We start from the raw sequence: 119,118 nt of genomic DNA on the forward strand, positions 1-119,118 counted from the left end.
CTGCAACCTCCACCTCCTGGGCTCAAGTGATTCTCCTGCCTCAGCCTCCTGAGTAGCTGGGACTACAACCATGAGTTACCATGCCTGGCTTACTATTATTACTATTATTATTGTAGGGATAGGGGTCTCACTGCATTGCCCAGGCTGGTCTTGGAACTTCAAGGCTCAAGTGATCCTCCCACCTTGACCTCCCAAAGTGCTGGGATTACAGGAGTGAGCCAATGCACCTAGTTCTCTTAAAAACAAAAAACAAACAAACCAAAAAACACAAATAATATATTGTTTATGCACAGATACATTTGTGATAAAACTATAAAACATTGGAATGATAAATATGAAATGTCAGATTGTGGTTATCTCTGGGGATAGGAAGGCATATGGGAAGACCATCTGGAAAACTGCAAGGTTTTTTGAGATGAGGTCTCACTCTGTTGCACAGGCTGGAGTGCAGTGGCATGACCACAGCTCACTGCAGCCTTGATCTCCTGGGCTCAGGTGATCCTCCCACCTCAGCCTCCCCAGTAGCTGGGACAACAGCTGCACACTACCACACCCAGCCAATTTTTTTGTATTTTTTGTAGAGACAGGGTTTCACCATGTTGCCCAGGCTGGTCCTGAACTCTGAGGTTCAAACTACCCTCTTGTCTCAGCCTCCCAAAGTGCTGAGATTACAGGTATGAGCCACTGTGTCCGGCCAGTTTTTCCATTTAACATTACGTTTCCAAGATTCATCCATGGTGTATCTGTGGCTGAAGCACACTCCTTTTTCACTGCTGTGTAATGCTCCATTGCATAATATCCCACAATTTATTTATCCTTTTTTTTTTTGGTTAACAGATATTTGGATTGTTTCAAGTTTTTTGCTAATATGAACTGTGCTGCTATGAAGATTCTTGCTTATAACCCTTGTACATATGTGTAAGAGTTTCTCTAGGGCATATATCTAGGAGTTGAATTGCTGGGTTTTACAATGTAGAAATACTCAGCTGTAAAAGGCAAGTGTCCTGGATTTTCATCTGGCAATGTTGCACAAGCATTTGTCTATGTCATTAAAAGTTTTTTTTTTTTTTTCTTTTTTTTACATAAAAGAAAAGCAAGGTAAAAGTATAAAACATTATTCAGATGCAAGATATTATTATCTCTGTGGATACTCTCTGATCACAGCAGAGTCTGGTTACATATTTAACAGCTTCAGGGCAAAGGCCACATTCATACATGTTATTAATCAGCACCAATTATTTATAGAGAACTCACAATATGCCGGTGTGAAGTATTAAAAATAAACAAAGCTGGACACTAGTTGCTATAGACTTCTTAATGTTTGTGTCCTCCCCCTTCAAATTTATATGTTGAACCTCTGCTCCCCATTGAGATGGTATTAAGAGGTGAGGACTTTGGTAGGTGACTGGGCCATGAGAGTGAAGCCCTCATGAATGGAATTAGAGCCCTTATAAAAGAAATATTGGAGAGATCCCCTCACCCTTCTTCTGTGTGTGGTTACAGGGAGAAGAGTGCTATATTAGTCTGGTCTTATGCTGCTGTGAAGAAATACCTGAGACCAGGTCATTTAAAAAGAAACGAGGTTTAATTGACTCACACTTCCGCGTGGTTGGGGAGTCCTCAGGAAACTTACAATTATGATGGAAGGCACCTGCTCACAGGGCGGCAGGAGAGAGAATGAGTGCAAGCAGGGGAAATGCCAGACGCTTATGAAACCACCAGATCTCATGAGACTTACTATCGCGAGAACAGCATGCCAGAAACTGCCCCCCATGATCTGGTTACCTCCACCTGGTCTCATCCTGGACATGTGGAGATTATGGGGATTATAATTCAAGGTGAGATTTGGGTGAGGACACAGAGCCAAACCATATCAAGTGCTATTTATGAATTAGGAGGCAGGCCCTCAGCAGACACTGAAATCTGTGGGTGCTTTAATCTAGGGCTTCCCAGCTTCTAGAACTGTAAGAAATAAATTTCTGTTGTGTGTAAGCCATCCAGTCTATGGATGAGTCTGACCCCACTTGTCCCTGCTCATCATCTTCCAGCCACACACCCCTTCTTTCTAGTCTCCAAACACTAAGCTGGCTTCCCCTGGAGACTTCACTCTTGTTCCCTCTGCTTGGAATTCTTTGAAGCCGGAACTTTGCAAGCCCCATCCTTTCTCATCCTTCTTTATTCAGCTCAAGATGTCACCACCTCAGAAAGGCCTCCCTTCAACATCCAAGCATTCTCTCTCCCATTACCCTGTTTTTTCTTCATAGCTCTTCTTGTGAACTGCAGTTACTTATTTATTATATTTTGTTTCCCCTGCCAGCCTGGGAACTCAGTGAGGGCAGCGATCTTGTCTGTTGTGGTCGCCACTGTGTTCCCAGCTCCTAGACTAGGGCTTGGCCCTTGGATGGCGCTCAAGGAGTAAGAAATTCCTTTAACTTAGGGAATTCTGGAATCGCTTTCTCCCGGCAGAGCCGACTCTAACCAAGTGGGAAAGGTGAGGTCTGCGGCTGCCTGTGGCCCAAGGGTGACGGTTTGACCCAAGGCCCTGCCTTCGTCCCGCCCCCGGCCCCGCCCCTGTTCTTGTCCTTCCCCACGGGTCTCCATAAAGTTCCTTTGGCGGCGCGCCGCGCGAGGGCTTCTGGGAGCAGCCAGCCTTGGCCAATCAGGAAGCGGGGTAGAGCGGCGCGAGAAGCGGCGGCCGCGTCCTCAAGCCGGCACCTGAGCGGCGGAGACGGCTGTAGTACAAGGTAAGGGTGTGTCTGGTCGCGTTCTTCCGACCCTGGGCTTGTCCTTGAACCCAGGACCCCGTGACTGGGTGGAGCGCCGTACCCACGCTCGGAGCCCCGCCGCTCACACTTCCCGTTCTCCTCATGGCAGCCGGGCACGCCTGACGCCGGCGACACAACGCGTTGTCGAGCCGCCCCAGAGGCTTAGAGTCGGGCTGCACCCCTGGGTGTGCCTTTCATTCGCCCACTTTCTGAATGCAGAACCTAGGCCTCCCGACTCCCCCTTCCCCACTGTGGCGCCCTCGCGCCACGCCCCTACCCTCACCTCCACCTAGTGCCCCGCGAGCCCACCCTTCCTAAGCCTGCGCCACAATGCCTGCCTGCTTACCTTCCTGACCGTGCCCTGCCTTCTCGCCTACCCCTCGTGGACATACCCTCTAGAGAGGCATTGCCCTGCGAGGGAAGGGGTCTTTGGGGCGAGTGCAACTTCTCCCAACCCTTGGCTTACCTTTTGTACATCCAAGAGGATGCTAGTGGTTGGAACCCAGGGGTGGCCCACCCTTCTCTGTGCTTACTCCATCCCGTCCTCTGCAAAGGCAAAGCCCAAGTTCACTGGGCTTCTTTTGGAAAAATTATGGGGCCGGCCCCATGGGTCCTTGGTGAAAGTGTGAAAGACCCGTTGACAGAGTCTCTGGTCTGGGTTTGCCCTTCTGCTAGAGTGAGAAGGAGGTTTTATTTATTTAATCTTTGTTTTGACCGAGTTGTCTTTCAGCAAAAGCGAGGATCACCTTTTTGTATTCTTTCCGGGGGATGTGGGAGGGTATCCTCGGTCATCCTAGCTTTTCTTCTTTATTTATTTTTCTTTAAATCTTCCTTTGTGCATTTGTGTTTGCAATATTTTTATTTTCATTGATGATGATCTCATAGCATTAAATACCTACATATCAGAGGCTAACAGATTCCATATTTATATCTCCATCGCTGGCCTCACCCCTGACCTTTATCCAGCCACCCACTTAATATCTCCACTGAGATGGATGATAGGCAACTCAAATTAAACATGCCAAGAGAGGGCTAGGAAGCTCCCCTTCATTACCCTCCCCAAACTGCTCCTGTTGCCCTTTTTTTCATCTCAGTAATAGGAAAGACCCTGGCTAATAACCTTTGAGCCATCGTTGACTGCTCTCTTTCTTTTTCTTTTCTTTCTTTTTTTTTTTTGTTTTTGTTTTGAGACAGTCTCCCTCGGTTGCTCAGGCTGTAGTGCAGTGGTGCGATCTCGTGTCATCGTGTCATTGCAACCTCTGCCTCCCAGGCTCAAGTGATTCTCCTGCCTTGGACTCCCAAGTAGCTGGGACTACAGGCGTGTGCCACCTCGCCTGGCTAAGTTTTGTATTTTTAGTAGAGACGGGATTTCACCATGTTGGCCAGGCTGGTCTCGAACTCCTGGCCTCAAGTGATCTGCCGTTTCAGCCTCCCACGAAAGTGTTGAAATTACAGGTGTGGGCCACCACACCCAGCCCTCTGTGATTAACGCCACAAATAGTACTTGCCACCCTGGGCCAAGTCACCACCTCTGGTTTGGATTATTGAAATCGTTTCCCATTTGGTCTTCCTGCTTCTGTCCTGGCCCCTATTTTTTGCACAGCAGCAAGAGGGATCTTTTTAAAACACAGGCTGTCAGATTGTATCATTCCTTTACTTTAAAAAAAAAAAAAAATCCCTCCAATGGGTCCCCATCTCATTAATATGATAGACTAACCCCTTTACATTGAGCTATAAGGCTTTACATAATCTGACCCACTGTTACATTCTCAGTCTCATTTTCTGCTCCCTCCCCTTCCACACGTTAGACATGCTTTGGCCTAGGACCTTTGTGCTTGCAAGTTAATATCCATGTAGTTTGCACTCACTTCTTCCAGGTCTTTACTAGGGAGGTACCTAGTGAGGCTTTCCCCATTTCCCACCTCCCTTCATTGCTTTAGTTGTTCTTAGCACTTATATTTTATGTATTTTTCTTGTGTATTGTTGTCCTTCCCCTGTAGAATGTGAGGAGATTTTTATCTGTTTTGTTCCCTGATGTGTTCCTAGCACCTAGGTCTGGCACACAGTAGGTGCTCAAAAAATATGAACTAGATGAATGTTACTGGCACTCTGGCAGGCATGGGGATGCAGTGGTGAATGAGACAGGCCTGCCCTCATTGAACTGATATGCCTATGGAGGGTACCACTAGCAATAAAAGCACCGATAGGAAGTGTGATGTCAGGGCTGTTTCTTAAAGGAGGACAGGGATATTTGAATAGAGACCTGCTTGAATTGAATGAGCAAGTCATGGAACTATCTGAGAGCACTGCTGGTAGGGGGTAGAGCAAGTACAAAGCCCCTGCAGTGTGAGCAGCTGGAGATGTAGTGAGTCTGAGGATCTGAACCAGCTTCTTGATGGACTAACATAGAAAATAAGGTTAATGGATGTGCCAAGGAGAGGGACAGGTTGGAGCAAAGATCCAAAGGTGAGAGGGGTCACTCCTCATGAAAAAGTTTATTTAAAGAATATGGAGTTAGAAGGAAGATCTTTCACAAGGTGTGTTCAGGGAACAGGTCACTTTAATTCAACAAACATGTATCTGGTACCTATTATGTGCCAGACTTAATGCTGAAGACTCAGAGTTGAGCATCTGTGGACCTTACCATATAGGAAATTTGCCACTAGAGAGGGAGACATATGTGTGATGAAATAATCACAACTACTGCACTAGGGAAGAACAGTATAGAAGATACAGAATAGTGTGGGAGGGGGTTGGCAAAGGTGGGACTTTCCCAGCTGGCTGCAGCATACATAGGAGTTCCCCATGTGACAAGATAGGGTTAGGGATGTGTTATAGAGAGTGTGTACTTAGCACGTACAGGAGTATGAAGGGAGGAAACAGGCATCCCAAAGAATAGAGAATTACTAGGGTATAATTGGGGGAAGGCAGCAAGAGATGAGGATAGTACTTAAGGCAGGAAAGCATTTCAGAAAGACCTCCCTGACCATGGGGAGGCTGGTTGGAGGAACAAGAAGGTTTAGTTGGCATGCAAGTCAGAGAAGTGGCGAGAGATGAGGGTATGACTTTGCAAAAGGTTTGAGAAGTAGATCTTGAGATTGGTTGAGTATTGAGGAGGTGAACAGGGACCCCGGGGGGACTCAAAGGTGGTTTCTGGCTTACTTGACTGCATGCTAATTGTTTTACCAAAAGAGACTGGGAACCCATGAGAAGGAAGCATTGGTGGTGGCAGTGGCTAATGGGAGAGAAGTGATGAGTCTGATTTGGGACATGTGTAGTTTGAGGCATCCATGAGTCATCCAGGTGTAGGTATTAGGTGGACAGTTGGAAATACTGGCTTGGGAAAAGAGTTGGGCTGGACATAGAGATATGAGAATCCCCTTTGTTTTGGTAGGTTAGAGTCCTCCTAGCTCACTTATTTGCTTTATATTAATGTCTATTAATACCTACATCTCTTCTCCCCTAAATAACATAAAGTTTGAAATATTTTATAGCTTTATACTTTTTTATAGCTTCAACAGTGCCCTCAAACAACTAGATCCCCATACACATTGCTAACTGCCAGAAGAACCTTCCTCAAACCTTGCCAGAAATTCCTACATTGATCTGTAAGGTACACCAAAGTTACAGTCTTCTCTTCCTTCATTCACTTAACACATATTTATTGAGCATTAGGTGCTGTTGTTCAGTGCACGAGGAATGGGGCTGTGGATAGACCAGACCAGGTTCCCAGACTCAAGGAGCCTATTAGGAGACAGACAGTAAATGAACAAACAGGTAGACATGTGATGCCAGAAATTGATAATGTGCTACCAAGGAGATAAAACAGAAATGTGGTAGAGTGGACAGTGGGACTGCTTTAGCTGGGGTGTGCTGAGAGGCTTCTTTAAAAAGGAAACCTTTGAGCAGAGATTTGAAGGAAGTAAGGGGATGAGCCAGGTAGGCATTTTGGAGGAGAATATTCCTGCAGATGCAGAGGAAATAGTGACTGTGAAAGCCCTAGTCAGCAGTGTATTTAGCGTATTTGAAGAAGAGCGGAAGGTCGTAGCACCAAAGCACATAATCCTGGGGAAGAGTGGCCACAGAAGAGTTGGGTCAGGAGGCAGTCATGTAGGCCTCATAGCACAGGGTAAGGACCTTGGATCTCAGTCTATAAGTGTTGGGGGCTATTGAAGGTTTGAGCCCCTTCAAAGGCTCCTTCCCAGTGTGGTGTGGAGAATAGACTGGGAAGTGGGAGGGGACAAAGTAAGAACAGGGAGACAGGAGGCTACTGTATCACCTAGATGTGACACATGAGAGTGGCTTGCATCAGGATGATAGTGGTAGAAGAGACAAAAAGTGGGTCTGACTTATGTATATATGAATAAATGTAGTGTAGAAATGAATTGCTAATGTAGGGTATAAGAGGAGAAAAGAAGTCAAGGACAATGTCAAGGTTTTAGGCCTGAGCAGCTTCTAGCATGAAGATACCATTTACTGAAATGAGGATGATGGAGAAGTTCCAAGTCCTTGTTAGATGCTAGAACATGGCCTTCTCCTTCTAACCCCTCCCACTCCATGCACCTTACTCTCTGTGCCCATCTCTGTCTTTGTGACACGGCTGTTGCCCCTGCTGAAAAACCCGTGTACCAGTCGGCTCCTTTGGACACGAGAGGTCTGCTGTGAGGATGACATTAGGTTATACAAATAAAGCCCATAGTGGGGACTCATACGCAAACAGAGCTCAGGAGATGATGTTGGGCAAACGAATGGAGTAAAAGGAATTCAGATGAGGGAAAATTTCTGTAGGTAATGTGTATTGAGGAAGACCATTTGGTAGGTAGGACTTGAGTTGGTGCTAAAAATGATAGCTAATGTTTATTGAGTGGTTACTATGTGACAAGTGAAGGAGATACAGTTATTTTTCCATTTCACAGATGAGGCCCAGAGAGAGTAATTAATTTGGGCAGAGTCATCTAGCTAGAGAGTGAAGGAGCTGGCTGGAGCTCAGGGCTGCTGTGGAAGGTTGGGTAGATGTTTCTTTTTGGGAAAAATGGCACAGAGCAGGACATGTACAAGGATGGTCAGGGACCAAGTAAATCAGGTGACTGGTACACAAGGTTTACTCTGGGAGGTAAAAAGTTAAAAGCAGTATCTCACCTGGATCCCTGTGCGTGGGAGCCAGTGAGGTTTTTTTGAGCAGGGGCAACAGCCATGTCAGAAAGAGAGATGGGGTTGGGCGCAGTGGCTCACGCCTGTAATCCTAGCACTTTGGAAGCCCAAGGCGAGCAGGTCATCTGAGGTCAGGAGTTCGAGACCAGCCTGGGCAACATGGTGAAACCCCATCTCTACTAAAATACAGAAGTTAGCTGGGTGTGGTGGTGCGTGCCTATAGTCCCAGTTACTTGGGAGGCTGAGGCAGGAGAATCGCTTGAACCTGGTAGGTGGAAGTTGCAGTGAGCCGAGATCTCACCATTGCACTCCAGCCTGGGGGACAAGAGTGAAACTCCATCTCAAAAAAAAAAAAAAAAAAAGGAAGATAGAGTAGGGTGCATTGAGTGGGGGGCAGGGCTAGAAGGAGGAAGGCCATGTTCTAGCATCTAAGAAGGACTTGGACTTAAGGGAATGAAGGTCTGGCCTTGGATGATAGTGATGGGGGTGAAAGCAACAGTTAGAGGATGTTGCAAAAATATAAATACCGCATGCTATTTAAATCTGTTTAGGAGCTGGGCACAGTGGCTCACACCTGTAATCCCAGCACTTTGGGAGACTGAAGCAGCGCATCACCTCAGGTCAGAAGTTCGAGACCAACCTAGCTAACATGGTGAAACCCCATCTCTACTAAAAATACAAAAATTAGCCCAGCGTGGTGGCACGTGCCTGTAATCCCAGCTACTCGGGAGACTGAGTCAGTAGGAGAATTACTTGGACCCCAGAGGTGGAAGTTGCAGTAAGCTGAGATCACGCCATTGCACTCCAGCCTGGGCAACCAAGTGAGACTCCATCTCAAAAATCAATCAATCAATCTGTTTCGGTAATGGGAGTTTGGAGAGAGAGGAATCTCATGTTATGTGAGTCTATAGTATTTCATTTCCTGAGTTTTAGCTAGAGAGTAGCAATAGTTTGGATAATGAGGAATACCTGCCTGCTTGCTGTGGAAAAATGTCCCTACATGTGTTTGGTTTCTGAGTCTGAGAGTGGAGGGACACCTGTAAGTAAACAATCTGGGGGCACACAGAGACGCAAAGGAGAAGGGTGAGTTAGAACCTGAGAGACAGAAGCCAGGGGCAAAGGCGGAGGAGGAGTTGGGGGTGGATAACTGCATTTGGAGACATGGTGGGTGTGACAGTTATGTGCTTGAGAGGAGATGCACCAGTGGTGCCTGGAAACTCACGGTTGGAATTTGAGTGCTCGGGGGCAGGTGTGGATTTGTCAGTCAGTGGATTTGTCAGTCATTGCCATTGAGGCTTCAGGGGCAGTGGTGAGACACACCCTCTGAAGTAGGGAATTTAGAGCAATATTAAAATTAACAAGTTATTAAAAATTATGTAAGATCACATATACTCATGGAAAAGAATTTGCACTGACAAAGGAATCAAATGAAAAGTAGAAAAGCCTCCCAACTCTCACCTTCGTAATGCTAGACTGTTTCTTGCTAAGTTAGTGCTTTGTTTCTTGCTATTCCTTCTAAAAAACTGTGAGTCAACCTTAAGTATACTGCTCAGGTAATTTTTACACATTTATTCACTCTTGTAAATTTATTACACATTTATTCACACCACTGTCCATATTGAGATACAGAGCATTTCTGGTACCTTGGTCAGCTCAGACCACCATAACAAAATACCAAAATATCTGTTGTTCTAGCTTAAACAGAAATTTATTTTCTCACAGTTTTGGAGGCTGGAAGTCCGAGATCAGGATGCCAGCATAGTTGGGTTCTAGTGAGGGCCCTCTTCCCAGCTGCTCACTGTGTAGTCATGGCCTTTCTTTGATGGGTATGTGTGGGGAGAGGTAGGTGGAGGAAAGAACGCTTTCTGGTGTGTCCAAGGGCACTTATCCCATCCTGAAGATCCCACCCACGTCACCTCATCTGAGTCTAATTACTTACCAAAGACCCCATCTCCAAATATCATCGCATTGTGGGCTAGGGCTTCGACATAGGAATTCTGAGAGAACACAATTCAGTCCTTACTACCCAAAAAGCTCTGCTGTGCTTTCTCCCAATCAGCACTCCCCCAGGGATAACCAGTATTCTGATCTCTAGTGCCATAGGTTAGTTTTTCTTGTTTTTAAGATCCATATAAATGGAGTCATACAGTGCTTTTTTTTTTTTTCTTTTTGTATCTGGCTTCTTCAGCTCACTGTGATGTCTGTGAAATTCATCCATGTTCTGTGTAGTCTGTAGTTTGATCTTTTCCATTGCTGTGTGTTTACCAAGGTAGGAATATACTGCCGTAAAAAGCCCAAGTGGGATAATTCTGTACATGCAGTGGTTTTAAAATTATTGTGGGAGGAACCCAGACTTTTGTTAGAATCTGCACACCTTCTGCCTCCCAAGATGTGACAAGCAAAAATGTCTCTGGCTATTGCTGAATGTCCCCTGTGGGGCAGAGTTGAGTAGCATTGGTTTAGAGAGAAGAGCAAGAGCCAAAGCCAAAGGCCTTTGGGGGCTGACTTGGCGATCTGCCCGTGTATGCTAGTTGTAAGACAGCTGGTATCATTCCTAAGGTTCTCTGTACAGATAATTTCCATCACCACTAAAATGTGGCTGTTTCCCAGGAAGCATCAAGTAAGTTTATTAAAACATCTCACATTTGTAAATTCTTTAAGGTGAGCAGGCCCTTAGATACCACCTGAGCAACCCCCTCATCCAGAGAGGATCCAGCCCCAGGGTCAGAGGGCTGGTGTGCGATGGAGCCAAGCTGTAGTCCACAGCACTTCCCAGCTGGGCCTTCTGCAGGACTGGACAGCCAAGAGTTTATCAGAAAGTTACTTATGTGGATAATTTATTTTTCTTTGTGATGCCAGGTTATTACTTCTCTTTGCTCATTGAAGAGGAAATAATACAAGTGATATTTTATGTATCAGGAAAGCTGATACTATGCATTCCTTATTGCAAATATTGAGTCATTGAGGGCAGTACTGCTACTAAATCACCCCAGTCTTTCTCTTCTGTCTAGGTTAATTTATTTTAGGTCTTTGTTTTCTCCAGAACTCTACCTTCTGGATAATGATAAGGTCTAACTCTTTTACTTAGTGTCACAGGGCTATAAAGAACTTTCCAACAACAATTATTTTTTTATCCTCTCCTCTCTCTTCCAGAGGTGTCTGAAACTGACGTCAAGATGTAATTTTTGGGGGGTTGTTATTGTAACTGACAGCTGACAGATAATAGTAAAAAGTGGAATGATATTGTTATCTAGCTAGTTTATGTATTCAAAAGAGAGGAGAACAGAATCAATATTAAACTTTAGATACCTTGGGTGAGGTTTTTCTCATCAATCTTGGATGAGAAAAGAATCACAGAATCAGAATCATTCACAAGAATGTTGAACACCATTCTTGTGTTTTACTCCTGTCATAATGTGATTAATAAGGTTTGAGGGCAAAGTTTCTGCTTAAAATTAAATGCTAAATTTCTTTTGAATCACACCTTCATTATGGAAGTCTGGATTTATAATAAAAAGCATATTTGGTAGTGGACAATACAACATACATTTCAACATTTTAATTGTCTTCCAGAATTTCTTACTTAATGATACAAAGTTGTGATTAAATAAGTTATAATTTGGGATTAAATGTTTACTAAAAGATTTTTTGAAGCAGAGATGTTTATAATTAAATGATAAAATGTTGCCAAATTGGCAACTTTGGAAAAAAGCTAAAATAGCATTTTACAATGATATAAATCAGCAGAGTTTATAAGATACTTTTATGTATCAACAGCTCCTTGAAGTAGGTAGGAATTATCATTTTTGATTGATGAGGAAACTGAGACAGAGAAATTGGGGTTTTATCTCAGAGGGAGATCAGTTTATCTGCTAGTCAATGAACAGTCTGGATTGGAACCAGGTGTTTGGGTTCACAGTATAATCTTCTCACCCATTCTGTCTAAAATATGGTTTTTTTCCCATTTCTTTTACTGTTATTAAAAACAGTACTGTTTACTGTTATTTTACTGTTATTTAAAATTTTTTAAATCAAAAATAATTATTTAAAATAATCAAAAAAGGAAGAACATTGTCAGCTGTACATTTGGAAGAAAAGATATAAATAGCAACATCTGTTACTTTCTCTGATGTATATAAAATCTCCCCCTTTGACAACATAAAAAAAGTAACAGTGCTAACAACTGTCTTTTTTAGGTTGCATGATCTTTGAAGTTGAAAGAGACAATATTTGGGTATGTTACCCAAATTAGAATTCCTCAGTCAGTATTGTTTGATTGTACTGAAATTCTGCAGGAAAATAGCTGGTGTCATCTCCCCATGCAAGTCAGTGATTGGAGAGAGATTTCTTTAACATGGAAGAAAAGACAGATGGCTTTGTCTTTATTCTTTCATCCTTTTCTTAGCCCTTTATATTTCTTGGATAAATGTGCTGTTTGGATTGTGGGTGATAAGGAAAAGGGAAAATTCACATGGGTTTAATATGTTCCATTATACTTACAAAGAGCAGCGAATTCCCTTTAGCATCCTGTGCATTAGGTCAATGGGACAGGCATTGTCGTTTACAAAACAGATTTCTACCCCAAATATGCTTTCCAAATGAACAGTTTAAAGAAGAAACAAGATGGCAACACACCTATTGTGTCACTCATTTTATCTTTTTAGCAATGTTTTCACACTGGGGCCTAGTTAGGGTAGCTTACTTATCAAGTCTAGCTTCAATACCTTAGGCCCAAGGGTTGGCAAACTATGGCCTATGTGCCAAATAAACTAAGAAGGATTTTTACATCTTTGGATCCTTGGGGGGAAAAAAATCCAGAGAAAAATATTTTATAACCATGTGAAAATTATATGAAACTCAAATTTAAGTGTTCATGATTAATGTTTTATTAAAGTACAGCCATGCCTGTTGGTTTACATATTATCTGTGCCTGCTTTCAAGCTATAACAGCACAGTTGAGTAGTTGCTACAGAGCCTGGCCCACAAAGCCCAAACTATTCACTACCTGTCCTTTTACAGAAGAAGTTTGCTCACTGTTGCCCTAGGAGACTAGAAACTGGGCAAGCGTTTGGCAGATATGTCTAGGATGGATGGCTCTGAGGCTCTTTTATAGCTTCCTTTGTTTCATTTTCCATTTCTCTTTGTCAGCTTTGGTGCTTTATTTTTCTGGAATATATCCTGGGAGTAACATAGGCTTAAGTCTAGAGAACTAGTGAATAATAGCTATTTCTGGGATGACTCAATGATTCCCCAGCTTGAGAGTCCATAAGGCCTGAGTAAAGGAAGAGAGGTATTCTACTTGTGGCTGGTGCTTTAAAAATAAAAGAAACCAATGAACTAATAATATCAGAAAACAGATATGTGGGATTTTAATATAATAAGCACGAATACTATAACAGACAAAGATTTAGACCATCTACAAAATCCCGAAGGGGCCACTCTTAGAGAATACTGATTTACAATGGTTTAGAAGTGTTTAGCTGTTTGAATATTTAAGTATCTACTCTTCTCTGGCTCGATTAAATATTTAACATAGTTAATATATTTGGAATGTGGAAATGATTTTATTTTTCGTAAGACTCACATGTTAATGAACTGAAATTATTTTGTGCATTTTTGCTCTGCCTTTATATTTAGTTCGTTTCACCTTATATGCAGTTTGGGAATTTTTTCCACCTCATTTGTGAATGTTGATATGCCCTAAAGGGACATGTGTTTTAGACACTAAATGACAGGTGAACGCAGACCAGCATAAGGAAGTAGAAGTTTGGCCAGCCCTTGGTTTAGCTCTAGGTAGGAGCTCTCTCTTTCAAACTGTGGCTTTTACTTTTTTCATTTAGTTCATTTGCTCAGCATCCTCTAGGTGTGGTGAAGAGATCTACATTATGGGACCTTTCCACTGAGAACATTCCTTATTTTTAGCATAGTGGGGAATCCTACTGTAGCTTCAGAAAAAAGACGGGTCATTGTCCTTTGTTTGCTTGGTGGCAGCAGTCAGGGTGGGGAGCTTTTTATTGAAGTGTGATACATAAATCGTGAGTCGAGATTGACTAATTTTCTGAAAAGTGAGCACACTGTCAACCAATGGTTAGATCAAAAAACTGAAAATTGCGAGCCCCCTTGAAGCCGTCCTCATCCTTCCCCTTCTGTCCTTCCCCCGACAAGTGTAACCAATCCTGCCTTCTAACAACAGTGATAAGTTTGCCATTCAGTTTAAGGTTCTCAGTTGCCCGGGTTGTTGAGGAGTTTCTATGGAGGCTCGGTAGCACTTCTGCCAAGTCCTACTTGCATGGAGAGTAATTTGTTGCCCAAGGCCCTGATACTTTGCGATGCTCTCTGAAGTGCCTGCCAGTGTTGCCTTGCCAAAGGATTCCTAACCACGCCCTGGAGCTTAGTCACTGCTGTCGTAAAGGAGCCCTAGTGCTGTTCCGCTGTCCCTGCTGGCCTTTTCCTGTGCAGCCCCACTTGTGCTGCATTGACTGCTCCGGGTCGTGCTTCCATGGTTTCTTAGTGTTGCTTCTTCCTGTGCCTCTCCTCCATAGTTCCCCAAGGATGCAGCTGGTGTCCAGGCTGCATGGCCAGATTTTCCCAACGCAAGGCTTGGACTTCAGTTTTTTTCCCCATAGATCATTTTAATTGTCTCTACTGGACAAAGCTTACTGAGGTTTTTTTCATGATTAGTTTTTAGTCTCTTGGTCAAAGTTGATTTAGTGGTTTAATCTCTATATTTTGTGGCTAAATTGATATTTTGTGGTGGGGATAAAAATTGTCCTAAATTTATGAAATTAGGCGTAAATTGAAGCATTTTAGTGCAGTGGGATGATGAATACATCAAAGTATAGATTTAGTTGCACATTGAGGGTAGCAAAAATGTATAAATTTGGAAACTTTAATAAAACTTCTTTGTATAATTAATTTCTACTGGTTGAATAATAATGCAGGACAGATCCAGTTTTTCCCAAATGTAGTATTTCATACATACCTCTCTTTTCTGCTGTGCAGACGTAAAACAAGCTTGTTTTCTCTTTACTCCTACCCTGAAGTTTTGTAGCAAAATTCTTTCTATATGTGTCTCTTTCTTTTGGTTTCTAATTCTGTTCACCTGGTTTATGGTCTTGATATTTAGAGGGAAAGCACTAGTCTGGACCAAGTGTGATATGAATTCATGCCATTTAGACTGTCACTGCCTTATGCTGTGCTGCCTCAGAAATGTTAAGTATCATTTGGTAGTCTGATACCAACTGGAAGGGAATGTTTTTGTTCAGGTCTCTGCTTGCTAGTGGGTGCCCGTTTGGCAAAGGAGTGCAGGAAGCCTTTGAGAAGGACAGACTCTCACCAACGGAAGAAAACCCCCTCCTATTTATTCAAAATATGAGTACCTACTATGTGTCAGGCACTTCCACTGTTGTAGAAGCTTGGGGTACGTCAGTGAACAAAACACTGTGCTTGTGCAGCTTATGTTCTCGCAGAGGTGACAGACAGTAAAGGAGATGGGGGATTGCTGGGGGTGGCTTGTACTTTTAAATAGCTTTCTAGGTTGGCCTCAAAGGCAGGGTGATAGGTGAACTGAAACAGATAGGGAATCAACCTTGAGTGTTTCTAGGGGAGGAACATTCTAGTAGAGGAAACACGGAGCGCAAAGGCTGTAAGGCAGGAATGTGCCTGATCCGTTGGGGACCAGCAAAGAGGCCCCAGAGTGGCTGGCACCCATGAAAGGAGTGGAGATAGGGCTGGAGATGAGTCTGAGTGATGAGGGGAGGTGGGTCCCCTTTTGTAGGGTTTCATTCTGTACAAGAGGTTTAAGCAGGAGGCATGTGATCTGACTGACTGTAAAAGGATCAGTGGTTACTGGGTTGCTATAGACAGAATAGACTGTGGGAGGCAAGGGCTGAAGCTGGGAGGTTTGGGAGGGAGACTGCTGAGAGAGTCTAGGGAGGCAGCTTGGATGTGGGGAGGTGGCCAGGTAGAGATGGCGAGGACAGGCAGATTCTGGATGTATTTTGAAGGTAGATTTGAAGGGCTTTGTTGGTTGATTGGATGTAGGATATGAGTTATGGGCCATCATGGATTTTGGTCCAAACAACTGAATAATGAAGTCTTCACACACTGAGAAGGCCAAGGGGCAGGTTTTGTGGATGAAAAGTTAGAGCCCAGTTTTGGGATATTACATTTAGGATGTTGTTCAGAGATTCAACCTTTATTTTACCATTGTCAAAACCATTATATATAATTAACTTAAAAAAATCTTTATTAGACCATGTTAAAGTAAATGACTGATTTTGTATTAATTACTTATACCAAATTCATTGCTCAAAATCTTTGGGGTGGGCTGGTCATTTGAGAAGCTGAGCATTTCCTTTGTCTGACATAGGAATAAAATATTAGATGTATTTCTTTCTTCCTTTACCTTTCTTTGTCTTCTTTTTTAATAATGGAAAAGTTTTGTTTCATTCAGTTCTTTATTTAGGGATTTCCAAAGTTTTCCTCATGAATGAAAAAAGTACTTTCTTTTCCTGGACTCTGTTAGAAAAATTATTTTTATCTTAGAGTAAAAATAATGGGCAGGGGGGCGGGGGGGGGGGGGTGGGGATCCAGAGAAGGGAATGCTTTGCCTTTCTTTTCCCTTTCTGGTGAATGACCATGGTTTTGTGTAATTAGTAGAATGTCATTGGCCTTGAACATTCCAGAGAAAACACATTTCTCTGTCAGGGCGGAGTAGTTGTTTAAAAATGCCCCTCTCCTCAAAATTCTTGTGTTTCTTCCTCTCTCCTTGAGGATACCTTCCTAATTCTCCCATCCCCATTTTCTCACAAAAAAAGATTGCAAATTACAGCCTGATTATATTGGGTCAAAAAAAATTACAATATTTGTTTAGAAACTTGAGGTTAAGAGTTATTGTGTACGTTAATTTTTGTTGAAGATTAAAGTCAGCTTGGAACTTCATAAAGAATATCGAAGTGGCTTTATGTTTACTCCAGCTGAGCTATTTTTGTTTTACCCTTGTTCCCTTGCCTTTAAAGTTAATGTCCTTTAATGCTCATTCTTAAAAGTTCTTAATGGATTTATGGCAGTAACAGTGTCCTTTTGACAATTAACCTGTGCTTCATAGCTGACATATAATTATTCGCCAACATGACAAAACCTGTCTCTACTAAAAATACAAAAAAGCCGGTAGTGTCACCCTGGTTGGGTGTGGTGGTGCACGCTGTAATCCCAGCTACTTGGGAGGCTGAGGCATGAGAATTGCTTGAATCTGGGAGGTGGAGCTTGCCATGAGTCAAGATTGCGCTACTGCACTACAGCCTGGCTGACAGAGTGAGACTCTGTCTCCCAAAAAAAGGAAAAAGTATAACAAGAGCTATTGTACAAGTAATTTTTTTAACAAAAAATTTTCTTATTAACCTTTTAGCAATGTAATTTTTTTTTTTTTTCCCCAAGACAGTCTCACTCTATTGCCCAGGCTGGAATGCAGTGGTGTGATCTCGGCTTACTGCAACCTTCCTCTCCCGCCCCCACCCCCGCCCCCGCGGTTCAAGTGATTCTCCTGCCTCAGCTTCCCGAGTAGCTGGGATTATAGGTGTGTGCCACCACACCCAGCTAATTTTTGTATTTTTAGTAGAGATGGGGGTTTCGCCATGTTGGCTAGGCTGGTCTCTAACTCCTGACCTTAGGCAATCTACCCGCCTAGGCCTCCCAGAGTGCTGGGATTATAGGCGTGAGCCACCGTGCCCAGCCAATTTTCTTACCATGGTGTTACTTTTTATCTTCTGTTGATTTAATTAGTGGTAGGAGTTAAAAACATTCTCTTGGTCAAGAACCTTATATAAGAATAGTGCAGTATATATTCTGTACTATTGACATTTCTCAAAGTAGCAGGTACAGTAACAAATCTAATGTCCTGAATGTCGTATATAACAAGCAGGCACAGATCTGTGCTCTCAGTAACCTTGTAAGATAAAGAATGTATGATTGGAGACCTGGACATGAGTATAAAAAAAAAAAAGAAAAAAAAATTTATTCTATGTTAGTGAAGGAGCAGGTGTATTAGAATAACAGTAGGGGAGAGAGGGAGAGTTAGTGGTGGTTAGTCCAAAGATTGCCTGTTTTCCTGGTCTTGGTTCAACCAAATCACAGTAGAGAGTATTCTCGGCATGTAACTCAGCCTCTGTGGACTGGAATTTGTTCTTTCTACTCAGGAGCCTCACAGAGTAGTTGTGAGGATCATTTGAGATAAGGTCTTATAAATTGCCTGGTGCTTTTGGGGTGGTAGTGTTTTTCTAAGATGGGTGAAGAATAAGAGGTATAAGGTGACTGTTCTTTAAGCCTCCTAGAGGTTGCCACAGTGGTTTCTATTTCCTTATCTGCTTTGAGTCTGTGGAAGGAGGCAGGAATTCTGGTCCGTGACTTGATATCCATGCATTTGTTCTGATGGCAGAAATCAATCTTGGGGCTGTCAATATGCACAGAAATGATCTGTTTTTTCACAGCCTGACTCATTTTCTCTGTCAGGCCTGTTCTTGGGCTATGTTCAGGAACAAATCCTGCTTGTTGATGAGCTGTGTCCTCGTCTGTTTACAAAAAGTTCTGCTGTTTCGTTAAGCTTGTAACAGATTCAGGCAGTGTTTGAAACCTGTCTTTCCCTTGATTTAGATCTTTTCATTTTTTCTCCCATCTAGGATCTGCATCTCCAATGGATACTGAGGGGTTTGGTGAGCTCCTTCAGCAAGCTGAACAGCTTGCTGCTGAGACTGAGGGCATCTCAGAACTTCCCCATGTGGAGCGGAACTTACAGGAGATCCAGCAGGCGGGCGAGCGCCTGCGTTCCCGTACCCTCACACGCACGTCCCAGGAGACGGCAGATGTCAAGGCGTGAGTACTGGTAGGGAGGCCCCTTTAGTACTGGGTGGCTTAGGGGCAGGATCTGTTTCTTCTTTCCTGCCTTGAATTCAGATCCAATCTGTGAATGACAGCCACTAGCCAGATTCTTGGGAACTCAGAAAGGTTTTATAAAAGGACAGCAGCCTTGGTTTGTTTCCCTGCTTCTCAGGTTTTCTAGCCTGTCTGATATCACAGGGAGAGATGATGAGCTGATATCACAGGGAGAGATGATCACAAGGTAGGAGGGGGTAAGTTCTGTTATGCTGAATCTGGTCACAGTAGTTCCTGCTTGGGGTCAATGACCGTTGGGTCATAAATGGCTCCTGTTATGTTAATACATATGGGCCCCACAGATAAGTGTTACCTTCAAAGCCAGAGAGCACTCAGTGATGAGGACAGGTTTTAAGAGCATTTGGAAGAAATTGATGAGCAGTTAGTGATGTGAAACCATCCAAGTGAGGAGTGATTCTGTCTGCTTGTTTTCACTGACCTGGGAGGCTGCTTCTGAAAGGCCTTGGAAATACAGTGCCCCCAGCTGATTGTAGAACAGGAGAGTGGGTGAGCCCCAAGAGAGTGCAGCTGGGGAAAAGTGCTGACTGATTGGACTGGCAGCCACTGCTGCCACACAGCATCAGTTGGGCTGTTGATTCCACAAACATGTGTTTAGGATCCACGCTGTGCCAGGTCTGGACTATCTCTGGGGCGACAACCGTGAATTAGACATGGTTCTTGCTCTCAAGGAGCTTATAATGTGGGGAGTGGGGCAGAAAAAAACTATGCTGCTTTCCTTAAGAGATGTGATTTACTGATTATTTACTAAATGTGTTACAAGCTTGGCTAGACTTAAGATTTTGCTTAATTTTCACAACCATCATTAGGCTACAATCTCCACATTACAATTGAGCAACAAAGGCTCAGAGAAGGCAAGTAACTTCCAGATCACACAGCTGACGAGTGGTAAAGTAAGGATTCATACCTAGTGAGGCTGACTCCAGAGCGCATACTCCTCTGATCGTGATGGAAGGGCATGGGAGGATGGAGAGGTTGCTGCTACTTGTGCCTTTGATGGGTCTGGGAAGACACTGAAATTCTGTGCAGGAAATATGGGAAATTGTCAGTCATCTCCTCAGTCTTCATTCCTTGAACTTGAGAAAGAACTAAGTGCTAGTGTTAATGTGGGACATTGTCTGCTCTAAGCATTTAACAGATGTCACGGGAGTATTATGTAGGAGTGGGCTACATTCTTGTTCTTGAGAGCTGAATGTTTTGGCTGCTCTGTCGAGTCAGTAAGGATGTTGTGGAAATTCTTCTGTAGGCCTCCCCAAAATGTTATTTTCTAAAATAACTAGTTGGTTTTGGTTCTGTTGGCATTGGTAAAGGCAAGTCAGAGGAACCCTGGCAGGGATTTTTCACCCTGCAGCCTTGCAGCTAAGTGCAGCCAACTGCTTCCCTACACTGCTTTCTCACAGCCCAACCAGCCTTTAGACACTTCTGCTAACTTGCCTTCCCTGTAGGCTCCTTACCTGCTTCTCCTGGCTGCCTACGGTTACCCCCAGTCTTGAGCATGCAGGCTTTGTGCTGTATGCAAAGATGCTGCTGAAGAGAAAGGCCCATGATGCCAACTGAGTTGCTATAGTTATAATTTAATTGCATCAGCTTTACAACCTATTAAGAGCAAAAAGGGAAAATGTTTTCTTGGTAACAATTATCGGTCATGCTCTTTTTCTTGTAAATTTCCATTCTTTTTCATCTCTTTCTACCTCAAATTCATTATTTTAGGGAGGAGGAAGTTGGAATGTTGAAAGAATGGGTATAGGGTGGGGCAGGTGCTTAAAAAGAAACCAAAGGGCTGATGACTGTATTTTTCCATCTTCTTGATAGGCAGAGACATAAAGTGTGGTGTGAATATTTTAGTACATACAATATGAGGGCAGAAGAGAGAACTGAGTAGGAAAAATTTTCTTACATGAAATAAGTTTTGAAAGAAAATTCTGTCTTTAAGATTTTAGATTATAGATTTAAGATTGAAATGTTATGTGCCAAATTTATTTATTTGTCCAAATACACTGTGTTGAATATTTTGTTTTGGAGAATAGCTTTGGTAGCTTTTTTTATGTGTGTGTTTGATCTTTTAAAATTGTTCAATTTTTTCACACATAAAGAAGAGTATGCCTAACATATATAAAGATGTAAATCTGGGTTTGCAGCCCATGAACTACATCCAGCCTTAAAGTTTTATTGGAACACAGCCAGGCTTATTTGTATTGTCTGTGCTGCTTTTGTGCTACAGTATGAGAGTTGAGTAGTTTTGACAGAGATCATGTCCCCTGCAAAGCCTGAAATGTTTACTATATGCTGTTTACAGAAAAAGTTTGCTGACTCTGGTATAGATAATAAAATGAATGAATACTCATATGCACATTGATCAACTGAAACAGAATATTGAGCTGGGTGCCGTGGCTCATGCCTGTGACCCCAGCACTTTGGGAGGCTGAGGCAGGTGAATCGCTTGAACTCAGGAGTTCAAGACCAGCCGGGACAACATGGCAAAACCCATCTACAGAAAATTAGCTGAGCATGGTGACACGCACCTGTAGTCCCAGCTACTCGAGAGGCTGAGGTAGGAGGATTGTTTGAGCCCAGGAGGTCAGAGGGTGCCCATCATCAATTGCATACCCCTCTTTTCTCATCAGATATGCTGCACTAGATTTTTCCATTCAGACTCTGAAATCAGACAACCTAGAGGTGTATAAAGGAAAAGCCAGTAGTCACTCTTTCTCCGTAACTTTGTCATCCAACATAACCAATGTTATTAATTTGCTTATTTTTTCACATACTTTTCCATGTTCATGCAAAGCATATATAAACATTTATTTCCCCAAAGTTTTACAGCACATTATAACTCTCCTTGTGATAATACTATAAGCTGTTGTTTAAGCTCTTACTGTTTATCAGGCACCGTGCCACACACTTTATACGCATTATGTAATTTCTTTTAAAAATAACCCTGTGAAAGTGTTATGTGCGTTTTAAACTTGAGGAAAGTCAATAGTGAGTGACCAGGCTGGAATTTCAAATCCAACTTAGTAAGAATTCCTCATATTTGTATGGTACTTTTCAGTTTCTGAAGGATTGTCATACGCACTGTCCTGACTGGTCTGCAGTGCCTGAGAGGTAGGATAGGCATTTTTCCCCACATTTAACAGAGGAAGAAACTGAGGCTTGGAAAGGTGATGTATCCAAGATTTTCAGTAAGTGACAGGTGAGACTTGAACCCAGACCTCCTGACATTTTATGTGCTTCCCACGTATGCTGGGAACAGTCCTTGTCCTTTTACTCTCCTGGAACTGGAAGGAGACTCCAGCTTCCGTGACTTTCTGCTCATGGGGGACTGCCTGGCTTTTGGAAATTGAAGCAGGTAGAAGGCAGGGAACTTTCTAAGGATTTTTCCACCCTTACAGACTGAAAGTTTCTAGTACAGGCTTTATTTATAAAGCCATCCCTACCCTAGATTCCCTGTCTCCTTCATCAGTCCTTTCTCTCCCTGCATATGCATCATATAAGCCATATACTGCATAAGCCACACACTGAACAATTTCTACAGATGTCCACCACTTAAATGACCTTTCTTTTCTAACAATTCTAGTAGCTAATTTTTAAATTCTGAGGTTCTCAAAATCCTGGTATATGTTAAAATTATTTTGGCACTGGATACATTCTTATGTGTCTGATAAAGTACAGCACCATGGGACAAAATTTAAACATAGCTAGCAAAATTGACCCAGCAATTCCACTTCTAGGGTTTTGTCCCAAAGATATACTGGCAAAAAACACCCAAGAAAACCCTGTGCACAAGGATATTCATTACAGCATTATTTGTAATAGCAAAAATTGAAAACAAATGTCCATCAGTAGGTGACTAGTGGAATAATGTAGTATGTCTATGTAGTAGAGTACTTTTCAGTAGTACAAAGGAATGAGAGTATACAGTAACATGGAGTGATTCCAGGACATATTAAGTAAAAAATGCAGGGTAGAGAAAAGTGTTTAGTACTCTATCATTTGTATAAGAAAACAGGTGAAAGACATCCCATGTTCATGGATCAGAAGACTTAATAGTAATATATTAATATTCCCTAAATTGGTGTACAGATTCAACACAGTCTCTATCAAAATCCCAGCTGGGATTTTTTGCAGAAAGTGACTAGTTGATTCTGAAATCCATATGGAGATGCAAGAGACCTAGAATAGCCAAAACAATCTTTAAAAAGCAGAAGAAAGTTGGAAGAATCACACTTGCAATTTCAAAATTTACTACAGAGTCACAGTAATTAAGACTATGGTACTGGCCTAACGACAGACATGTAGATTGATGGAATGGAATTATTAATCCAGGTAAACCCTTGTGTCTGTGATCGGCTGATTTTCAACAAGGGTACTTAAACCATTCAGTGTGAAAAGAACAGTCTTTTCAACAAGTGATGCTAGGACAGTCATGTCAAAAGGACCCAGAAACCAAGTTGAAGAGGCTTCTACTGGCCAAAGATGAGATGATTTGATCATCGATTAGGATAATAATTGCATTGGATTGAAACATATCAAATATGTTTAAAATTTATGAGTTTATATACTAAAACAAAACTCATTGAGTGCCTTTGGAGAGTACTAAAGAACCAACTCATTATTCAGGGTAATTACATAGTTGATTTTAGAGTTTCTTGGAATGGAAGTATTCTAGCTAATAAAGATGGAATTAGGATACCACCATTTTGCAACCACTGAGGAGTAAATGGATCTAAGCAATCATCATCAAGACTGCAAATATTTCAGGTGGACATAACCAGATATTAAATACCTCTTGATGTAAAGTATATAGTAATCTAGCCATAAAAGTAGTGGTACCTCAATCTAATCAAACCCTTGGAACTTTGAATTTGCAGGAAATACAGAGGACAAAGGAGCGTGTTAAATGATATCATGGGGTTTCCGTCAGTAAAACGTTTTCTCTGGGAAACTATAGACTTGCTACTGTGAGTGTAGTCAGTGGATCAACAGCATCGGCATCAACCATGAGCTTTTTAGAAATGGAGACTCTCAGGCCCCATCCCAGACCTATTTAATCAGAATCTAAATTTTTAACAAGGTTTCCAGGTGATTCATATGCACTTTTTTTTTTCTGCTCTGTACCTTTGTCATCACATGTACATTTAAAGCTTGAATAACACCGCTTTACGAGATAAATAATCCAGAGTCTTCAACAAAGAGATTATAAGAAAAAAAATGAGATGGAGGAGCAACCTGTTGATGAAAAGAGATTTAGGAGGCATATTAATCATCCACAAGTAGAGACCTTATTTGGATTTCATTTAAACAAACACAAATTTAAAAGTTGTGAAAAAATTAGGCAATATCTTGGATATGCTTCAAAATAAGCATATTTGTTGATAGAGAAAAATAGGTAGGGATGTAGATGAAACAGAGTTGGCTACGACATGCAGATTGTTGGGGCTGGGTGATGGGTATAAGGAGGTTTACTATTTTAATTTTTTTTTTTTATGAAGGAAAGAGGTTTAATTGATTTACATTTTCACAGGGTGTACAGGAAGCCTGGCTGGGGAGGTCTCAGGAAGCTTATAATCATGGCAGAAGGTGAAGGGGAAACAGGCACATCTTCACATGGTGGAGCAGGATAGAGGGTGAAGGGGGAAGTGCTACGTACTCTTTAACAACCAAATCTTATGGGAACTCACTGTCATGAGAACAGCCAAGGGGAAGTCTGCTCCCATGGTCCAGTCATCTCCCACTGGGTGCCCCGTCCAACATTGAGGATTACAGTTCGACATGAGATTTGAGTGGGGACACAGAGCCAAACCATATCATTCCACATCTAGCCCCTCCCAAATCTCATGTCCTTGTCACATTTCAAAGCACAGTCATGGCTTCCAAACAGACCCCCAATGTCTTAACTCATTCTAGCATTAACTCAAAAGTCCAAGTCCAAAGTCTCATCTGGGACAAGGCATGTCTTTTTGCCTATGAGCCTGTAAAACCAAAAACAAATTAGTTACCTCCAAGATACAATGGTGGTACAGGCATTGGGCAAATGTTCCCATTCCAACAGGGAGAAATTGGCCAAAACAAAGGGGCTACAGACCCCATGCAAGTCCAAAACCCAGAAATAATTTTATTTGACTCCACGTCTCACATCCAAGCACACTGATGCAATAGGTAGGCTCCCAAGACCTTGGGCATCTATGCTCCTTTGGCTCTACAGGGTACAGCCCCCTTGGCTGCTTTCATGGGCTAGTGTTGAGTGCCTATGGCTTTTCTAGGCACATGGTGCAAGCCGTCAGTGGGTCTACCATTCTGAGTTCTGGAGGATGGTGACTTTTTTCTCACAACTCCACTAGGCAGTGCTCCAGTGGGGACTCTTTGTGGGGGCTGCAACCCCACATTTCCCCTCCACATTGCTTAGTAGATTCTCCATGAGGGCTCTGCCCCTGTAGCCGACTTCTGCCTGGATATCCAGACATTTCTCTACATTCTCTAATGGCTGTTGGGAGGCTCCCAAAATTTTGTGTTTTTAATTTTTTTCTATAATAGCTTTAAATGGGTGGGCCACTACAATGGCTGTAATAAAAAAGATAGTAACAAGTGTTGGTGCGGATGTGGGAGAAATTGGAGTCTTTATACATTGCTGGTGGGAATGTAAAATGGTATAGTTGCTTTGGAAAACAGTCTGGCATTTCCTCAAAAGATTAAGCATAGGGTTATATGACCCAGCAATTCTGCTCCTAGGTATATACCTAAGAGAAATGGAAATGTATACTCACACAAAAACTTGTGCAGGAATGTTCATGGCATCTTTTAAAAATAATAGCCAAAAGTGGAAATAATCCAAATGCCCATCCACTGATGAACGGATACATAAAACGTGGTATGTCCATGCAATGGAATACTATTTGGCAATAAAAAGGAATGAAGTACTAATACATGTTTTGACATGAATGAACCTTGAAAGCATTATGTTAAATGAAAGAAGCCAGTTACAAAGACTGTATATTGTGATTGCATTTATGAGCAATGTCCGGAATAGGCAAATTTATAGAGACAGAAAGTAGATTAGTAGTTGCCAAGGGATGGGGGAGGTTTGGGGGGGAATGGGGAATCACCACCTATTGGTCGGGGGTTGCTTTTTGGGGTGATGAAAATATTCTAAAATTGATTGTAGTGATGGTTGTACAATTTTATGAATACATAAAAATCACTGAATTGTAGGCCAGGCATGGTGGCTCACACTTGTAATCCCAGCCCTTTGGGAGGCCAAGGTGGGTGGATCACTTGAGCCAGGAGTTCAAGTCCAGCTTGGCCAACATGGGGAAACCCTGTCTCTAGTAAAAATACAAAAATTAGCTGAGTGTGGTGGCATGCACCTGTAGTGCCAGGTACTGGAGAGGCTGAGGCACAAGAATTGCTTGAACCTGGGAACTGGAGGTTGCAGAGAGCTGAGATTGCACCACTGCACTCTATCCTGGGCAACAGAGTGAGACTCTGTCTCAAAAATAAATAACCAAATTGTATACTTTAAATGATAAATTGTAAAGCTGGGTGCAGTGGCAATCATCCTTAGTTCGTGCTACGTGGGAGGCCAAGACAGGAGGATCTCTTGAGCCCGGGAGTTTAAGTCCAATATTAATCACAACTGATCATAGTCGTTGGGAGGAAAGTTTGGACTAGGTTACTCCTGAAACTAGGTGATTCTAATGTGCAACCAGGGTTGAGACCCACTCTTTTTTTTCTTTTTTTTTTTTTTTTTTTTAATTTTTAAAAATTTTACTTTAAGTTCCGGGATGCACGTGGAGAATGTCCAGGTTTGTTACATAGATATACATGTGCTGTGGTGGTTTGCCGCACTTATCAACCTGTCATCTAGGTTTTAAGCCCCACATGAATTTGGTATTTGTGCTAATGCTCTCCCTCTCCTTGTCCCTCACCCCCTGACAGGCTCCAATGTGTGTTGTTCCCCTCCCTGTGTCCATTGTGTTCTCATTGTTCAACTTCCACTTATGAGTGAGAACATACAGTGTTTGGTTATGTGTTCCTGTGTTAGTTTGCTGAGAATGATGGCTTCCAGCTTCATCCAGGTCCCTGCAAAGGACATGAACTCAGTCTTTTTGATGGCTGCATAGTATTCCATGGTGTATATGTGCCACATTTTCTTTTACCAGTCTATCATTGATGGACATTTGGATTGGTTCCAAATCTTTGCTATTGTAAATAGTGCTGCAGTAAACATATGTGTGCTTGTGTCTTTATAGTAGAATGATTTATAATCCTTTGGGTATATACTCAGTAGTGGGATTGGTGGGTCAGATGGTATTTCTGTTTCTAGATCCCTGAGGAATTGCTACACTGTCTTCCACAATGGTTGAACTAATTTACACTCCCACCAACGGTGTAAAAGCATTCCTGTTTCTCCACAGCCTTGCCAACATCTATTGTTTCCTGACTTTTTTAGTAATCGCCATTCTGACTGGCGTGAGATGGTATCTCATTGTGGTTTTGATTTGCATTTCTCTAATGATCGGTGATATTGAACTTTTTTTCATATGTTTGTTGACTGCATAAATGTCTTCTTTTGAGAAGGGAGACCCACTCTTATAGAGAGTTAACTATTTAGGATTATTAGAGGAGAGAGGAAATATATGGCAACCTGGAGGGAAAGCCCCGGGAATGACATCATAGTTGACCTGGAAGAGACAAAAATCTATAGGAAGGAACCTCTGGGTAAATGTAATCTGTTGCTGTAGTATTTATTGGATTAGAACTACTTATGTGAAATTCTTTCTCTTCTCCAATAAGTCTGTTAGTTCAGGATTGAAACTTTTAGGTGTTATACCTGTTGGTATACTGACTATTAAATTACTCAAAGTGAACACAAATGTTATCAGTGAGAGTTTTCAGTACTAATTTATAGTCCAGAAACAGTCAACAAATTAATGGACTGGATGTGGTGGTTCACACCTGTAATCCCAGCACTTTTGGAGGCTGAGGCAGGAGGATTGCTTGGCCAGGAGTTTGAGACCAGCCTGGGCAACAGAGCAAGACCCTGTCTGTAAATAAAATAAAATTAAGTTAAATTAATTGAGTTCCCGTAAGTTTCTTTTTTCCAGAGAGTGTTCTAGATATTAGTGCAATCTTTGCTTTAAAAAAACAACCCTTACATTGTTACCTTGCCCCAGGTGAGTAGAAATAAAGCTGACTATTATTCCCATTTCTCTTCAAAAGCATTTACTGGTCAGATAACAGCCTTCTATATTATTAGACTGGGCAGCAGAGAGGGAACCTGCAGATGTGCTGAAGATGCTGTTTGGCTTTTGAAGGGAAGCCATGGAGAACTGACCTTGAATTCTGGTTTGATTGCTCCTGGGCAAATCATTGATCACCTTGAACCTTTAGTTTCCTTAGCTCATGAATGACGTTTATACTAGGTTACTCCTGAAACTTCTACAATGTTGTAGTTCACTATATCCATCTACGGAGGCTGTAAGTGTAGGATGGTGGTTAAGAGTTGTGCTATACAACCCGGGAGGCTAAGGCAGGAGAATCACATGAACCTCGGAGGCGGAGGTTGCAGTGAGCCGAGATCCTGCCACTGCACTCCAGTCTGGACGACAGAGTGAGACTCTGTCTCAAAAAAAAAAGAGTTGTGCTGCAGAACTAGAAGACCTGCCTCTGCCACTTCCTGACTCTGTGACTTTGGGCAAGCTGGTTAACCTCTTTATACCTTAGTTCTCTCATCCATAAAATGGGGATGAATGATAGCATGTACCTCATGGGTTTCTTTACTATGACATGTTTGGAGCAGTCTGGCCTATGGTAGTAGTATCGTTTTATTCTAGACAAGGCTCTCAAATTCAGGCATGCTTAGAATTTGAATCTGTTACTACATACTACAGTGTTATGGCTCTTATTCCATGTGATTTCTATGGAAAGATATAAAACAACTATGTAAAAGTGTCTGGACAGTATATAGGAAGTTTTGAATGGAAAATACTCTCCAGTATTTGATGAAGCATATTAGATGTCCTAATCCTACTTTTCCCCTTACTTATATCTCCCTATTGTATATCCTCACATAGGTCAGTTCTCCTTGGGTCTCGGGGACTTGACATATCCCACATCTCCCAGCGATTGGAGAGTCTGAGTGCAGCCACCACCTTTGAGCCTCTTGAGCCCGTGAAGGACACCGACATTCAGGTAAGGACTGCCAAATGCAGGTGGAACCCAGAGCATATAACCCAGGCTGAAGACCCTGGCCCTTTATTAACCAGCTGATTAAGGAATTTCAGTTTTCTTCGTTAATTTTCTTCTTCCTCAGATATTAAGAGAACAGTAGATTCAGCTTTGGAGGTATAGTGGAAAACATTGGGTTATTTTCAGAGCTCTCTGTGTAGCTGAATTTAAGAAAGCAATTCCAACCTGCACTTTTTAGATTATTATAATTAGGAGAACAGATTTCTCCTCTTTCCTTGGGTTTAATCCAAGGCTCAGAGACATTAGTCTCAAGTTTCTTTCGCTTTCTTTGCTGGATCTCAAATAATTTTACTATTCGTCTTCCACATTTCTTTTTTACATCTTGCTTGTATTGGTTGGCAAAGAGCTGGGGAAAACTTAGAGTACTATTTACTGAAACCTACTCAATGATTTCCAAGAAGTGTTTGGCTGCATTAGTGGCACCAGGAAATAGTCTAATAGAGCACTCCAGTCACATTTAACCAAACATGCCACTAGCAATCAATAGCTGTTTTAATCTAATCAGAAACTGACATAAAATTGTTAAGGAAAAAACTCACAGTCTGTTTAGTTTTTGAGGAATTGGAACACTGCATTTGCATTAGTGAAGGGACAGTGGGGCACCATTTTATTTTTTTTATCGTTGAGTTACCTGAAAATGAAAGGATGCCTCCTGCAGAGGCAAATTCTAGTAGAAATGGGCAATATTATTTGGGCTCAATTTGAATTAACACTCTTTACCCCAGTACCCTTCCTAAGAACCATTTTAGTCCATCTAATGGCCACATTTCTACTGCATTTATTTGAATTCAGAAACCTAAAACTGTACTTTGAGTTGAGAGTTGAAGAACTATAGATATTTTTCCTATTGCTGCTATGTTCCCAAAGTATGAAAATCCAGTTTTTCCAGTTTTATATGCTAAATCATATTTGCCTGTCAACTTATAATTGCCTTCTCATTTCCATGTAATCTTAAAATGGCATGTACACCTTTTAAACTTTTTTTTTAAGTTTTAGCTCCCCTCCCCCATACAACTGCTTGAGGCTATCTATTAACAAATACGTATAACAGGGATGAATAATCACCATATATTTTGGGAGTATTCCTAATAATGTGGAAAGAAATGGCACCTGCTGAAAGGGTTTTTGTTTGTTTTTAATGTTGAAAATACCAAAGAAATTGTTTGTTTGAAAAACAAAGTGTTTTTTACATTTTCTTTGATATTCTTGGAGTAGATATTTTGAATACTCAACAGCATTTTGTGATGCACTTCATGCATTTCCAGTGATGTGAAACTCCATTTTTTTTACCTTAAGGTATTGACAGGTTTGTAAATGTATTGAGTCATAATGATCATCTCATGTAACCTTGTACTTAATCAAGAATACCCTCCTTCAACACTGCCATTAGATGGTTTTCTGACAATATATGCTCAGTTACATCAAAGAGAATTTCTTAATTTGCAAAGAGCGCACCAGAGCTTTGGTCCTGTACCACTGAGAAATCTTTGAACTTTGAGATTAAGGATGCTTCCTTTTCAAAAGTTCACCTCTTGGCCAGGCACAGTAGCTCATGCCTCTAATCCCAGCATGGTAGGAGGCTGAGGTGGGAGGATTGTTTGAGCCTAGGAGTTCAAGACCAGCTTGGGCAACATAGTGATACCCCCTGTATTTGGCCATTCTTGCATTGCTATAAAGATATACCTGAGACTGGGTAATATATAAAGAAAAGAGGTTGAATTGGCTCATGGTTCTGCAGGCTGTACAAGAAGCACAGCACCAGCATCTGCTTCTGGGGAGGCCTCAGGGAGCTTTTACTCATGGCAAAAGGTGAAGTGGGAGCTTGCACGTCACATGGTGAAAGCAGGAGCTAGAAAGAGTTGGACGGGGTGGCGGGGGGCGGGCAGTAGGTGCCACACACTTTCAAACACCAGATCTTATAAGAACTCACTGTCATAAGGACAGCACCAAGAGGATGGTATTAAACCATTCATGAGAAATCTGCTCCCATGATCCAGTCACCTCCCACCAGGCCCCACCCCCAACATTGGGGATTACAGTTCAACATGAGATTTGGCAGGGACATGTATTCAAACTATGTCACTCTGTCTCTACAAAGATAAAAAATTATCGGGGTATGCTGGTGCACGCCTGTAGTCCCAGCTACAGCGGTAGCCTGAGGTGGGAACATCACTTGAGTCCAGGAGGTTGAGGTTGAGGCTGCAGTGAGTCCTTCCTGTGTGCACCAGTGTACTTAAGTCTGGGTGACAGAGCAAGACCCTGTCTCAAAAACAAAAAACAACTCACCTCTTCGTTGTGCTGTTCCAGAATAGCTTCAAAAATGCAAAATGGTCAGTCCAAGATAACTTTTGATTAATTAGGAATTGATCACCTAGACCTGAAGTAAGTTTAAGGCTTACTAGTTTTGAAATGAGTTATCTGTTGACTTCATCTTCTTGCCAGCAAAGGCTTAAAGGAGAAGATTTAGCTTTGGCCTGATTGGGGGAACTCTGTTTTATCAACAGGGATTGGAGGTTTTAAGTTGTATTGTGTGGTTCAGTTGACCTGTGCTTAAACTTCTATACACATATCCTTCCCTGACTTCTTGTTTAGTAACCAAGTGTAAGAGCCAAGCCAGCTTGCACTCCTGGCACGGAGTGATCCTCCTCTTAATTCTTCTCATAACGTGTTGGTTATCCGAGAAGAGTAAACTTGGACATTTTCAGTGATTTGTCTTTAGAAAAGCCACATATACCATTTGATGGACTTTTTTTTCATTTCTTTTAATTGCTTAATTGAGATGTAATTCACATACCATAAATCTGATGGACTTTTGTAATTGAACTTCTGTTTTTCAATCAGTGCATTTTTTTGAGGTGAGAATGCACCCTCATTCCATGTGCTATCAGTCAGAGTGAAATTATTATGTCAGTTTATAAGCCACTTAAAGTACTGTTCATAAAAAGGAAATGCTGATGCATTCTTTGACAAATACTGTCCAGGACTTTGTACTATCCATTGTTTGCATTACTTATAAGCTTAAAGGCATTTTGCCATGTATGCATTGTCCTTTTCTATTTGGTAAACATTGATTATATTTCCTTCTGCTTCTAATGGAGCTTGAAATTAATATGGGTTTTTGTCGTTACCATTTTGTTGTTTGTCGTAATCAATAATGTTTGCGTGCATTGTGAATGCTTTTTTTTTAAATTGCTGTGACCAGCAGAGGTAGTATATTAAAGAAATGCCACTAAAATATATGTATGGATGATACTAGTAGAATTTTTTTTAATGTTTATTGATTTTATTTTTTGGAAATGGTCATAAAGAAGGCCTACATTTGTGTAATAGAGGTGAAGAGTGATAACAGGACATGCTGTTAAAACAGCTGTACTGGATCTTTTCTAAATGACTTTGTAGTGCTTGGGAGTATGTGTCCTCTCACAGAGATCCACTTGCTCACTTCTGTCTTTGGAGAAATAAATATTGAGGGCATATTGCACATCTTTACTGTGATCTGAACAGACCTAATGTATCATGGATAATGTATTATATAATAATAAAGTGCAAATGTACATAGTTCAGTTATGTTCTGGGCTTTTTCACTAGATTGCATGTATATTTCAAGAAGTCTGTGCAGAAATGGCCTGAGTTGGCCATGAAAATGGGAGGTGCAGTTTCTCAGCATTAGGCTATAATATTTTTGAATGGCATTAGACTTTCAAAATAACTAAGAGTGGAATTGGAATGTTTCTAACATAAAGAAATGATAAAACACTTGAGGTGAAGGATATCCTGATTGCCGATTTGATCATTACACATTGTATGCTTGTATCAGAGTATCATGTATACAACATGAATAAATATAATTATGATGTATCCCTAATAATTAAAAATATTTTTAATGGCATTAGACCATTGCAGAGCAATAATAAATAATTGCCAAACTTACTATATTAAATTCCTAGGGATGCTGTAACAAAGTACTGCAAACTTGGTGGCCTAAAACAACAGAAGTTTATTCTGTCACAGTTCTGGAATCCTGAACTTTGAAATCAAGGTATTGGCAGCACCACTTTCTCTCCATAGGGTCTAGGGGAGACTCCTTTCTCTTCTGGCTTCTGACTGGCTCCTGACATTCCTTGGCTTATGGCAGCATAACTTCAGTCTCTTCCTCCGTCTTCACAGGGTTCTTCCTTGTGTATGTCAGGTCTACCTTTCATGTTATATAAGGACACCAGTCGTTGGATTTAGGACCCACCGTAAATCCAGGATAATCTCTTCTTGAGATCCTTAATTACATTTGCAAACACCCTATTTCCAAGTAAGGTCACATTTACAAGGACCAGAGGTTGGGACCTGGATATATCTTTTTGTGGGACACACACTTCAACCCACTGTACTTATAGTGCCAGAAATTTTTTAACTGTTACTGTAAAGAATGAAGCATCTTCAAATCTAACTCCATTTTACATCCATGGGCAGTATTGGGAGAAGATATCCATTGCTAGTCGTTCAGTACTGCAGGTCCCAACTAAGTCTCTTTTGTCATCCTCATCATTCTCTTTTGAGCCTTTGGGAAATGAGGGTGACTACTTATCTCTGATTTCAGAATTTAATAGTAGTTACTCTTTCTAAACATGTTAACAGTCTGTAATGTATTTGAGAAGTGTATCTAGAGACATTTTTCAACTAGAAACTCTCTGCTTCTTAAAGTATTAAATACGTAGTTTTTAAGGTAAGTATAGATGGCATTAAGTTTTGGCATTTTTCCAAGGTAGAAGGAACTGCTTGTGTGTGTATATATATGTAAATGCCCAACCCATTCTTTTTTCTTTTATAACTTATATCTTTGCTCACTGCCTTCACTTGTCCTGGAACATCCAAGCCCTAATTTCAGTCTAAGACCCTAAGGCTTTCCTTAGATGTCACCTCTTCCCTAGTCTTAATAGACCTGTCTTCCCCACAGCCTCCAAATATAGTATATTGGCTTCCATGCTTAGGAAAAGACAAAACTTTCTGAATGCTTCCTTACAAAATAATAGAAATCTAGATTATGTTGTTGGAATTGACTTAGCAGCCAATTCTAATCTTAGTTAAGTGAAAATTCAGCTCCTTCTACCACCGCCCTCCCCCCCCCCCCAAAAAAAGACTCTGTTCTGAAGGTCTTCATAATCTGCCTAAATCTCCAGATGGAAATCTGTCCTATATGAGTAAAGAGGAAAAGAAGTGATAAACAGGATAAAATACCTTAAAGAAATTAGAGTCAGGAAAACTGATCTACCATATGTAAGACTAAAGGTGTGATAATAATTGACTGTTAAAAACTTGTTTTGCTTGCCACACACTGTGTCTATAACATAACATATTCATTATTTTCTTCCTTTTCCTGTCCTTGGAAATATAGAATATGCTGAAACCACTTTTAGTTTGTCTTTTAAATAGTAAAATAGTAGTAGTAAGAAGAAACCAACTGGCTTTGGTAAGTATAAAAATGAATCAATGGCCAGGTGCGGTGGCCCACACCTGTAATCCCAGCACTTTGGGAGGCTCAGGCGGGCAGATCACTTGAGGTTAGGAGTTCAAGATCAGCCTGGTCAACATGGTGAAACCCGTCTCTACTGAAAATACAAAAATTAGCTGGACATGTTGGCGCACGCCTGTAATCCCAGCTACTTGGGAGGTTAAGACAGGAGAATCACTTGACCTGAGAGGTGGAGGTTGTGGTGAGCTGAGATGGCACCACTGCACTCCAGCCTGGCCGACAGAGAGAGACTGTTTCAAAAAATAAAATTTAAAAATGAATCAATAGTGTTGTAACCCCTTATCACCTGAATTATTTTTATAGTCTATCTTTTAGTTTTCTATCTTCTGCTCCTTAAATGCAGCTATATATAACAGCAAAGAGGAAAAGTAGTTGCTCACTAATTGGGTGTTTGTAGTACTGGCAAGTTGTTGGTTGGGAACAGGTTGCAGAAATCCTGTGGCAGTTTGTTGGAAAGAGGGTCAGATTTGCCTAGAATGATTAGTATGCTAATAGCTCTTCAGGAATTACTGGCAAAATATTAATATTGAAGAAAAAGTGCAGTAAAATTTCCTTAGCTTGAATCAGTTAAGGGAAAGTACAGTCTGAATGGGTAAACAGTATCTTAATTCTAAGACTGAAAGAAATGCAGTTGTCATTTTCATCTGTTTCTGAAACTGAAACTGCTAAGTATGTTTACCAAAGAAAAGTATTATTACCAGACCTGCTTTAGCAAATCTAAGGAAGAGATGAAGTTCTTAAGAGTTGCATCTGTTTGCGTACTGATAATTTGTGTAACGATTCTGAGAAATGGTTTAAGTAGGCAGAACATCCCTGTCTTCCATCTTGTTTCTGTTCTTAATATGCCTGAGTAGGCTCTTCTACACAAAATGGTGATCTAGCCCAAATTGGATGATTTTGAACTGATGAACTGTGGACCCTGAAGGAATAAGACTTTACTCTCTAAATATTTTCACATAATATAAAAATATAAGGGACTATTCCATGGAATCTAATGGTGTGAAGGCTTTTAGTTAAGCATTTGTGTTTATTGATCTCCTTTGTTATATTCCTCTTGTTCCTAAGAGAATGAACAGGATGTTCATGATACCCTTTCTTTTGAGTTTTTAGAGGGATTTAATGGATATTTGAATCTTGGTCTTTCTCAGCTTATGACAGCTGCCCATCCTGGACTTAAAACAACCTATAGTTAATGCTCCTGGGCTCAGTAGGAGTGATAAATCTGATAATCATCATATCCAAAGTCTGTTAGTTGGAGAGAAATCCTTTCCTGGAACACTGGGTACATTTTAGGCCAAGATTTGGGTGTAGTGACTGAATTGCATGTAGAAAAGACATTACATCTTACTGTGTCGTGTTCTGGTTCAGTGACAATAAGTGGTGCCAAGCTTTGTCCCCTATGTGAACACAGTGGTGTCTACATCACACCTACTTAATAAACATATTTGCTGTTCCTTGTCATTAAACCCTGACCCAGTATAAATCTTAGAGTTGGTAAAAAACCAGTAAACCTGTAAAAAAAAAAAAATAGTGTCTTCACAGAGGCAGGCTAATGTGGCATCCTCATTCGTGTTTATAATTAGATAGCGTAATGCTGATCACAGTGGTAAGAAATTGAAATGATTTGATTTTTCTGCCTGTCCATGATAAGGGAAAAGGTAGGCATTGTGGTCTGGTGGCAAAGTATGCAATTACATTAAAGTATTCTGTGAATGGAATTAAAAATGGTAACTTTGGAATAAAAATGGGTCTGAGGAAAATGTGAAAAACTGCTTTTATGTGAGCCAGGGATATAAGATTTCAGCCTTTTTACTTATCTGTTCACACTTACTCCTGAATGCAGAGCTTTCAGAATAAGCAAGTAAATGGATGCTGAATGCATTCTTAACGAGCAGGAAATGACAGGCTTTTTTGTCTTCTAGGAGGTTTCTTATATCCTGTAGTGAGCAAGAGAATATCAATTACCAACTTAAAGAAGAAAGAAGTTGGAATGGTTCTCTAAGAGTATTTTGGAACAAGCCCCGTGGCTAAAATATTTATCTGACATTTTAATAGAAGACTTCAGATATTGACCAGGCTCTGGTGCCTTTGAACTGGAGTTGAGTCGTCCCCTCCCTCCTTCACCAGCTGTCTCTTAACCTGCTGATATACACTGATGCCCCAGCACTCTGGAGATGACAAACATAGATTGACATCTTCAGTCTGGCATCTATAAATTGCTTGGTTGCAGGAACCAGAAATGGGCATGTCTTTTTATCTGCTGAACTATTTGATACTGGAGTAGTTGTGATTTAAATGGTGATTAAAGCCTTGTCAAATATTGAATGTTTTACTGTAGATCAGTCTGTTGTTCTCAGATGGCAGCCCTTTACCCAGTGTGCCTCTTTGATCTGCTTGCCACAGCACCTTGTGATCTCTTATTTCTGTTTTGGAATGTTCGATCCAAAGCTGTGCAGGCCTGCAGCCTGATGTGGCAGTTGGCAAACTGAGGCTTCTCAGTTACAAAACTTTGGGGCCCAGGTTGTTGGTGTCTCACTAAAAATCCATGATCTGCGGTGGAACTGAGAGAGGGGATTACATGGAGGGGAGACCCTTGGCTTTACTTCTTCTTCTTTGTTTGTTTGGTGGAGACCAGGAAAAGAAGCTGGGAGGTAAGACGGGCAACATCCCCTACTGACAAGACCTAGACTTATAATTTTCTTTTTTTTCCCCAGGGTATCAAGCTTAGGCAGCAAGGCATGCCTAATTTTTCTTTTTTTTTTTTAAATTATACTTTAAGTTCTAGGGTACATGTGCACAACATGCAGGTTTGTTACATATGTATACATGTGCCATGTTGGTGTGCTGCACCCATTAACTCGTCATTTACATTAGGTATATCTCCTAATGCTATCCCTCACCCCTACCCCCTCCCCACAATAGGAGCCGGTGTGTGATGTTCCCCTTCCTGTGTCCAAGTGATCTCATTGTTCAGTTCCCACCTATGGGTGAGAACACGCGACTTAGCATTTTCTTTTGCTGCAGTGTTCTAAGAACCAGTGTGTATTGCTATGTTTTAAAACATCTTTCCATTTCACAGATGCTCAGCTTCCATCTTGCACTTCAGATATGGAGAGGCTGAATGTGTTCCCCAAGCCCAGGTTGCTGGCAGCCATGCTGGGACTAAGGCCCTTGATTCTGACAGCTGCTGGTCTGCAGCGATCACAAGATCAGCAGTGGTGCACGCACCACTTTAATTATTCTGGAGGACAGAAGGGCCAGTCCTTGCCTCTCACTGTGGAGTGGCTGTGAGGCTGAGATGCCATCAGCAAAATCCTGCCTGTGCTTTCCAGAAAGCTGCAGCACTTGAAGCATTGCAGCAGAATCTGCTGAGCAGGACTGGGCATGACACAGCTGCCAAGAAATTATTCAGAAAGAACCCTTGTCTTATAAGACATATTTGCAATGAAGACTAGGCTATTTGTTTAATTTATAAAACAAAAGGGAGGGAGGGTTAGGTCAGCAGAATGTAAGTGGGAGTATGGATTTACTTGCTGATTTTTAAAAATTACTGACTAATTTGGTTTACTTATTTGAATGGAATGAACAAAAGGATATGGGGGAGAGTTTCTTCCACTCCTCCCTTTTCTTTAAAAAAAAAAAGTCTATTTTGAAATGCTGTTGCTATCTTAGGGACAGGTAGAAACAGCCATGGAAGGTTATATGATATGCTTGATTTGCTCAAGGTACCAGAATACACTAGTGTGATATTCCCTGGGAGTTTTCTCTTCTCTTCTAGTAGGTTCTGTCACTTTCACAGTGCACATCAATCTGTCTCAACAGGAATACCAGTCTCTAAATGAGCAGGGCCTGGCGGACCCTTGAAAGTTTATGGGCATTTACAGGATCATTTAATTCTGTAATGAGGTCCTAAACTGCCCCAGATGTCTTAGCATTGAATGAATATGGTGGTGGGTGTTATTCATTCAAAAGGTGCTTTTACTGAATCAGTGTTCTCAAACCATTTTTTTTTCTTCACTTTGCCTCAGACTGAGAGATACTTTTATAAAATATAACAAAAATGAATTTACTAGGAAAAAAAGACATGCAAAATACAAGCCCTCTTTAAAATTGGATTTGATAGCTATAAAATTACTCAGTTTGCTATAAAAATCTATAAATCCTTATTGTCGGTTTTTGCACTTATCTGCTGCAGACTGGGAGCAAACCATTTGCGGACCGGTGCGCCTTTGACCATATTTTGGGTACCACAAGTTTAAATAGTTTTGTTTTTCTCTCCTTCCTTCTTCCTTCCCTGTTTCTCACCATTGCAGTGAAACATAGTACCAGAGACACATTAAATTCTTGTCTTTTGGCCAGGCGCAGTGGCTCATGCCTGTAATCCCAGCACTTTGGGAGGCTGAGGTGGGCGGATCACCTGAGGTCAGAAGTTTGAGACCAGCCTGACCAACATGGAGAAACCCCATCTCTACTAAAAAGACAAAATTAGCTGAGTGTGGTGGTGCATGCCTGTATTCCTAGCTACTCGGGAGACTGAGGCAGGAGAATTGCTTGAACCCGGGAGGCGGAGGTTGCAGTGAGCCAAGATTGCGCCATTGCACTCCAGCCTGGGTGACAGGAGTGAAACTCTGTCTCAAAAAAAAAAAAAAATTTTTTTTTTTTTGCCAGGTGCGGTGGCTCCCAGCACTTTGGGAGGCCGAGGCGGGCGGATCACGAGGTCAGGAGATCGAGACCATCCTGGCTAACATGGTGAAACCCCGTCTCTACTAAAAAATACAAAAGATTAGCTGGGCGTGGTGGTGGGCGCCTGTAGTCCCAGCTACTCAGGAGGCTGAGGCAGGAGAATGGTGTGAACCTGGGAGGGGGAGCTTGCGGTGAGCTGAGATGTGCCACTGCACTCTAGTCTGGGTGACAGAGCGAGATTCCATCTCAAAAAAAAAAAAAAAAAAAAAATTGACTTTTGTTTTACCCTAGCTAACATCAGGGAGGAAAAGCCAAGGTTTATTGAATATTTATTATGTTCAGATGCTGTGCTAAGCACTTCCTAGGCTTGCTCATTTAATCTTCCCAGCAACCCTCTGAGGTGGATACTTATTGTTAACCCCATATCACAGATGAGGAAGCTAAGGCTTGCAGAGGCTAGGTATGCCAGACCAGAGCTCCAGTCTGTTGATCTGAGTCTAATACTGTGCTCTTAGCTGCCTAGGCTTTAAATTTCGTTTGTAGACTAAGACTGTTTTCGTAAAGGAGTGAATTTTTTCAGAATGTATTAGAAGGAGGAAAGTTAGTGAAAGTATAAAATGGAAGTGTAATTGATCTTTCATTTAGAGCACAATAAAGAGTAGAAAGCCCACAGTGCCGGAGAAAAGTATACCATCTTTTGAATGGATGTGGTAGGCATAGCTCTTATTTACACAAGCTTAGTAGTAAAATAACAGTGATTGAGGGAGAAACCAGAACATACTTTCTCAACCCTGATGTGAACTCTTGCGGAGTGTTGGGAGGTAGTGGTTGAGGGGCATTCACTTTGCAGAAAGACCAAACCTATTTCATCCGTTTATCTCTAGGTGCCTGCTTTTTTTTTTTTTTTTTTGCCATAGTTTTCTGCTTGCTGAGCTGTCAATTTAATTTACTGTCTAAAACTCAGCCTATTATTTTTCAGGTTTGCTGCCCTACAGGTACACTGTAAAGGATTTCTGTGAAATCCTGGAGCAGCTTAGTTTCAAAATGCCAAAGCTTTGTGCTTGTGAAAATAGGTTGTGTTCAGCTTCTTGCTTGATCATCTTTGTTTTGTTTTGCTTCTGAAGCTGAACTTGAGTTAGAAGCATGATGCTAGAAGCAATTTAAAGGGCACATCAAGTTTTTACTGTAATACTGAACTATTGATTGTTGACTTATTTGTAGGTTTAATGCAAACCCATTTCCTTACTTAGCGTCTGACTGGCCATTAAGCCCTGGCAGTGTGCCGGAATGTTGAAATCTTGTATTGCATAATATGATTTGTCTGTCTAAGGGTATTATGTGTATTTGGTTTTAAAGACACAAAGCCCTCAACTTTGTGTGTATATTCCAGGGTACAAGACAGATTTCTGTACAGCAAAATTCTTCACGTCTAAGAGTGTAAAAGTGAGGAATTGACTTTCAGCTGAACATTAACACCTGATGTCTTGCAAACTGGTACTCTTTGGGCTATCTGGCTTTTATAAACAAACACAATCTAGCATAACAGAATCTAGCATAACCTAGCATAACAGAATCAGGAAGAGAAGCCTAAGCAGGGAAGGGAGAAGGGATGTCAATGAGTATGGAAGAGTAGGTGACAATTAGGTTTGCCTGGTTTCACTCTGCTGGCGTGGAGTTGAAATTAGAATCTAGGTAAAGATCTGGTGTAGTGTCCTGTTCATGGAGAGAGCTGGCCAGGGGCTCAGGAGTGGTTAGAGAAGTCATCATTGGTCACAAAAAACTTTCACTATCTTCTTTCACAGCCTGGGCATCTTTTGACTGGAATAAAAGATGTGTTTTCACCCCTCGAGTTAAGGCTGAGGGAGTGAGATGACAAAAACATTAAATCTGTGACTTTGAGAGCAAATGAGAACCAAATGGCTTTAAGCAGGAAAAATTGACTTCCCCCATCCCCACCAATCACAAAAATAAGATGGGCTTAATTCAGAAAATTTGGAAAATGGCTCCATAGTCACTTTCTTGACTGCTGTACTCCCCCTTGAAATTGTTAGAACAGGTACCGTTTGGGGAGTGTTGAACTTTTTAAACCAGATACTTGAAACAGTAGAACATCTGCTGTTTGAAATGACAAGGAAAATTAATAATAGAGAAGTGAGGGACTGGTACATGAAGTGTGTGTTAGAAATAGACTGTAAAAGTGGCCCTCATAGGCTGGGCGCGGTGGCTCACGCCTGTAATCCCAGCACTTTGGGAGACCGAGACGGGTGTATCACGAGGTGAGAAGATCGAGACCATCCTGGCTAACACAGTGAAACCCCATCTCTAGTGAAAAATAAAAATAAAAACGTGGCCCTCGTAGCTCAAAATTGGTCAATTCCTATAAATTGATGCAGTGTCTTTTCCGTTATTCTGTAATGGAAAGCTTCCTTATGTGCAAAAAGGGATCAGAGATATGCTGATTTCATGGACAACCCTTACATCATTTCATTATCCCCTCAAACTATTTGGAAGGCTGGTTATTGAGAAGTTCTGTGACTTTGTCCTAATTTGGAAGATTTAGGGGGAAGTAATAGGCCTGGAACTTTGTATGAACTTTGAGGGACACATCACAATAATCTTTTCATTTGTATAATACTTTTCAGTGGGTTTTGTCATTCTCTTGTTCCACACTGCAGTGTATAAGATGGATTGATTGAGTGTTGGCATCATCTTTATTTAAAAGGGGAAGAAATTGAGACTAAGATAGATTAGTTACTATAAAAGGTGGAATTTGAACCCAAATAATTCTTTCTTTTTTTTTTTTTTTTTTTTTTTTTTTTGTGAGACGGAGTCTCTGTCGCCCAGGCTGGAGTGCAGTAGCGCAATCTCGGCTCACTGCAAGCTCCGCCCCCCGGGTTCACGCCATTCTCCTGCCTCAGCCTCCGGTGTAGCTGGGACTACAGGCGCCTGCCACCACGCCCGGCTAATTTTTTTTTTTTTATGTTTTGTTTTTTTTTTTTTTTTTAGTAGAGACGGGGTTTCACCGTGTTAGCCAGGATGGTCTCCGTCTCCTGACCTTGTGATCCACCCATCTCGGCCTCCCGAAGTGCTGGGATTACAGGCATGAGCCACCGCGCCCGGCCCCAAATAATTCTTTATACCTTGCTTGTCCTGTAGTCTTACTTTTCTTATGCCTTGCTGAGGAAGGCGTCAAGTGATGGATTCGTTGGGTAAATGCCATATTATTTATTTTCTGCAAAGACACTAAGCCAGTTCTTTCACCACTGGTTGAATTTCTTAATGGTTTGTCCCTGCCTTTCCTCTGACTATTTCTCACCTGTTTTTCTATGGAATGACATTTCCATTTATTCCCTCCAGCATGAAAGACTTGCTGGTTAACTAAATTAGGGATGGGAATGCTACTTAGAAGAGTAATTTGGCATGATTGGCTTCTGTGGGCTATACACTGAGTGGTGATAAACCTCATTTTTTCCATCTGAGATATACTTTGGAACAAAAAGTGACACTGATGTTTGTTGATACTGCTGACATAGTTTACTGCTGTTTTCCTTTATGTGAAGTGGTGCTGGGTTTATGCTGTCTGAGTAGGTCATTGCTGCCAAGCAAATGAAAAGTAGCAAACTGAAACAAATGCCATATTTGGAACTTTAGGTGGACTGGAAGGAATGTCAGGGGTTTTAGAGCAGATTGAAGGAAATATTTCTTTGTTTTGTTTTTGTTTTTGCCATCATATTGCTTTCTGCTTTATGCTGGATACCGCCATCTCTGTTCCCTTCCCTTTCTCATTCTTTTTCTTTTTTAGTCTTTTCTCCTTTCTTCCTTTCACTTTTGCTTTCCGTCTGTCCTTTGCATCCCCCTCTCTGCCACCTGTCCCCTTGCCTCAGCCTTTTTAGACTGGCTGTCAGCAGGAGCTGCCATTGCTAATGGGAGTGTACCGATGCCTCAGTGGTATTGAGGGCAAAAGAAGGGTAGAGAACATGGTTGGGTAGAATTTTTTCTCATATTTCTGAAAGTGTGAGCTGTAAAAACATGGCTGTTAGAATGGCTCCCACAGCTTGGCAGTATGCACCCACCAAAGCTATCTTCCTGTGGAATGAGCACAATTGGAGAGAGAGATTGGACTCCAGATTCTTTATACCTTGTCCTGTTGTCTTACTTTTCTTATGCCTTGCTGAGGAAGGCGTCAAGTGATGGATTCGTTGGGTAAATGCCATATTATTTTTTTCTGCAAAGACACTAAGCCAGTTCTTTCACCACTGGTCGAATTTCTTAATGTTTTGTCCCTGCCTTTCCTCTGACCATTTCTTACCTGTTTTCTATGGAATGACATTTCCCCATCGGGGGCCCGGAAGCTCTGTGGGAGCCTAACCTTGCTGTCCATCAGAGGTGGGCCTCTTCCTTGTTTCTCCACTGCCCTACATACTCTCATTACTTGTGTTTTCTGCATTGGCAAACCCCAAATAAATGGAATTTAGTTTTATTTGTCTAGCCAGTTTGCTCATGTTCTGCTCTTATAATATGTACCCTGAAGTGCATTTCCTTACTTCGGCCGTTGCCTGAAGCCTCTGCTAATTTTCTACCCTTGTTTTTTAGTGTCTGACTCAGCTTGGTATTGAGGGCCTGTAAGAGTTTTCTGTTACAGTACTGTGATATTGCGAAATATGTATTTGGTCTTGGACCCTGTTTCCTCCAGCCTGCTGGGAAGGGAGAGGAGCTGAAGGTTACGTTGATCACCAGTGGCCAGTAGTTTAATCAGGCATGCCTACATAAGGAAGCCTCCATAAAAACCCAAAAGGAAGTCTTCTGTGTTGATTGTCATTGTGTTGTGAGAGCAGAGGAGACACAGTTTGAATTGGTTTGTCCTCACAAGTACTTAGTAAGCCGAGGTTTGAGGTGAGAGTTACAACTTATTTATTATTAGAGGATTGATTACACATTAAAGCCAATTCTAAGTAGAGGGAGAACAGGGAAAGAAGACATTTGGTTGTATTTCTTGTGTTTCGGAAATGAAGTTGTAAATTAATCTACCTCCCAACCTCATATATGCTTTTCATCATTTGTTAATTATTCATTCTACTTTCTTTTTTGAGGATGGGGCAGTGTTATGCGATGGGGTTTATTTTGGAGCAACAAGTGCATTGCAGAGCCTTTTAGGCATCTAGGCTTTTCCTTGAGGGTTAGGAAGGGGAAGGAGCCACTGATCTCATCTCTAGCTCAGATTGGGTTTAATTTCTTCCCCCATTCCTCTCCTGCCCTGAACACCTTTGGCAACCAGAAAAAAGCCTTTTGATCAGTGATTCTAGAATGTGGCGCTCAGACCGGTAGCATCAGCATCACCTGGAAACTTTTAAGAAATGTGATTCTCAGGCTCCTCCCCAGACCTGTTGAATCCCAATCTCTGAGGGTGCAACCCAGAGTCTGTGTTTTAACAAGTACTCCAGCTTGAGATCTACTGAATTAAGTGATAACAGAAGTCTGGTGTAGGTAAACCTACTTTTCTAGGTGTCTCTGCCAACTTTTAAACTCAGTCCACCTGTGGACTAATACTGATTTTTTTTTCACTAAACAAACTGTAAACAAAGCAGCCTGCAAAGCAGTGTATTTATCTTTTAAGTGTTTGAGTCCATAAAAAATTTATAACCACCTTTGTTTTTATCTTTGCTTCATCAAGGACATAGTGTTCAATATAATATATATTTAAAACATATATATTTTAAAACTTAAAACTTATAATTTGTCAGTTATAATTGTTTTCATCATAGAGGTATTGAATCTGATATTAAAGCTGTAGCTCAAAATATACTACCTAAAAAGTAGTCAAAGCCCAGAGGAGAATAAAGAAGAGAGGGAGACATGGGAAAGGGAAGTGGGAGGATTAATAATCCCATCTTAGTTAATCATCATTACCCTCTCTGATTGCTGTGAGCGGATGTGCTGTTGCTTGTGCAAATGTTAATAATTCATGGATGGACTATGCCAAAAGAAGGCCTTAAATCTGGTCTCTCAGCAGATTAAATACACCGTCTGCCATCAGTAGGAGCCAGGAGAGATGAAAGATGGACTTGTTGTTTTTATTCATTAACCTGATTTCTCTACCTTTCTCCTAACTCCTCTCATTCTCATTTTGTTCACCTTTTCATTTGCTTCTCTCTGTATGCCCCCCACACCCACCATTAAATGTGTGCTAGGGATTTTGGGTCTACTGTTAATGACATTAGATTTTACTTTTCCTTAGCTGCTAGTAACAACAGATGCCATGAGAGAAAGCAGAGAAGCAGAATAAGTATTTCTTTGGAAATGTCTAAATCAGTCTGCATATTTGAAAAATGTATTAAAATGTGCTGCCTGTGTTTTAGAAATCATTTGAAATGGCTTCTCTTGGCTTTGAAGAGAATCCTGTTGTATAGATAGTTGAAGATACATGCAGTGCTTACTTTATCCTGGTCTGGTGGTATTTTCTCATTTCGCAGATGAAGAAACAGGCATGAGGTGAATGATTTGGTTACCTAGAACCCAGTTGTTCTGACTGTATTTTCAGTATGCTTTCCACTGGACTTGATCACTGCTTGATTTTAGAATTCATATGTGGGTGGTCCTATCAGTCACCAGATTAAGTTTTGTTTTGTTTTTGAGACAGGCTCTCGCTCTGTTGTCCAGGCTGGAGTGCAGTGGTGTGATCTGGGCTTATTGCAGTCTCCACCTCCCAGGGTCAAGTGATCCTCCCACCTCAACCTCCCGAGTAGCTGGGACCACAGGGGCATGCCACCATGCCTGGCTAATTTGTTGTGTTTTTTCTAAAGATGGGGTTTCACTATATTGCCCAGGTTGGTCTCAAACTCCTGAGCTCAAGCAATCCACCTACCTTGGCCTCCTAAAGTGCAGGATCACAGGTGTGAGCCACCACACCCAGCCCAAATTAAGTTCTAATAATGTGTAGGTAGCTTCATAGGAACACTTCACCAGATTAAATGCTAAATGATAGTTTGCCAAGAAACACTACAGTTGGAAAAGGCTGATGACCATCTGGAGTTATGTAGATATTTCTAGACTTCTGAATAATAATACTCAGCAATTTATAGGTTAATCAGTCACGTTGAGCACTTAGTTGTGCATGATGCTGTGTTAAGCACTTTAAGTGGATGTAATATAGTCCCCATTCTTATTACAGTTTCAGTGTTTTAGGTTTTCCTGAGGGAATCTGGCTACTTAAAATGCTCCAGTATCTTCTTAAGGGTGTGAGATGGCAAAATAGTAGAACTGGAAACATTTTGGTCTCCTCAGTAGTTTGCTGGAGGACTTAGTGTTGAGAAGCATGTTAATAAAACTGGACCATTGTTTTTAAAACCTGATGGAGAGAACAGTATGGGGAAAGTGGATTTTAAAATCAGCCTGTTTTTCCAAAAAAAAATTTTAGAATTGCAGATCCTTGTGCCCTTATTTTGAGATGAGGAGGGCACAGGCACAGGGATGAAAGCCCAACCCAGTATTTTATAGGGCCCCATAGACAAGGCCACCCCTCCCTTGCCATGGTTGTCTATCCTGACCTGAAGTAGGGGTGAAGAAAGGCAGGGGTGCTCTCACCTCTCTCACCCTTCGTGTAGGACCAGTATCCCACAGGTCATCACCATAGTTGCTATTTCAAATTCATTTTACTGTCATTTCTCAGCATTTTTACTCTGGTTATAGTTATTTTTTTTTTGTTAAGGTTTATATCCTTGAATATACTTTTATTTGTTGGTGCTAGATTTTTTTTTCTTTTATCGCTTTGAGGAATGCTATTTTCAATTTTATAATAGGGATTGATGGAAAAATAAAATTTTGCCTTTAAGTTTTCTTCATAGAAAACTTTCAGAAAGCTACATTTTATTTATGTCAGTGGGTAAAACTCTAACCTGATAATGAAAGAAATAGTTTTTTTTCCTCTTGTTTAAATCGTTGAGGGTTGGATAATTTTAATAATCCTTTTCTTTCTGTTGAGGTGTCTTTTATTTTGTATTTTTCTTACCAGTATCTGGCCATATCACTGTTTTACAGATAGTAGCACAAATAATGAATATGTGCAAAAACTATGTAAAAATTAAGGTTTTAGTGTCTTTTCTTTAACATAATAGTAAAATTATGATGGACTCTGCTTTTAATAAGCAAATCCAAATCTGAATATCTGGATTTGTAAAGAAACCTTGGGACAATGTTCAGCTTTAGTATTCCTTCAAATAACAGCTTCCCTGCTGAATTTAAAATAGAATTTGTTTAAAAGAATTCTATTTACAATCAACCTGGCAAGAAATACATCTGTTGTGAAAAGTACATTGGTAACAAGAATTAACAAGCTAGAAGCCATTCTTGTGCAACCACCACCATCCCCCATGTAATGACTTAAAATTCCATGAAATCTGGGACTCTAGCAGGCACCCATGCAGTTTTCCTCAGTGTATGTCCCATAGTGCTGTGCCAAGAGCTCTCTCTGTAAGGAAACAAGAAAGCCAGTTCTTGGGCCCAAATCCAGGACCTGGGCCAGAACCTGAGTTTGAGTCTCTCTGTGCCTGAAATTTTGTGGCTATGAATCCAATAAACATATATCTTATTATTCCATTTATTTTTTACTGTGGTAGAACTTCTTCACATATTCTACAAGTTCTTGCTGAAAGTCTCATTTGTTCCCTCTGTCTAAATACCAAGGCTTAATAGATGCTGAGAGAGAGACACAGAGAGAGAGAGAGAGAGAGAGAGAGAGAGAGAGTGTGTGTGTGTGTGTGTGTGTGTGTGTGTGTGTGTGTGTGTGTGTGTGTGTGACAGAAACAGAGACAGACCGATAGGAAAAGAGCCTTTCCCATTTTGATTTTCGGAAATCTGGGAGCCTGCTTAAAACTGCAGTGAATTGCCTGGGAGAAATATTGAGAACTATGCTTCCTCTTCCCATTTTAGCCTCTTCCCATTAGTAATTGCTTTTATCGGGGAACTACTTCTTGAAAACACATTTAAAATGGAAATCTTACTTCTGAAATTTCTTTCATCCAGGTGCATTTCGTGCCTGGCCCACCTATAATCCCTGCTGTCACCCTTTTGGTTTATAGTCATATCAAAGGCAGAACCACCACTCTGGGGAAGTAGGAACTTGATAGCCAGGAAAACTTATTTTTCCCTGTTGTTTCTTGACTGCTGGGCAGTCTAGTTTGTGTATCAGCAAGAGAGAATTAACTGTAATTTGTTTTATTGCTAAATAAGGCTGTGCAGAAATCTTCTGTTTTTTTTATTGACTGCCTAAATCTGGTGTTCCTCACTTAAAATAATATTCAGGATGAAATGTCGTGATAAATTAGCAGATTGCTTTTTCATTCTTAGTGGATTAGTAAGGACAGATGAGCTGTGAATGCCATACCACTGACTTTGGATCAGGCCTCTCATTTTCCCCAAACCTCCGTGGCTCTACTTGCATATAATAAGGAAGCCAAGCTTGGGAATTGAATACTGTTGGTAATGATGCTTAGTCACAAAAAAGAGCTTAGTGCCTCGGCACATTGGCCAAGAACCACCTTAGTATTTTACCACCTGAGGCTAGAATTATCTCAGGGAGCTGAAAAGATTTGAAAGAACAAGCAAAAGTAATATTTAGCTCTCCTTTAAGTGTAACTGCCTGCATCTACCTGGGCAGGGCCTGGTAAACACTAATAAAAATTAAGAAGTGGTTTTGTTGAGTGCCCATTAAGGACAGCACTATGGAGATAATTCGAATAAATACAAATTCTTTATGCTGCCCTCTGGAAGTTTGTCTTCTACCTGGAGAGCCAACACCAACATTCCTGCAAGATCAAACTGTCCAAGCTGTGTAAAGTGACAGACAGACTGAATGATTCTAAATGCCATGGGAGTTCAGAGGCATGGAAGCGGTTAATAACGACTGAATTCTGGGATAGTTGGGAAAAACTCCCTGGAGCAGATGGGCCTTGAAAAATGAAATGGGTTTAGCTTGCAGGACGTGAAAGAAGAGTAATAACCTGACCACAGTCAGGGAGGTAAGAAATGGAAGTTATGTGCTAAGAAGAAAAATCTGTCAGGGAAGGGCAGTCAAACATGGAAGGAGTGACTGCCAGGCAGTGGAGTGTAGGCGGTAGGTGTTGAAAGTTTCAGAGCACATAAATGTTGAGAAGAAAGGAGGGAGGGCATGGCAATGCTTATGGAAGTTGGTTTGGCCAGTGGAAGGATAGCTGCTAGATGACATTCAGAGGCAATTGTAGTAATACAACTTTGAGGTGACGACAGCCAGGACCAATGTGGTAGCTGAGAAAACAGAGGAAAAAGATGTGTGAGGAACATTTGGGATAAAACATCTGCCACACGTGGTGCCTGATGAGCTTAAGAAGGATGTTCAGAAATTGCGTGAGGTTTGGGGCAAGGAGAAGGATGGGTGCTTTTTGTTGAGGCTAAGGAATTGGAAGATTAACTAGATTGAGAGTTGAGATTTCATTTCCATTTCTGATGTTCTGGTAAGCTATCACTGTGGAAATGCTCCTGAAGCATTTGGAGATGGGGTAAGAAAATTGCTCAGAAAACAGCTCCATACAGAATTTTCGAGAGCCACGGGCCTAGAGAGAATTGTGGCAGTAAAAATGAATGTGTAATAGGAGAAATGTTTAGCAGGAGGCAAAGGGCCCAGGTCTTAGCGAGAAGAAGCCAGGAGGAGGTTGGTAGCGGTGGGGTGGAAAGGAAGCAGGGACCCAGCTATCCCAGCTATATCTCAGAAAGCTGGGAGTTTGGTCATAGAGGGAGTCATCACCCAGCCTCACCTGACTTCCTTCTTTACTCTTAAAAGCACTTACCCACCAGTACTATTACTTGATCTTCCCAGCAGCCTGGAGAACCTGGCAGAAGACAGAGCAGAGCCCACCAGGTATCTGTAAAAGTTTTTCTGGGTAAATCCTGTATATGGTCCCTGTACTACAGAACTCTACAGTTGTTCACTTGAATGTTATTTTACCTGGCAATTATTATAGCTCTACTTGAACCACAAAAGTTCAGTAGCTCTCTTTTCTAGACTATAATCTCTACATTTGTTTAAGTGAGCCCACTTTAATCCCTTTTATTAATAAATGCTGGATCCGTTAGTTTTTAACCCTTTTCTTTTTGTGTTGGTTTTTGGTGTCTAGGGTTATATAAAGCCAAAATACAAAATTAAACAATGGACTACCAAATTTAGGAGTAGATCACTTTATGTTCAGTTAGTGACAAATGAGTAGAGAAGCACCTCCTTTGTAAGGTGACTTCTTTGCAGCATTTTTGTTGTGACCTCCTTGCCTATTCAGGCATCTGGGGTCTGAAGGCACTTCTGCTCTGAGGTCCTTTCCAGCCATCATATCTTGCAACTCGCAGACTCTCATCTAGTTTCCTTGGGATACTTGTAGATGGAAGAAGAAGGGGCTGAGCTGATTTAGAATTTATTCTAGCTAGCATAAAGAAATACCCTCTTAATTTATGCTGGCAATACTAAAGAGGAAAAATGTCTTAACAGTGACTTGGTGAGGTTATTTTCAGTAAATAAAGAGGGTTTTCTTACTCCCCTGTAGTGAACCTCAGATGTGTCCCTTGGGAACAGGTTTTACATCCGTGAAATAGTTTGACTTTAACCACACTTGGGTCTTTGGGTTCTTTTCATCCCCAGGCAGAGACTCCTATTGCTGTATATCCACCATGCTCCAGTACAGTATTTATTTGATCAGAAACAAAAGAGTTTGCTTCTTGCACTGGTTCAGAGAGAGGTCCCCCAGGATTGTCTTTTGTTCGGTAATTGGAGCATAAGCTGAGCCTGGTTAATTTCAAAGCTACCCTCAACACACACGTTTCTCCCTCCCTCCTTGTGCCGTTTTCTCAGCTGTTGGGGTACCTTGTATTGGGTCTGGAACAAAAAAAGCTTGATTGTTGAATGTTAGCTACAACTACTGTGACATCTGCTATGGCACCACATAGCACTGTTGGTGCAGTTAATTTTAAGTTGGGGTAAGAAAACTAGAAAGCTCTTCAGCTTTACAGTGCTTGTTAACACATGCACCTCCAAATTATGCATTTGGTGTTATCACAATGAATAAAACAAAGGAAATCATGAGTTGATTTTTATGCTAGTAACATAAGTTCTTTCATTGTTATTCACTGTTCAGACCCCAGTGTGTTCCTATGTTCATTCTTTTTAGTTTAGTTGGGTTTTTTTGTTTGTTTTTGTAAGGCAGAAATGTCTGAAACATCTCAACTCTGGGTATTTAATTGGCAAAAGTTCTGATGTAAGAAATAAGTTAATTATATTTGTTCTTTTAAAGGAACAATGTAAGTTGGTTTTGCTTCTTAAAATACAAAAATAATGATGGTAGATGAGTAAGAACCGTCAGTAGTCAAATTCTTTACGCTAAATAGCCAAGTTAATATTTATATAAAAATACATCATGAAATTGGCAAATATTATGTGGCTTTCAGGTTCTGCAGTATAGATGTTGGTTTTGCAACCAACAGATTGCAATCTTAGGGTTTGTGGGGTTTTTTTTTTTTTTTTTTTTTTGAGGAGAGAATGGTTCTGTTTTTCTTTTGCAGTCTGCACCATGATGATGGCCCATCACCTGACCAGCCTGACTTTAATCATCTGGTGCCTTGTTCTTAGCGTGGCTCTATCTTTGCTTTTTCACAAGCTTTCCTGTAATTGTACAGTTGTTTGCTGCACTGAATTTCCTTTTTTGACAGTGAAAAGCATAATATTTTAATGTAGTCTTTAATTTTCAAGTTATATGTTAAAACATGGAGGAAAAAAAATCCCTTCCTGAGTAGCACTTTTAAAAATCATTGCAGTAGAATGGGAATATTCATTACTTACACATCATATATTTTCCCCTAAATGTTGTACAAAGAAGTGACAGTTGAGCTGAGCATATGTTAATAAAAGGTCTGCATTTTCCTGTGTCAGTGACAGTTTCATTGGCTGAATATTCCTGAAATGCAAATAACCTCTGTTCTTTTCAAAGCTATAATTAATCTGAATAGTTATTAAACAGTATCAAAATCTTTTAACTACTAAGAGGCCAAACATTTAAGATGGCGAATTTACTGTTCTGCTTGAAGGACAGTACAATTGACAAGGGCACAATGATCCGAGATGCTTCTGTATGTTGTATCTACACATACTGTAGACTAAAATGGCAGAATCTGTCTGCTGCTGTATAAAATCTTTTAACTACCATTTATTTTAGCATCATGGCATGTGCAAATTCCTGCTGCTCAGTTAAGGGACCAGCTTCACAACTGGTGTTACAATCTGTGGCCACAGCACTGCATCACAATGCAGCAAATGCATTTTCCACATTAACCAAACATGACAGCTGAAGCGATTATTAACCGTGCAAGATGTCGGAAGTCATCAAAAATTCACATCAGAGTAATTGCAGTGGTTTGGGTTGGGGGAAAAAAGTATCATAGCATTCCTTGCCTACATGTTTCTCTCCCCCTCTTAAATCTTAACTTGGTACAGTCCGTTAACAATAAAATACCCTTCTGTAACCTATAAACTGTTACTCCCATCAGTTTGTGCTTTCAAACTGACGGCTGACTTCTTTGAATTTGTGTAGAGCACAACGAATGGTGATGCTGTGCTCCGGGGGCTGTAGTGCACCCTTTTTAAAGGGACCCTGCAATCTCATTGTTTAATTTGACTCTTTAGTGCTTCAGTCACATCAGCACTTGCAGAGGGGTTGTTCTTTTCCTTTTTCTTCTTTCTCTCTTTTTCTCTTCTCTCTGTTCTTCTCCCCACCCCCATCCCACAATTCAGGCAGTTTGGGGTGGGAAAAACTTGAGCACTGGTTCCGACAGAGCTCATCTCATATAAGAAGGTGTGGAAGAGCTGCAGTGACCGACAGCATCGACCGTTCTGTAACTCCTTAAATTTAAGAGCTGCAGGTAGGATTGCCTGTGTTTTAAGAAATTAAGACAAATGCACCCTGGTAAATAGAGTGGCAGCATGTTGTTGCAGTGCCTCTGAAAGACAAGGTCTTGGTTTGTTTGAAAATTTGAGATAAATTTGGAAGTAGTTAATTCATTTGATAGAAGTAGTACTTGATTCTTCTGAGAATTGTTCAGATTTGTATCTTGCCATTCTAATATTTTTCTTTTAAAAATCTATTGGGTGGGGCAGCATTTGCTTAAAGATTTGAATAGTTGGTTACTAGGATTTTTGTGAACTTCTTATTTAAGTAGCAAGTAGTGTGGTCTTTAGGATTTTTAAAGGAGATACATGTGAAGTGCAGAATTGTTGCATGAGGTGGAATATGAAAATAGAATTTGTTTTATTTGCTAAAACCAGATCCTTCTTTGAGATTGCAGGTGAGAGTGAGTGTGTGTGTGTGTGTGTGTGTGTGTGTGTGGTGTGTGTAGGATTCTTTAGGAATTCAGTCCTTTATATTTGGTGATTAGGGAAAAAGTACCATTGGAAATTTTTTGAACTATCTCACGAAATGTTTTAGCATAAGGCTTGAAATGAGAAGAATTAAATAGTAACACCAAAGATGAGGATTCCTAAGTATTTACTAAATATTGGCAATTTAAATTGAGATGGTCCTTTTTATTTCTTAAATTCAGCCTCAAAAGAGGTGATAGGAGTCCTTTAAGTATATTTCAAATTTTTGGCTAAAGAATATAATTTGTGTAAGTGAAATGAAAACTTCCTAAGTCGTATAAGCATTATCTGGAGGGTGATAGAATTATAAATGTTGCCTGTAATACTTTTAGTACCTTGATTAATATCAAAGATACATTTAATTCTGCATTAAAAAGCAGCTTGTTTGTTGTCTTCCCTTAAAAGCAACAACAAAATATGATGATGTATATGGCTTTTTATCCTAAAGAATGTATTTGTATTGTGGGACCTGTGGGGTCTGGACCTCTTTCTGAAGCTTGTACTTGGAAATTGTTCACCCTAGTTGAGGGGTTTATTTCCTTTTGGAGGTGTGGGGACTTTCTTTACTGTTAACAATAGGAAGACTTGAGGAGCTGTCAGTTGTGGAATAGAGGAGAGCTGCTCAGCAGAGGGAAAGGAACTGTGAGAATTCGGCTCCTCTTGGCATTGGAGTTCTGGATTTACCCATGACTAAGATTCCTTTGAAACTCTGACCCAGTGCAGCATTGCAAAGAATCGATTTCTGAGATGAGACAATGAGATGTGGTTTGCATTTTGTAAAGATGGAGGAAACCTCTAACACTGACCCTGTATGGGAGATGACTCAATTATCCATGCCTTGGTACAGTTGCAAATTATTCTCCTTTGTCTGAAGTGGGTGGATGCCAGCGCCTTCATCAGAGCTCCTTAATTTAATGTATGGAAAATGTCTCAGCCACCATTTTTAACAATTAGCTGTATCATGGTCGAGGTGAGCTGGATTCTGAAGGCAGCTGCAAGGCCATTTCATTTACATTAGGTTCTATGGCACAGAAGCTTTGTTACTGTAAAACTAAGAAAATGAATTTGCACATTGTATAGAAGAGTTCTTTAGGAAGGTGGAGAATATTCCCATAAAGAAAATGGAATTCTTTTGTCTACAGTAAGTATTTCTTTTACTCATATAGCGGGGAGAGGTTGAAAATTTGCTTTTGGTTGAATGTGCAAAATAGACTTTTAAATGAACGCTGCAAATATGAAAAGTATAACACAGAGGTTCTTGGATTTTTTTTAATGTATTTCTCAAAAACCAGATGTGATATATATACTTGAAATATAGGTTTTATGAGTGATTTTAGCACCTGATTTTAATTATTCATCAGTAGTTTAAGTTAATGAGAAGTATGAATTTATCACTAGTCATGAATGGAAATAACACTTGAGAGGAAAAGGAAATCTGAATATGGTAAATTTAAAAGAGTTCAGGTTTCTTTTCCCTGTCTTTTAAAAGCACTCTGTTTTCCATTCCTGAAAAGAATTGCTGGATTTTAATTTTAGTTTCTTATTTTTGCTCTTGTTTTTTATGCAAATGCTTCCAGGTTAATGACCTGTAATAGCTGATTAAAATACACAAGAAACAAATGTTTTGACAAAACAGGATTTTTGTTTTCAAAGATCAATAGATTGAGGCTTTCACTCTCACTCATGGGAATAATTTTTAATGCCTTCTACTTAATTAATAGTTGTGACTTCAAAGCTGCTTGTGTAAAACTCCTGTTTGTAATTGTAAGCTTATAAATCTTGATTATTAAAATTAACTGGATTTGACCCAGCTTATTTCTTTGTTTCTTTGTACTGTTACTAAGAGGAAAGAAGTGGATTTTAACTTTGATTTGTGTTTCCTTTAAAGGCTGAAGAATTTTTATCTTTTAAACCCTGAAGAATTTATAGTGAGTGTATTTTATAGTAAACTTTACCATGAAGAATTTGCTCAACATGCTTTATTAGCTGTTTCAGGAGTTGAAGCTTCACAGAACTGGGTATCTGAGAATCCTTTTAACTTGATATCAAATTTATAAAGCCAGCTGTTCTTCTAGGTCTTGTTGCACTAGCTCCTGTTTATCCTACTCAGTGAGTGCTGTCTTCTCTAATTAATATATGTTGGAAGCTAGGGAGAAAATGATTTTCTTCACATCAGCCTTTTCATTGATATAGGAAGGTTCGGTTGTTTTAAGCCCTGGTTAGAATCCTACAAGATCCATAAATCTGTGGCACAAATATTAATTTACAGAATAAGAGCCTAAATCTCAGCATAATTTTTTAATTCTGGGGACAGCATTTAACATGTTTAAATATATGGTAGAATGCAAAGGATTCTTTTCCCTTGGTTTTTATGAGGCTTGTACCTTGAAAGAGTTTTAGGTCAGCAAATTAGAACTCCATTTTAACTGCAGATTTGCTTGCATAAAATGCTTGGTTGGATGACATGGGGGGTGTCACAAAGCCTCCCTTTGAAATTTTTACACTAAAACTTGGTTGAAGATCCTGGTCTTTTTTCCTTTTGCTGGCTTTATAATAAGGCTAGGTATTAAGTACCCTGGGGGAGGTAGCAGAGACCCAGTTTCTTCCTATATTCTTAGCCTCCACCATGGTCTACTCAAGTTTGGCTGCTCGGAAGAGGCTGTCCTTTCTGGTACTTGTAGGGGATTCCTGAACCTCTTCAATCTGGAAACTTCAGTTTTCTCATGAAATTTTAGCCTGGCTAATAGTGAAGAATCAGGGATTGGTTCTTTTTGCAACAAAAAGTGTATTTGTATCAAACCTTTGACTGCTCTGGCAGTACCATAATGTGGATAAGCAAGCATGTCAGCCAGCTCGCTAGGAAACATTCCGTGGTACTAAGATGGCAGAGAGGAAGGAGTAAAATGGCGTCACCAGGAACACTGTGATAAGGGGTGGACCGCACGAATTATTTTCTTTCAATTAAGTTTGAAGACACCTTTAGGAGCACTGCCTTGCCTATTTACAGCCGTGTTTTATTGTTAGAAGAGAAAAATTTTGAGATTTTCGAAGATTTAATTAGCACTTATATGTAGATGGCTTCAAATGTTCCTTTTAAGAAATTGATGGCAAATATGGTTAAAATAGAATTCAAAGTATTTTGTATTAATACTTCTGAAATGCCTTGCCTTATGCTTTCTTTTTCTTTTTTAGCATAAAAATTTGCTCCTTCCAATATAGGGTGAATTTTTAGAAAACGAAGGACAGCATGCTTCTCCTTTATGGTGAGGTGAAGTAGCATTCCTACGAAACTATGTTATTTGTCTCTGGTTTTCATTCTGGCTCTTTGTGGGTTTTAGTTATTTTGTATATAAAATATGTATTTTGGCCACCTTCAAAAACAAAGCTTATTTTCTTTCTTTTGTGGTTCAGGTTATGGATTATTTTGCACCTGAACAGTAGTCATAGTGGTAATGACAGTGTTGATTTCTCACCTGTTCCCACCTCTCATGGAGTTGGAGTTCTGGTGCTGGCCTTAGAGTTTAGTGCAATCAGCTCATGTTACAGTTAAGTAAAGGAAGGCTTAATTGCGGTTAAATAACTTTCTCAAAGTTGTACATCTGGAAAGCAGTCGATTTTGCCCTAAATCTGGACCACCTGACTCCTAATCTGTGCTGCGCTGTGTCTCTGTCTGCATCTGACTCCATTTCTTTCTCTGCCGGCTTGCTGGTGACTGATTGATCTAATGGATTGAGCTTTCAGCAAAGTCTGTCTTGTCTTTGCCTTAGCAACCTAACTCACAGAGATGTTCCTTTTCAGCTGTGCCAGAAATTGCTTACTGAGCTGTGCTTGGAGTCTTCCCGGGCCTGTGTTGAAGATGATAAGCTTTTATAAACAAACATTTAAAAATAAACTCTATCTTGCAAGTTGAGCTTTTGGGTCCATTGTGTTGACTCGGCGTGAAGGGTGAAGTCTCCTGGGATGGGCAGAGTTGTTACGTTCATGTACTGTAAGCTAGGATGGAGCCAGGCATTCTGACATGTCCTTTCAGCGGGTCATGACCTCTTTAAGTCTAGGTGCGAGGGGTCCTGCAGGGCAGAGTCTCCCCTTCTCCTCTCTGTAAGGATGAGCTAGGTGAAAGGTGTTAGCTCCCTGTCAGTTTCAGGCAATTTGTATTTGAATAATGGTCTTACCATCCCTCTTTCTGTTGCCTGTATTTGCCACTCCAGCTAAGCAGTGTTTCATGTTTTTCATACCTGTGGTGATAATAGTGAGTGTTGCATTCTGCAGTATTCCTCAGTTCTGACAGGGTAAAGTCACAGTGTTTCCAAACTTAATTAAGGTTTTAGAGAGTGTGAAATCACCAATACTGTTGACAAAGGAATACCTTGACAAATTCCATTTAAGAGAACGTGAAATTACAAAAGGGAAGGTCTGTTTGTTTTAGTAGTCTCCAAACAAATTCATTTTTGAAGAAAGAATGTCTGAATAAGAAGAAACTGCAGCAAAACCAGAGCTCCCTTTTCTGTGACAGATCTGTGATGATTGGTGCTCCAATCCCATCAGCATAAGCATTGCTGCATAGCAGGAGGAGCTGTGATTTTCGACTGCAGTGTAAATGACTGACACCGTGTACCAGCAGGGAAATGTGAGACTTGGTTCCCCAACATTGTCCTAACAGCGCTCCTTGTGCTTGCAAAGTAGAACTCGAGGCTTAATCCTGAGCGCTGTAGAAACCAGCCTGGCAAAGCTGCTCAGCTCCCACCTGACTGACTGCGAGACACACCCTCTGCTGTCCTTTCCTGCTCATGGCCCCCAAATCTTGACTTTGTTTCTTTTTTCCAAAGGGAAAAAAACACTAGATATGACAAAGCTGGGGATCTGTGTGTGTGCTTTTAATAGTACAGGATTGCTTTAGTGGGTTCTTGTAGGGTAGGTTTCAGGAGCTGTGGGAAGGAATGCTGGTCATGATAAAGGCCGTTATTGATGCATTCCCGTTTTATACTGCAGTGCGGTTTTAGCATCCAGAGTCCTTTGGATGTGGATTAATCCATTTCGAAGGTAGATATCAGTTCCCTAAAGACATATTGAAACATTTTTTATCATCCCTGAATGTATTTTCCTTACCTTGCCCATCACCTTAGCGTGACTATGAGATTAATATTTTTTAGATCTATTTATACCTTGGGTGAGGAGAGGGCTCTGCTGCTGCTTTTTGAAGCCAGATGTACTGTGACACACTGTTAATATTCCATTTGCGAAGCTAGATTGAACCATTTTCTCCTCCAAATCCTCTCTTTTCTTGTGTCTCCAAAGTTTAGCCCTAGCCTTTTTGGAGTGGTTGCAGGAAGGGGATATAATGCTCACAGTTACCCCTGCTTTCTGTCCTGGGGTTACCTCAGCAGTCTGAGAGCAGTTGGCTGGCTGCTCTCCCTCCCCCCACTGGACTTCTGTCACTCCTGTTTCCCCTACCCTCCCAGGAGAGAGAGGATGGCCAGCAGAGGCCCTACCACCACAGCCTGGCACATCCTGCTGCATCACGGCCCTTCTCACTAGGACATGCATGGGCTCTGGCCTGATTTTCTGGAGGTGGTAAAGTAGCGGTACAGAGCAAGTCAATTCCTCTCCCTATCCCTCTTGTAACCTCCAAAGGAAAGTTGCTTCTACAACCCTAAAAGGGTAGCATAGGGCTTTGCTGGATTTGGGAGAAGGAGGTTTTGCTGAGAAGCATTTTTTTCTCCCATTGGTGCCTGGGTAGCCATGATTTATCATTTTATTCATTTATGTTATGCCCTTAACTTGTTTCCACTCCATACAGAGTCTCAGAGCCCTTTAGTAATTGAGCTGGAAGGACTGCTTTTCTTCCTGGGATGACCAGAGAGAGAAGTAGCAAATAACAGAAATGCCGCAGGGCCCCTAAAAGGGGCAGAACTAGCTTTGCAGCAGTAGCCCTGAGATTTAAATGACCATCATAGGAATGCCCTTAACCTTGGCCTTCCTCCCCAAGTGCAGCAACAGATGTGCTAAGCCACCCCAGCTTGATACTGTGGTGTAGGTATCAGAAGAGCCATCTAGTACTCATGTGCCTACATTGTGTTGACAAGGGAGATGTGTCATGCATCTCTGGTCTCCTCAGTACCCCACCACTGGAATGGCATGTCCCCATTATTGCAGATGACTTTCCCTGTAGCTTTCCCCTCTGGGTCATGGTGAGTCCCACCTCTTATTTATTTATTTATTTATTTATTTATTTATTTATTTATTTATTTTACCCGATGCTGAAATCTTTGAAGTTGGGTTTTTGTTGCATGATAATTTTTTCCCCTTTTTTTGGGAGGTGGAGGAGTGGTAGTAGGTAGGGTCTGTGAAAGGCATTTGGATAGACTTACATTAGTGTCTCTAAGGCCTGTGGCTTTCCCAGAAGACAAAGGTGCAGATGGAATTATATCACAGCTATAATGGCATGCCCCTGAAGGGACCAAGCATGCCAGCACACTTGGGCTGAAGTGCTGCCTGTAAAGCCTTTTCTGGTCCAGGAGGAAACACTGCCCAGTGCCATGTGTTGTCAGATTTTGAATCACCTTATGCACATTCAATTCTTTTTAACCTGTGAGAATTTATAGACCATTCTGAAAACCAATTTAAATCATGGGGGCAAGTAATTTGTTTTGCCTTAATGGACACAAATCCATCACATAATTGTGTGGACATTTTTTTAGCCCAATAGCAGAAATCATGTACAAAATGGAACCCAGCAGTCTGACAGTGACAGATGGCCTGGTGCCCACACAGTGCCATGTTATATCGCCAAGGTCTGCCACCTGTGGCTCCAGAACTGCCTGCAGCAGTGATGGATCTGCTGAGCTGGCAAATGGTGGAACTCCACAGCCACTCTTACAGCGTCTGCTGCCACCTGCTGAACGAGAGCAGCTAGGCTTTTGCATAAATGCACAGCAAGAAATCATATAACAGCATTAAAAACATATTACAGTTGGCAAATGTCAGCTCTGCCCGCTTAGCACTGCTTTCTGCAGGGTTTTTGAAGTTATATATGCACTCTATGAACGAACAATTCAAAGTATGAAAATTTTTGTAGAAAACAAGCAGTGGGGCCAGGTGCGGTGGCTCACGCCTCTAATCCCTGCACTTTGGGAGGCCGAGGCAGGTGGATCACCTAAGGTCAGGAGTTCGAGACCAGCATGGCCAACATGATGAAACCCCATCTCTACTAAAAATACAAAAAATTAGCTGGGCATGGTGGCATGCACCTGTAATCCCAGCTACTCAGGAGGCTGAGGCAGGAGAATTGCTTGAATCCAGGAGGCAGAAGTTGCAGTGAGCTGAGATGGTGCCACTGCACTCCAGCCTGGGCAACAAGAGCAAAACTCCATGTCAAAACAAAACGAAAAAACAGTCAGTGGAACTTTAAATATCTGAGTTGGAGAAGAAAGCCTGAACTTGCTATTCAGTCTATATTCCTTGCAGAAGGAAATTCAGTCTCTCATGGGCCTTGTAAGCTGACATTTTATGTATTCTTATTTTATTGCGGTAATAGTGGTCTAATAAAATAACCAAACATGCTATAAACCCTTATGAAAGTTCACCCAAATCTTGAAACTGCTCAAATTTAAAAATTTCTCTGTTCATTTTCTGGGCTTTATCAGTAATGAACATCTCTTTGCACTTGAAAAAATCCTTGAGGCGCTCTCCGTGTGGGCACCACAAAAGGGAGCTAATGAAAAGCGAGTCCACACCATCTGATAAGCCCAGAGGCTCTCCAGGTACTGGCAGGATTTCTGTTGTGCTCATCTGAAAATAGTATCTTACTTCATCCTTCCTCATTTTCTCCATAAGTAGTTTTTTACCTTTGTACTAATTTTATCCAAGAGAAGTTTTTAGAAGAGGTCATTCATTTGTTCAGAAATTGGCAAGAAGGTTTGGGAGAGGTTCAGGGAGTAATTATTTTACTTAGAATGAGCTGAAGCAAAGTAATGGTACAACTTATACTTCTGTCTTCTTAGAATGTGGATACTTCTCCATTGCACTAACTAAAGTACTAACTTTAGTACTAACTGAATACTTAATAGTATTCCAATACTTATTGCAATTCTTTCTTTATCTTCGAGCAGATCCTTTATTGATTAACTGCTTTATTATATTTTCTTTACTCTTTCATTGCTTTCTAGCTGTTGCTTGTGTCTTAGCAATGGTTTGTCAGCAACAATGACCATTCCTGATGTCACTGCTCATTTTGTGTTGATGTTATTTTGATTTGGAATGTTGGCTACAGATTTCCTATTAATTCATATGTATTGTACATATTAAAATGAGAGATGATACCTCATTTTTGTAGCACCCAGCATCTATTTTTGTGTCATACCAGATACCTTCTGGTAAATGTCCAGCCTGCAGTAGATGCCTCACTTTTACATTTTGATATGGTGGATTGCTGGTTGGTCTGTTTAATGGAAAGAGACATGAGATAGTCTCTTGTGTTTTGAAGGCCATGAAAACATGACTTGCTTTGTAAGCCCAAATTAGATTCTTGTTTATTTATTTTAACAGGAAATTTGTATGTTCATCAATTCAGACTTTATATAACTGTCCAACTGTCCAATCACTTATCTGCTATAGGTGGGAAGGACAGAACTGTGAAAGAACCAGTGTGAGCACTTTTTTGCCATCTGACTTTCCTGGATAAGGTGGATACTGAAATTTTTTTTTTTTCCACAAAGACTCTTATTTATTGTAGTTTTCACTTTTGAGAACAAATAAGCCAAGAGAATTTGGCCATTTGGCAAAAACAAACATCCTTTTGCTCGCTGCCTTTTTCTATAGTAGGAATTAGCTGCCATGTGTATTCTGAAACCAAGAGTCTGCATGATAGGTAAAAATAAGGCAGTTTCATGCCTTTCTTGACCTGAGCCATTTAAGAGCCACCTTGGCTGCCAGGTCCTTGAGATGTGACTACATGTTCCTTAGGAGAATCAAGTTAACCAGATGTTACATTCTGGGTTGTTCTTTGCCAGGATACGTTGCAAGGCAGCCAAGCACTTTCTCTGTCAAAGATGGAACACGTGGCTGGAGATACTGCTTGGGCAGATGTGTAGCATTTATTGTTCCACAGCAATAATAGTAGCACTATTTTGGAATACTATGGTGTTGACCTCTAAAGCAATGAGTTCAAGCTTTTAGACTGTGACTCATACACACATACAATTATATATGTATAATTGAAACAAAAGTTTCACAGAACAGTACCCATACCACATCTCTGTTGCATTTGTTTTATTAAAAAATGCTGTTTGGGCCAGATGTGGCAAGAACGTATAATCCCAGCTACTCTGGAGACTGAGGTGGGAGGATCACTTGAGCACAAGAGTTTGAGGCTACAGTGAGCTGTGATTGTGCCACTTGTCTCTAGCCTAGGCAACAGGATGAGACCCCATCTCTTAAAAAAACAAACAAACAAACAAACAAAAAAAAAAAACTGGTTGATTTCATGACCCAGTTGTGAGTGTTGAGTCATATTTTGAAAACCGCTGTTCTAGAGGAATGCCAAAAACTTGACATTTCTTGTTTCATTTCTTTCCTATGTAACGTATGGGGCGGGGGGTGGGGGGGAGGAATAAATGTGCAAGCATAAAATACCAGTTTATCTCACCTTGATTTGCTGTGATGAGAGATGGCATGGAGAGTGGAAAAGGGAAAACAATGGGTCACAAAATTTAGGTTCTGAGTCTGAACTTGGCTACGTATGAACTGGGTCATCTGGACATAGAACCCCACAGTGCTTTTAAATTGGTAGAAGCTCAAGAAACCATTTGGTACAGCTCACTCAACTTTTAAACCTCTGTTGAGGATATACTTCAAAGTATGATCCAGTTAAGTAGTATTGAGAGACAATAGCTTTGGGTTAAAAATGAGGACTAGAACCAGATATGTGTAACACGCTTATACCTGGCACAACATAATCACCATTTAAGTGTTAGCTATTATTAGTACGCCATAAGTATTCTCTGAGCCTCAACTTTATTGTTTGTAAAGGGGGAACTTGATGATTAAAACAGATTTAAGGAAATTTTACTCTTCTCCTGGGTCCCATCCTTTTAGAGAAAGAAATTTTTTCTTTATTTTTGCTGTTTAGAGGTTTACCCTTCCATAAGTATCTCAGAAATAGTGGGTCTTGAGAGTCGGAACTATGTTTGAATGTTGCCTCTGCCTCTTCCTGGTCGGGAATTCTTGCTCAAGTTAGTTAAATGTGAAAATCTCAGCTTCTTACCTGTAAAATGGGGCAGGGGCGGGGCGAGGTAGGGGAGAGTGGGGTGATCATGTCTGTTCTTTTATATTGTTAAAGGATTAGCAGTAATGTCTTTGAATAGTCTGGAGCAGTGTCTGGCCCTTAATTGCTTCCTGAATGGTGGCTATTATGTGTTACAGAAAGCTGAAAACCAAAACACATTTGAGGAGCCAGTTAGGCAAGGGTCTGTTTCAGCACACTGGCAGTGAGGAGCAGTACACAGATGGGGAAGTCAGGAGGAGTTAGTTTACCTAGCTGGCCTGCAGATGTTTTTGGGGGTGTTTATTGAGCTGACCCACAGCAGAAGGATCAGATGGGGGACTGTGAGCAATTATAAGTGCTTGTTGATGGGAATGAAGGGATAGCAGTGATGGGGAGCTCTGAGGGTCGTCATTAGATGCTGGCATCTACCAACAGGAGGTAAACTGTTGGGCCTTTTCTGTGCCCAGGGGGCATCTCGGTGGCAGGGAGCCAGTTCACCCTTCAAGTTCCAGCTCCCTTCTCCAGAGAACTCATTTTCCCATCAGCTATACACGTACATCTCCTGGGTGAGGCATGAGAGGCATCTCACAGGAGGAGGAGTTTGGAGGGAAAGGAAACACGTGGGTAGGAAAGGGAAGTCAGGAGATCTGTGGGGCACCTGGACTGAGGCAGGTATGGTTCTGCCTAACTTTTTAGTTCTTTAATTCCAGTGGGCTGTTACTTTTCCTTGAGTTGTGGGTTCTTTGAAAGAAACTAACTGCCACTAGATGGCACACAGATCCTAGCAGTATTCTGGTGTTTAAGTTACTGTTTTATACTTTGGGAGGCTGAGGTGGGCAGATCATGAGGTCAGGAGTTCACGACCAGCCTGACCAATATGATGACACCCTGTCTCTACTAAAAATACAAAAATTAGTCGGGTGTGATGGCGCATGCCCATAGTCCCAGCTACTCGGGAGGCGGAGGCAGAGGAATGACTTGAACCCGGGAGGCGGAGGTGCAGTGAGCCAAGATCGTGCCACTGCACTCTAGCCTGTGCGGCAGAGCGAGACTCCGTCTCAAAAAAATAAATAAAAATAAATAAATAAATAAATATATATATATGTATATATGTTACTCAAAAAATTGTTTTGAAAAGACAGACCACTAGTGTGTTTTTTTAAAATAAAATATGATGTATAACCTATTTAGCACTTCATTTTAGAAAGGATGAAAAATTAAAATTCAAAATCAATTTTGTGAGCTCAGTTTGTGCTTAGTGTCCAGTTTTTGAAGTATGTAATGGTTAATGGTCTTTGTTTATATGTGGGTGAGGTTTGACTCACACACATGCTTCATTTATCAAGAGTTGTAAAATGTAGCTTTATAGTAAATATTTTAAAGACCGGAGTAATCTATCCCAAAGCAATAATGTCTTTTTTTTCTTCTGTTTCATTCTTACTTGAAATTTTATCTCTCAGAAATTTGGGAATTGCATTTCTTGCAGAATATTATTTTGCTTTTCAACAAACGCGTCTGGTCATTGCTTTGCATTTGTGTTGTAAGTGTGTGAGAGTGTGTGTGTGTGTGTGAGAGAGAGAGAGATATGAACATGGGTGCCATTAAAAGAATGGGATGGGCTGGTCATTGACTGGAAAGAACAGAGAAAGCCCAGAGAAGGAATGTGACAGAACATCAGACTTAATCCAGGTCCCTCCCCTCCCCATAACCAAAAAGAAAATATTAGACCAGGCTTTGTGAGGCAGTGGTAATCCCCTCCCCTCCCCCACTACCCCCAAGCGTAGCTTGTTTGGACAGTCAGCAGCATAGAGGCAGGCAGCCACAAAAAGGTGCCACAGAGCACAATTCATGCCTACTCATTGTTTGGGAGCATTAGTCATTGATAATAGTTTCATAGCTTTGTTTATGGACTGTGACACTAAAGCCTTTAGCTTTAGCCACATTGGAGACCACTATTGAAAATGTATTTATACTAAAGGTTTGTTGACTTGACATAATCATTTGCTATGAAAGGTACAAACAAGGCCCATTAAAATCTGCCATTGTTTTATGTCTGGGTCCCCTGTGATGGCCAAAAGCAGGTAGGTGGTGACAAGCTGCCGCACCCTTCTGAATGGACCATGTGGGTTCCTAGCTTCATGTGCTCTGGTTTATTGATGTCATTACATTATTAGGCAAATGACCAATGCCATTCCCCATTCCACCCCAGTTATCAGTATATGTATTTGGAGAGTCTTCGTGTTGTGTCCTCAGAGCTGCCTGAGAGGCTATGCTGGAGGAGTCTTATTTTTATTTTTATTTTTATTTTTTGAGGCGGAGTCTCTGTTACCCAGGCTAAAGTGCAGTGGTGCGATCTCAGCTCGCTGCAACCTCTGCCTCCCTGGTTCAAGCGATTCTCCTACCTTAGCCTCCCAAGTAGCTGGGATTATAGGTGCCTGCCACCACGGCTGGCTCATTTTTGTAGTTTTAGTAGAGACAGGGTTTCACCATGTTGGCCAGGATGGTCTCGAACTCTTGACCTCAAGTGATCCACCCACCTTGGACTCCCAAAGTGCTGAGATTACAGGCGTGAGCCACCACGCTTGGCCATGGAGTCTTTAAGAGGGAACTATTTCCTGGGCTCCTGGTCATTGTCCCTGTCCATCCCAGTGCACTGCCCAGGTTTTGGGGCGTGACAGCACGTGTTGGGGAGTCTTAGGCCAATATGTAAGGAATTTGGGAAATCTATAATTAGTAATGTTTTATTTAAATGTACATCCCCAGTATTATCCTGCCTCCCAACCCACCTCCCCCACCTTCTTAAAAAGACTGAACAGAATACACTAAAGTGCCACATAATGATGTTTTGGTCAAGAACAGACCCAAATATACAACAGTGATCCCATAAGATTACAATACCATATTTTTGTTGTACCTTTTCTATAATTAGATATACAAATACTTACCATTATGTTACAATTGCCTGTAGTATTCAGTACAGTAACGTGCTGTACAGGTTGGTAGCCTGGGAGCAACAAGTTATACCATATGTAGCTTGGTGTAGTAGGCTATACCATCTAGGTTTGTGTAAGTATATTCTATGATGTTCATACAACGATGAAATCACCTAGTAGGAGGCTTTCTCAGAATGTATCCCTGTTATTAAGTGATGCATGACTGTGTACTAAAACATTACAGTTGTTAAATTACAATGATCAAAAACTAACTGTAACAGTAAGTTTCCAATGCAAGAAAATGATGGTGTTTTAATTTAGCTTGTCATTTTAAAAACTTTTGCCAAATTCTACTTTGTATTACGTTTTCCCAAAGTTTCTTTAAAAAGCAAAAACAGCTGGGCACGGTGGCTCACACCTGTAATCCTAGCATTTTGGGAAGCCAAGGCGGGTGGACCACGAGTTCAAGAGATTGAGATCATCCTGGCCAAAATGGTGAAATCCCGTCTCTACTAAGAATACAAAAATTAGCTGGGCATGGTGGCATGCGCCTGTAGTCCCAGCTACTTGGGAGGCTGAGGCCAGAGAATCGCTTGATCCCAGGAGGCAGAAGTTGCAGTGAGCAGAGATGGCACCACTGCACTACAGCCTGGCAACAGAGCGAGACTCTGTCTCAAAAAAAAAAAAAGCCAAAACACAAGGCTGGGTGCAGTGGCTTACGCCAGTAATCCAAGCACTTTGGGAGCCAGATCACTTGCGGTCGAGCCAAGATGTTGACCTCATCATGGCCAACATGGTGAAACCCTGTCTGTACTAAAAATACAAAAACTAGCCGGGTGTGGTGGTGCACGCTTGTAATCCCAGCTACTTGAGAGACTGAGCAGGAGGATCGCTTGAACTTAGGAGGCAGTTTACAGTGAGCCGAGATTGTGCCGCTGCACTCCAGCCTGGGTGACAGAGCGATTTAGACATGTATAAATGCACCAGTAGTGGCATGCTTGTACCTTGCATTGGAGTGTAGGTGGATCTGATTTGTAAGGTAACTTGAGTTCTTCATATTACAACTAAGACTTTGATCTCTACATGTCAATTGATGGGTCATCTTCCTTGTTCCTACTCAGCCCCCAACCAGCCCAAGCTATGGAAAAGAAACTGCCCCCTTGTATGAAGAGCAAGGTGTTGGCAGGGAAGTGCAGTCTATATATCTGTCTGTCTGCAACTGTGGCTGTCAGAATAGTGTCTCAGCCCTTTTCCTATTGGATCTCGGCTGAAGCAAATAAGGACAATGAACAGCAGCAAAGAGATCATCCTGGGCATCTCTTTCGTTAATAGAAGTCACCAACAGATCTAAATCTAATCGATTCTAATAACAGAGCTACATATATTGAGCCTTGGGTCAATAACTTGATTACATTATCTTATTTTTTTACAAACAAGTAAGCTGAGGTTTAGGGAGTTTGGGTGACCTGGCTAAAGTCCTGCTACTAGTAGTAAATGGAGACACTAGGATTTGAAACTGCCAAATTTCAAAGCCTATCCTTTTGGCCATTGTGTTACTGTGTAGTTGCGTTTTGCAGGCATTTAACCTGTTTATATTAAACTAGACTTGTAGGCTGTCTTTTCACCCTACCTATATTAAACGAGCAGTGGACCAGACCTGAAACAGACAGAGCACATGGCAAAACCCTGGAAGAAATGTGTAAAGAAAGGATTTTTAGAATTTCCCAGACATTGGCCAACAAGCGAAAAGCACACAGACAAATGGGCAATGATGATGTCCTCAATGTTAGAAAGAAATTAATATAAACCAACAGAGAAATATAGACTAAGGAACAGTTAGAGGAACTGTGACTAGCTCCATCACCAAGGCTGTATCTGCAATATAAGCCATTTAGGAATTTTGAAGGACAGTCTTGATTTTCCACTTTTTACATGTTTACGGGATATAGAACCCCACACTATTGTTTCATGGGAACTTTACTTTCTAACAGTCATCATGTGCTCCCAGAATGGAAGAAACTAAGAAACATCTGTAAAAGTCAACTATTTTGATGTTTTCAAGTTGGGAGAGTTTTGTGAGGTGGAGGTAGGTAGCGTACTAGATGCCATTATGGTTATTGTTTGTCTCTCAGTATACTTTTGATTTTTTGAAAGTTAGTTTTAAGTTGTGTTAATTTTTCCCCCATTTGTAGGGCTTCCTGAAGAATGAGAAGGACAATGCCCTGCTGTCTGCCATTGAAGAGTCCCGGAAGAGGGTAAGAAAATTAACCAAAATGTAGATGTATACAGATGAGGGCAAGAGGGTTGGGCGTGGTGGCTCACACCTGTAATCCTAACACTTTGGGAGGCGGATATAGGAGGTTCGCTTGAGCCCAGGAATTCAAGATCAGCCTAGGCAACATAGCGAGACCCCATCTTTACAAAAAATGCAAAAAATTAGCTAAGAATGGTGGCACGCGTCTGTGGTTGCAGCTACTCTGGTGGCTGTGGGAGGGTTGCTTGAACCTGGGAGGTAGAGGCTGCAGTGAGCCGAGTCACACCACTGCACTCTGTCCTGGGGGACAGAATGAGGAGTGAGATCCTGTCTCAAAAAAAAAAAAAAAAAAAAAAAACCGGATGGGGGCAGCAGTATATACTAGGGGAGTGTAGTGTAGGATCTGGAAGCTGGAATCTCTCACATGCCCAGTTCTCTCCTACAGAGAGAGTTCTACAGGAACCATTTTTTGAGAAGAATACCATGCTTTATAACTCTGTATGTATTTAGTGACTGCAATGCATCTGAGACACTGGACTGGACAATTAACCATTAAATTAATCTTAAAATGGAAAGACCAGAAAATTATTGGTTTCATTGTTATTGTATAAATGGTATTGTGGTTTCTACTGAATCAGCAGTTCAGAAAAGCAGCTGTGATCGCTGACAGTTTCCTTCAACTTATTTTCCTTTTATTACGCAGTATTGAGTGGACCACCTTTTATATTAACAATTTCTCCAAGTTCAAACACACACACACACACACACACACACACACACACACACAAAACTAGCTCCATGCTTGAAAAGATGGTAAATAAGTTCACCTAAGAGCAGCCATTATATGTGCAACAATATTCTGCAACAAGCAGTCGTGCAAGATACTCAAAGATTGTTTATTTACATGTGAGTTATCTCTGTTTATTTCTGACAAGGATCCAAATATCAAAATCTTTCTATAACATCCCATTATAGTGAAAGAGATGTTTGGGCCCTTGGGGCCTTATGGTGAGAGAGAAGAAAGGCTAGTTGTCCTGTGGAATTGGTTATAGAAGTGCAGCTTTCCCCAGGAAGGAGGCTGGCAGGGTACATCCCATCAGCTAGCAGTAGCCCTTTCTGCAAAGGGAGTAGGCTTGAAGTGAGACCTCTGTTTTGCTGTTTACTTATTTAGTTCTTATATCCAATGAAATTTATTCATTAGTCGTGTAGTTCAAAAATAATAAAGTGAAAAAAGTGCTGCTTCTCAGTGTGCTTTATTAAAATATTCTGTGAAGGTGAACATGTCTCAGTAGTACTGAGGTGAAATAGGGCTCATTATTTAAATGACTGATATGTTTCATTATCAAAATAAAATTCCCATCATGTGCAGTGGCTCATGCCTGTAATCCCAGCAATTTGGGAGGACAAGGCAGGTGGATCACTTGAGGTCAGGAGTTCGAGACCAGCCCAGCCAACATGGCAAAACCCTGTCTCTACTAAAAATACAAAAATTAGCCAGGTGTGGTGGTGCACACCTGTAGTCCCAGCTACTCAAGGGGCTGAGGCAGGAGAATCGCTTGAACCTGGGAGGCAGAGGTTGCAGTGAGCTGAGATCGTGCCACTGCATTCCAGCCAGGGCGACAGAGCGAGACTCTGTCTCAAAAAAATAAATAAAATTCCCAAAATTTCATTAATTATATTGTTGGTGATAGTACTTAGTCACAGATAGAGAGAAATTCACTTGATTCAGATCTGAAAATATTTTTAAAAGGATTTTCTTTTGGTTCACACATTAAGTGAGTTACCAGCATTGATTCTCCTGCTGTAAAGGACCAATGAAATTAAATTAGGATTGTTGAATGCTACCAAGCTTTATTAGTCCATTTACCCCGTAGAACGTGTTTCTGGAATTGGCAGTCTCTGAACATTGTGCCATACTGAGACTGAATTTGCAGCCAGCCAAAACATTTAGGTGACATACCACAGTGCAAAATGTGTGCATATGTGTTTGTGAGGGAGGCATTCCAGTGTTGGGAGCCAGCCTAGGGGGAGACCTTTGACCTGTCTGGACACCAGGAAACTGCCACTGAGCAAGAACCATTTTCACACAAAAAGTGAGCAACTTTCTGGTATTTTTGTGACTGTTTTATGTTTGAATAACTTGCCAGTGTCCTGCTGAAATGCCAAGAAAACAAGCTACAAAACCACAAGTGTGTCCTGTCTTTCCCCATTTGGCACATCCCAGCAAAAACGGAACAACATTATCAGAACATATGCAGTGTTTCTAAAAGCCAGCAACAGTGCAGTAATAAACGGGTGTGAAGTCAAAGCATATTGCCCTCTTCCCTTTATGAAAATGGGGTTCAAATGCTCCCCCCCTGCTCTTAATTCAGCTGCCCAATTCTTTCCATGCTTTTTTTCTTGTGTTCAAAGAGAAATATTTTCCACACATAGTAACTTGAAAGATTCAGATTTAATTTGTAATAGTTTCTCCACTGTTTTGTCATTTTTTGTGGTTTGTTTTTGCCTTCCTTTTAATTTTTAGATTTCTCCGTACTCTTCGTTTATCCTTTTTCTTTTCCCTTGGGTTTCTTCTTAACACTGCTTCCCACCTCACCTTAGACTCTCACTGCCTTCCTCTTCTCTTAGTTGTTAGTTGAGCAGTTCTGTTGATTCTGTCTCCTTAGTTCCTCTAGTTAGCATTCTTCTTTACACTTTAGTTCAGTGGTTCAGATGTGGATATAAACAGAATAGGTTGGAATGGGACAGATGGGTGACTAATCATCCCTGATTAACCCACAGATTGAATGTTCCATTACCTCTAATGTAATTAAGATTAGCTGGGAGTGATGCAATTAAGGGAAGAGAATTTTGATATTGGATCATTTATTTATTTTTTGAGACAGGGCCTTGCTCTGTCACCCAGGCTGGAGTGTAATGGTGTGATCTCGGCTCACTGCAACCTCCATCTCCAGGGTTCAAGTGATTCTCCTGCCTCAGCCTCCCGAGTTAGCTGGGATTACAGGTGTCAGCCACCACGCCCAGCTAATTTTTGTATTTTTAGTAGAGATGGAGTTTCACCTCGTTGGCCAGGCTGGTCTCAAACTCCTGACCTCAAGCAATTTGCCTGCCTGGGGCATTTATTTTTATTTGAAACTCCTTATCACACTAATGGTAAATAGAACTACAGCAGTGTTCATTCAGGTTATGAGGGTGTTTCTAAATGAGTAGCCTGGCATACTTTCAGATACATCTGAGGATTTGAACCCAGAAAGCTGATAGTTTTCAAAGCACTTTCAAAGTACTAAGCAGGAGTTCTTGGCACACAGGCAGGCAGCCCAATTAACAGGGAATGGTTAATTCCTACTGTCGTCATTCTGACCCTTACCTGATGCTGAAAGTCTGTCTCCACTGTCCTCTTCAGCAGTTTCTGTGGGTGGTATATTGTCTGTTTTCTTTAATTGCCTTTGCTACTCTGCCACTGTTAGCCAGAGGTCTTGTCCTTAAGAAAAAGACTTACTACACTTTGTGGTGCGCTCACCTCACTTCGTGTTGCAGCTCGGTAGGCTGTATAATGTATCAACCTTCCCCTGCCTCCTTCTACCCTACCTGATCCTCTTGCCACCTGGTCCTCCATTTGACCTTGCTGGGAGAGGCTAGAGGCTGAGGAGGCAGTTGGTTTGACCACTATGTGGGAAAGTTTTAGACAAAATTGTGGCTCACACTTGTCTATTCTTTCTGGACAACTTCTAAGAAAATTATCTCTTCCCCTCCACCCCACCTTTATGTTCCATCATACTTCTCTTGATTTAAAATGCATAACTTTCATGTTTAAGTTTACTGGTGTGAGCAAGAAGCAAAGGTTTTTCTCTGGGTATTTTTCAGCTCAGGCTAACTGACTGGAATGGTCCATTCTGCCTGACTCTCAGTGAGAAGAAAAAAACCAGTTGGAAGACTGTTTTTAAAGTTTGTGATTATCGTTTCTCCTGTGTCTGCAGAATATGTATTAGAAAAAGGTCCAGCAATGCACCAGCCTTCTTCCTAATCATGTGTCTGTGTATGTGTATGTCTGATGTCCTTTTTTCACATTTTAATAAATATTGGTCTAATTCGAAATGTCCCAACTGTAGGAAGAGTATATGTATGTGATTTTTCTAACAGTTCCCCAAAGCTCATGCATATCAATATTATCAGTATAAATTATCTGTGTTGCCAATAATAAAGCAGGCATTGCTAATACTCATTCCCTTATTGTTGCCTAATTAGATGCCAATCTGAATGTAAATGAAATGGCTTTTTGAAAAGGCTTAAGCTGATGGGAAACCTGGTCTGCCAGTTGAAGAATAATAGGCTGAGAATGGTCATAATTCAATATATCTGTGTTGTTTTAATTCTCAGATTTTTTTTTTTTTTGTCATCTTCCTTATTCCCTCTCCTGCCCCCTCCCCAGATTTCCTTTCTTTTTTCTTTTCCTTCTGAATGCCTTTATTTTGGCAGCTACTTGCAACTACTAGTAGACAGTGGCTTTTCAGTAACTTTGAGTAGACTGCTAGGCAGTTTAATCCCAGAAGGCTATTTTTCTTTTGCTGGTTTACTTCCTTCTATGAAAATATTAGTGTTTCTTTAAAAAATAAAATAAAATCACTGGGGCCGAGTGCAATGGTTCACGCCTCTCATCCCAGCACTTTGGGAGGCCAAGGTGGTCGGATCACTTGAGGTCAGGAGTTTGAGACCAGCCTGGCCAACATGGTGAAACTCTGTCTCTACTAAAAGTCTTAATACAAAAGTTAGCCAGGTGTGGTGGTGCATGCTTGTAATCCTAGCTACTTGGGAGGCTGAGGTGGGAAGATGGCATGAACTCAGGAGGCGGAGTTTGCAGTGAGCTGAGATCGTTCCACTGCACTCCAGCCTGGGCAACAGAAAAAAATATATAATAATAATAATATAAAACACTGGGAGAAACTTTTTTTTTCTTTTCTTGGATGTTTATTATATCGTAAGATACTATTGATTTTATAATCCATCATTATTTTATATGCTACAAAGAAAAATTACTGCTATGATATACAATCTAATTTCAGAGCTTTTATAAAGATGTTTATATTAGTAAACACATGGAAAGATGCTCAACATCACTAGTCATTAGGGGAACATAAAACCACAGTGAGATACCACTTTACACCCTTTAGGATGGTTACAAGCAAAAACAGAAGAGAAATATATATATATATATATATATATATATATATATATATATATATATGGTTTTTATGTTTTTGTTTTCTGTGACAGTCTTGCTCTGTTGCCTAGGCTGGAGTGCAGTGGTGCAATCACAGCTCACTGCAACCTCTGCCTCCTGGGTTCAAGTGATTCTCATGTCGCAGCCTCCCAAGTAGCTGGGATTACAGGCATGCACCACCACACCCAGCTGATTTTTGTATTTTTAGTAGTAGTAGGTTTTCACCATGTTGACCAGGGTGGTCTTGAACTCCTGACCTCAAGTGATCTACCTGCCTTGGCCTCCAAAAGTGCAGGGATTACAGGGATGAGCCACCATGTGTGGCCAGAAAAAAACGTTATTAAGTGTTGGTGAGGATGTAGAGAAATTGAAAACCTTGTGTACTGCAGGTAGGAATGTGAAGTGGTACAGCCTCTATGGAAATAGTATGGAGGTTCCTCACAAAATTAAAAATAAAATTACCATGCAGTTCCACTTCTGAGTATATACCCAGAAGAATTGAAAGCAGGGATATTTGTACACCCACGTTTATAGTATTATTCACAAAAGCCAAGAAGTGGAAGCAACTCGGGTGTCCATCAGTGAATGAATGGATAAAGAAAATGGTATATTCATACAATGGAATATTTTTCAGCTTTAAAAAGAAAGGAAATTCTGACTTGCTACAACTCTTAAAGACATTATGCTGATTGTCTCTGGCCCATTTCACTCACAAAAAGACAAATACTGTATGATTCCATTTATGTGAGGTACCTTGAGTAGTCAAATTCACAAAAACAGAAAGTAGAGTGGTGGTTGCCAGGAGCTAAGAGATGGTGGTGATGGTTGCACAACAGTGAGAATGTACTTAATACCACTGAACTAGACACTTTAAAATGGTTTATATGGGCTGGGCACCGTGGCTCACACCTGTAATCCCAGCATTTTGGGAGGCCGAGGTGGGCAGATCACCTGAGGTCAGGAGTTTGAGACCAGCCTGGCCAACATGGTGAAACCCCATCTCTACTAAAAATATATAAATTAGCTAGGCATGGTGGCGGACACCTGTAATCCCAGCTACTCAGTGAAATAGGGTATGTTGCAAACAGTTGTCAGCAAGTTTATTTAATTTTTTCTTTGGAGACAAGGTCTTGCTCTGTTGCCCAGGTTGGAGTGCAGTTTGTTTTGTTTTGGGACAGGGTTTTGCTCTGTCACCCAGGAGGGAGTGCATGTTGCGATCACAGCTCACTGCAGCCTCGACTTCCTGGGCTCAAGTGATCCTCCCACCTCAGCCTCCCAAGTAGCTGGAACTATAGGTGCACCCCACTGTGCCCAGCTAATTTTTTGTAGAGAGGGTTTTGCCATGTTGCCTAGGCTGCTCTCGAACACCTGAGCTCAAGCAACCTGCCTGCCTTGGCTTCCCAAAATGCTGGGATTACAGTTGTAAACCACCACGCTCAGCCAGTAAATTCTTTAAAGATAATTTTTAAAGTAGATTGCTTTTTCTCTACCTGTGGAGAAGTGGTCGGTCTGGAGGGCTTTAGGTTTCTGTTGGATCTTAAAAGAAACCAGGTTTTTTTGTTTTTGTTTTTTTTCCTGAGGGTCATTGTGCTCTGTTCCTTTCTGACAGACCTTCGGCATGGCTGAGGAGTACCATCGAGAGTCAATGTTGGTCGAGTGGGAGCAAGTGAAACAGCGAATTCTGCACACACTGCTGGCGTCAGGAGAAGACGCCCTCGACTTTACTCAAGAAAGCGAGGTAGCTTGAATGCAAAAGATAAACTACTCTTAATAAAAACATGAAGTCAAAGAATGCTTGTCTACTTGACTAGTGTTTTTGGCACAGTGGATCACTGTCTTCCTCTTGAAACACTTTCTTCACTTAGCTTTTAGGATGCCACATTTGCCTGGACTTCTCCAACATGTCTGCCTGCTTCTACTCAGTCTCCTTTGCTGAGCTTTCCTCAAATTCCCTGACCTCTATAGGTTTGAGTGTCCCAGGGCTCAGTCCTTGACCTCTTCAGTTTCTCTCTCAGTCACTGTCCTGTGATTTCATCTGGGCTTGGGGCTTTAAATACCTATCATCTCTATGTCAAAGAGTTTCAGATTTACGCCTGCAGCCTTGAACCTTAGTGCTAATTTATCTAGTTAATTTATCTAGCCAGTGTTAATTTATCTAGTTGTCTTCTTGGCACTGCTTGTATGTCTCGTTGCCATCACAGGTTAAGTATGTCCAGAATTGAGTCATGATAGCAACTCCTTCCCTATCCTCCTTCTCTTCTCACAGAGTTCGCTATCTTTATAAATGGCAGTTCCAGTTTTTCACTTGCTCAAATCAGACACCTCAGCCTCACTTTTGTCCTCTCCATCTTGCCCATTTCACACCTGGTCTCTTTCGCATGTTGACAAATCCAGTTAACCCTGCCTTAAAATATACCCAGAATCCAACCACTTCTCACTGCCTCCATTTTTAACACTCTGGTACAAATCACTGTCATCTCTTGCTTGGATTATTGAATTGGCCTCCTAACTGTTGTTATTGCCCTGTAACAGATTACTCCAGACGTGGTTTGTTGAAAACAAGTGGTTATTTCTGGCTCAGGGTCTCTAGGCGCAATCAGGGTATTGGCCAAGGCTGCACTCATTTCAGGGCTAGATGCAAGAAGCATCTACTCGCAAGGTCATTCATATGGCTGTTGGCAAGCCTTAGGTCCTCTCTGACTCTTGGCTGCAGACATCATTTTCTTTTCAAATGAGCCTCTATATTGTGCTGCTCACAGCATGATAGCTTGCTTCCCCTAGAACAAGAGGGAAGGGGTCCGAGGGAGAGCTAAAGAGCCCCCAAGACAGAAACTATCATCTTTCTGTAACTTAAAAGTAGTATCCCACCTCTGTTGGTCAGAAGTAAGTCACTAAATCTAGCCTACACTCCAGGGGAGAGGATTATGCAAGGGCTTGACTACCAGGAGGTGGGAGTTATTGGGGCCATCTTAGAGGCTGCTGACCACTCTGGTCTTTGTGCTTTTGCTGTTGCACGCTGCTGCAGTCTCAACACAGCACCAAGAACACAACTTAAAGGACAGGTTAGATTGTGTCACTTCTCTGCTTAGAACCCTTCAGTGACTCTCATCTCACACAGAATGAAAACCAAAGTCTTCACTTTGACATGTGGGTCCCTACAGACCTAGTCTTGTTGCCTCTCCAAGCTCATCTTGTGCTGCTTTTCCCATTGCTCTTGCTGTGCCAGCTGAATGGGCTCCTTACAGGTTGCTTCAGCAAACCTGGTAGCCCTGCTTCTGCCTCTGGTCCTCTGCGCTTCCTGTTGCTTCTGCCAGGAATGCTCTTCCCCCAAAGGACTGCATGGCAGTCTCTCTCACTTCCTTCAAATATTTACGCAGTGCCATCTCAGACCTTCCAAGGCCCTGAAATCCAAATCAACCCCTTCTTATTCAACACTTTGCATATCCCCTTCTCTTGCTGTATTCTTTTTGGCATATCCTTCTGTGTGCCATAGTATATGTTTTATGTCTTTATATTGTCTCTTTCTCCCATTAGAATGTAAGCTTATTGAAGATAAGGATCTTTGTTTTGTTTATTCCTTTATCTCCAGTGCCTGGAAGAGTCCCTGGAACACTGTAGATGCTCAGGAAATACTTGTTGAGTGAATCATTTGACTGTAGTTAACTTCATGCTAGCTGAAGTATTGGGGATATATTGAAACAGTGTATAGAATGGTTATGTTAAGTAGCCCTTTTCTTAATTGCCAGTGTTAATTGACTGGCAGTAGTGCTAAGTTGAGATTTTTTTCCCTTTTTAAAATTTAAAAATATAAGCAGTGTGGCCAGGTGTGGTGGTTCACGCCTGTAATCCCAGCATTTTGGGAGGCCAAGGAGGGCGGATCACAAGGTCAGGAAATCGAGGCCATCCTGGCCAACATGGTGAAACCTGGTCTCTACTAAAAATACAACAGTTAGCTGGGCATGGTGGCATGTGCCTGTAATCCCAGGTACTCGGGAGGCTGAGGCAGGAGAATCGCTTGAACCAGGGGAGTCAGAGGTTGCAGTGAGCTGAGATCCCGCCACTGCACTCCAGCCTGACGACAAAGCGAGACTCCATCTCAAAATATAAATATGTATATATATGCAGTGTGGTTGTATGATTCAAATATTAAAGCACCTTGTCCCCAAATACCCTATTCTCTTCTCCCTTTGTCTTCCCCATAGGTAGTCACTATTAGTACTTTCTTGTGTAAATTTGCAAAGTGTCTTTATACAAGTATATGAGACTGTATATGCTTATCCCCATTCCTTCTTACGCAAACATTAGCTACTGCATGCTCTGTTTTGCATTTTTTCTTTCTTCCCTTCATGTATCCCAGAGATCTTTCCTGAGAGGGATTTTGAGGCTACATCCAGGAGCAGCAAAAAAGAGTGTCTCCCTTTATCTGTGATTTTTGCCTTGTGCCAGAGGGAGCCAGGGCTTGCCACACATTTACCACCCAGGTGTTGAGGAAGGACAGCCCTGGGCTTTTTCCTAGCTTTTCCCGTTCAGGGTGACTAGTTCTGAGGCTTTGTCCAAGTTATTTAATTAACCCTGCAGACCTTCAGGGTCTTTACTGATTGAAATGAGATTATTGGGGAAGATAGTGATAATGTAAAGCACCTGACCCATAATAGCCATTCCCTATTGTCTTTTAAAAAGCAGTTTCATGTAATTTAGAGGTGAAGATTTAAAATTATGTTACAAAAATTATGTTACAAAAATTATAGTGCTAGATGTTTTCAGGTAATATCAGTGCTTCCTGATAAATCTTTTTTTTTTTCCTCAAGTTATTTCATGAGTAGCTAAGATTCTTTTTGCACATCAAGATAAGAAAACTGAGGCTCAGAGAGACACATAATATGCTGGTAAGACTCAGGACGGTTGGCCTATGGACTCTTACTCTACTGAGGTCTAGGTCAAGGATACGTAGGTTGGCAAAGGGTAACTGCACATCCGGTATCTATTCCTGGTTTGTTCCTGATTTAAACACCAAGGTTTTTGGTTTGGTTTTGTTTATTAAACTAGCCCCCAAATAAATAGATGGCAATGTCATTGTGTTGGGAAATTGCTCATTAAGGACCCTGTCCCATACTTCTTAGACTTAAAGATTTCAGACTGAAATCAGAATCTTTGGGAACGAAGAACAAATGTATAATATCGTTGGTCAGCCTAATGTTTCTTTCTCAATTCTTTGTGAATCTCAGCAAATAATTAGAACAGCTCATGGTTTTATAAACTTCACTTTTTTAAATGGTGTTAATAGGTTGTGTTCTGTATTGGGATTTGGAAGTAATTATAAATTGATAATGGGATGTTCTTTCTTGATTGCTCTTCTCTTAAAAATAGAATAGTCTGTTTAGTAGACTCTTCTTACTTGACCTCAAGTCCCCTTGGAAGGGAGTTATCTATGCTTTTGCTATTCTCTATTGTGACACCTGGCAGAGTAGATAGTTTGTAAATGTTGGCAAGTGATGCATATAGGTCTTTCTTCAGATTATCCAGGGAATTGCCCTTTTCTGGAATCTTACAGATTTTGTTGTTTGTTGTTTGAACTTTTTTCCTGATGTATAACGTATATATGGAAAAGTGTGCAGACGTAAGTATGCAACTCAGGCTGAGTGCAGTGGCTTACATCTGTAATCCCAGCATTTTGGGAGGCTGAGGCAGGAGGATCAGTTGAGTCCAGGAGTTTGAGACCAGCCTGGGCAACATAGTGGGACCCCGTCTCTACAAAAAGAATTTTTTTAATTAGCTGGACATGGTTACATGCTCCTGTAGTCTGGGCTACTCAAGAGCCTCAGGTGGGAGGATCACTTGAACCCAGAAGGTTGGGGCTGCAGTGAGCTGTGATCGCACCACTGTACCCCAGCCTGTACACCCAGCCTGGGCAACACAGTGAGACTCTGTCTCAAAAAATAAAAAAAATTTTTAAAAGTGTACAACTCAATCATCACAAATGGAACACACCCAGATGAGGAAACAGAACATTACCAGCACCCCAGAAATCCTCTCTGTGGTCCTTTCTGGTCACTACCCCTATCAACAAGGGAAACCACTGTCTTGACATCCAGTATCATAAATTAATTTTGCCTGTTTTTGAACTTTACATAAATGGAGTCATACAATATCTACTGTTGTTTCTAGGTGCTTTTATGTAACCTTTTGTATACTATTGGATGTACTTTTAAGCCATTCATTCTCATGGCTAAATAGTATAACTGCAATTTGTGTATCCATTCTAGTATTAGTGAACCTTTGAGTAGTTTCCAGTTCTTTTATAAATAGTGCTATTGTGAGCATTGTTGTGTTTTGGTGAGCACATATTTACATCTCTGTTGGGTACATCTAGGAGGGGAATTGCTGAACCAGAGGGTATGCATATGTTCCGCATTAGTAGATACTGCCAAACTGTTTTCCAAAATGGTTGTATTGGTGTACCCTCCCACCAGCAGTATGTGAGAATTCCATTTGTTCCATATCTTTGCCACATGTGATGTTTCTGTCCATTCCAGTGTGTATGTGGAACCTTGTGTTTTTATAGGCCTTTTCCATATAATTTCCTTCAAAAGAATGAAAAGGTGATATCTTCACATGGACAGACACTTTGTCCACCCTCTTTATAGGAGAATACACAACGTAAAAGGCATAAAAGACAGGTTTTGGTATTCAGCAGGCTTTGGGTCCCCAAGCCTGGGCTTCCTCATTATGAAATAACATTTTTTTGTTGTTTTTTTGAAACAGAGTCTCACTCTGTCACCCAGGCTGGAGTGGAGTGGCGTGATTCTCGTGATCTTGTGATCCGCCCGCCTCAGCCTCCTGAATAACTGGGATTACAGGCATGCGCCACCGTGCCCAGTTAATCCTTGTATTTTTAGTAGAGACGGGGTTTCACCATGTTGGCCGGGCTGGTCTCGAACTCCTGACCTCAAGTGATCTACCCTCCTCCCCTTCCCAAAGTGCTGGGATTACAGGTGTGAGCCACTGCGTCTGGCCATGAAATGCCTTTCTTGACAAACTGTTGTTGTAAGGAATGTAGAATATGTAAAGTGGCCAGCCCGGTGCCTAGCATAGTGTACACAATCAGCACATTCTAGCATTCTTTGTGCGATTGTTGGTGTTTGGTAAGATACACATTTTTACTTTAATCATTTTGATATGGATCCATCCCTTTTTAAGTGTTTTCCTTGATTTATAAAGTATCGTTAGGAATCAAAAAAATCTTTGCATATGAATAGAGGAGATAATTAAAGGAGTTTGATGATATCTAAAACATTCTTTTCTGGGCACCTTATTGTCAGGAATAAGGTCATTGGAATACAGAGTCATTAGTTAAGAAGGCAGTTTCACATCATTTTGAGCTGACCTTAGCACTTGAAGAAAAATATCCAAATTTGGATAATTTAATATAAAGAGAGGCTCAAAGCTCTTTTTTTTTTCTTAGCAAAAAGTACGCTAGGATATAGTGGTTTCTGAAACATGATTTTCCCCCATGCCTTCCAATAATAGGAGTTTCCCCCAGTTCCTTCTAAAGGAGACATTGGTAATATCTGTTCCTAGCAAGTTTTTTTTTTTTTGAGACAGAGTCTTGCTCTATTGCCCAGGCTGGAGTGCAGTGGTGCAATCTCGGCTCACTGCAAGCTCCGCCTCCCAGGTTCACGCCATTCTCCTCCCTCAGCCTCCCGAGTAGCTGGGACTACAGGTGCCCGCAACCACGCCCAGCTAATTTTTGTATTTTTAGTAGATACGGGGTTTCACTGTGTTAGCCAGGATGGTCTGGATCTCCTGATCTTGTGATCCGCCCGCCTCGGCCTCCCAAAGTACTGGGATTACAGGCGTGAGCCACTGCACCCGGCCCCCCTAGCAAGTTTTAATAAAGGAAATGATGCTTCAGTAGCATAGAGTCAATTTGGGAAATTAATTTCCTTAGGATATCATTGGAAGAAAAGGGTATATATTTTAGAGGAAAGTAGGAATTGAAAGATTGTTACTAACTCTTTAAGTTGTGGTGGGAATAAAAATGATGTGCTTTGAAACAAAAATGAGACCCCTGGCTACGAATCCTCGCATCCCAGTTTTGTGTCTGCTTAGCGTGAGGAAGAACTTCCCTGTTGAGGCTTGCATGACAGCATGCAAGATTTGAGCAGTTTGGGGGAATCCATGATGTACCTTAGCCAATTTTTAAAACAACATTTAAAGGTAAATTTAACCTGAGTGTAGTCTACTGGCTGCTTTGTGATATTAGACCTAGTCAATGGGCAATCCCTTAATGTTTTGTCTGGAAAATGACTCAGCAAGAAACAGGCTCATTAGAGAAGCTGAACTGTGGCTTAATGAGTGTAGATAATGATGGTAACATTTCACACTATGATATGTGAACAGTGTATGTTGAACATAGTCTCTAATTTTGATAACTGTCTTAATACCATATTCCATCACTTCTCAGTCATGCATCTGTTTTACATCTCAACATCTCTCAAATCAGGATATGTCTTAAATTCAGTAGTATATCATTAACAGCATTTTAAAATTTCTTAGTGATACATAAAATGACAGTGTTTTACAATAGGTGGACTATTAGATGAAATGAAATATAGTAGAATATGAACTAACAGTTTGAAAACTGCAGACCGTAGGATTCTGAACTGTATTTTGTGACTCCCTGGCAGTTTCCTTGGGGATGGACCCAGTTCACCTGTTAGGGGTTTGAGTAGGAGTTCAGGTATAGAAAGTGCTCTGCTGCTCTTTCAAAAAGATTTTTTAAAAACCTCAACTCAACAGGCCCTTGATTTTATTGTCATGATGTATCATACACAAACTGTCTGATCTTGTGTGCTCTTCTGACAGTAGAGGAGTGTAGACCCACTCTGCTGCTCTTCCCATCCTGCACCCAAACACAACCTGTCAGTGATGCACACCCTTCCAGTTTCTCCGAGGTGCTTACATGCACATTTGTATATCTTATCGATTTATTATCACAAGTAGATATTATTTTATATATTCCTATAATTTTGCATTATGTTGTTTTACATATTTTACAACTTCTCCTAGATTGGTACACGTAGGTGTCTGTCGTTTTTTAGTAGTTATAATAGTGTTCCAGCCTATGTGTGGCTTAGGTATTCTTCTCATTTTGTCCATGGTCACACAGTCATTAGTAGGGTTAATAAGGTCACACAATTATTAGCTGGGTTGCGTTTAGGACCCTCGTCTTCTCTGGTCCCTGGTTGGTGTTTTTTTCCTGGTAGTACTGGACTTTTGCATACATATTTTAAAGCTAACTATTGTGAATTAATCACCTTGTTTCCATTTTGCTTACATAAAGCCAAAACATTCCACTTAGAAGTTAAATTCTTTTCCATCTGCAGCATCATCATATTTTCTTACTACCCTATATTCATTTTGCTAGGAGTGCTAGTTGCATTCCTTTTTTTCTTTTCCCCCCCCCACCTTTGAGACAGGGTCTCTGTCACCCAGATTGGAATACGGTGGCGCAATCTCAGCTCACTGCAACTTCTGCTTCCCAGGCTCAAATGATCCTCTCACTTCAGCCTCCCAAGTATTATAGCTGGGACTACAGGCACACTCCACCACACCCAGCTAATTTTTGTTTTTGTTTTTTGTAGAGACGGGTTTCGCCATGTCACCCAGGCTGGTCTTGAACTCCTGGACTCAAGCGATCCACCTGCCCCTAGCCTCCCAAAGTGCTGAGATTACAGGCATGAGCCACCACGCCCTGCCTGCATTTCGTTTTTTCTAACTAGAATATGCTTTCCTTGGAAAAGATTTTTATGCATCCCTGGATACACTTTGTATGATAGTAGGTGCTTAATAAAAGTTTGCGGCTCCCTCCTGCCACCTTCTATCCCTATCCTGTCCTGGAATGGCTGTCTTGGGAACACCATGTACTCTGATGAGACCTTTCTCAGTTTGTACTCCCAGAGACTGCTGTTTTTCCACATATATGTCTCCAGACTCCTGGGTGAGCTGCTTGTTTTCCTCTAAAAGAAGAAACCCTCTCGTCTTCCCTGCTCTTTTGATCTCTGTTTCTCTGCTCCTGTCATCTTGTCTTGTCGTCCTTGCTATGGCTCCGCCAGACCCCACTGCAGAGAACCCCAGAGATTAGTGGCTTTCCCAGCCCTCAGGCAATCCCTGGCTGTGGAATTCCAACTAAATATTTGCCGGTTCCTCTGTTCAGGAATGTGCAATCCTCTTGTGGATAATTGACTTTATGTGTGGTGAAGTAGCGGCTTGGTCAAGGGCAACTGAAGGATAGGTACCTTTGAAAACAAGAGCATTAGGCAAAATTAATTTAAATGGTAATTTGAAGGCTGAAACCCAACTACTTTTTAAATGGATAATTTTAAAAATTAGGTTTTTAGCACTGGAAAATATTTCTCAAGGCTGTTCATGTATATTTAGCCACAACAACTGTGTCCTTGCAAAAATGCTTTAGTGCTGTTCTCCTTTTCATTTCTTTGTTTATTCTCCTTGACTAAGTTACTGGAATTAACAGGCTTAGTGCTGTGTCCTGTAAAAAGACTGGAATCTCCAGCTTTTGGATAGCTCTGTTTTAGAAAGGTGACTGTCTTAGAGAACAGTCCTTAATACAGTGTTAATGGGAAGACTCAGAATGAGTCCAGAAGTATAAAATGCCCTGGCTGTGGAGGGGCTTCCATCAAACAAGGAATGTGTATTCATTGTAGAAAAACGAAATGAGACTTTCAGCCTACACAAAGTAAAATACTTTAGGTCATATTTCTGAGGTGTCCATATCTGTCCGTTGTTGTTGAGCATAGGATTTGCTCCTGTGTTCGTTGTGGTGGTTTCTTTTTGTTTGTAAAGTGATAACAGCTAGCGTTTATTGACCATATGTTGGGCACTGTGTTGAGGTCTTCCACTTATTCCTCACAACAGTGCTGTGAGGTAGGGATTCATACTATTTTTGTCCCCATTTAACCTTCATCCCAATGCTATGTGGTGGATACCATTACCACCCCCCACTTTACAGCTAAGGAAACTGAGGCTTAAAGGGAGCAATATGCTCCAGGTCACATTGTTATAAGTAGTGGATCCAGGATTTCTTACTCCTCCTCCTCCTCCTCCCTCCTCCCTCCTCCCTCCTCTACTGTTCTCTGATAACTGTTCTTGGAGAGTTACCCTGGGCTGCCCTGGCAGGCAGGATAGAGCAGTGGCAAAGAGTACAGAGTGTGGTGCCAGACTGTGGATTCAAGCCGCTGCTTCCTACTGAAGTGAACTTGGGCAAATTGCTTCACTTCTCTGTGTGCCTTTGTGTCTTCACCTGTAAGATGGATAAATAAATAAAAGTACCTACTACATAGGGTTGTGGAGTTAATAACATGGAAATTCAAACAGTGCTTGGCACATAGTAAGTGCTCATTAATAGCTATTGTTATTATTGTAACCCAGTGGTTTTTAAATTAAATCTGTGTTTCAGGTAGGAATGCTTTCAGCTGTGAGTAGTGGAAACCTTGAGGTTTAGTAGCTTGAATAGGGGTGTATATTTCTCACCTACCAAGATGTCTGCAGGTGTGGAGAGTGTTGATGTTAATCCAGTTGTTCTGCAATGCTGTCAGGGACCCAACACCTTTCTGTCCTGATACACTACCCTCTCTAGCACGTCCACCTACTTTAGGTTCACAAGATGGCTGTAGGAGCTCTAGACATTATATTTGCATTCAAGGCAGAACGAAGGGGAGAGAGCTGAAAAGTCATGACAGTCCCCCCGCCTCAACCCTCCAATCAATAAAAGCAGAAGCTGTCCCCAGGTATACTAGCAGGCTTGTGTTTTCGTCTTATTGGCTAGAACTAGGGTGTGCCATTCCTTGCTGTAGTAGATTCTGGAAAAGGATATATTCAATGGTTTATAGGGATCAGCACATGAGGACCTACTGTTAAATTTTCAAGGAATTTGTAATCTAGTTGATATCGCCTTGAATAGCTTGAAATCTGCCATGGTGGGAGAGTTTAAACCACAGACACCAGCAAATGCTACCCATCGTCCCTTTTCCCACAAGCTGGCTGTTAAAAAACATTTACCAGCACACTATTGGGTACATTTATTAGGTTGGTGCAAAAGTGATTGCCATTGAAAGTAATGGCAAAACCTGCAATCACTTTTGCACCAACCTAATAACTCTAAATGCCAGCTTGAAAGGTGGCAGAAGGTAAAGATGTGAGAAGTAGGAATTGGGAATGGTCACTGGGCCAGCCAGCAGCATCTACCAAGATCAGCAAACTGTTTAAGCTCTTTTAATACCAGTGATAGTTGGAGATCAGAACTGAGGGGACCTCTCAAGATCACCTAGGATAGCCCCTTCATTTGACTAATGGGAATCTGAGGAGGTGCTTTGCTCCAGAGCCCAAAGCCAGGGAGTGAAGTGGCCCTCCTAGAACCCAGACATCCTTGACAGTCCAGTGTTCATTCTCCAGAACCAAGGGCTTCATACTGCCTTTCTGATAACTCCCCTTCCCTTTCTTCCCGACTCCTGGTGCATGCCCACTGTACTCTTCCTTTTACCAGCTTCATAGTGCTGGGAAGCTTGGCTGTTATCATCCCCACTGGTTTCACAGAAAGCCTAATTTAAACTGATTTATTTTAGATTTTAGTGTATAGAACATTCAGCTTTTTTTAATAAATGAGATAAGCTTAAAGAATTTGATCTCTGCTATGCTATAGTACAAACTAATCCGTGGGAACTTAAGAATTTACCTAATTTTGATCTGTATTTCTTTACAGAAGGAATAAGCTTAACTAAAGATGAATATTCTTTCTTAAAAAAGACTGAAACTTTTTTCATACACAGTCATGCACTGCATGTGTGATGGTGGCTGGCTTCATAAGTTTATATCATATTTTTATGTGCCTTTTCTATATTTAATTGTGGTTAAATATATACATACTTACCATTGTGTTACAGTTGCCTACAGTACCCAGTATAGTAATAGGTTGTACAGGTATGTAGCCTAGGAGCAATAAGCTATGCATACAGCGTAGGTGTTTAGTGGGCTAAACCATCTGGTATGTGTAAGTATACTTTATGAAGTCCACACAATGACGAAATCTCCTAATGATGCATTTCTCAGAACCTGTCCTCATTGTTAAGTAATACATGACTGTATTTTTATCTGACTCTCCTCTTCAGATTGTAAGCTCTTTGGGGACAGGCTTTGCAGGCTGGCTTGTTTTTGTTCTTATGGAGATGGATATACACACAGCTGTGCATGTGGCAGACACTTAGCAAATATTAACTGAATGAATGTCCAACTTGCACTGGTCTCACATCTTCAGATAACAGAAAAGTAATCAGCAACTGTTGTCTTACTGTGGACTCTAGTGTGGAAATGTCTGAATCAGGTGTTTGATTCTCTAAACTGTTTTCCCTCAACTGCCTGATACGATTGATGAAAAAGAGGCCCACTGATAAAAACAATGGCCTCACTAGTGTGAAGACATGGGGAGGCTTGAGATTGAAACAGAATGTTGGAAAGATGTACATTTCCAGAAACAGTCATTGAGATATTGATAGGGTTTATCCAGCCCCTCACTCTTTTTTAATTAATCCAGTCCCATGCCTGCTCTCTTCTCATGTGTTCACAGTAAAAGTTGCATGTTATTGAAATCCCTAAAATCATCATTTTGAGGAAGTCTTAACTAGGAAACAGACTCTCGACAGCTCTGTCAAAGACAAGAATATGTTTATGTGATTTTGTTTCTTCACATGGCTGAATACGGTCCCTAACTGATTCTGAATATGTATTTATCCACAGCCAAGCTACATCAGTGACGTGGGACCCCCTGGTCGAAGCTCTCTGGATAGCATTGAGATGGCCTATGCGCGGCAGGTGAGTGTGCTCTCAAGGGGGATTAAGCCAGGAAATTCCTTTGTGAACCTCTAGAGAATAAAAGGGAACAAAAACTTGTAAAAGTCAAACCCTGAAAGCAAGTTGTATTTTTTCATTTAGAGGACTAGTTAATATTTTACCATAGGCCACTGGAGAATTCTATCAAATAGGGTAATAGAATTACTCACATTTGATTTGAGGAAATTGAAATCTGTCCTTTACACTGACCACAGCATCTCAGTATGCATTTTTGGCAACAGTCCCATGTACAGTAAAGCTTCAGGTAACTGCACTGCTTAGCAAATGGAGTTCTGTATTAACTGACTTACCTGGTAAGCTGGTGGTATTAACAAATCCTTTTTTCACTCTTTGTTGAGAGAAATTTTCTAAATGCTTTTCTGTCTTGATAAGCATAGTGTATTCACTACTTAATACCACTGTTGTCCTAGAAAAGCTCATAATATTTTAGGGGTCATCCTTCTGGTTGTAGATGAGGACCGTGCAATAATATGGATATGGATTGAGATGCTTTGTGGTAAGCACAGGAATTCTGTTGGACTGAAACCACCCTGAGGACCATACATAACCTGGAACTGACTTTTTAAATAAAGCAGTGCCAGCTGACTTTGTGCTTTATTGTAATTTGCTGCTTTTCCCCACAAAGTACAAAGAAGGAAAAATATTCCTGTTTCTTGAATTGAGGGCAGTGGGCCTTCATCCCCTTAAGATTATCCTCCACCAGCAGTGGTCCAGGAATATCTGCTCAGCCATTATCACCTCCTGGATTCTTTGAGGGGGACCCGGGGGTCCCACTTATGGCCCTCAACATTACCCACCTCATCCTCCTCCAGCCTGGAGTAGGGTGGTTGGAGGCAAAAACAGAGCAGCTATGGAGGTGAGCAGGAAGCAGTGAGAAACTGTTAGACCCTGTGCTCTTTTACCAAGGTCCTTCTCTTCAACTGCCAGTTATTTAGTCAGTGGAGTTCCACATGAATTGAGTTACCTGGTTAGCTGATGGTATTATCAGAAGTCCCTCTTTTACCCTTTCTTGAGAGAAATTTTCTAAATGTCTTTTTAAAAATCTCTCTTCTTTGGGGTGCCATTGCCACTTCAAACTCCAGACAGCTGAAGCCCCCAGCTTCATCAACTTCCCACACATGAGATCCCTTCCTTCCAACCCCCTCATGTTTTGCCACTGGCCTTCATTTATTTCCTCCTGCTCCAATTTTATACCTCTCTCTTTTTATTCCCCCGTGCATCTGCATCCTTTACTCGTCACCTTCATTGTATGGCTGACTCCTCTATTGCCACGGAGAGAGTCCTGATGAATTACAGGCTTCTGAAGAGAGAGACTGTGTCTTCTACACCTGCAAGGACTAAAGATGTCATTAACATTTCATAGCACATACTACACCGAAATATTGTGTCTGTTTACACGGCTTTCCTCTCCACTAAAGAGTGAAGCTTTATATCCCATGTTGAACAGTACCTTGCAAAGGAAGGCCTGTAAGAAATGCTCATTGAGTGAATAAGTACTACATCATGGTTTAAAACCATTTTATTGATTGGTTGGTTGGGTGCTTGAGACGGAGTCTTGCTCTTTCACCCAGGGTGGAGTGCAATGGTGCGATCTCAGCTCACTGAAGCCTCCGCTTCTGCCTCCCAGATTCAAGCGATTCTCCTGTCTCAGCCTCCCAAGTAGCTGGGATTACAGGCATGCACCACCACACCTGGCTAATTTTTGTATTTTTAGTACATACCGGGGTTTCACCATGTTGGCCACGCTGGTCTTGAGCTCCTGACCTCAGGTGATCCACCCGCCTCTATCGGGAGAACCCGCTCCCGATATTTACGTGGGTTCTTTTCTGTTTCTTAAGTGTCTCGGCTGGTTTGAGAAATAAAGGGAAAGAGCACAAGAGAGAGAAATTTAAAGCTGGGTGTCTGGGCAAGACATCACATGTCGGCAGGATCTGTGATGTTCCCCAAGCCGTAAAACCAGCAAGTTTTTATTAGCGATTTTCAAAAGGGGAGGGAGTGCACGAATAGGGTGTGGGTCACAGAGATCACATGCTTCACAAGATAATAAAATATCACAAGGCAAATGGAGGCAGGGCGAGATCACAGGACCACGGGATGAGGCAAAATTAAAATTGCTAATGAAGTTTCGGGCACGCTTTGTCGTTGATAACATCTTCTCAGGAAATAGGGTTTGAGAGAAGACAACCTGTCTGACCAAAATTTATTAGGCGGGAATTTCCTCTTCCTAATATGCCTGGGAGCTCTACAGGAGACTGGGGCTTATTTCATCCCTTCGACTTCGACCATAAAAGACGGCACACCTTAAAGGGGCCGTCTGTAAGCCTACCTTCAGGGCGCATTCTCTTTCTCAGGGATGCTCCTTGCTGAGAAAAAGAATTCAGCGATATTTCTCCTATTTGCTTTTGAAAGAGGAGAAATGTAGCTCTGTTCTGTCTGGCTCACCAGCGGCCAGTTCAAAGTTACCTCTCTCGTTCCCTGAACATCGCTATTATCCTGTTCTATTTTCAAGATGCCCAGATTTCATATTGTTCAAACACATATGCTCCGCAATCACAGGGTCCTGAGGCGACATTCATCCTCCTCAGTTTACGAAGAAGATGATGGGATTAAGAGATTAAAGTAAAGACAGGCATAGGAAATTATAAAAGTATTAATTTGGGGAACTAATAAATGTCCATGAAATCTTCACAATTTATGTTCTGCCGTGGCTTCAGCCGGTCCCTCCATTCGGAGTCCCTGACTTCCCGCAACACGCCTCGGCCTCCCAAAGTGCTGGGATTACAGGCATGAGCCACTGCGCCCAGCAAAACCATTTAATCTTCATAACAGCCCTGGAAGATGAATGATACGGATGTTCCCCATTTAACGTAGAGGAAACTACAGTTCAGCAGAGTCGTGATTTGTCTAACATCACTACTTTGGGAGAGCAAAGACTTCATATACAAAGTGGAATCTTCCACAAGAAGATTTAGAATCTTAACTAGTTAAGTCCTGTTTCACTTCCGTAGTAGGACTTAACTAGTTCTAAATCTGGAAGAGTGAATTTACGATTTCTACTATCATCATTTTAGCTCCTTGAAAATAAAATCCAAAGTAAGAGTGGTTTTCCCATAGCTTAAATATCACATAGTTCATTTTCCTTAAGAAAATCTTACCTGAAGAACAGAGATTCTTTCCAGGAGAAATGGATATTCCACATGTGCCTCTCCCGCTATTCTAACACTTATGGAGGGAGGCAGTGCCCAACATTCCTCACTCCATCCATGAACCCTATACCAGGGCCATTCCGTCATTTTGAAATAATTGAGTCCTTTGCCTTGGTTATTAGGAAGCAGCAGCCAGACCCCTTCCATTCTCCTGTCTTTCCCGGGTGCTTCCTCACTAGGACAGAGAGGCACAGACCTGCCTGTGGTTCTTCTCCCCCTGGACCCCGCTGGTCCCATTCCTCAGGTGTTTGGAAGGCGGGGTGGCAGTTAGCTTTAGTGTGTTATCCACAGCCCCAGCACAACTGGGGAGCTGGCCAGTGTGCATGGCTCAGCCACTCCAAGGAAGGAAAGGTTGGCCAAAGTTTCTGCCGGCCATTGCCTGCTTCAGGGGGTTTTAAAAAGAGAAAGTAGATACTGTGCCATTTACTTTGCTTTTTATCATTTCAGATTTATATCTATAATGAGAAAATTGTAAACGGACACCTGCAGCCTAACCTGGTGGACCTTTGTTCTTCCGTCGCAGAGCTGGATGATAAGGTAGAACCTAGAACTAACTCAAGTAGAAACCGGGGTCCAGTGTTTTGATGGGGCTAGCAGCTTGCCGACTTGGCTGAAATGTGCTGTGGAAACACCCCATTCTGTGGAATGAAATGTTAACTGTTCCTCAGAGTTTTATTTTAAATAACTTTGGGTGGTTTTCTTGATGATGAATTTTTAAAAATGCATCTTCAAAAGGCCCTGCCAGTATCAATTGATAGTCACAAGAGTTCTTTTCAAGCCGTATTTGCTTTGAAGTCCCATCAGGCTTTTACTCCCCACTTACCAGTTTCCCTCCTTACACAAGCTAATAGAGTCCTTAATGAGAGCTGAATTGTCAAGGTCATGGCTTTTCACACCTGTGAGCCCTCGAACTTGACTCAGGTGGGACTTTTGTGAGCATTCTTTATGTACCACTGGTTCTGTTCCTCTGACAAACACATATACTGCCTTTATTTATTCTCCTCCCTCACCCCTTACTCCTGGCCAGTTTTTTGCCCCAAGGGGCAAAAAAATAAAAATAAAATAAAAAAATAAGTGGATGGATGACTACTTGGTAGGTGGCTAGGAGGAAGGAAGAAAGGAGGGAAGGCTGTTATGGAAGAAAGCACCCATACACAGATTTTTTTTGTCTTTTAAAAACTTGCTCAGCCCAGTGTGGTGGCTCACACCTGTAACCCTAGCACGTTTTGAGGCTGAGGTGGGTGGATTGCTTGCACACAGGAGTTCAAGACCAGCTTGGGCAACATGGCAAGACCGCCTCTCTACAAAAAATAGAAAAATTAACCGGGTGTGGTGGCATGTACCTCTAGTCTCAGCTGCTTGAGAGGCTGAGGTGGGAGGATTACCTGAGTCCAGGGAGGTCAAGGCTGCAGGGAACCATGATCATGCCAGTGTACTCCAGCCTGGGTGACAAAGAGTGAGGCCCTGTCTCAAAAAAAAGTATCTAACTTTTAATTTTTTTTTCTTTTTCTTTTCTTTTTTTTTTTTTTTTTTTTTTTGAGTTGGAGTTTCACTCTTGTTGCCCAGGCTGGAGTGCAATGGTGAGATCTGGGCTCACTGCAGCCTCCACCTCCTGGGTTCAAGTGATTCTCCTACCTCAGCCTCCCGAGTAGCTGGGACTACAGGCACCTGCCACCATGCCTAGCTAATTGTTTGTATTTTTAGTAGAGGTGGGGTTTCACCATGTTGGCTAGGATGGTCTCGAGCTTAATTTTTTTAAATAGTAAAATATAAGATAACCTAAACAGATCTAAAGAAGAAAGTCAGGTTTCACCAATCATTCCACCATCTAGGAAGAGTCACATTTGTCTGGACAGTCTGAAGTTTTAATTTTTGAGAGAGACCATGAAAACGGGCTTTTCTCTTTTGCTTTGGAACAAGTATAAACCTTTTTCTCCGATCAGTGCTATCCTCTAAGGACTCATACATTTAAAGTATTGCCAAGGGTTCAGGGAACACGTTGTTTTTAAGGAGCGATTTATAGGCAGAAGGATTCTGGGGAGAGGGAGTCCCAGCTGTGTGGTGGTAACACAGAGGAAAGAACGCCCGCTCCTTTCCTGGGAGGCATCTTTTGAAGGGAGTGAGTGGGAAGGAAAATGGGAGGCTGTGACACTCACCAAGTAAGGTAAAAGCGGTGGCCCCTGGAGCGTCTCTGGGAGGACGAAAACCTGTATTATTAGGTTAAACTCTTATTTTAAGCCTTTAGAAACTCAAGATAACCTTGTAAGGACTGAAATGCAGCTCTTGGAGTTTAAACTCCTAGAACTTTGGATGACCGTAAATGGATTCCTACTCTCTGAAGGGATAACCCGCTGAGATTCAGTGTTCTTGCAACTTGTGTGTAGTTTTAATTATGTATGTGGTTATGTCAGACCTGGAATAGTAATTGATATGAAAACCAACTCAGGGCAGGGGTAGGGGGTGCTTATCGGTGGATGGGACTCTGAAGTCTGGCCAGCAGAGGCGCATCTTCTGCACTGAGCTTAAGCCTAGCAGTCACAGACAGATGACATTAACCTCATCCCCCACCTTACTGTGCCAGCCTTGGAGGTCAGAGTGCCACAAAGAACCACATAATTTCTCTGACCCTGCAGCATTGTCACATGTAGTTTTGTTTATATGCAGAGCATTTCTGACATGTGGACCATGGTAAAACAAATGACAGACGTGTTGTTGACACCGGCAACTGATGCCCTGAAGAACCGCAGCAGCGTGGAAGTGCGCATGGAGTTTGTCAGGCAGGCCTTGGCGTACCTTGAGCAGAGGTAAGGCAGCAATAGCACAGTGGGGCTGGCTTTCAAATCCCTTGCAGTCAACCGTTTCTCAGATCTTAAGTTGTCCTCAGGTTAAGTGTGCTGTAGCTGGTATAATTTAAGATTTATTATGGCCGGGCGCGGTGGCTCATGCCTGTAATCCCAGCACTTTGGGAGGCCGAGGCGGGCGGATCACGAGGTCAGGAGATCAAGACCATCCTGGCTAACACGGTGAAACCCCGTCTCTCCTAAAAATACAAAAAATTAGCCGGGCGTGGTGGCAGGCGCCTGTAGTCCCAGCTACTCGGAGGCTGAGGCAGGAGAATGGCGTGAACCCGGGAAGCAGAGCTTGCAGTGAGCCGAGATGGCGCCACCACACTCCAGCCTAGGCGACAAAGCGAGACTCCGTCTCAAAAAAAAAAAAAAAAAAAGATTTATTATGTTAAATTGAACAAGGCTCAGAGTTGTAATCCTGTTTCAGAAATCCTGTTTTACTTACCTACCAGGACTGTTTCTGCAGTCACACATTAAAATAAAAATCACACATTAAAAAATCACGGTAGGTGAGCACTGTTCGAATTCCCTTTTTCTTTCTCCACACTCTGTCTCTTAATACGTAAAGCCATAGTGCCTTAGGTCATAATCTTTTTCTAATGTGGTTCAGCCATTACTCCTTAGGCTCTTTTTTTTTCTCTCCACATTTTAATTTTACTCCCAGGCATGTTACTACCTTCAAACCCTAGGAAAACTCCTTTCCCCTTATTTTCTGACTCTACTTGGTTAATTCCCCTAAGTCAGGGTCAGTCCCAGCTGATAATGCCTGTGATTTATGCCTGAGTTTCTTTGCCACTTCCTCACCAATCAGAGCTGGTCACTGAAGGGTTTGTGGCAGTGCCTTTGTGCCCAAAGTATTGTTCCCTTCGTTAGTAGGACCCATGCCATCATCCCTCCCTGTGGATACTCCTTCCAATTCTGAATTGGCCAGCAGAGATTGCCATGAGTGTGCAATAGAATCTCTTTATTTTAGAGACAGGGTGCTGGGCCCCTCCCTGCTGGCCTGAGAAGAGAAAGCCAAGTTGAATATACTTGCAAAATTACAGGCCTTTGCCACTGAGCCTCTGCACCTGCCAGCAGCCTTGCAGTGAGATCGCCTTTTGTCAATAAAACAATACTTCATTAGGAAGTCAGAAGATTTCCTTGTATGTTACTGAGGTAATTCAAACTTGGTACAGCGGAGAATAGGTTTTATACCAAATACTATATTAATTAGACGAGAGCTACTGAAATGAACACCATCAGACACATTACACTCACTAGCTTCCATTCCCTGGTTAAGAAAAATCTGGAGCTCAAAATGGATTTTTATTCCCCTAGTATAGGAATAAAGGGTTTATAAAATAATTCTAAGCATTGGCTGAATTTTTGTGATTAAGTTTTGGGTTTATCAATCTTCAGCCGTAAAGAACCTACATATGTAGCAGCATTTATTCGTTACCAGTCGGCAAAATGAGTCAGAACTTCTTATACTATACAAAAACTTCTAGGCAGTTTTTTTTTTTTTTTTTTTTTTTTGTAAGACAGGGTCTGGCTCTGTCACCCATGCTGGAGTGTGGTGGCATAATCTGGGCTCGCTGCAACTTCTCCCTCCCAGGCTCAAGCAGTCCTCCCACCTCAGCCTCCCGAGGTGTGTGCTACCATGCCCAGCTTTTTTTTTTTTTTTTGAGATGGAGTTTCACTCTTATTGCCCAGGCTGTAGTGTAATGGTGTGCTCTTGGCTCTGTGCAACCTCCACCTCTCAGGTTCAAGCGATTCTCCTGCCTCAGCCTCCTGAGTAGCATGGTAGCCTGCCACCATGCCCAGCTAATTTTTGTATTTTTAGTAGAGATGGGGTTTCACCATGTTGGCCAGGCTGGTCTCGAACTCCTGACCTCAGGTGATCCACTGGGTTCGGCTTCCCAAAGTGCTAGGATTACAGGCGTAAGCCACCGTGCCTGGCTTAGGATTTTTTTTTTATTTTTATTTTTTTTTTCAGTGAGTGTAAGTGTATGACTGCTCATGACTGCTTTTTTCTTGATCACTCTCATCCTTAACACTGGTGCTTGACTTCACCAGTGGTACTAGGCTGCTTTCCTTGGTTTTAAATCGCTGGTAAGCCAGTCCATTTCTTTAAGTCTTTTCGTTTAGTTTTTAAAAGTATCTTGTTCCATTAATTTCTTTAACAGTGCTTCTTGGAGCTATTTGGGAATTTCCTTTCATAATTGTAATCTTAAGTTTATTTTTCACTCTAGTGGCATCACTCTCTGATGGCATCTTTTGTAAGCATTCATTGTCACCTTTGATAAAGGGGATATTTTAGAATAATTATACTCAGTGTTAAAATATTTTTCTCTGCTGCTCATTCACTGACAGTATGCATATAATAGTTCAAGTGATACAATGCACCAGATGGCAAAGTAGACCAGTCCTAAGTAATTTTTCAATTATAAGGCTGAAATGTTGTGAAAATGTAGGATTGGTCTGTCTCTTCCCTGCCACATTCCAAGATTTAAGGCATGATATATGTATCTTAGCCCTCAAGGAATTTAGACTTCTTCAGTTTAGGCCCTTGTCAGCACATGGACTGTCTTAATTCAAATTGGAAGAGACCATAGTGGGCATCTGTTTGTCCTGGCTGCTACAGGACTCCTCAATTTCTTATCCAACCTCTGTTTATAAATACTTCCAGGCCAGGCGCAGTGGCTCACACCTGTAATCCCAGCACTTTGAGAGACCACGGTGGGTGGATCACCTGAGGTTGGGAGTTCGAGACCAGCCTGGCCAACATCGTGAAACCCCAATTATACAAAAATACAAAAATTAGCTGGGCATGGTGGTACACGCTTGGCACAAGTCCCAGCTACTTGGGAGGCTGAGGCAGGAGAATCACTTGAACCTAGGAGGCAGAGGGTGCAGTGAGCCGAGGTCATGCCACTGCATTCCAACCTGGGCAACAAAGCAAGACTCTGTCTAAAATAAATAAATAAATAAATAAATAAATAAATAATAAATAAAAATTCCAGTGATGGGGAACTCATTAACATTTGTTAAATTTTGTTTGTTTTTCATTATAAAAATGATACATGCTTATTATAGAAACTTTGGAAGATGCTAAAAATAAGACTTGAAAAAAGAGGGGAGGACCCGTATACCATCTAGAGGCTCCTATTACCTTGTTATATTTCTTTTTTCCCCCCTGTTCTTGAAGTCTGAGTATTTTTTTTTTTATAACCGCATAAAATTTCATTGAATCAGCCGGGCATGGTGGCTCACGCCTGTAATCTCAGCACTTAGAGAGGCCAAGGCGGGCGGATCACGAGGTCAGGAGATTGAGACCACTCTGGCCAACATGGTGAAACCCCTTCTGTACTAAAAATACTAAAATTAGCAGGGCATGATGGTGTGCACCTGTAGACCCAGCTAGTCAGGAGGCTGAGGCAGGAGAATCACTTGAACCCGCAGGGCAGAGGTTGCAGTGAGCCGAGATGGCGCCACTGTACTCCAGCCTGGGGATAGAACGAGACTCCGTCTCAAAAAAAATTTTTTTTTTTTGTTGAGTCTGTTTCCTGTTATTAAGATTTAGGTTGTTTGTTTCACTCTCTCTGTTGTTTTACTTAACCTGGTGTTGAAAACCTGACTTTTTGAGGTAGTCTGTGGTTTTTGACAAGAACATACTATATTTAGAAAGTTATTACATTAACCACATATTTGGGTATCTGTGAATTGGACTATTTAATCTTGGTATGGAAACACTTAAAACTACTACAGAGGATTTTAAGAAGCATGCTAGTAAATAAATGAAGAGGGAATGGTAGAAAAATCATCAATTTGCAACCACCAGTGTAATAACTGGTTCAGCAAGGACCATCAATGGAAAGTAAAACTATTGAGTAAAAGATTGTTGAATAGAATACTTACATGACGTCCATGTATTGCCCCACAGATTACTTGTTAAGTACAAAGATAATAATAAATTGTAATGGAGAAATCTGATGGACACCTTTCAAGCAAGTGAATCAAATCTAGTGTTACCAATAAAGAAGCAAACCTGCTACCTATGTCATTGTGGGATTCAGTGGGAAATGCCAGCATTAGCTATGTAGGGCTACTGTCAAAAAAGTTGAACCTGAATCAAATAACAATCCAGCTTACGAGATATTCTACCAGACAGCTGGCCTGGACTCTATAAATAAAAGGTCAGTGTCCAGCTGAGCATGGTGGCATGTACCTCTAGCCCCAGCTACTCAGGAGATTGAGGCAGGAAGATTGCTTGAGCTCAGGAGTTTGAGGCTGTAGAGTGCTTTAAAGGCACTTGTGGGCCAGCCGTGGTGGCTCTTGCCTGTAATCCCAGCACTTTGGGAGGCCAAGGCAGGTGGATTACTTGAGGTCAGGAGTTCGAGACCAGCCTGGCCAACATGGTGAAACTCCATCTCTACTAAAAATACGAAAATTAGCTGGGCTTGGTGGCCCGCGCCTGTCATCCCAACTGCTTGGGAGGCTAAGGCAAGAGAAATGCTTGAAAACCCGGGAGGCGGAGGTTGCAATGAGCCGAAATCATGCCACTGTACTTCAGCCTGGGTGTCTAGAGTGAGAATCCATCTCAAAATATAAGAGCACTTGTTAATAGACACTGCTTCCCAGCCTGGGAACCACAGCAGTACCCTGCCTCTTGAAAAAAAGAAAAAGATCATTGTCATGAAAGAAAAATAATGGTGGAATTAATGGAATTATCTTAGATTAAGGGAAAGTGGCTTGACAATTATATTTTCTTGATGAGATTCTGGATTTAAAAACTGTAAAGGACACTATTAAAAAATTGGGTTATATTTTTGATAATAATAAATTAATGTTAAGTTTCTTGGTATCATAATGATATGGAGGTTAGGCAGGAGAAGGTCCTAGTTCTTCAGAGCCATATGGTATTTACAGATAAAGTAGCCCCTGATTTTTATAACGTATTGTCAAGTGGTTTGGGGGGAGAAAAAAGCACAAGTGTGTATGTTATGTGTGTGTGGAGAGAGAAAACATAAAGAAATGTTAAAAATTGGTGAATCTAGGTAAAAGGTTATGTGCATTCATTGAACTATTCTTTTAACTTTTTGTAGGTTTGAAAGTTTTCAAAATAAAATGTTTAACAAGAACCCACCAGAGCATTAGTCTGTGAGCTGGAGCAATTATTATTCTGTATATCCACCCTTAATGTATTTGAAGTCCACAGTTGTGTTCCTCCAGGGATTCTTTTGAGTTTCCGCAGTGATGAGAAATCTACTGTGATCCACAGCCCACTGAGTAAATAATATAGTTTGCTTCATTAAGCATGTACTGTTTCCTCTTCTGCATTGAGCTTGAAGTCTAGGCCCTGCCCTTCCAAGCTACAGTGTAATGTCATGGATATGGGCATAGAGATGTGTAATAAATGTTTTCAATCTTCCCTGTTTTTTCCTTTAAAATTTTTCCAGTTATAAGAATTACACCCTTGTGACTGTCTTTGGAAATCTGCATCAGGCCCAGCTGGGCGGGGTGCCTGGGACTTACCAATTGGTTCGAAGTTTCCTGAACATTAAACTTCCAGCTCCCTTGCCTGGACTACAGGTACTGACAACTTTCTCTGTGTGATCAGTTACACCCCCAGAGCAGTTGCCCTCAGATTGGCATTTTCAGTTAAAATGAGGATATGTGTGGAGACTACTGTATGGAGATGAGTTCAGAGAGGGGTGACAACAGAAGGTGAAGACCTCTTAGGAGGCTGGTAGTATAGAAGTCCAGGTGATGGTGGTAGTTGCTCAGCCCAGGGTGGAGGAGAGTGCATGGAGAAGATGCCATTGGGTTCTTGACATGTTTTGAAAGCTGAGCCAGTAGGACTTGCTGAAGAATGTGGATTTGAGTGTGAGAGGCAGAGTCGGGGATGACTTCTGAGATTTTTGACTAAAACAGCTGGAAGAATGGAGTTGAATGTAGTTTTTAGGATGTGGTCTCTTCTCGGCTCATAGTCCAGTTGGGGAGATTATCATACAGTAATGCAAAGCGCTAAACTGGAGCCTTATGCAAAGGGTGGCAGGATACAGACGAGATTAGCTGCATAAAGAAGGTGAGATTCTCACTTGCTCTTAAAGAATAGGAGTTCACCAACCTGAAGTTTTGGAAAAGAGTGTACCAGGAGGAGGTAACACATGCACAAATGCATGGAGGCAGGAGAGAGTATCTGGAGGACTGGGTGCACAGTAGGGCTTGGCAAGCTTGGGGCCCACTAGTGAAGGCCTTAAGTGCCAGGCCCAGCACTTTGGACTTAAACAACTCAAAGGGGTTTAAGTGGGCAAGTTCAGATCTGGGTTTTAGAGAGAATCCTGCTGAGGGAAGGGTGGAAGTGCCAAGAAAGGAGGCCTGAGGCCTACTTCTGGAGGAGTTGAAGAAAAGCAAAGAGAGAAGCGTAAGTGCAGGCCGCTGTGCAGACAAATGGCAAAACCAGAGTTGGGATAAATAAGCTGTAGTATTCAGAGAGTGGGAACAGAGCTGTCTCTCAGATCCCCTAGTGCCCAGCAGTACCTGACACCAAGATACTGAGTAAAATGTTTATGACGTTTTATAAACTTGAGTACTATAAGGGTAGTCTCTTACTGGTCAGTGACATCTTTAGCCCTCGCTTTGTGGGGGTTGTAGGAGTGCACGTGTATATGTTATCACAAAAGAACGTCACCCAGTTACTGTGGGCCCCTGGGATTCCATGGAAAAACCACAGGGTGACTTTGGATCAGGTGGGGTACATAGCGCTTCAGAGGAAAAGCTCTGGAGCCATATTGTTACTTAACAGCTTACTTGGACAGATGACTTAACGCTTCCATGCCTCAGTTTCCTTGTTTGTAAAACAGGGAGGAAAAGGCTGTTAATGGTTCTCACCGCAGGGAGCTGTTGTGAACATTAAGTGACTTATTTTAAGGAGAGGGGCTTAGCTTGGTTTTAGCACATATGAAAGCAGTCAGCTCAGCTTTTTTTTGTTTATTTTGAGCACTTACTGTTCCTCTTTTAGGATGGAGAGGTAGAAGGCCATCCTGTGTGGGCACTAATTTACTACTGCATGCGCTGTGGAGACCTGCTTGCCGCTTCACAGGTAGTTAATCGAGCCCAGCACCAGCTGGGAGAGTTTAAAACCTGGTTCCAGGAGTACATGAACAGCAAGGACAGAAGGTATGGTGAATGAGGTGGCACGCCCAGTGGTAGCCGTGCAGAATCAAAGGGGCGACCTTCACTGTTGTTATTCTCTTTTCCCTGGACAGGCCCAAAACAAGTTTCTGCTTGGGGGAAAAAGGAGGTTTTGAAAGCAAATAGAACTCTCTTGGGAATAAAGAGTGAAAGGATTAGAAGAATGCCCCATTCTGATGCTGATGTCTAGGCATGCATGCATCTGTGTTTGGGAATTTTCCTGTTCCTACAAGGGAGGGGCTGGCTCAGGAGCATGATGTGAGTTGTTCTGTAAATCTAAGGCACATCAAGGATGCTTTATAAAATGGGACTTTTTAAAAGTTACATTTGTTAACACTTAGTGCTTCCAGTATGGAAATATGTTGTCATGTACTTCATAGCTTAAAGGCTAGAATTAGAAGTTAGTAAAATTGAAATATAATCATTGAATTAATTCATTAAGTCTTTACGTTCTCTTGCATTAAGGAACTGCCAAGCATTAATTTTCCTTGGATTTTGCTAATGTAATTGGACTTAAGTTCATACTCAAGCTGAGGTTATTATATATATGTACATGTATGTAGAAGAAATGATGGCGGTTACTGTAGTTGTACTTGTGAAAAACTAGGATACTTTTCTTGGCAGCATTAATAATGTCATGTCAAGAGATTGCCTCAAACCACAAGCCCCTGTCTTGCTCATATTAGAATTTAAAGTAGGGTTAATGTCTTAAGGTTCCCCCAGAAGGAGATTTGAGTGCAAGTTGTTTTTTTAGGAGGTGATCTCACATGAATAAGGGAGTGTGGAGGCCACAGAGGAGATAAGACAGTTAAGGGAAGGATTCACTCCTGTCCATCGCTGCTTGAGTGCTGCTGGGGTGTGGAATGGAGTTCTAATTCCCTGGCATTTCTGACTGTCCATGAAGGCCTCAGCAAATAGAAAACTGGCAGGCCAATAGATGCAGGTGCTGGTAGTTGCAAGTCAGGTTGAAGTGATGGTGCCGAGGGGAGGGGATAGGGCAGAGACAGTCTCTCTTACCCCCATGAAGGAAGGCTTCCCTGCTGTTATATGTTTGGGACTTGGGATGCTTTCATATGCCCATGAGGATCTTTATTGAGTGTGTATCTGTCTGTTCCTTTATGTCTGTAGATTGTCCCCAGCTACAGAAAACAAGCTCCGGCTGCATTACCGCAGAGCCCTCAGGAACAATACAGATCCCTACAAGCGGGCCGTGTACTGTATCATTGGCAGATGTGATGTCACCGACAACCAGAGTGAAGTGGCAGACAAAACTGAGGATTACCTGTGGCTGAAGGTAGGCACGGTTTCCTCTGCCCACACAGGGCTTTACTCCTTTTCTGTGCTCATGTCCCCAGAAAGATTTTACCTGCATAATGTATGATGCCAATAAGGTGATCAGGACCAGCGGGTTCCTCGTCTCCTGTCCCCATTTTTTATTGTGTAATTCCCAGCTCATAACCATAGCCTTAAACACAGCTTCCAGCTGACATCATTGAGCATGGCTGCTGAACAGCTACAACTCTGTGCGTGTGGCTCAGGGTGTAGTTTGTACTAATGCATGTGTTTCTCTTGGGGATTTAGTTGAACCAAGTGTGTTTTGACGACGATGGCACCAGTTCCCCACAAGACAGGCTGACTCTCTCACAGTTCCAGAAACAGTTGTTGGAAGACTACGGTAAGATCCTGGACATAACCACCTTTCCCTTCTCTTGTCCACTTGAGGTGACTACCTCAGTTTTCCTCTGGGAAAATTTTTCATCTCTGAACTTTTGTCTTTCTTTCAAAACTCCTATAGATTGTCAAGGCAAAACAGCAAACCTACCATTCCAAATTCAAATAAAGGGCATGTGGCCTTAAGTAATGCATAAAACTTATATGGTCATACACAATAATCTATTTTCTCTAATTCTTTGAACTGTTCTAGTAGACATATGCTCAGAGAGAGACAAAGAAGACGTAGCTGTTGCTTCCTAGTAGATCTTACTAGTCACTAGATCTGAGCACAAAGGAGAGAGACAGAAATAGCCTTTCTTCTTTCTTCCCCCCTATTTTTTAAAAACTGAGAAGAAAATAAGATTCCAAATAATGGTTACCAGTTGTTGCATTCAAATTTCTGTGACTGTGAGTAAACTGAAACTCCTTTGAAATCTGCATTTCTTTCCTTGAGTGACTTAACAGGGTAAAGGAGATAGACACTCTCTGTGGTCCATTTTAAGATCCTTAACTCTGTTTCTCTCCCACCTAATGCAAGCAGTTGGAGTTTTACAGCACAGTCAAATTTCTAGTAATGTTATGAGGTCTAGAGAAGATGGAGGAGCCAGGTCACATTTCACATGGCAGTTTACTGTATTCAGGGCCCCCTTGATCAATTCAGGCTCATGCTGGTGCTTTCTTCCTGCCCATCTAGTCCTGTGGGCTCACAGGCTGCTGCCTGGGGGTTGGGCCACCAGTGAGCACCTTCTTTCTGAGTTGGTTTTATCTCCTCTCCTCTCCTCTCTCCCAGGCGAGTCCCACTTTACGGTGAACCAGCAACCCTTCCTCTACTTCCAAGTCCTGTTCCTGACAGCGCAGTTTGAAGCAGCAATTGCCTTTCTTTTCCGCATGGAGCGGCTGCGCTGCCATGCTGTCCATGTAGCACTGGTGCTGTTTGAGCTGAAGTTGCTTTTAAAGTCCTCCGGACAGAGTGCTCAACTCCGTGAGTATTTGGGATTGGGTTTACAGTAATGTAACCACAGCACGTCCCTCTTTGGGCGACGGTGGCCACAAAACCACAACCAATAAGGATTTGAGCAAAGGATACCAGTCATTTTAGAGCATGTGGACAGTTGAGCTTTTTAGATGATTAGTGTTGGGGTTCTTGCTTCCCCGCCCCAAGCATTGGTATTCCCTTGGAAGTTAAGTATATAAAGTGCTGTTCAAAGTGCTAGCTTTGTGGCCAGTCTGATTGCCTGGAAAATGGTGAAGAAGCAGCCCCTAGAGTTATGGGTCTGATTCCCATTAGGGGCCTGGCTTTAATGACATTGGAAACCCCAGTCAGGCATATGCATACCAGACTGGGATGAGAGAGTCAGGGGAGAGAGAGGAAGTAAATGTGGATGAATGGGTGCGGGTTCCTTATTGGTGTAGCAGAGTCATCCCAGAGCATGTGCCATAATGGTCAGTTGGATTATCTTTTCATTCAGAGACCAACATATTAGTAATTTACGGCAAAGTGCTGTTTTCTCCACGCTGGGCCTGGGGACAAATTGAGGATAGGGTGGTAAAAGGGACTGGCCAAAGCTTATATTGGCAAACATTGACTGGGCTGCAGGAGTAGATGCTGCTGGGTCTGTGGATTCAGCTTCCATAGTTTCTGGGTTGCCTGGGTCAGAGGAGCAGTGTGGTTGTGACCCATTCTGACCCCCACGATGCAGTCAGCCACGAGCCTGGTGACCCTCCTTGCATGCGGCGGCTGAACTTTGTACGACTCCTCATGCTGTACACCCGGAAGTTTGAGTCCACGGACCCAAGGGAGGCCCTCCAGTACTTCTATTTCCTCAGGTAACATTTGCTTTTGACCATTTACTTCAGCTAGTTTCGGTTTCTGCCATTCTGAGAATGACCGTTAGAGACCTCATGTCCAGACTAGAAACTGAGTTGGTTTTTTTCCCTTACAGGGATGAGAAAGGTAGTCAAGGAGAAAACATGTTTCTGCGCTGTGTGAGTGAGCTTGTGATTGAAAGCCGAGAGGTAAGTGGGTTTCCTTTTCTCTCCTCCCGAAGGTTTTCAGTGTGCATGTTCCCATGTTCATTCCGTACTGCATGTTTACTTCAATATGGTTGTGGTGGGTAAGGCCTAGGGAGTTTTTAGAGTTTCTTTGGTTTCTAACAGTGAAAATATTTATTTCAGTCACACTGATTTTTAGTTTATGTGAGACTTATCCCATTCATCCCATTTGATTCCTCTCTTTTTTCTCTAAAGACTTATGGATTATGTTTATATCTTTGTCCAATAATTTGAGTAAACTTTTTTCCTTCCACAGTTCGATATGATTCTTGGGAAACTAGAGAATGACGGTAGTAGAAAGGTGAGTTAAATGCATCCTTAGAGAAATGTTCGTTAGCTGTTGGGGATTTATAAATATCAAAAGAATACACTTAGATTTTAAGATTCAAGGTACTAAAGATGCAAATCTGAACAGAGTTGCTTAATTTAAAAAATGGAATGAAAATTATGGGCCCAGATGATGACCTTGGTTTTACACACACTTTATATCTCCTTAAAATGTGTTAATTTGTGATTACAAAGCTTTTTTATTATGTTCAGAATATTCATTTGTTCATGCCTGTCATTTTTTGAGCTGAGAATGCTATTATACATTTCTGCCATTCTTGGCTCAGAAAGCATGCAAGAAAAAGAAATTGATTACTGCACCCATTCTCCCAAGATGGAAAAGTTAAACGTGCACTTGACCTCCTTCAAAATGCAGTTTCCAAGGGCTTTGAACTCCACAGTGACCCTGGAAATACTCCTGGAAGGCTTGAGGGATTTCAGGACTCACTGTGCCCATTGGTTGTCATGGCAGGAGAGTCAGAGATCCTGTTGTCAGAGACCAGTCCTGACCCTGAATCTCCCTGTGGCCTTTAGAAAGTCACTTGCCCCTCAGGGACTGACTTTTCTCATTTGTAAAAATGAGTGGTTTGGACCCAGCAATCTGTAGATGAGCTCACACTGCTCACAGCATCTACCTCAGAAGAAAGGCAAGTGACAGTGCTGATGACAGTGGCCTTGGTTATTGGGCGATGACAACCACCAGGCATGGTACTGAGTGCTTTGCATAGTTTCTTCTTTAACAGGCTGTACTGGGGCCAGGAGGCTCCCAGTGTGTGTGAGTTGACAGAGCTGGAAACATAGATAAGACCTTATCCTCTCCTGCCTCCCGAGTGGCAGGGCAAGTCACCTCGACCTGGTCCAGCCCTGAGAGTCCAGTGCCGGTGGAGAAGCAGAATGGCCAGGCAGAGATATTATGCACTTGCCTTCATTCTCCCAGGGTACCTAAGGCCTCTCTCATGCTCTCCTGAGCATTTAGTTGCTGTCGAGTGGTGATGGTGATTTTTTAAAGAAATGTCCTGTTACCACTTGCCATGTGTTTTTTCAGCACTGAGTTCCTTTTGCCATCTGTCTTAGAAAACAAATCCAAAATCTTTTAGATATTTTCTCTAAGCCTCCTGCTTTTTCTCTGTGGTTCCTACTCATCAGCAAATTTAAAATCATTGATTTCACTGACTCTCTGGGTCATTTTGGAAAATTAGAAAGCACAGATGTCTTATTGCTGACTCCTCTGTGCTTCTAGTAAGTCTGCCCTTTCATGTGTAGTTTCCTTGGTCTCTTTTATAGTTTTAATAGGACTTTATATCTTCAAGAAAGCCAGAGTCTGGCTGATGGAGTACATGCATTGCCCAGGGCAAGCAATTTCACTTGAAGTATGTTTTGGGTCCTAATTGCTTCTCTTTGTTTAAAATAATAGCTCTGTGCACCCGTCTGTCTCTTCCTCCCCCTCCATAATTTGTCTTGTCAGCCTGGAGTCATAGATAAGTTTACTAGTGACACAAAGCCTATTATCAACAAAGTTGCTTCCGTGGCAGAAAATAAAGGACTGTTTGAAGAGGCAGCAAAGCTGTATGACCTTGCCAAGGTAAAGTGTGCCCGCTTCCTTCTTCTGCACTTCACAGGTCTGCCAGCCTTTTGGCATTAAATGTACAGCCACTTCGACAGTGTCGTTGTTGTAGCACCCTCCCTGTAGAGGCGTTTGCTCTAGTGCTTAGACAGTTAATGGTCCAGTCAGGACAGAATTCCCATTTTACAGCTGTATTTCTTCCCATAAGATTTTTCTGACCAAACAACATATTGAAAGGATGTCCTGCAGGCATTGAACTATTGTCTCACTTGGCAGCAGAATTAGCATCCATCACATTTCCATGGTGAAGCCACTGTTGAAAATGGCATTATGCTGACCCTGGCAGCCACAGACACACTGGGGAACAGTAGTATTAGAAAATAAGACCACATCAGTGTGCAGGAAGGAGTGAAAGAAAATAAGACCACAGCTGGGCATTTTGAGACGACTAGAATGCATGTTTCTACCTAAGAACAAATGATGACTAAGAACATATGGTAGCTGCCAAGGATTCTATGACCTAAACAAGATTACATTCTCTCCTTTATCAGCTGAGAAAAGTAGACCAAAAAAACAGCTATAGGCCAAGTGCAGGGGCTCACGCTTGTAATCCCAGCACTTTGGGAGGCCAAGGTGGGCACATCACTTGAGGCCAGGAGTTTAAGACTAGCCTGGCCAACATGGCAAAACTTTGTCTCTACTGAAAATATAAAAATTAGCCAGGCATGGTGGTGCATGCCTGTAATCCCAGCTACTCAGGAGGCTGAGGCACGAGAATCACTTGAACCTGGGAGGCGGTAAAAAATGCTTTGATTGAGGTATAAATAAGATGTAGAAAAATGTGCAATAATTATATGTACAGCTTGACGAATTGTGCATAGGTATATATCTTTGTAACCACCATCCAGATCAAGATACCAAACATTTCCATCCATCACCCCAGAAAGTTCTCTTTGGTGGGTAGGGGGCATTATATACTTGTTCCTTTTATTGATTATTTTATTGATTGCTTCCTTAATTTTAAAAACGTGAGCAGAATGCTGACAAGGTACTGGAACTGATGAACAAACTGCTGAGCCCTGTCGTCCCTCAGATCAGTGCCCCGCAGTCCAACAAGGAGAGGCTGAAGAACATGGCACTCTCCATTGCCGAACGGTAAGCCAGGAGCTGGCTCCATGGGACCCTGAGGGTGCCACTGCCAGTGCCAGGCCACCTTTGCCCAACCAAATGCATGTTCAGCTTTACTAGGTAACAGCAGACAGCTTTCCAAAGTGGTTCTTCTAACTCATCATGCCACCAGCACTGCGTGAGTTCCTTTGTCCCCACATCAGAACTAGCACTTGGTACTATCAAACTTAACATTTTTGCCAAAGAAATGGGTATGAAAGGGCATCTCAGTATTTTAGTCATGCACATGAAGTTTAATTCTAGGCATTATGCTCACCTATATACTGTTGTATACTTTCATCAGCCCTCTCAAAGGCATTCAAGACCAAAGCTAGTGATAGTTGGATGGGGGAGATTCTTAGAGGTGTCGTGGCCAGTGTTTCAGACAACCTGGATCCCCAGTGAGTTAACTGAATTATCAGACTTTTAACTAGTGTAAGTCCCAGGCTGAGGCTAACAACATTACTTTTTGTGCTCTCTATAGATATTGCTAATAAAATGACCCAGAGAAAACTGGGTTTGGAGTGCTTTCCCGGGATAACACAAAAGAGCATTCTTTGGTAAATGAGGTATCTCCACCTAGCAAACAATCCCTAGTGATGGCCGCTCGGCTTTTTGCCTGTCAGGACCTCCCACCTTTCATGAAGATTGGATGCTGAGATGATGGTCAAGGCTGGAGAACCACGCTCCATGTGGAGTACCTGTAGGTGGATTCATACCAAATCCACTATCAGTGCTTGGCTGTTTCAAAATAAACACCATTTTACACTCTTTAATTAACTTCACCCAGAGAGCTCAAGAGGTTTTGATGCTTTTTATGTATTTTTTGTATGTTGAGACAGGGTCTCCCTCTGTCACCTAGGCTGGAGTGGAGTGCAGTGGTGCAGTCATAGCTCACTGTAACCTTGAACTCCTGGGCTCAAGCAATCCTCCCACCTCAGCCTCCTGAGGAGATAGAACTACAGGCATGTACCACTACACCTGGCTAATATTTTAATATTTTGTGGAGATGGGGTCTCGCTGTGTGTCCAGTCTGGTCTCTCACTCCTGGCCGGTCTCTGACTCCTGGCCTCAAGCAGTCGTTCCGCCCCAACCTCCCATGTAGCTGAGATTACAGGCATGAGCCACATGAACCACACCCCACTGTCTTTTTAAATGCTATTCCACAGGTACGGATTACACAGAAATTCCTGATACACTCTCACTCCCCCCACCCCGTTTTTGTCTTTCAGGTATAGGGCTCAAGGAATAAGCGCAAATAAATTTGTGGACTCCACGTTCTATCTTCTTTTGGACTTGATCACCTTTTTTGACGAGTATCATAGTGGTCATATTGATAGAGCTTTTGATGTAAGTTTCAGGAAAGGTGTTTGAAGTGCAGGTTAATGTACACCCTTGAAAATTCAAAACACTGCATGGAATTTACTTAAAACAAAGGAGCTGTTGCCAGTATGTTTGTTAAATGAAGAAGGACAAGTACAATCCTGGGACTTAAAGGATTTCCTGTGTTGCTTCCCCCCCCCCCCCCATTCCTTTCCCTTTTAATCTGAAAACAGATACATTTCTCAAAGTAATTTGAAATCTCTGAATTTTAAAAAATGTGTCAGAAAATGAGGATAAGAATTAAGTTAGCTAGTTAGAATCAAAGCCTTTGTGTGTACACAAGGGAGAATGGTGTTTTCTATGAAGAAGCCCTTTGGAGTATGTGAGGGTGCTGACTTTACATGTAGAGAGATGAAATGACTGTGATGGTTGTCTTACATGGGGCTGGTGGTTGTTTTAAACAGATAATTGAGCGCTTGAAGCTGGTGCCCCTGAATCAGGAAAGTGTGGAAGAGAGAGTGGCTGCCTTCAGAAATTTCAGTGATGAAGTAAGTTCCTTCTTCCTGAGTTATGGAATTCCTTTTTCCCCACTTCCACCAAAAGCTTTTTCTTTTCCTGTACCTAACAGCTTTAAGAGTTCTAGTTACAGTAACAATCCAGACTGAGTTTTCCAGAGTGGTTCCCTTTCAAATACCTTGGCCTGGCTTTTCTGTGAGTGCACATCCCCATCAGATTATTGTCTGAATTCCTGATTGAGAAAATACAGTCATTTCAGTGATTGACATGTTCTTGGGAGAAACAGGTTTCTGGTTGATACTGTGAAGTCTGGTTTAATTCTTCTATTATCCACTTATACTAGAGGGTATTTTGGTGCTTAACTCTGATCATCTTTAAGTAGTTCCACTGGGTACATGAAACACATCATGATGCACTGCCACCCTTGCCCTCCCTGATCTGTTTTGTCTAAAGAAGCAAATTCAGTGACTATGACTATCACCCCATAAGCCCCAGAGCCACTGTCTGTCTGTCGGATTTCTAGCATATTGCCAACATCTAGCCCAGGGTGCTCAGCTGGGCTGCATACTGGCATCTCTAGGAGAGTTTCTAAGAACTCTCATGCCCAGACCCCAGAGATTCTGGTTTCCCTGACTGCTGCAGCCCAGACCTCCCCGAGTCATTCCAGTGTGTGACCCAGGTAAATTCATCTCTAGAACTACAAACACTCAACTCAGCTCTCAACACTATGCTAGAACCAACTGCCTGGCTCTGGGATGTCACTAGCGGTTTTTCAGTTTAAAATTATTCCTCATTGAGCAGATGCCTTTTATAAAATGTCTCCGGCCAGGTGCGATGGCTCACTCCTATAATCCCAACATTTTGGGAGGCTGAGGCAGATGGATCACCTGAGGTCAGGAGTTGGAGACCAGCCTGGCCACCTTGGTAAAATCCCGTCTCTACTAAAAAATATAACAATTAGCCGGGCGTGGTGGTGCATGCCTGTAGTCCCAGCTATTCAGGAGGCGGAGGCATGAGAATCGCTCGAACCCAGGAGGCGGAGGTTGCAGTGAGCTGAGATTGCGCCACTTCACTCCAGCCTGGGCGATTGAGGGAGACTTTGTCTCCAAAAAAAAAAAAAAAAGTTTCTGTTTTAGAGAAAGAAGTAAGGCCAGTTCTGTACATGAAGAGGGATGTTGACTACTGTGGTACACACAGTTCAGAAGTCTTACCCCTTGCTGACTTTCCCTTTATACCTGCTGTGGTTTCTACCCTTAGCCACTTGCTCCTTTGTTATTTCTAGCCTTTCCTTGAATACATCCTTCACTGCATCAGAAATTAAAGTAGTACACCAGGGCCTGCCCTTGTAGACACTCCCAAGGACTCTGGTAGGGCCATGCAGATCCAGTGGAAACAGCCCACTGACTTTGAGAGAGTGGGGAGTGGTAGGGACTGTGGAGAAGTAGCATGTGCACCTGTACCTCCTGACATTCAAATTCAAATTATGTATTGGCATCCACTCTGCTGGCCAGTCTAAGCCTAATGCTAACCAGATGTCAGCATGCTTTTTTTGGCTTGCTGCCCCTGACTAAGGGAAAAACAGCATAAACAGCACAAAGGAGCAGAAGCAGTAACCACCTGACCTGAGCAGCATTGCTTGGGTTTTTTTCTCACACTTGATGTTTCAGTGCCATCAGCTCCTTTTGGGTGACTGTGTGGCTCTCCACCTGGTAATGGTGAGGAGTGATGGGACCAGGCCCGCCTGCAGCAGCCCACCCTCCCTCCATCTGTGGTTGGCCCGAAAGGCTTGGTTCTTTTTCTTTACTCCGTTTTTCTCTCTGTGTAGATCAGGCACAACCTCTCAGAAGTGCTTCTTGCCACCATGAACATCTTGTTCACACAGTTTAAGAGGCTCAAGGGGACAAGTCCATCCTCATCATCCAGGCCCCAGAGAGTCATCGAGGACCGCGACTCTGTAAGATCCCAGCATTCACGAGAAACATTGCTGAGCACCACCTTTCTGGTTTGGAATCCGTTGCACTCTTATTAAGAGACCACATGACCCAAAACTGCTCTTTCTCCTTAGTACCTGGCAGCTGGATAAATCTCGTGTTAGGGGGCTCCCAGAGGAAATCAAACATTAAAGGGATTGCTGCTCTTCTCAAGCTTAAAAAAATAAAAAGATATGCTAGGTCTGCAAATCTTACCTTTTAACAGATCACACAGAATGCTAATTTCTAGTTGACTTCTTAAGAACTTCCTGCACATTTTAAAAGATAAGTTTATTTTGTTAGTCCTAGCTCATTAGTGAACACTTTTATTAAAACCATACTTTATTTTTGATCAACACATTAATTTAATGTGAACCCTTGTTTCTCCTGTCACGGTGTTCACAGTGACCCTAGAGAGGTAACTAGCACAGCATCTTATCCCCTCTCACAGCTGAGGAAACTGAGCTGTGGAGTTGGGAAGCAACTGCCCTCAGGTGGCAGGTAGGTGAAGGGGCCATGTCTGGAGGTTGGGTGTCTGACACCTGTGCCCTTTCTGCTGCCTGTGGGACCTCTGGCAGTGCATGGGTCAAGTGGAATCCAGGTAGCTAGAACCCTGGGGCTCACAGCATATGTTGTCTGATTACAAAAAAAAAAAGAGCAAAGGTATTTTTTGACCCAATTAAACCGTAAGGGGATAGTACAATGGTGTTTTCTTTTCTTTTCTTTTCTTTTTTTTTTTTTTTTTTTTTGAGGCAGGGCCTGGCTCTGTCGCCCAGGCTAGAATGCAGTGACATGATCTCAGCTCACTGCAGCCTCCACCTCTTGGGCTCAAGCCACCCTCCACCTCACCCTCCCAAGTAGCTGGGACTCCAGGTGTGCACCACCACACCCAGCTGAGTTTTGTACTTTAATAGAGATGGAGTTTTGCCATGTTGCCCAGACTGATCTCGAACTCCTGAGCTCAAGAGATCCCCCCAACCTCGGCCTCCCAAAGTGCTAGGTTTATAGGCGTGAGCCACCGTGCCCAGCCCCACAATGATGTTTTTTAAAATTACCTTTCCTTTAACATTTCCACTTAATTTTTGATGAGACTCTCAGGATCTCAGTGTCTAACATCAGACTTGGTTTTGGCAGCCAAGAAGCCTTGTTCTGTCTTCTGCCTCTGAGGATGTCTGTGAGCTCTTTCCACTGTGACCCCACAGGCATTGTTGTTGATAAAACTTGTGCTTAGGGAAAGATAGTGGAAATTTCCACCTTTAGGAATGTGGGTAACAGTGCTCAAGAGTGGTCCACTGAAGTGGTCAGCCCGTCCAGGTGCGCACCAGAGCATTTGCTGGTCTTCTCCCTACCCTGGACAGATAGGAATCTAAACGCCAGATGTGCCAGCGGTGGGCTCATGGTGCCTACCACTTGGCAGGAATCTTTTTTGATAATAGAAACCCAGTGCAGTGATGTTTGTGAATGTGAGTATTGAGATGGTGGATACTTCTTGGTGCTCTGTGTGCCACTTACAGTTCAGGCAGGCTTGCCCACTGAGAGGAGCTGGTCCCTGGCAGGCCATGTCCCATGTCTGAAGATCATTCTCCTGCCTGCCTTTTGCCCACCACTCTCCTTTTTCTTTCTTTTTCTGAAAGGTAGGGGCGAATAGGATTAAGTAAAAGGTTATATATAAAAGTTGCGTGCCCAAGAAGTCTGCAAGCCCACTGATGTCCTTGGTTTCATGGTTTAAAGTGAGATACTGGAGTGAATCCTTTTACTTGAACATCCCTAGAGCTCATTTCAAAGAGCCCATGCACTTTCATTCACTTCTAAAGAAAATACAATGGGTATTCCTATCACAAAGTCAGATTTCTTTTTGTTTGGACATTAGTAAGGACATGCACTTGCTAGTTTGTTTTACACATCAGGTAAAAAGCATTTGCTTTTCAATTTTCTTCTGGAATGGTCCTTAAGTAAGCCTAGTAGACGACTCTTCAGTTTTTCTTTAAATTCTTGTTACTAGTCCAGAAAGGTGTTTGTAGATTCTCCCTTTCTAGTCCAGATTTGGTTTAAATTTGTAGGGCCACCTTTTTCCCTCCTGGAACAATCCAGGAATTCCATAAATACTGTTGCCTGGGGAAAGAAGGGCTAAGCATGTATGTCAGGAAGGGAGAAAACAGGAGGAACGAAAGGAAGGAAGAGGAAAGATGCATGGGAGGAAGAAAGCCGGCGTGGGACTGCACAGTCACAGCCCTTGCCTCCGGTGTTACAAGGGCTTCATGGGGCTCTGGAGACTCAGATCCCTGTGAAAGCAGATGGACAGAAACCAGCCAGAGAGAGAGGCTCCGAAAATTGGAGCAGGCAGTTCTGAAGCTCAGGGCTGTGTCAAAAGCTAGCCAAATGCGTTGGGGCAAGGCGGCTTGCCTGGCAAACCCATCTGCTTTTTGCTTAGTAAATGGGTTTGGATGCCTGTGGAACAGGGGCCTCGGGGGACGAGCTTTGTTAACTTTTTGTCATGCTGAAGGAATACGACAGAGGAGGGTACGACTGTCATCCACCCACCAGGGATCTGTCCCTGACACCCCGGGGTGGAGGATGGAAGAACATGGACTAGTGCCCTGACTCAAAAGTTAACCAGTTTCCTTTGCTTCCTTCCCTTTTCTCTCAGCAACTCCGAAGTCAAGCCCGAACTCTGATTACCTTTGCTGGAATGATACCCTACCGAACGTCTGGGGACACCAATGCGAGGCTGGTGCAGATGGAGGTCCTCATGAATTAAGTGCCATGCTTTGGGGACATCTGGGTCGGCACACTGTCAGTACATCAGGCACATGGGCCCACTAGGGTGGGGTTTCTGGTTTTGTTTCTGTTGTGTTTTGTTTTGGTTTCTGTATTATGTATTTTTGTCAACACCAATAAATTTCTTTGATTTGTATTTCTTTTCAACATTCTTTTATTTTCTTTTTTTTTTCCTTTGAAATTTTGTTTACATTTTTATTTGTGTAATGGGGGATGCTGTCACTAGCTCTTGGGCCAGGGAATGAGAGGCTATGTAGATATTCATTATTTGGTTAAATTGACCTTAAATAATTAAAAATTTACCCAAAATGAGCCAGGAAACAAAGCCTTTGGGAGTTACTTTTATTTAGATATAATATTCTATATAGCAGAGTCACGATTCATTTTCACATTTTTATTTGAATGTGAAAGTCAACCTCAGCCTTAGAAGATGTAAGATTTGTGTGTGAAATATCAAGCACTCCATGTCCTCCTCTTCTCGGGTGTGACTTAAGTCCAGATGGTCCAAGACCATCCCCCAAATCATCAGCTCTGATTGCAGGATTCATCAGTTTGCTGTTCTCTTGCAATCCCAGTGGAGATAAAAGCATAGACCTAGAAAAAGCCTTAAGAAAGAAGGTTGCAGGTGCCCCAACTTGCACTTGAGGAAGGGGTAAACCTTGCCACTGCACTCCTCTGTAACTGCTCCACTGTGAGTTGACTGCTCGAGCTTATACACATCCCTCCTAGAAATAAGTTTAAACCTGTCTTTCCCTTCTCTGGTGGTCAGTTCCTCTGCTCAGATGACCCCCATTGCTCTTCCCCACTCATGAAGGTAATTGGCCAGGCAAGCTCATGGGTCACATGCTGAGTCTGCAGTGTACAGAATCCAGACCACCACATGGCATCAGCACTGTGGGTGTTTGCTCCCTGAGCAGTAGTTGTCACCCATCATTTGCTCTGTTTCCCCCACCAACAATCCCAAAGCCCTGAACTAAACCAGAGAGGAAATTAGGTCGTGTTTGTTCCTTAATGGGCCAACGAGCCTTGAGACACTGGGCAGCGGTCTGCTCTGCTGGTTTGATGGATGGATCCCTGAGGTAGACTCTTTCCCAGCAGAATGTTAAGATCCCCAAAGGGTCCCCAAAGATGCCTTTGCTTGTAAGGAGAAGTTTCTTGTCACAGGGTGTGGTCATCCCCACCGTCCCCCAGTTGTTAAAATAATTGTTACCTTTTCTTTTGGGAAGAAATAATCTGTAGATAATGGGACCAACTGCTGCTTATTGGTAGGATTCCATGTTCCAGGAAGGATGCAGCCTGAGGGTCAGCGGAGCTGTGTTCTGCCTTCCTCCTCTAGTCTCATCTTGTCACCCTATCTTCAATTGAGCTTTACTAGAAAGTCTTGAAATGTGAGCCCTTTAGAGGACTTGATTTAGCAAGTTGTGCCCTGCTTAAATGTGCTGATTTAAGCTAATCAGATGATTTAATAGTGCTTTTTAAAAAAGAGTACTCCTGGCCAGGTGGGATTGCTCACACCTGTAATCCTAGCACTTTGGGAGGCCGAGGCAGGTGGATCACCTGAGGTCAGGAGTTCGAGACCAGCCTGGCCAACATTATGAAACCTCATCTCTACTAAAAATACAAAAACTCGCTGGGCGTGGTGGCAGGCACCTGTAATCCCAGCTTCACAGGAAGCTGAGACAGGAGATTTGCTTGAACCTGGGAGGCAAAGGTTGCAGTGAGCCGAGATTATGCCACTGCACACCAGCCTGGGCGAAAGAGTGAAACTCCATCTCAAAAAAATAATAAAAGAGTACTCTGGCCAAGTGCAGTGGCTCACGCCTGTAACCCCAGCACTTTGGGAGGCTGAGGCAGGCTGTTTGCTTGAGGTCAGGAGTTCGAGACCAGTCTGGCCAACATGGGGAAACCCCGTCTCTACTAAAAATACAAAAATTAGCTGGGTGTGGTGGCGGGCACTGTAATCCCAGCTACTCGGGAGACTGAGGCAGGAGAATCACTTGAACCCAAGAGGCGGAGGTTGCAGTAAGCCGAGATTATGCCACTGCACTCCAGCCTAGGCAACAGAGTGAGACTCTGTCTCAAAAATAAACATAAGAGTACTCTGTGGACTTTTCATAAAGTGCGACTTAGTGCTCTGTTTTTCTAATACTAGATTTTACTTGCAGATAGAAATATAACAATGCCACAAATGAGAAGGCTCAAGTTGTTAATGTGTTTGCTCCTGGCTTATCTCTTCTTTACTATCCCATGAGAATCGTGGATTTGCCTTTCCTTGCATCGTGCAGTTCTACTTGTCCCAGAGAGAACTGCACACCAGCCCTGCATCCGGGAGATGAGGTTCTTTGACCTGTAGATGAGTCCTAAAATGAGAAGGGAGAGAAAAGCAGCCAGACCTTGAGCTACGCTGCTAGGGGAGCTGTGAGTTGGGAGAAAAGTGGTCACTGGTTGGCAGTTGAGGACTTGCTGAGAGAGACATTTGTAGGAGAAATAAGATAACTAGGTTCATACCAGAAGGGCCAGGCCTCGGATGGAGCAAATCCCAGTTCTTGTCCTACCAGCTGATTCTGTGATTGGGCACAGGCCTCAGATTGTGCAGAGATGAGAAACAGGCTGAATTTGCAAGGCTACAACATCAGGTTGTCATGTGCCCATGATTACAGCTTATGCCCAGAAGTCATGACCCTGTGACAGGTTATTGGCTTAAAAACTCATCTTTGGTTCACTTTTTCAGAGAACTAACTCTTTCCTTAGATGTTGGGCCAGGATTTCACTATTTACCCAGAGAGACTAAGAGAAAGTGGCACTAGGCGTCTCTTATCTTCCAGATGTGAGATTTCGATCTTTCTAATGAAATTGGGGGCACTTGGAGGCTGTCAGGGTTTGTTCCTGTCTCAGAATGGCTCATAATAAACTCACTGAAACCCTCAAAGGAAAGTACTGACTTGATCTGGATCCTTTTCAGAGGCCTGGAGATTTAATTTCACAGATTCTCTTCTTTTGGCTTAACAACCACAACAAAAAAAAACCCTTGACTCCCCAACTTCAGAGGGAAAACTGAAGCGAAACTGGTGAGCTCTGCCACAACAAATGCCTTGCCTTTATCAATAACTCATGAGCCGGGTGGGCTCCTCAAAGAGCAGGAAGCGCCCGTTTACACTGGGGCCAGGATGCAGACCCAGCTCCCGTCCTCCACAAACTTACAGTCTAATTAGAGCCTCTTAAGGACAATTTGGCAGCCACTGTTACTCTTCTGATGCATCATTTAAATCCTAGAATAGGTAGCTTTAAAGCAAAGAACTATAGACTTTTCCACAGTGTCCAGCATTTGCTGACCGAAAAAAAAACCTGAGGGTGATTTTTCTCTTTGGATTTTTACCCTTGCCTGCACCTAGCCAGAACCCTTAATACTAAATTTAGCAATCATATGTAGCTCTGCCAACACCCTCCTGCTTTAGACTGGATCTCTACTATCCTTTTTGTCTATTAGGCACCAGAACCTTTATCTAGTTCATTAGGTAGTTCACATCACTTGCCACATTTCTAGCATGCCACTCGGGAAGTGACTTTAGGATACTGAATGCTGAGTCACAAAATGAAGCCCTGGGCTGGCAGGTTGCCCCAGGCCTGCCAAAGTCTTGGCAGTCCCCACACTGACTGGGAACTCTCCCTTAGCCTCAGTCAGCTGGGAGAGGAATTGAGCCCTGCATCAGCAAATAGGGGGAGAGTGTTACATATAAAATTCTTGATAGAAATGTGTGTTTTATATCAGAATTGGGCTTTTGTTCCTGCATCTCATTAAACAGGAGTTGTCTAGAACTATGTAAGAAAATGTCCCCCATCCTTTATCCTACGCTGAATCCAGAAGTCATCCCATCTCCCGCCATCTTCTGACAATTCCATAATATATCGGTATCCCTCACAGGGCAGGGACAGGAAGGAAATAAATCTATCTTTCTGCCACTTGTTTCCAACTGAAAGGAAAAAAGTTACAAATTACTAAAGTGTCCTGAAAAGAGATTTCAAGTGGTCTGTGCTGCTTTTTTGCCTCCTTACACACATAACTTGTGATTGGCTAGATAGGTCACATGTATTTATCAGCCAAGTTTCCATTTCAGCAGATCATTTCAAAACCTCTTTGTGCTGGGCCA

The 119,118-nt window shown here is 41.9% G+C and overlaps 1 protein-coding gene across 2 annotated transcripts; it reads left to right on the forward strand.

Annotated features, from left to right (window-relative positions):
- The first annotated feature begins 2,627 nt into the window (after positions 1–2,627).
- On the forward strand, positions 2,628–115,106 carry NUP93 (nucleoporin 93). Of its 2 annotated transcripts, XM_007993382.3 has the most exons (22): positions 2,628–2,744; positions 18,593–18,785; positions 28,937–29,054; positions 69,127–69,189; positions 76,016–76,144; positions 88,216–88,290; positions 91,983–92,072; positions 94,200–94,339; positions 99,823–99,955; positions 101,388–101,545; positions 102,689–102,854; positions 103,142–103,235; positions 104,064–104,255; positions 104,974–105,100; positions 105,217–105,289; positions 105,582–105,626; positions 107,118–107,234; positions 108,253–108,371; positions 109,616–109,733; positions 110,171–110,254; positions 112,048–112,176; positions 114,840–115,106. In XM_007993382.3, the coding sequence occupies exons 2-22, from the start codon at positions 18,607–18,609 to the stop codon at positions 114,948–114,950; spliced, it is 2,460 nt and encodes an 819-aa protein (XP_007991573.3). In that variant the 5' UTR covers positions 2,628–2,744; positions 18,593–18,606; the 3' UTR covers positions 114,951–115,106. The 2 variants fall into 2 exon arrangements, with proteins under 2 accessions (XP_007991573.3, XP_007991574.3); XM_007993383.3 differs by lacking the exon at positions 112,048–112,176 and having other exon boundaries at positions 2,645–2,744.
- Positions 115,107–119,118: the final 4,012 nt, after the last annotated feature.

This window comes from Chlorocebus sabaeus, chromosome 5, assembly GCF_047675955.1.
Source record: "Chlorocebus sabaeus isolate Y175 chromosome 5, mChlSab1.0.hap1, whole genome shotgun sequence".
In the NCBI taxonomy this organism is placed as follows: domain Eukaryota; kingdom Metazoa; phylum Chordata; class Mammalia; order Primates; family Cercopithecidae; genus Chlorocebus; species Chlorocebus sabaeus.

What these genes read in the sequence shown, in the direction of transcription:
- NUP93 (XM_007993382.3), top strand. Translation starts at nt 18,607, where the DNA reads ATGGATACTGAGGGGTTTGGTGAGCTCCTTCAGCAAGCTGAACAGCTT. An exon ending in TTGGCGTACCTTGAGCAGAG is followed by an intron (nt 94,340 to 99,822) that starts GTAAGGCAGCAA and finishes AAATTTTTCCAG; the next exon opens with TTATAAGAATTACACCCTTG. An exon ending in CGGACAGAGTGCTCAACTCC is followed by an intron (nt 104,256 to 104,973) that starts GTGAGTATTTGG and finishes CCCACGATGCAG; the next exon opens with TCAGCCACGAGCCTGGTGAC.